The sequence below is a fragment of the Oryx dammah genome, unplaced genomic scaffold (genome assembly GCF_014754425.2).
Source record: "Oryx dammah isolate SB20612 unplaced genomic scaffold, SCBI_Odam_1.1 HiC_scaffold_18, whole genome shotgun sequence".
Taxonomy (NCBI): Eukaryota; Metazoa; Chordata; class Mammalia; order Artiodactyla; family Bovidae; genus Oryx; species Oryx dammah.
The window spans coordinates 102,882,540-103,026,718 of record NW_024070202.1 but is presented as its reverse complement, the minus strand read 5'-3'; the positions used below and the strand labels follow the sequence as shown (position 1 = coordinate 103,026,718).

The window sequence follows — 144,179 nt, the reverse complement described above, 5'->3', positions numbered from 1 at the left end:
TGGTTGGATCTCCTTGCAGTCCAAGGGACTCTCAAGAGTCTCCCCGACACCACAGTTCAAAAGCATCAATTCTTCGGTGCTCAGCCTTCTTCACAGTCCCACTCTCACATCCATACATGACCACAGGAAAAGCCATAGCCTTGACTAGACGGACAAATATTGGTAGTAGAATATATTTTGTCACATGATTTATTTTGGCATCATCTCCTTCACGAGTCTATTCTTGGCTGTCAACAACCAAATTCTCATTGCCAAGTCCATGTGAGTCTTGCCATGTGACTCACAATGCTGCTTGGAGTCATGGGGTATTCAAGGTCCTTCTTTCTTGAGTTCAGGAAGTCAGTTAGTTAGTGTTAGTCACTCAGTCATGTCCAACTCTTTGCAACCCTTTGGACTGCAGCCCGCCAGGCTCCTCTGTCCATGGGATTCTCCAGGCAAGGATACTGGAGCGGGTTGCCAGGCCCTCCTCCAGGGGGGTCTTTCCCACCCAGGGATCAAACCTGTGGCCCTTATGTCTCCTGTGTTGACAAGCATGTTCTTTTACCACAAGTACCACCTGGGAAGCCTCCAATACAAAATAAAAAGTTTAAAAATTAAAGAAAAACTTAATATCATCCCCACCAAAAGTAAATAAATAAAAAGAGGACTGTGGTGAATGAATCTTGGAAGCACTGAATAATTTTGTAGGGCCAGCAGTTTTCCAAAACTTCTCCATAGACTATTCTCGGGAAAGAGGAGAGTCCATGGAAATTGAAGCATGTGAGAGTGAAAGGGAGGGGGCTCAGGGCAGCTGTGATGTCCCCACGCTGGGGCTTTTCTGCACCTCTGGTCACAGGCTGGTGCTGCAGGACCTGGAGATTGCCCTGGGCCAGAGGATTTGTGAGCCAGCGCTGGTTTCTCTGACAACACGATCCAGCTGGGATTCCAGGGGCTTCCAGGCTGTCCCTTTCCAAGTGCCGTGGAGTTGGAATGAAACCACTGGCTACCCAGGTCATAGCCAGGACTCTGTGCCTTACCTCATCAGGATTTACTTGCTTAACTTCCTCCTGCTTTTATTTTCCTTATCTGAAAATCAGCATCTACCCCAGTGGGATGTTAGGAGAAATGAGCTCATAGATGCGAAGCATACAAGAGACACCTGAGTGTCAGGTCGCATGACAAGCCTCCTCAGTCTCACCCTTCTCTCTCGCTGTTTTCTGCCTCTCGGCCTGTGCTCCCAGTGCCCTCAGCTTGTTGCAGAAAATTCAGCTTTTCCAATAGAACTTGACCAGACTCTCAGCCATACTGGCTTGCAGGTCCCAGGCAAAAAGGGGCCTCTCATAATAGAGCTGTGTTTCTTTCCTTCCATGTATGTTTTAACTAAAATACATGCAAAGTAATATTTACCATCTTAACCATTTTTCAATGGCTCTCAGTACGTTCACGTTTTGGGCAGCCACCACCAGCTCCTTTGTGCAGCTCCTTTCATCCTGCAAAACTGAAACTCAGTATCCATGAAACAACCACTTTGTTTCCAGCTCCTCCCAGCCACTGGCAACCACTGCTCTACTCTCTCTCCTTCTGAATTTGACTAGTCTAGGCACCTCATTTAAGTAGAATAGTGCCCTTAGTCTGAATGGCCACAATTTAATTAGTTGCTTCATTACTATGTGATAAGAATGACCAACTTGCTACCACGAACAGAAGGATCTCCACCTTCTTTGACTCAGCCGATTCAGCATCCCTGAATTGCCATCCCTCACTTATTTATTTATTTGGCCACACTGAGTCTTAGATGCAGCACTCAGGATCTCTGCTGAGTCATGTGGGACCTTTTCCTTGTGGTGGGTGGGCTCCAGGTCAAGCAGGCTTCGGTAGTTGTGGAGCACGGGCTTAGTTGCCCCAAGGCATGTGGGATCTCAGGTCACCAACCAGGGATCAAACCCATGTCCCCTGCACTGCAAGGCAGATTCTCAACCACTGGACCACCAGGGAAGCCTTGCCATTCCTCATTCTTGATGCCAGTTTCTATAGCAAGACTCTTCCTAGAGTGAGCTGCAGAAAGCCCTGCCCAATTTGCTTAGGCATAAAAGGAATCCATTGACACATGTAATTAAAACTTCAGGGTGGAGAGGGAGGGCTCCAGGTAAACCTGAACCGGACTCTTAAAACTCTGCCATCAAGACAAGCATCTCCCTTTTTTGGCTCCATTCTTCTTCACATAGGCTTCATTCTCAGGCTCCACACGATGGAAACTGCTCCAGGAGCACATTTTCCTGGTTCCACGTTCAGCAGGAAAAAGAGAGCTTCTCTTACCTTAATAATTCAGATAAAACTATGGCCCTCACTGACCTTGCCGGCATCTGGGTCACGTGTCCACCCTTGAACTAGTCTCAATGATAAGGTCTGGGTTGTATGTCCAAGGCTATAGCTGAGGTCAAGGCCATCCTCACCCAAGTCATAGGACTGAAGGTGGGGAGGAGACAAAGGAACTCTCACGGGATGAAATGCTACTCTCCCAGGCTGCTGGGCAGGAAAAATACAGCAAGCGTTCCCCATATAGACAGTGGAACAGGAAAGCCCTTTAGAAAGAATAAGGTAAGGACTTCCTTGGTGGTCCAGTGGCTAAGACTCCGTGCTCGCAATGCAAGGGGCCCAGGTTCAATCCCTAGTCAAGGAACTAGATCTCATAGGACACAACCAAGTCCTAGTGCAGGCAAATAAATACAGTTCTTTCAAAATAAAAGTTTGTTTAAAAAAGAATGAGGTAAATCTGTATCTGTTGATTTGGAGCCTTCTCCAAGCTAAGCAAAAAAAAAAAAAAAAGGGAGATGCAGAAGAGTGGCAGAGAGTGTGTCCGTCTCCGGCCACCAAAAGGTGAGGATGTGTGCATGGCGCTGGCCCAGGAATGAAGACTCTTATGAGAACACACAGGAAAGAGTTCGTGGGTATTTCTCTCTGTGCAGTAGAACTAGGGGGTGTGGAAGGAAGAATATTTTTTGTTTTCCATTCTTGCACATTTTCATTAAATATCAACCGACCACAGGCTCCATATTTAAGCTGCATTCAGAGCACCTATGTCAGAATTTTTATCTCACAGAAACTGGGAAAGATCACTGGGAGTAAGGACTCTGAGGTCTGGCTGAGATTTTGACTGAGGGGCAATGGACCTGGGATAGCAAGGCCAGGGGGCCTGGGCCAGGAGCTGGGCAAAGCAGGGCCACCAGTCATGTTTTCTGTGTCAGGGGTGGAGGCTGGGAAGACCTTCAGAAGGAAGGGGAGCTTGAGGCTCAGCTCTGAGAGTTCATGGCTGGGGACCACCCTCCTTTTTCAGAAACAGAGAGAGTCGGCACGTGGGTGGGCCTGATTTGGAGTCCAGAGCATCTTTGAAAGAAGCTCAGAGCAGTTACAAGTCCACTTAGATCCCTGTTTGGCACCCAGGCTCCAAAGACACCCCAGAAGTGATTGCTTCAGCCATGAACCCACTTACTGTTATTTAAGGTGATTACCATTTACATCAGGGCTTCCTCGGTGGCTCAGTGATAAAGAATCTGCTTGCAAAGCAGGAGACATAAGAGATGCAAGTTCGATCCCTAGGTTGGGAAGATCCCTTGGAGGAGGGCATGGCAACCCACTCCAGTATTCTAGCCTAGAGAACCCCATGGACAGAGGAGCCCCGCAGGCTATAGTCCATAGGGTCGCAAAGAGTCAGACATGACTGAGCGACTGAACTGAACTGAACTGACTGAGCAATTAACACAGCAACAACTGTGTAGCAGAAACATTCTGCAAATTGCTAACACGTGTCACATCAACTCCATGGCATCCTGTCCGAGTCCAGGACAGTGTCTGCTCCTGTGTGTTAAGACTTTACCAGGTGCTGCTCAGGTGGCTCAGCCAACTCAACAACTGTACAGAGTTAGGAACCCAGGAGGCACACTGCATGGAAGCTGGGTCGCTTGGTGAGTGTCCTGGGTACCAGCTCTGACAGTGAGCTGTATTTGCTATTGGAAGCAACTTCTGCAGTCAAGTAAAGCTAGTCCTGGGACTTCTCTGGTGGTCTAGCGGTTAAGACTCCACGCTCCCAGTGCAGGGGGAGCAGGTTTGATCCCTGGTTAGGGAACCAAAATCCCACATGCTCTGCAGCCAAAAAAAAAAAAAGCTGGTGTTGGCCAAAAGGTTGACTTTATGATAAGAATGATGTCTTCGATAATAATCCTGCTCCAAACCACTGCCCCATGCATTAGCCTTCTCCCTGGAGGGTAACAGGAACCTGCAAGGGACACAAAAAACTTTCACTGGCTGAGGATGAAAACTAAATCTGACTTTGTACCTTTTTTTCTAAAACAACCAAAAAAACACAGTTTTTTAAATTATAAAGCTAATACAGAAAATGTTTTCATGCAGGCAATATATAAATTTTTAAATTTTAACCTTTTGCTCGAGTTTGGTATACTTCATGTGCTTCTAAGCACCTTTTAATATATGTAAAATAAGTATTTATGATTATTTATTACAAAAATGAAGCTAATACATCCTGCAACTTGCTTCTTGTGTCACTTCCTATAGCTCTATGGCATTTTTGTTTTTAACATATAGAATTCCACAGTATGGAGATATGATAATTATTATTACTTCATTATTCTCCTATGGATGGTCATTTAAATTATTTGTAATTTTTTAAATAGTACGAGCAATGCTGCGATAAATATTCTAGCACATTTACTTCTGTGCCCTGTACAAGTGTTTCTGTGGAAGAGATTTCTTGAAGGGGAATTACTGGGTCAAAAGTTCTCTGAAATGGTTCAACTCACACTGTGTGAGTAAACATTCTGCAGAGCTGAGAGTTATAAAATAATGCACAAGATTAATTATTCAGAGTCAGAGTTGAAGTGTGCCCAAGGGTATGCTTCGTGCCTTTGCACTGCCTGGTCAGAAATATTCCACTTTCCTCCTGAGGACAGGAAATCAGCAAAGCAGCATTCCTGAGCCGGGTCTCCTGAGCCCACTGACGGGAACGTGTGAAGGGTTTTGATGGCAGCATCAGAATCATTCATGGACTGAACACATCAGTTGATCACAGGAGGGAAGGGACCACAGGTGAGCGTAAGCCCTCAGCCTCCTACTAAGTGCTGTTCTGAAGAGAGAACAGCGCCCCCAAGAGGCGTTTAGGTGTCAGCACCTGTCCTCGCACAACGGGGCTGTATCTCCCCCTGCTTAAGTTTCTCACTTACTCTAAACCCACCCAGTAAATACTGGCAGTCTAAACCTCTTAAAGAAAAGTAATACCATACAACCCAAGAAGACTCTGGGTAAGTTGTAGTGAGTCTAAGTCTTAGTGTTCTCATTTTGTGTGACCAAAGTCCCATGATATATAGTGATGTGTAGTTTTTCAAAAGTGTAGAACAGTTATCCAGTGAGTGGGCCTCACTTAGCCAGCATCCACCTCTCGCCGCGATTTTGCTGTTCTCCCTGCATTACTGAGGGCTTCCCAGGTGGCGCTCGTGGTAAAGAACCTGCCTGCCAGTGCAGGAGACAGAAGAGATGAAGGTACCATCCCTCGGTTGGAAAGATACCCTGGAGGATCCCTGAGTTGGGAAGATCTCCTGGAGGAGAAATGGCAACCTACTCCAGTATTCTTCCCTGGAGAATCCCACGGACAGAGGAGCCTGGCGGGCTACAGCCCATAGGGTCACAAAGAGTCAGACACGACTGAAGCGACTTAGCACACAGGCATGCATGCAGTACATTACTGAACATTAAGGGATGCTCCAGAAATGATGCAAACTGGCACAATGGTTGGAAAAAAGGTCACAAAGTAAAAAAGAAACTAGTAACAAATAGACAAGTTAACAAGTAGTTACGTACAGTATGAGAATAAGCACAGGAACACTCTGGATTGAGATTTTTTAAACTATATTTGGTTTATAATATTGTGTTAGTTTCAGGTGTACAGCAAAGTGGGTCAGTCGTATTTTTCAGATTATTTTACATTATAGGTTATTAAAAGATATTGAATATTGTTCCTGGTGTTATATGGTAAACCATTCTTGCTTATCTATTTTATATATAGCAGTGTGTACCTGATAATTCCATATTTCTAATTTATCCCTCCCCTGCCTTCCCCTTTGGTAACCATAAGTTTACTTTTTATGTTTGTGAGTCTGTTTCTATTTCGTAAATAGATTCATCTGTATTCTTGTTTTTAGATTTCACATATAAGTGATATATGATATTTGTCTTTTTCTGTCTGATTTATTTCATTTAGTATAATAATTTCTGGGTCCATCCGTGTTGCTGAAAATGGTGTTATTTCACTCTTTTAACAGCTGGGTAATATTCCATTATGTATATATACACCAAACCTTCTTTCAGATTGAGTTTTTCTTTTTTTTAAGGAGCAATTCAGGAGTCAAGTAAACCTTAAAAGCCATGTCCTGGGGTTTTGTAACTTCTGCACTGTTGACATTTTGGTCTGGATGATTCTTTGTTACAGGAGTAGGCGGGTGGAGGGGGGCTGTCTTGTGCAATGTAGGATGTGTAATGACAGCATGAAATGAAAGTCAAATTTAATCACTCAGTCATGTCTGACTCTTTGCAACCCCATGGATGGTAGCCTGCCAGGCTCCTCTGTTCACAGAATTCACCAGGCAAGAATACTGAACTGGATTGCCATTTCCTTCTCCGGAGGATCTTCCCAACCCAGTGACTGAACCCGGGTTAGGTTCAATGTCTCCTGCATTGCAGACAGATTCTTTACCATTTGAGCTACAGGGAAGCCCTGACACCATTCAGTTCAGTTCAGTTCAGTGGCTCAGTTGTGTCGGACTCTTTGCGACCCCATGAACTGCAGCACGCCAGGCCTCCCTGTCCATCACCAACTCCTGGAATCCACTCAAACCCATGTCCATCAAGTCGATGATGCCATCCAACCATCTCACCCTCCGTGGTCCCCTTCTCCTCCCGCCCTCAATCTTTCCCAGCATCAGAGTCTTTTCCAATGAGTCAGCTCTTTGCATCAGGTGGCCAAAGTATTGGAGTTTCAGCCTCAACATCAGTCCTTCCAATGAACACCCAGGACTGATCTCCTTTAGGATGGACTGGTTGGATCTCCTTGCTGTGCAAGGGACTCTCAAGAGTCTTATCCAACCCCACAGTTCAAAAGCATCAGTTTGGTGTCTGTCTATCCACTGGCTGTCACTAGCACACACACATACACACAGTTGTGACAGTCATTAAATTCTCTAGAGCCATTGCCATGGTTGAAGAGTTTAAGATTTAAGCAGCCCCTGGGAAACAGGTCTCTTGAAGACAAAGCAGCTGCTGCGGACTCTTCCCCCAACCATGTGAACTGCTTTGGACTCTCGGCAGGTACTATGAGATGTTTTCCCTCACCCAGACCAGAAGCCCGAATTTGGCAACCGTGGGGCACAGTGAATAGCCAACAGGGAAGGGGAGGGCCATCTGGGGGCTGGAAGCCAAACAAGAAACCCATAACTCGGTTTCCAGAGCAGCAGCTGTGGTGGCAGGGAACATTTCTAGAGAACTGAAAGTTCCGGGGCAGCCCTGCCCAAAGAGAAGTGGAGCAAGAAAGCCCAGGTGAGGGGGCAGGTTGGAGATTGGAGACTTGCAGGCATCTTCCTGGGCTTCTGGAGTGGAGGCTGTAGTGGGGGGCGGGGTAGGCAATAAACCTTACCCAGGTGGGGTAGTTTGCTAAGAGGAGACTTAAGGAGAGAGGGTAATGACTGTTGGCAGGTAGGGGGCGCTGTTTTAGGTGGGGTGATCAGGGCCCAACATCTCTCTGAGTAACTATCAACTATCAAAAAGAGGAACTTGGCATCTTATTGAGTGCTGAATTCCCTGAACTCACACAGCGTCTAGAACACAAGCCATCTTGGCACAAGCTTCCTGTGAAACGGCACAGACTGGTTTCGGCCCTAGTTGGGCTTCTAATTTACCACTGGGCTTGGGCAAATCACCTCCCTGCAGTAAAGCTCCGTTCCCCATCGCCCTGAGGGAGTTGTTTTAGGACTGAAATGAAACATACACAAAATATATAGTACTGCGAATTAATATAAAGGGTGAAGATTTGAAAGTGGCCACTTTTCATATATGCCCAGACAGCGTCCTTGTGGCTCAGTGGTAAAGAATCCACCTGCAATGCAGCAAACGCAGGTTCGATCCTTGAGCGGGGAAGATTCCCTGGAGGAGGAAATGGCAACCCATCCCAGTACTCTTGCCTGGGAAATCCCATGGACAGAGGAGCTTGGTGGGCTACAGTCCATGGGGGTCACAAAAAGTCGGACACAACTGAGCACCCTCGGACCAATTCCACAAGCTTCCAAACACACTGCAGAGCTTTCATTATTGTTGCTGTTGTTTGTTTTGGCGAAGTCGCTTCAGTTGTGTCCGATCCTTTGCAACCGTATAGACCGTAGCCCACCAGGCTCCCCTGTCCATGGGATTCTCTAGGCAAGAATACTGGAATGGGTTGCCAAGCCCTCCTCCAGGGGATCTTCCCGACCCAGGAATCGAACCTGCATTTCTTACGTCTCCTGCGTCGGCAGGAAGGTTCTTTACCGCTAGCGTCACCTGGGAAGCCCGCTGTTGTTGTTGTTGTTGTTGTTATTTAAAGTGTACAGTTGCGAGCCACCCTGGTTTTTCTAGGAACCTGCCCCGGGTCTGACCTTGCTGCGGTGCGCGGGCGCCACCTTGGCCGTGGCCTTGAGCCTGTGTGGAGGCCGGTGCTCAGCCGTGAGTGTTCTCTCCCCCTCTCGCAGGGCTCACGTCCTTGCCCTGAGTGATGCTTCACCTGAAAACAGCCTTTGGGGGGCAAAACTGGTCCCCAGCGGGTAACGCAAGTAGCCACTCCGCGTGTGCGCACAGCTCCGGAGCCGCGAGAAGCTGGGCTGGCGCTTAAACGCGCTCCTGGGGAAGGACATCACCCGCTCCCGGAGGGTCTGGGAGGAATTGCCTCCCGGAGCCACGCCCCCGGAGTCCCGGGGCGAATCTGAAAGCCAGCACCTTCCGCCTGCCCCGTTTTCCGTCTCGATTCCCTCCAGGAACCCCGCCTCGGCCGAGAGGCGGGCAGGCGGTGAGCGGCGCTGTTTCCAGCGATGTTTCCCTTTCCCTTAACGCAGGGTCGCCATCTAGCGATATCTAAGGGTATACTACCATGTTCTAACTTCGGGTGGCCGCAGTAAATCTGTGTAACGTTCCGATGAGTGCGGGAAGGTTCTGTGGAGGGGACTGGACCCCATTCCAGAAGGCCTTGTTGGGGGCGGGTGAGGGATGGCGCTTCCCTGCCCGACAACAACACGCGGCCTGGGGCCATCTCCGCGGGTGGAGGCGCGTCTGGTCCGAGCTCTGAGTCAGGCCTCCTGTTGAGGATGCCTCGCTCTTCAGCAGGGCGGGCCGGTGGCCCCACAGAGGTCGGCTCAGAGCCACACTGGGCGTAAGACCTCTCTGGGAGAATTCTGGCTCAGGATACCCCACTACTTGTCGGAACTCGGGAAAGGTGTTCGGGGAGACCAGGGTGTCAGAGGGAGCACCACCAGGATTAGCCTGAGTGCACCCTCCCTGAGTGCACCCCGGGTTAGAGACTCAGAAGACCCGGCGGGACCGACCTCCGAAGTTTCTGGACCGGCCTGGCCCTGAGCCACCTCATCCCCACCAGCCCACTTGCTCCAGAAAAATCTCAGGAGACAAGTGGTTTCTGCAGCTCAGCAAACAATCAGGTGGAAAAGGACTCCAGTCTCCTCTTTTCAGACACCCCGCTTAGGGGTTTTCTTGCAGTCTTTAACTTGGCTTCATGGAGGGAAGGCACCACCCGCCTTTTAAGAGAATAGCTTCTCCCCACAAGCACCGAGCTCCCAAAGGCTGCTGACCTCCTTCCCTATTGGGAGGGGGATGTTGGGGGAGGAGGATGAGGAAAAGGGAAAGTTTTCAATAGGCACCACTCAGTAAGCCCTGTGGATAGGCTTGGTCTGATTGTTGGCCTCCTTGGACTTAAAATGTGGACCACCCCGCACTTCTTACCCACATTTGGAGCCTTGGCTGCCATTCTTTTTTTAATATATATACATATTTATTTTTACTTACTCAGCTGTGTTGGGTCTTAGTTGCGGCATGTGGCATCTTTGGGTGTGGCATGTGGGATCTAGTTCCCTGACCAGGGACTGAACCCAAGCCCCCTGCATTGGGAGCTCCCAGTCTTAGTCACTGGACCACCAGGGAAGTCCCGGCTGTCATTCTTGAGCAACAGGCTGCCCCCCACCCATGTGGGACAAGTGCATGAATAGAAGAAGATACAGTCTGAGAACCAAGGGAGCAATCAGAACGGCCATTCACGTTTGTGCAAGCTGCTCGCTGAACACCCGACGCCTGGCCTGGGGCGGGGGTCGGGGTAGGGGGGAGTGGAAGCCATTAGGACCTGGAATTCAGCTCTTACCTGATCGCAGAGCCATGTCACCTGGAGGAAAGGGCACATTTTTCAAACCCTCCTGCTCTCTGTGAGCCTGCCCACAGTGGATGGGAGTGGTGGGGCTTTTCCTAATTCTCACAGATAGGGGCCAGCTGCAGCTTTCGGGGAGTTAGGTGACTCCTTGGAGAACAGGCTTCTGCATGGAGTCCCAGTCCATGACTCCCTGGCTTCTCTGGACCCCTTCTCACCTGTGTTCTCCCACAGGTAGAAATCCCTTCCCGAGTTGCTCCGTGTATTAGCTGGAGTGGCAAATCTTTTCCTGTGCCTGTGGTCTCCACCAGGGGGCGCTGCTGCGGAGTGTATTGTCAAAACTCTTCCCTCTGTATTTGATCCTAAGGTTTTCAGGCAGAAAACGTGTTTGCACCATTCTGCTGACTAGCCTAGCTCTTCAAACCAAGCTGTGAATGGCTCACCTTCGTTTCTCTTGTTCCCAGACTATCTCAGATATACAGACACTCCTCTGTAAAGAGGAAAGGTCATTACAGTTCCGGCAGACAGCGATTAAGGTGGGCCGAGAGTGAGTTTATTTTCCCACCACCTGGTCTGTAAAAATCTGTGTAGTTGATCACTTTTTGATGATGTTTGAAACGGGACAATGAGGCATTTCCTTGTGGCCTACCAAAGGCCCGGGTCAGCATGTTTGTTTCCTGGGGCTACTGTAACAAAGTATCATAAACATAAACGAGGTGACTTAGAACAGGGGTCCCCAGCATCCGGGATCTAATGCCTGATGATCTGAGGGGGAGCTGACATCATAATAATAGAAATAAAGTGCACAGTAAACGTAATACCTTGAATCATCCTGAGACCATCCCCTCCCCAGTCCGTGGAACAGATTTCCATGAAACCAGTCCCTAGTGCCGAAAAGGTTGGGGATCGCTTGCTTAGAAAACAGAAGTGTGCTGTCTCACAGTTCTGGAATCTAGAAGTCCGAGATCGAGGTATCAGCAGAGCTCGTTCCTTCTGAGGGCTGTCAGGTAGAATCTTGCCTCTCTCCTGGCTTCCAGTGGTTTGCTGGCCATCTTTGGTGTTCCTTGGCCTGTAGACACATCTCCCCCATCTGCCTTTATGTTCACATGGCGTTCTCCCTGCATGCATGTCTGTGTCCAGACCTCCCCGTTTTAGGATGGATTAGGACCTTCCCCGATGGCTCAGTGGGTGAAGAATCCACCTGCAAAGTAGGAGACACAGCAGATGCTGGTTCAGTCCCTGGGTCGGGAAGATCTCCTGGAAGAGGAAATGGCACCCGACTCCAGTACTCTTGCCTGGAGAATCCCATGGACAGAGGAGCCTGGCCGGCTGCAGTCCATGGGGTCGCAAAGGGTCGGACTTGACTGAGTGACAGAGCACATACGTGTGCACGCAGGGCCAATCCTAATGACCTCACCTTAACTAATTACATCTGCAAGGACCTCAGCTCCAAATAAAGTTACATTCTGAGCTACTAGGGATTAGGACTTCAACATATGAATTTGTGAGGACACAGTTCAGCAGATACTATGAAGATCCCCAAACAAGATAGCACTAAACCCCTCATCTTCTCCTCCATTGCCATGGTGATGGGAGGAGGGGAGGCTGGAGGGACATAGAAATTCAGCTCATAAAAGTTACTAGAAAGCTTTTCTTTCTGTGTCAGGTTGGATTCAGAAACCTGTCTGATCTCCAATAAAATCTCTTAAGATAAACAAGCCAGACAGTCTCAAATTTATGTGTCTCCAGACCCCAAAGCAAAGGGAGGCTTTGTAGCCCAAACAGACCCTGAGCTGTCTCAGCAGCCAGAGAAACATAAGTCTATGAAAAGCTGGCCTCCTCGGCCAGAGCTATCATCATCCTTGCAGGAGTTTACCCCTTCAGGTTTTTTAAATTATACCTTGTCTTAATCATCGCAGTGAAGGTCTCTTCAAAATTAGCCACAGCTTAAATGCCTGTTTCAGTTGTTGTATTTTACTTGCAGAAATGGCACAGTTCTGTGTCTAATTCTCAGGCACAGTGACTAGACTGGCTCTCCTGCTGTCTGCATCAGGATATTTAAATCTGCTATGTATGAAAGTCATGTAATCCCAGTTTGGGGGTCTAAGGAGACAGGTGGAAACCAGCCTTCCAATGGCCTATGAAAGAAGCTTCATGGGCAAAAATGCAGTGGAATAGATAAAGCCAGATGGTTAGAGCTTCAGCCTGTAGACCAGCGGTCCTTACCTTGCTGCTCATGGGTGGGCTTCAGGGAATCTGTGACCCCTCCCCCCAACACTGAAAACTGCCAAGTATATGTATTTTACTAGGGAGGATGCTCCCAGGATTCACTGCAGAGTCAAAGGAATCTATACATAAACCAATTAAAAAATACTGTCCTAAAAACTCTCATCCCCTCACACATCTTTAGGGTAAACGAGTAGATTCAATTTTCTTCTAAAGCATAGACGTTCATTGTGAAATTGGGAATTGATCTTGACAATGGTTATCTCCCGATCTGAACCCCGAAGGAACTTTAGGGCTGTGTATGTGGATCTATAATTTGGATTGGTGCAGGCTAGGTTCTGTGGTCACAGAATGGCATATAGTGTGGTCCCTGTGGCCTGGGTTCTCTGATGGGTCCCCAGGAATAGAAGTATCTGTTCCTTTGTAGAGAAAGATGGACCTTGATGGAGTCCATGAACTTGGTCCCAAGAGTGATGGGTCCAAGTCTGTGAATACCTTTGACAACAATCACATGCTATGCCTCTTCTTCATCTGATGACTTCTACCAACTGTAAAATGGACCGGTGCAACACTTTGTACTTTAACTATGGACATAATGTGACTTTTAATTTTGATTCTGATTGTTTTGTTTTTACTGTTTGCTCCCTGCATCTGTAAGTGTGTAACTAAATTTCTTTCTAGCCGCAAAAAAAAAAAAAAAAAAAGAGTGACGGGGATGTAAGACCCTTTCCCTAGAAGTTTGCCTCTCTAGAGGGTTTTTGTTCACATCACCCAGAGCTGAGTGACCGACGACTTCTACTTGACCAATGACTCACAGTGTTTGTATTTAAGACAGAAGTTGGTCCTACTCTCCCTGTCTCTCTTTCTCTCTCTCTCTGTCTCTCTCATTTGTCTGACCCTCTGCCACCACTGTGTGTGGGCATGCTCAGTCTGTCTGACTCTTTGCAACCCCATGGACTGTAGCCTGCCAGGCTCCTCTGTCCATGGAATTTTCCAGGCAAGAATACTGCAGCGGGTTGCCATTTCCTTTTCTAGGGAATCTTCCCAGCCCAAGGATCAAACCTGAGTCTCCTGTGTCTCCTGAATTGGCAGGCAGATTCTTTACCACTGCACCACCTAGGAAGCCCTCTGCCACTACTCTGCTGCTGCTGCTGCTGCTAAGTCGCTTCAGTCGTGTCCGACTCTGTGCGATCCCATAGATGGCAGCCCACCAGGCTCCCCCGTCCCTGGGATTCTCCAGGCAAGAACACTGGAGTGGGTTGCCATTTCCTTCTCCAATGCATGAAAGTGGAAAGTGAAAATTGAAAGTGAAGTCGCTCAGTCATGTCCAACTCTCAGCGACCCCATGGACTACAAGCTACCAGGCTCCTCCCTCCATGGGATTTTCCAGGCAAGAGTACTGGAGTAGGGTGCCATTGCCTTCTCCGTGCCACTCTCTATGATAAATAGATGAAAGAAAGATGTTAGATAGATAGCTGTATACCTTCATGGTACATGGTAGGGAAAGTTCTCAGTCTGCATTATTATAAAAAATCTAGCTTTCCCTGCCAGATTTATTTTACAGAAATAAAAGAAATTTTTAGCAAGCTGTTTAAACTAAATAGTTCCCTAAAACTAATAGTTTCCTAAATAGTTTCCTTCACAGCCAGAGGTCTCCAATAGTCTCCCCATCAGACATCAGTTTTTCACTAACTGATGAATTTGGCTTTTATTTTGGGGGGAGAAAGCTTCCTGTTTTCTACTTGCCTGCATTTTTTGCTTTAATGTCTTCTAGAAAGCTGGGGTGTTTTGATGCACGTGGACCACACCTGCGAGTATCTCCACCTCACTCTGTGCTGTGAGCATCTCCATCCAACCATTCCTCTCCTTGTATTCGACAGGCTGGCAGCCAAGTCACATGTATCACGGGTGCAGGGCTGGGGAGGGTCTGCACAAATACACACACTGCTTGGAAAGCATCTGTACGACGTCACCGAGAGCCCGGTCTGATGGAAACCCCCGCCCCGGCTTAGACTTGCTTCAAGGGCATCAGTGCCAGGGCATCACACTCTCGCCTGCTCCTGGCCTCCCCTGAAGGGTGTGGTCATCACCAGTGTTACTCACCCAGGCAGGGAAGAGCCTCACAAGGCCTGCTCCTGTGGCCGTGGGGTGTCCCGGCATCAGGTCGGCAGGGAGGAGAGGTGGCCAGGATTTGGGGGCAGGGTGTGGAGAATCCCCTGGGTCCCGGGGCTGCTCCCTCATGAAGGGGGTGGGTAGCCCTGGGGCGGGGAGGGTCACAGTGCACATGTGAGACCCCTCTTATTTCTCACTTGGAAAGTCCTTGAGGGTGTGGGGCCCTTCCAGTATCTGAGACAGGTCTCGGGAAGCACCGCCTGTCTTGAGGTGGTTGGAGGGACTCAGGGGACAGATGGAAGCAGGGAGAGGGAGCCCTTAGAAAAGTGGGATGGGCCGGGGCCTGGGAGGGCAGAGGACTCCATGCCTGAGCCAGGCAGCCCCTCATCTCCGACCAGCAGAAGTAACCAGGTCAGTTCAACCCTGACAGAGCCAAGTCTAGGGCCTGAAAGACAGTCGGGGGATACCCTTGTGGGGCGTGTGGCTGCTGAGGCCTTTCATCTCGCCGTTTTTGTCCTGAGTGGCCTTGGGCTGCCTGCTGTCTCCAATACCACCATGTAGCCCAGCATCGGGCCACACTGGAGCAGCCCACCCTCCTGGGAAGACCAGGCTCTTTGTCCTCACTCAGGTCTGCACGGTAGGCCTTGAGAAGGTAGTTGGGGTCTTGCAGGGAGACCCACATCTTCCACTGTGGTCACTCACCCCTGGGGCCTGGGCACAGAGCTCAGCGGCAGGTCTCTTGACCAGGGTGTGCATTCAACAGTGCAGGCCATGAACTCCCCTGGACTCTGATGTGAGCGCAAGCCCAGCATCTCATCCCCTCTGCTCCCGACAGCAGTGAAGAGACAAAGCCGACGGGTAGGAACGGTCTGATTTGAAGTTAGCCACCTGGATTTCCGATGGACTCACTACCAAAAGAGGTATTTTTCTGCTTCTTCTTCTTCAGAGGGCGGTTGGACTTTGTGTCCTAGAAATTGAATTGTTCCTAGCTCCAGGGGAGAGTTGAGTGCTTTCGTTTTTAAAAGCCTGCCTAGACTCATAAAATAATCATAACATTAGAGGTTTTGGATAAAGGAAGACTCCATGGACTGAGTCCAAAGAACAGCCCGAGGCTGGCGGGGGACTGCAGGACCTCGGCCGGGGAGGGCACGAGTGGAGGTGTGGAGCTGCCTCTGGGAGGTGCGACCCTGGAAGGACGGCAGGGAGGAGGGAGTCTGTACCACAGAGGCTGGATTTGTCAGGGTCTTTAGAGAGAAACACTGGGGACATATTGTTGTTGTCTAGTCGCTAAGTCGTGTCCAACTCTTGCGACTCCATGGACTGTGGCCCGCCAGGCTCCTCTGTCCATGGGATTTCCAGACAAGAATACTGGAGGGGGTTGCCATTCCCTTCTCCAGGGGATCTTTGTGACCCAGGGATCAGAACTGCGTCTGCTACATTGCAGGCAAATTCTTTACCCCTGAGCCACCAGGGAGGCCCATTAGAGACATACGTGTATTTCCTATATATATATATATATATATTATTTTTTTTTTTTTGTCCTGTATGTATAATCAGGAGCAGGCTCATCCCATTATAGAGGCTGAGCAATCCCCTTTGGCCCTCCTTGTCTCTTTCCGCCCCTGTTTCCTGTTCCTTGCACCTGCCCCCATCCAGGTCTTTCCACGTATGGAGCCCCAGACCCCTAGAGGTCAGCTACAGTGGGAACATTAATCCACAGGAGGGCTGGGTCTGTCCCACGTGTCACTGTCTATTCATCAGGGCTCTCTGTTCACACAGGTCAGTCACTTACAGGCCTGAGTGGACAGCATCCAGTGTGCTGTGCTGTAGGGGAACGGATTCTAGGAGTGGAGCTCCTGGCAAGGGAGGCTCTTTGTTTCGACACGCAGGGAGCAAGCAACCGATGACTCAGGGAGCTGTTTTCCTGCCGTTATGGCTCCTGAGTCTCCTCGGGTGAGCCTGCATGCGTCCAGGTGGGACGTTTTCTCATCCCCGCTGCAGCCCTCCCTGTATCTGCACGCCTGACTGAAGGCCACCACTTGCTCCTCCACTGGTCCACATTTATCCCTCCTCCAGCTCAGGTGGATCCTCCACCAAATAACCGAGGCAGAAGCAGGATGCCATGTCACTCCCAGCTGACAGCTATTGTCTCAGAGAGCAACAGAGAAAAGATCGGGGTGAGGAGGTGGCTGGAGGAACTTGAAAGCGAGTAACTGCCGAGTAACTGGGTCAGCTCCCTCAGAGACTGGGAGAGAAACCTCCAAGGGCCAAGGCTGGCAAGAAGTGGGAAATGGGGAGAAAAGCCGTGTCTGGGGTTCAGAGATACACGACCGCATCCCAAGTCTCCCACTTCGTGGCCGTGTGACCCTGGCAAGTGCCTCAACCTCTCTCACTCTCAATTTCCTGTAAAGTAGGAATTTCAGTAATTTTAGTGTCTTCTCCACAGGGTTATTAAGGTGAAGAGTAAATAGACCTCACAGCCAAATGCACTGTACCAAAATAAACTGACTGGACCCTAGTTTGAAACTAATTGAGGGGATTTAAACTAATTGGGGGAATTTAAAATGGGGGGATTTAATTGGGGGGATGTCTCTGTAACATCATCTGGTGTGGAGTACTTGTTCATTTCTTGGCACGAGGATGGTCCATACTGTGCTGAGTCATTTCAGTTGAGTCCGACTCTGCAACCCCGTCGACCGTAGCCCGCCAGGCTCCTCTGTCCATGGGATTCTCCAGGCAGGAGTACTGAAGTGGGTTGCCATGCCCTCCTCCAGGGGATCCTCCTGGCCCAGGGACTGAAGCTGTGACTCCTGTGCCTCCGGCACTGCAGGTGGATTGTTCACCGCTGAGCCCCAGGGAAGCCGATGGACCTCCGCAGAACACTATATTCATGGGTGATAACATGCTAATCTATTTAGGCACAAGTTTCTTGAGGTCTGAAGCTCATTTACGTGGTTCAACACCAACAAAACCTACATTTGTGTGGAGAGAACCACAAAGCAAATATGATTATATGCAAACCGTTGGAGGCTCTGCAAGTGTTCGTGTTCACTGGGTATGCTTTCCATTTTCCTTAATGTTTAAAATTTGTCAAAAATTGTCCAAGGGTGGGGGAGGAAGAAGAAATGAGACAAGATATGTCAAGCACCCCACCCAGCACCCATTCAACAATGTTTATTTCATAAATATTCATGATATGTCACCAGGGGTAATGTCACCAGAGAACCATAGAGGGGCCTGCCAGGTACTGTCCTGGGGATACAAAACAGTGGCTGCTAGAGGGCTGGAGACAAACATTAAATGACAAAACAAATATATGAACACGTTGGCCCAAAACAGTGCCGTGTGCTATGAAGACAGTCACAGGTGAGGGACCGGGGCCCCAGGCGGGGAGTGCCACACTGGCTCGGGGGCCCCTGAGGTTCTGAGCAGGTGGAATGTGAACTGAAGATGGACCATGCCAGCAAGCCAGCCATGCAGAAACCTCCCCCTCCCCATCTGAGCATCCAGGGGCCCGGGAAGGGCTCAGGATGCCTCAGCGGGTGACATCAGCCAAGAGCCAGAGCTGGGCGTGTCTGCTCCTTCTCTGGGAGCGACCAGCTGTGGTTAGTTTACACTCAGACAGGCCAGATACCATCAGCCTCCTGGAGCAGTGAGCTCTGTGGTTTGCCAGCAGGTGACAAGGGTACCTGCTGGACCACTTCCTGGAAGCAACTTGTGATCTGGAACGGGCCTCAGAGGGAATCTCCTTGGCCCTCTTCACTGAGGCTGCCAAAGATACTCGTCAGCAACGCAGTGAACAAAGCGTGTTCAACCTCATTCACGTCTCAAGAAATGCAAGTTGAAATTTCACCCGTCAGATGAGTAATGACTATGAAAATATCAAGTCCAATGAGAGAGGGAACATCATAACAGATTCCACAGGCATTTAAGGGAGGGACTTCCCCATGGTCCAGTGGTTAAGAATCCGCCTTCCAATGAAGGGGACATGGGTTCCATCCCTGGTTGTGGAACTAAAAGCCCACATGTGGCAGAGGAACTAAGCCCACTTGCCCCAGAGCCTGCATGCCACCGTTAAGACCTGATGCAGCCAAATAAATAGGCAAAATTTTTTTAAATATTAAGGGAGTATTTTGAACAATGTTTTGCCAATATATTAGAAAACAGGTATGAAATGGACAAACTCCTTGAAAAACACAACTTTCCCAAACTGACATGATGAAACAGAAAATCTGAATATTGTAGTCCTATATCTATTATAGAAATTGAATTTCTTATCAAACTTTTCCTACAAACTCCAGGCTCAGGTAAGTTTTACCAGTGAGTTTCCCTGTGTCTCCTGTATTGGCAGGTGGGTTCTTTACCACTAGCGCCACCTGGGAAGCCCCTTTGTCTCTAGAGAGCTGTGGAGCTCTAGGGAGTTGTGACAACTCCCAGCTCCAGGTCTCTCAGAATCAAGTGCCAAATTCCTGCAAGGGCCAATCTGATTGGCCCAGCTGAGTAAGTGGCAGTGAACCATCAGGGTAAGCTGTCCCCCTGACAGGGAGCCATCTGAACTGGAGACACTTGTATTGGTTTCCTAGGGTTGCTGTAACAAAGTACCACAAGCCCAGTGGCTCAAACAATAGAAATCTATTGTCTCACCATTCCAGAGGCTGAAAGTCCAAGATCATGGCATCAATAGGGCTGGTTCCTCCTGAGGGCTGTGAGGAAGAACTGGTTCCAGGCCTCTCCCTGAGCTCTGGTGGCTTGCCAGCAATCTCTGGCATCCTTGACTTGTAGGCACTTCACTCCAATCTCTGCCTTCGTGTTCACAAGGTGTTCTCCCAGTGTGTGTATCTGTATTCATACCTCCCCTTTTCATAAGGATACCAGTCATATTGGATTAGAGGCCTACTTTGGAGGGAATGATGCTAAAGCTGAAACTCCAGTACTTTGGCCACCTCATGCGAAGAGTTGACTCATTGGAAAAGACTCTGATGCTGGGAGGGATTGGGGGCAGGAGGAGAAGGGGATGACCCAGGATGAGATGGCTGGATGGCATCACCGACTCGATGGACATGAGTCTGAGTGAACTCCAGGAATTGGTGATGGACAGGGAGGCCTGGCGTGCTGCGATTCATGGAGTCGCAAAGAGTCGGACACGACTGAGCGACTGAACTGAACTGAATTACTGCGGTGTGACTTCGTCTTAACTAATTACCTAATTTCAGATAAGGATACATTCTGAGGCTCTCAGGGTTAAGACTTCAACATATGAGTTTGGGGCAAGACAGGGTTGTGGGACAAAATCCAACCCATGGCGCAGCTGTTATGGTCAAGGTCAGGAGAAAGATCTGGGCTGGAGACAGAGCTGGAGACTCCCTGACATGACGGAGGGTGGAGAGCTCTGGGAGCAGACTCAAGGAGGAGCAGTGGGGCAGTAAAGGAAACCCAGCAGAGTGTGGGGCTAGGAAAGCCACAGAGGCATGGGGCGTGAGGATGAGGCAATGATTGACAATGACGAGAGCTTCTGAGAGGTAAGAGGTACTGAAGGAGGTCTGCTGGTTCTGGTGATACATTAGGTTCTTAGCAAAGAAGGCTGGCAGACTAGCGAGGGCTGAAACAGACCGTAAGTGGTTTAGGAGTGCTTGGGATGTGACAAAATGGAGGGGGGGGGGACAATTCCCTTGTTAAAAAAGGTTGGCTGTTATAAGGAAGAAATAGAGAAGGTGTTGGCTGGAGGGGACTTGGGGTCCAAGGAGGCATGTAAAGCTTGATCACGTTTGATGATAATGGGAAGGAACCAGTTGAAAAGGGAGAGACTGAAGACAGAGGACAGTCTTCCCTGGTGGTCCAGTGGTTAAGAATCTGCCTAGCAATGCAGGGGATGTGGGTTCAATCCCTGGTGGGAGGACTAAGGATCCCACATGCCAAGGGGCAAATAAGCCTGTGCACATCTCAACTATGGAACCACATACCACATCTGGAGAGTCTGTGTACTGCAACAAAATGATGTGATTGAAGATCCTACTTGCCACAACTAAGTCCAAATGCAGTCAAATAAGTAAATATTAAAAAAAAAAAAAAAGATCAGTGTGGTGCAGGCTCCTAAGCTGGTGCCCTGGCTATTTACCCACATGCCAGGCACACAGCCTGCGCTCCATAAATAGTGGTAAACTGTAACAGGGCAGAGGGGACACAATCCAGAAAGCAGGTTTGAGGGACGGGCCAGGCTCTCACTCTGCTGCCCCGGGTCTCTCCTCTTCTGATCCCTCAGTGCCAGAGCCCATCACCAGCATCCCATGAGCACTGTGGTCTACAGCTCAAATTCAAGATGGAACCCCAAGTGCCTCTGAGTCTGGAGCCCAGCCTGGGTTGGTGGCTGTGGCCAGAGGAGGCAGGCCTTGGCGTCTCCCTCTGAGGAACCATGTCACAGCGAAACATGTCATGTTTTCCTCGCTGACTCTCTCTGAGTCAAAACACCTGGAAGATAAGAAGTCTTTACATTTTTATAAACAATATGTGATGATCAGCATCCCAGGTGAAGATATTTAAGCAGGAAAGCAAGTAAGGAAGCATCCCTCTCAGCTCCAGTCCCTGCTGAAAATGGAAGAGCGGTCCATCTCAACAGGGACACTGGCTGCCCCTGAGAGGTGACATCCAGGTACAGAAGAGAGCTTTTTATATTTTATATACTTGTTGAACTATTTTCATTTTTATAGTAATCTTTCTGTTCAGTTCAGTTCAGTCTCTCTGTTGTGTCCAACTTTTTGCGACCCCATGAATCACAGCACATCAGGCCTCCCTGTCTAGCACTAAAAAACCTTAATATTAATATATGCCATCTCTTTAAAAAATGAATTTTTATGTAACAATATACATACTTTCCAGTAGTCATGTACAGATGTGAGAGCTGAACCATGAAGAGGGCTCAGCGCCAACAAGTTGATGCTTTCAACTATCGTGTTGGAGACTCTCAAGACTCTTGAGAGTCCCTTGGACAGCAAAGAGATCAAACCCATCCTAAATGAAATCAACTCTGAATATTCATTGGAAGGACTGATGCTGACGCTGAAGCTCCAGTACTTTGGCCACCTGATGTGAAGAGCAGACTCACTGGAAAAGACCATGATGCTGGGAAAGGTTGAAGGCAAAAGGAAAAGGGGGTGACAGAGAATGAGATGGTTGGATGGCATCACTGACTCAGTGGACATAAGTGTGAGCAAGCTCAGGGAAATAGTGAAGGACAAGGAAGCCTGCTGTGCTGCAGTTCATGGGGTCCCAAAGAGTTGGACACGACTGAGCAACTGAACAACAAATACATACAATAAATACCTTCTCTTTCAAGAAAGTGGAAACATTGCAGATCTGGTTAAGTCTCCTAGACAATCCCTCCGCCCATCCTCCAGACAACCTACAGCAAAACCCACTAGTATTATCACTTTGGTATGTATCTTTCCATATCTTTTAAAATTCACTTTCATGCATATATATGTCCTCACATTAAATATATAGCCTAGGTTTGGAAGACATGAAATATAAAGTGTTTTCATATTGTGTTTTCTTTCTGCCGGACTTTTTCTCACAGTCATTTGTCTTCAGGGAGCTTCCTTTCTAGTAGTTTAACTGCCCTCCTAAGATCCTTCCCCTTCACCACCTCCTTCCTTCTTTACCCCAGGACTAACAAGTCTGTGGTCTTTTCAAATGCTGTTCCCAAGACCACTCCAGCAGAAGTCCCTGGAAATAGAGTTGCCTGGTTTCGTGAGTAAAAATATAGGAGGCAGGGACTTCCCTGGAGGTCCAGTGGTTAAGACTCAACCTTCCAATGGAGGAGGTGTGGGTTCAGTCTCCGGTTGGGGAACAAAGATCTCGCATGCTGCACAGCCTGGCCACGAAAAAAAAAAGGTAAATAAATACAATCACATCATTTTAAAAAAAGAAAAAATAGGAGGCAGGTTAAATTTTAATTTCGAATAATGGAGCACTTGGGACTTACTTATCCTTAAAAAAAAAAAAAAAACTTTTATTTATCAGAAATTCGGATTTAACTGAGTGGTCTGTATTATATCTGCCAATCCTACCCTGGGGCTGTGCTCTGCCATGTGCTAAATCCCAGTCAAGTCCCACTCTTTGCGACCCCATGGACTGTAGCCCACCAGGCTCTTCTGTCCGTGGTGTTCTCCAGGGGAGAATGCTGGAATGGATAGCTATTTCCTAGCCCTTGAGGGGGTTGAAGAACAGAGAGAGGTTACTCTGAAGTTAGTTGTTTGGTAGAAAAAATAGAAATTTTGGTGCTTCCTTTCAAATGAAGAATACTTTTCCTTTCAAAGTTCTAAATCAAGGTTTTAATCTCAATCCTTACCATTATAGTTATCTATAAAGCCTAATTAATGAGCATTGTGGAGGTTATAGAGAAGAGAGTCTGCCATGTTTTTATGGGTAGGGCATTTTGTTGTAAATTGTGTTGACTTGATCTAATCTCTGCCTCATTATTTTTAAGCTTTTTCTTTGTTTACACATTTAAAATCTGGGGGAAGAAATTAAAGAAACCAAATTTTACCCTAAAAATATTCTTCCCTCAACTTTGCTAGTCCCCTACGTGATTTCCTGGTGGCTCGGACAGTAAAGCGTCTACCTGCAATGCGGGATACTTGGGTTCGATCCCCGGATCAGGAAGATTCCCCTGGAGAAGGAAATGGCTATCCACTCCAGTACTCTTGCCTAGAAAATTCCATGGATGGAAGGAGCCTGGTGGGCTACAGTCCATGGGGTCGCAAAGAGTCGGACAGGACTGAGTGACTTCACTTTCACTACCTGATACCACTTGCCAAAGCCAAATAAGGTTTATGTACTGTTTCCCAAACCTTCCTGCCTTCCTAAGCTTTGTCAAAGACGGTATGCCAATTTGGAATGCTCTTCTTTTCCCATTCCTTTGGTCTAAGGCCTATCTTTCCTTCAAATAATGGCTTCTATGTATTGCACAAAGCCTCCTCTAACCTCTTCAGTCCTGTGGTCATTCTAGTCTAGAATCCCTGAAGTACTACTGTTTGATAGTATTCCATCCATTATAGACATTCATTTGGCACTTGGATCATGCCCCCTTTTGTTGTTATTGTATTTAAATACCCTCTCTTCTCTAGGAGAGTGATGGGCTCCTTGAGGGTAGAGAGCTTGTCTTAATTAAATGCCTCTTTGTAATCCCATTGCCTGGCAGAGAGGATATCTTCAGGAATCGGCTTGATTGTTTGATTTGGATCCAGTATTAGTGTAATGGGGCAGTTGTTTAACTTAGGTTATTTTTATAGTGAGTACATACCCAGAAACCCCAAAGATAAAGTACGTTTGAAGTACATTTGATTAATAAAATAATTTCTTGTGTTGTAGGGAGATTTGGTTCATATTGGTTTCTTATTAATTACAGCCCCTCTCCCCACCTTTGTTTTTCAGTGGGTGCTGTTGTACCTAGTTTCTTTTGAAAAACATGGTTTGGGCCAGATATGTTGACAGAAATCAAAATTACTAGTATTTTTTATTTTAAAATTCTTTGATTAGTCAGATGATACTTTCATAGTATAAGCCCAAATAAACTTATTAAATACTACATGGTAATGTAGCCAAATTATTTTAAAATGTTAACCTTAAGGTCTCTTAAGTAAAATTTTAAAAATACCAGTAGACAGATACTCCGTTGCTAATCCTTTTCATTTCTGTATCTCAGATTATTAGGAATTTTATATTTCTTTGTCTATAAAGACTTCTTTACTGTGCAGGCTGATGTTTGATAACTGTATTTATTATGTTTGCTACAGTTATCAAACAGAGCAGACATTTACATGCAGTGAAGAATTAATTAAAAATACTTTTTGATGTTTATGGAAACGGACACTTTTTTTAGTATCCCCACACTCATTGGGGATAATTTTGTTTAATTCATATTTGAAACTGTTTACATTTTATCTGATAGCAGTGTCTTCAAGGCACATATGTTTATATTAGACTTATGTTGTGATTTCTTACAAAATGCTTAACTAGTAAAACTAAAATCTTAATTTTACTCTGAAGCCTGGTTTATAGTATTCTTGAGCCATTAGTTTGACAAAGCATTAAAACGAAACTGCTGTTGCATTACTGAAAAGCTTAGATAATTGTGGCAAGGGACTTGTAGAATATAAGGTTTTTTCCTCTTCAAAAATTTTTATTTAAATTTCTTAGCATAATTTGCGGAGAAGGCAATGGCGCCCCACTCCAATACTCTCGCCTGGAAAATCCCATGGAGGAAGAAGTCTGGTAGGCTGCAGCCCATGGGGTCGCTAAGAGTCGGACATGACTGAGCGACTTCACTTTCACTTTTCACTTTCATGCATTGGAGAAGGAAATGGCAACCCACGCCAGTGCTCTTGCCTGGAGAATCCCAGGGACGGGGGAGCCTGGTGGGCTGCCGTCTGTGGGGTCGCACAGAGTCGGACACGACTGAAGCGCCTTAGCAGCAATTCCAGGGGATCTTCCCGACCCAGGGATCAAACCAGAGTCTCTTATGTCTCCTGCATTGACAGACAAGTTCTTTACCACTAGCACCACCTGGGAAGTCCTGGGGCGCTTGTTGAAAATTGGCCTCTTTATCCCCTTATGAGATTCAGTAGGTCTAGGTGGAATCCGCCAGGAATCTATATTTTTTTTAACGGTATTTAGATTACTGGTCCCGGTGAAAATACACATTTTCAAGCTTATTAATCTCTCAGTCTTTATTGAGTTCGCAGCGTGGGAGTCGGGCCTCCAGAGTAGGTGTCCCTGCGACTTCTGCCTTGGGGCGGCCTCTCAGTGTCCCGCTCCTTCCCCCACTACGCTGTCCAGATACTCAGCTCTGCTCCTTTCCACAAGCAGGCCCATTTCCTTTGGACCCGCTGATTTTACTGAGGTCCCAGGATTTCTACAGGCTTGGCCAACCGCTCTCCGCCCAAGCTATAACTCTCAAAAAGCAGCACAGTCCAGAACGCTAGAGGGAGAAATGGTTGGGGCCAGAGACAAGAGAGAGAAAAGAGTCTGAGCTCTGGGATTCCCCTTATGAGTCTGTTCCCAGCTCTGTCTTTCTGAGTGAAACCTCAGTCAGAAGGGAGCCTGAAGGGGCGTGGCCAACAGAACCCGGGCCATAGCCAATCCCAGCGGGGCTCTGGTTTGGGAGGAGGGAGTGGGTGTGGCGACAGGGAGGGGTGTGGCTTGACAAGCGACTCCTCTGGGCCAATCCCAACCCGGGAGGAGAAGCTAACCCCCTACCTGGGCCCAGGTGCGTCCCGCTCGGCATCTCTCCGCTCCTCTGCGCACAGGATGGAGGGGGCCCGGGCGGCGCGGGGGGCGTCGAGGGAAGACCGAGCCGGGGCCGAGTTCGAAATGGAGTCCTTGGAAAGCCAGGTCCCGGAGCTGGAGCAGCCGCAGGACCCCGCGGAGGAAAGGCGCCCTGAGAGTCCCGAGAACAGCTTGAGTCTGGCCCCCGCCAAAGAGGCGGCGGGCGCGGGCCAGGACCTGTCGGGCGGGAAGATGCTGCCCTCGCCTCGCCCCGCGCCCCTGCGATTACTGCCACCCAGTCTGGGCTATGGCGCCTTCCGCCGCCAGGCGTCGACCGGCCCGGAGCCGCCGTCTCCGGACCCCGTCGCGGTCGAGCAGCCCCGGGACGGCGAGACGCCTGAGACCGAGCTGATACCCAAGGCCGCGCCGGGTGAACCAGCTCCGGGAGCCTGGACTCCGGTGGAACTACAGGTGGACGTGCGCGTGAAGTCGGTGGGCACGGCCGGCGGCAGCCGCGCGCCCTCGCCGGCGCCCTCCACACGCTTCCTCACCGTCCCGGTGCCCGAGTCCCCGGGCTTCTCCCGCCACGCCTCCCCCGCGCAGAAGCTCCTGCGGCGGACCCCGTCCCCGGCAGGCACGTGGGGCCGCGGCACGCCGCCGGCCGCCGCCGGGACTGAGCGCGGCCTCGACGCCGGGGGCTGCGCCAGACAGGCGGAGGGGCGCGCAGAGTCCCCGGGCTCCCCTATGTGCCGCTGCCGCTGCCGGGAGGATGCCGTGCTCCTGCCCCACGCCGAGCTGGACGGCGACAAGAAGATGTCCCGGATCATAAAGCGCGTAGGTAAGCGCGCGGGCGCCGGGAGCAGCGCTGCCCGGTGGGGGTTGAGCCACTGGAGTGGAGGAACCCCCACTCGGTCCCTCTGGCTTAGAGCCAATAACTTTAAGGTATACGTAATTATCATTCAAATTGTTGGTAGTAAAAAAGTAAAACCACTCTTCTCCCTCCCTGACCCTCCAAGAACTTTCGCGTTCCGTCTTAGTCTGCGCAGCATCTTTGAGAAGTAGGGGTGGAAGGAATGCCCGGCGCGAGGAAGGCTTTCAGGATCACGTGACGGCGGTGGCGACCGGATAGAACTACCTACTCCTGGCTCTGGCTGGCCGACCTCTCTAGGCCCAGGGTTCCTCTTTCCCTCCCATCTATCAGGGATCACTTGGCCCCTAACAGTCATCCATTCAGCAGCTACTGCGGGGGGACAACAGGCCAGACTGGGCGGGGCGGTGGGGGGCGTGCCTCGCGGCGTGGGGGTTTGCAGGGAAAAAGAAAGATTCTAAATATAAAAATCCTGGACACGGAAGTAGAAGGGAGTGGTTGGTGAACTTGAGGGCATGGGAAAGCTTCCTTCAACTAAGAAGCTTAAGGAGTTGCGGGTGGTAGACTCCTAGGTAGAAAGCTAACAGAACAGAGACCCCGTGGAGCTAGATACAGACACATTGCTAAAAGCTTGGCCAGCCGAGAGGAAGGAGGGTCAGCTGGACAGGCTGCGAATCCCGAGGGGCTCTATGCCGGAGGTGGGGAGGTTGTTCTTGGACATGGTAGAGGTCAAGGACTCCGATCACTCAGGAACTTGTGCAGAGTTGGGTGGGAGCACACTTTATGCATGAGAAGTGTAGTCGATTTCTGGTGCTGCTGTAACAAACTGGCAGAAACTTAGAGGCTTAAAATGGCACTATTTTATTATCTTGCAGTTCTGTAAGTCTGAAATCTGATGTAGGCTCGGGGGTCTAAAGTCCAGTTATCAACCCCCGTGATCCATTCTGAGGGCTTCAGGAGATGGTTGTTTCCTTGCCTTTTCTGGTTTCTAAGGGTGATCGAGTTCCTTAGCTCGTAGTCCTCTGTATATTCAAAACCAGACAATGTCTGCTTGAAGCCTCCCACTGCCATCTTTGACTCTCCTGTCCTTCTGTCCTCCTCTTCCATTTATAAGGACCCTTGTGATTACATTGGACCCACCCAGAAATCCATCTCAAGGTCAGCAGATAAGAAACCTTAATCCCCATGTACTTGTAACCTAACATATTCCCAGGTTCCAGGGGTTAAGTCGTGGACGTCTTTGCTGCCATGCTGTGTGCTCAACTGTGTCTGACTTGTTGTAACCCCATGAACTGTAGCCCGCCAGGCTCCTCTGTCCATGGAATTTTCCAGGCAAGAATACTGGAGTGGGTTGCCATTTCCTCCTCCAGAGGATCTTCCTGACCCAGGGATTGAACCAGGGTCTTCTGTGTTGCAGGCAGATTCTTTACTGTCTGAAGGGTGGGGTAATAAGGAAATGACTAGAAAATGAGCTCTGACAGCACTGTGGAGGAAGGTTGGGACAGGCATGAGGTTGAAGGAAGGCAGACCTTAGGAGGTGATAGCAGTTGTTCAACCAGAGACGATGAAGGCCTGATCTGTGGCAGGGGTAGGAGGGAGGGTGCAAGAGGTAGGATTAGTGAGCGAGGCCACTGTGCCCATGAAGATGCGCGAACAGGAGGAGTGGGGATACCTCCCAAGTTGCTGATCTGAGTAGCAGAGTGATGGATTCACTGGGTTATCCTTCCAGAGTGGAGAATGGGGAAAGAGGTGGGGAAGAAATAAGCAGGTGCGTTTGGGAATTCCAGGCAGTGATGTCATTTAAAGGAAGAAGAGTCAGACGTCCCTGTTAAGTGGGTTAAGACTCCAAGCCCTGACTACAGGGGTCTCAGGTTCAATCCTTGATCTGGGAACTAAGATCCTGTATGCCATGCATCACCAAAGAACAAGAGGAAAAGGAGCCAGTCACAGACGGGGAAAGAAAAGTATAGGTGGTAGGAAGAGGATCAGGATACAAAGAAGCTGCAAAAGGAGAAGGTTTGAGGAAGATGTGGTCAGCAGTGTCCCGGGGAGAGGCAGACTTAGGGAGTGCTGCCACGTGGAGAAGGAAATGGCAACCCACTCCAGTGTTCTTGCCTGGAGAATCCCAGGGACGGGGGAGCCTGGTGGGCTGCCGTCTATGGGGTCGCACAGAGTCGGACACGACTGAAGCGACTTAGCAGCAGCAGCCACGTGGGAACAGAGCTCTGGGCATGAGGCAAGGAACCTGGGGGCATGAGGATGAATTTTGAGGGTATAGGGGGAAGACAGCTGACAGAAAATACTGCAGAGTGCACATAGACACTGGTGCTTTGGGCTTGCTCTCTGGGAAGTGTGGGATCAGAGAACTTTAAGGTCCCCAGCACCTGGCTGAGGCTTGGTCTGAGGGAGGCTGCCTGGATGAGCAACTCTGCGTGTGGTTTCTGCCTGCTGTGGCCTTTACCACAAGGGATCAAGCTAGTGACCTACCTCAACAACAGGGCACTGGAGGGCACAGGCTGGGGGACTTGCCCAGGCCCCCAGCACAGTAATGCTGCCACCCAGCTGTTTCATGTCTACTCCTTGTGAACCGGAGAGGGCAAAGGCCACTGTGGAGAGAGTTAGGGGACATCACTGCTTTGTCTCTTCACTGCTCTGGGGGGCAACTGTCCCAAAGGTGGCCCCATGTAAACTGAAAAATCGAAGACTCAGGGAGGGGCTTGCCTGGTGGTCCAGTGGCTAAGACTCCGAGCTCCAATGCAGGGAGCCTGGATTCAATCCCTGGTCAAGGAACTAGATCCCACATGCTGCAACTAAGACCTGGCACAAACTAATAAATATTAAAAAAAAAAAAAAAAGACTCAGGGAATGTTCTCAATGGCAGCATGCACCCCAGAAGAGAAGTCGATTTTTGCAGACAGCCTAAAACTGGGGGGACAGCTGGATCCTCGGATGGAGAATATGTCCCCTTAGGTGTTGGTTTAGAGTGACCTCATCTGGTCCCAAGGCTGATAGGTGTCTCTATTCTGTGCTCCATGGGCCCTTGTGCTGCCCAGCTCAGCATCCCTCTTGTGAGTATCCTCAGGATTCCCGAGTCCCGCGGGGCATGGCTGGTGACAGCCTACATCTCACCAAATCTCCAATACCTGGCAGGGCTCTGTGAATCTATACTCAACGGATGGCACTAACTGCAGAGTGTGAGCACGTGCCAAGAACGCTTCCTCCCCAGCCCTGTCGGGGCAGGAGAGCCACAGCTGGAACCCGCTGGTTAGACAACCATCACATCAGGGAGGAACCAGAGCCCTGCCCCTGCCCTCCGGCTGTCCTTACTCTGGAGAAAACAAAAGGGCCTGGCAGTCTGCGATGGCATGGTGGGGGGAGGTGAGGGACATTCAGAGGAAGAATGTTCTGAGTGTCTGGAGGAAGTGGAGCCTAGAGAGTGGTGTCTAAGCATGCTTGAGCTCAGCCAGAGGGACAGAGGCCACCGGCCTCAGTGGCAGGAGCCCTCTGAGTCCTCTGGCAAGTTTTGTATTTGAAAGTGTGTATTTTAGTTTTTATGATGTCCCTCGGCTGCCCCAGGTGAATAAACTCTGAGTCCTCCCAAACCGGCTTTACCCCAGCTGTGGGATTTGACTACAGGAGGAAGCCTGTGGTGTTTCAGTTGTGGGTTGGGAAAGGTAGTCAAAATATAGAGGCTGGATGACAGTGGATGGGCCGGGAAGAAAAGCAGCACAGGGTGTGACATCAGAGATGTCAATACCAGATACAAAAAGGGAATCAGACGGTGGGTATATACAGTGTATGTAGTTTTTCTTTTTTTAATGGAATTGGTTTTTTCAAAATAATGAAATATTTGCCACAGACTTACTTCTGCTGTTCTAGATTTTGGGAAATATGACTGATTTCTTAAGACTCTCACACCAATTATGCGGCATTCCTGACCCACATCCCCAAGGTCTGGGTAGGTCCGGGGCCCCCTGCAGCAAGATGTTTTTGCTCTGATTGATTTCACACCTGAGTTGTGGCCGAGGTCCCATCCTGAGTGCTCAGTGACTTCAGATGCGCGTGCCTGTCTAGGTGGAAAGCTGCTTACAACTATCGATGTCTGTGAGCAAGCCTTGACTCTGTTTTGTTCTCCAGGTGTTCCCCTCTGGCCTCCCCAGTTAGTCTGTCTATGGGGTAGAAGGTGACCTCTGAACATGTTCTGAGTCCTTCCTCCTTCCTGGAGTGTCCCCTGTCTTCCTTTCCCCTCTGCAGCCTCTTTCCAGCCATCTGGTCTCCTGGTCCCTGAGCGGCTGACTGCTCACATTTGTCTAGTGCTCTGCAGCCTGCTAAGCACTCTTTGCCTGATGCTTCATCAGTGGTCTCCAGTGACCTGGAGCGAGGGAGCAGAGGCAGGTGTGACTCCAACATTAAAATGGGAAAACTCCAAGAACACTTGAGGGTCCCATGGAGTCAGGACTTCAACTTGAATTGGAGGGTCTGTTGAACTTTGAATCTAGCCCTGGGCCCTCTCTCCTGTGGAATTTTATCTCCTGGCATCTTTGCCTGTCCCATTAGCAACCTGAGCGCAGGGACCTTGCCCCCTCCTTGTGCTGTTGGTGCCTTGCCTCTCGTGCACATCAGGTGCCCCGTTAATGGTTGTTAGCCACTTAACTCTCCCACTTGAAGAGAATCTCTTGTCTCCTAGTTACTTAAGAAGTGGAATATCTTCTAGCAGTTTTCTCCCAAATATGGAGTTTGGACCTAAATTGAATGGTTTATCCTGGTGTTATGGGCCAAGGGGTGGGTGCTGAGGTGGGTGTGATGCTCTTGTAGGATTCAGCATGGTCCTGAGTTGCGATAATATCCTAACCTGTGTCTCCTGGTGTCCCCCACCCCCCCTCCCAGGGCTGCCCATGTACATGAGGTCCCTGCGCTGGGCCCTGGCAGTCATGGCCGTGCTCCTGGTGGTGTTGGCGATGGCCGTTGTGGCCCTGGCCTCGAAAACAGGTGTGGAACTTCTTCCCCACCCTCACCTCTCTCCTCCCCCTCCCCAATCCCCTTTCCTCCCCTGCTCCACCGGCAGGGTGTCTAGCCCTTCCAGCTTCTTTGTGAAGTTAGTAAAAGACATCCCAGGGACTTCCCTGGCAATCCAGTGGTTAGGACTTCGCCTTCCAACGCAAGGAGTACAGGTTCAGTCTCTGATTGGGCAGCTAAGCTCCTACGTGCCCCGCGGCCAAAAACCCCAAACATGAAACGGAAATAATATTGTAACAGATACAATAAAGACTTTTAAAAATGGTCCAAATCCAAAAAATCTTTTGAGAAAAAAAAAGAAGAAGAAGAAAAAGACACCCCCCTGGGCAGATGCACAAAGATAGGGGGCTTAGTGAGCAAAGGTAAGGAATTAGAACCCCTTCCCGGTGGATGCAGCTTGTGCCTAAGCCTTCCAGGGACCTGCCCCGCGCTCCGCCCCACCGTGCTCATCCCGCCCCACCGTGCTCATCCCGCCCCCGTGCTCGCCCCGCCCCCCCCGCCCCCGCCCCGTGCTCGTTTCCCTCTCCCCTTCCAGGCTCGCCAGCTCCATGTCTCTGCACCTGCCTCCTGATATTTGAACCTCCATACCAACCCTGAGCTCTGTACAGTTTACTCTGTGCTCACCTCCGGTCTCCGTGCTGCAGGGATCAGATGCCGACCATGCCCCCAGGGCTGGATGTGGTCCGAGGGGCAGTGCTACTACCTCGCTGCCGAAGCCGAGGCCTGGGAGACCAGCCAGGCTTTCTGCTCAGCCCACCACGCTACCCTCCCCCTGCTGAGACACACCCAGGTGAGAAGAGGGGAGGTGGGCAGGGGAGGGGCATGAAAAGTACTGAAAGAAAGTATACTAATTTTTATCACTGGAGCCACAAGTGATTATTTTTCTTCTTTCCAGCTTTTTGGAATGTTCTAGGTGTTCCACAAATAGTATGCTCTAGAAGTAGGGGGAAATGGTAGAGGAATGGTAGCCCAAGAGATCAGAATATAATGATTTCTGCCGGACCCAGCCCAGCTGGGTCTGCAAAGTGAAGGCCAGTGGGAACTTGGTGGGTCCCTAGAGAGTGCCTGGAGCTGATGGGGGGTGGAGGGTGAACTGGGCAAGGACTTAGCAGCCCATCTCTTGAGACCCACTCAGAGCAGCAAGTGTCATCAGAAAACTGGTGAAGCAAAAGGTCCCTGCCCTCCAGCCTCACATCAGACAGGTTTGGTCCACAATGACTTTGGATGTCACCTGAACAAACGGCCTTCCTGTGACTGGGGTCCTCCAAGAGGGGAGATAGGCTGAACTACCCCAATTGCAAATGGATCTTAAATTCTTTTAAAACTTAGCACATAGGATCAATCATTTGTGACACAAGTATATATAATCAGAAAATATATCACAAAGTTTCGATAAGCTTTTTTCAAAAAGGAACTTCCAAAATGCCCTTTGCAAAAAGACCAACGTGAAGACTTGGGTCTCAAGCAGTTAAAATCCTCAGTATGATGGTTGTGGAGTTCTAGAATTCTCCTGAGTTCTGGACAAGGGCCAGAAGCTGCAGGAGGCACCGAGACAGGGGTGGAAAAGAGCAGCTGAGGACAGGCCAGCGGCTGGTAGAGGGGCTGGGCTGGCTGGCAAAGGCTGGGCTCACTAGTTGGGAGGCATGGACCCCTGGGACACGCCAAAGTGCCAGTAGTACACAGAGCCCGACATAGCCACAGCTCCTCTTCCTCAAGAGGTTAAGAGGAAAGGAGAACATTTCAGTGCTTCACAGGTGGCACTAATGGTAAAGAACCCGCCTGCCAATGCAGGAGACACAAGATGCACAGGTTTGATCCCTGGGTCAGGAAGATCCCCTGGAGGAGGGCATGGCAACCCACTCCAGTATTCTTGCTTGGAGAACCCCATGGACAGGGGAGCCTGGCGGGCTACAGTCCACAGGTTGCAGAGAGACACGACTGAGGCAACTTAGCTTGCACACATGTGCCATCAATCATTAGATTCACTAGCCACTGGTTTAAGATCAGCTGGGTTCCCAGGGGTGAGGAATTTCAGTTCAGTTCAGTTCAGTTGCTCAGTCATGCCCGACTCTTTGTGACCCCGTGAACTGTAGCCCGCCAGGCTCCTCTGTCCATGGGGATTCTCCAGGCAAGAATACTGGAGTGGGTTGCCATACCCTCCTCCAGGAGGTCTTCCTGACCCAGGAACCGAACCCAGGTCTCCTGAATGGCAGGCTGATTCTTTACCATCTGAGCCACCAGGGAAGCCCCCCAGATTTTTAGAATTTACTTTTCTCTCTGCTGCTGCTGCTAAGTCGCTTCAGTCATGTCTGACTCTGTGTGACCCCATAGATAGCAGCCCACCAGGCTTCACTGTCCCTGGGATTCTCCAGGCAAGAACACTGGAGTGGGTTGCCATTTCCTTCTCCAGTGCATGAACGTGAAGTCGCTCAGTCGTGTCCGACTCTTTGCAACCCCATGGACTGCAGCCTACCAGGCTCCTCTGTCCATGGGATTTTCCAGGCAAGAGTACTGGAGTGGGGTGCCATTGCCTTCTCTGACTTTTATCTCTAAACAGTGCTTTTCTCACACCACAATTTTCGCTAACAATGGGAACAGGTTAGTGGAGTCTGAGCTGCAAGGAATGGAATGGGTGGAGCTGGGTGGGGAAGGCCCAGGGAGAGAGCCAGATGGCCTGGAGCTAAGACAGGGAAGGGTAGGATCACCTTGGCAACGCCAAGCATCAGATGAGGTCATGTATGTTGGGATCCGACAGGAAGATTTACACACCACCCAGCAGACTGGAGATTCTTCATTTAATGAGTGTATACTACACGCCCTTGGCTTTGTGGACATGATCTCAGGCCTCATTGCAAACATCTTCCCACTTTACAGAGGATCACACTGAAGCTCTGAAAAGTCAGGGAACTTGCCTAAGGTCAAGTAGCTTGCAAGTCACAGAACCAGAATTTGAGTAAGGGGTGGCCAGGCCCCATAGCGCTCCTCTGCAGTGATAGCCGCCTTCTCAGCACTGGAAGAAGCTCCAAGATCTGGTGATTAGGCAGTGACTGTTCCCAGGAGGTTGGGGCTGGGCAGCAGGAGCCCGTCTGCTGCAGCCACAGTTGTGAGATGCTTAGGGTGCCCTGCCCTCTGACTCACAGCTCAAAGCCAGCCCAGGTTCATTCTCATCCCCTCCAAAGCTCCCACCCAGCCCTGCCCCTGGGCCCCAGCCAGTGGAGTCCAGTCTAGTAATGGCTGTGTGTGCCTTGTACAGTCTGGTCTTCTGGTCTTTGGGGTTTCAGAAGGGGTGAGGTTGTCACCCCTCAGTCTGGAAGTTCTTTTAGGTTCCTCTCCCAGCTGTTGACCAGCTGATGTTCCTGAAAGGGGTGGGTGGGGGATGGGTCTGCACCAACACCTCTGGGTGCAGGGCTGGCCTCACAGCTTGCATGTTATCTGTGGCCCTTGCTGGTTATTGGCAGGGACATGGGGGTTGGGGGGTTGCATTTTATTGGGCTGGTCTGCTGTGTGCTGGGCTCTCACTGTCAATGATCAATAGGGCAGGCCCCCAGTCCTCACCAAGTTCACTGATACAGAAAACTGATGAGTTCAGTGTCTCACACCACACTCCAAACTATGAAGGTTGTAGTGATCCAGGGGAGGGGTTCAGTGCAGTGTCCGTACAGAAAGTCACCTTTAAACTGAGACCTGAAGGACAAATAGTGTCATCAAGGGGGCAAGCATCATTCTGTGCTTCCTTTCCGTGGGTTTTATTTTTTTGGTCATGCTGCACAGCCTGTTGGATCTTAGTTCCCCTACCAGGGCTTGAACCTGTGCCCTCTGCAGTGAAAGTGCAGAGTCTTAACCATAGGACCGCCAGGGAAGTCCCCATGCTTGCTTCCTAATCCCCAGGGTCAAACATAGAACTTTTGTCTCTGTCATCCTGAACACTGGTAGAGAGGAACTAAGCCTATGTCAGATGTGTGCCAGGCCACTTCCTGTCATCACTAACGTGTGTGCTGCTCAGCATGGTGAGCGCCATGGGCTTGCTGGCATGGTCTGCTTTTTCCCACTTGGCATGACTTCATATTTACATTTTCTTGCCTAACTGCGTCTTCGGTGTGCCTGTCATCTTTAAGAGCACTGTAATTTTCCATCATGTTGATATCCCATAATTTGCCTAGTTATTTCCTGACTGCTGAGCATTTGGGTGGTTTCCATTTTATCTTTATAAATAGCAGCAGGAAATTTTGAGAACGTTCATTTTCTCTTTCTGTTCTTGGATTTCTTCCCCAAAGTGGAATTACCCATCTGAGCAATAGGCACCATGATACCGCTCTTGTGACATAGCACAGTGTATGTTCTGCAAAGACTGGGCTGGTATGGACAGCTGCCCCACCCCTCCACATTCCAGTTCCCTACACCAGGGCTTAGGACATGGAAACATCTTTTTTTTGAGTTGAAGATTTTTTTTTAAGTTGGAGGATAACTGCTTTACAATGTTGTGTTGGTTTCTGCCATACTACAGCGTGACTCAGCCATAAATATACAAATATCCCCTCCCTCTTGAGCCTCTTTCCCACTCTGCCCCCTCAACATTTTTAAACACGGGTTTTTTTGCTTTAATTCATTGCTAAAAACATGACATTGAGGACAAATATTTAAAAGAAAAAAGCATCTCCAACAGCTCTCTGCATATCCTTATTTTGGTTTTTGTTGTTCCTCGTGTGTCTGTGTCCAGGGGTGTACAGTGTTTTTCATTCTTAGAATCAGGCCACAACTTTAATTCAGCTTTTTCATGGATTCTAACCTCTCACATACTATAACTTTTCCCCATGTTGTCCCATGGATTTCATACTCACCCTTATTGTTAATGGTCTTTCTTTAAAACATGTTTGTTATTACTGATTTTGGCTGCACTGGCTCTTCATCGTGGAACACAAGCTCTGGAGCATGAGGGCTCTGTAGTTGCGGTTCTCAAGACTTAGTTGCTCCTTGGCACGTGATATCTTAGTTCCTCAAACCAGGGATCGAACCCTCGTCCCCCCGCATTGGAAGGTTCTTACCCACTGCACCCCAGGGAAGTCCCCTTTAGCGGTCTTTACAATACTTCCCGAGTGAATGTAATGTAGTTTATTCTTCTTGCTGGCAACTGCGGTGTTGACCATCTGTTCCCTGACCACCTCTGCAGCCTCCCGCCCAGCGAGGCTGCTTGCTGTCTGTCACCTGGATTTCTCTGTAGGCTCCCAGCTTTCCCCACGCCTTTCACCATCTTCTCAGAGCTTCCTTGTTTCTCTGTCTGCTCAGTACCCATCGTGCGTTGCTTGTGGGGATGGAGGATCACATCCGTTCTCCCCTTGAAGGCTGAGAGGGGATCGCCCCCATTTCTGGTCCCCAGCCCTGAGCACAGTGCCTGTCAACCAGCAAGCGTCCAGTACAGCTTCCCACTTCCTGGCATTTGGGGAGGAGTCACGTCTCTGGCTTGGGGAGCTGGGAACTTGTGGAAGCTGGGGTGGGGGGATCGGACAGGGGGATGGAGCCCGGGTGAGCTGTCCCAGTGACCCGAGAAGATGACCCGCTGCTTTCCTCCCTCAGGATTTCCTGAGCAGACACCCGGTCACCAAGTACTCCTGGGTGGGAGCCCGACGAGGACCCCAGGGCTGGCACTGGATCGACGGGACCCCCCTGCCACCCCAGATGTGAGTGACTGTGGCTGGCCCCTCTGTCCCGTTTGCTAGTACTGGCCCCCTGTGTGACCAGCGTGGCATCACAGCAGCACCAGAGGACCCGGAAGCCTTCCCCTTCACCTGTCCCCAGGTTGAGTCCTCTCCCACCCCCCGCCCCTCCTCCACCCCCTCCTAGGATGGGTATCTCAGTTTCACTTAGTCCCCATCATGCCATCCTTTGGGTCCCCCATGCATTTGCCCAAGAAGGACTGTCACCCTCTTCTCTGGATAAGGGGTGTGCCTCTCAGGTTTGGTGGTTTGCCCAGGGCCACCCAGCTGACACCTGGGGCAGGAGTAGGTGTGGCCTCCTGGCTCTTGCCCCAGGGCTCTTTCCCTGACCCCGGCTCCGGGCGGCGAGCCCAGCAGTACACAGGCAGCGGCCGCACAGGCCAGGAGGGCCCATCCTCCTGAAGGCCTCTCCATCCTCTCACCCTTCCCCAGGGTCCCAGAGGAAGACCAGGACCAGCCGGATCTCGAGTGCGGGCGCCTGGAGGGAGGCAAGCTGGTGGCTTCGGACTGTGCCTCTCCCAGACCCTGGGTCTGTGCCAAGGGCACCAAGTGACTTAGGTTTCTGCCCGCCCTGAGTCTGCTGGGGGATTGTGGCTCCCCGGGGAGGCCAGGTTGAGAGCTGGGGCAGCCTCCTCCCTGGACCGGGTGCCCAGGTCTCCCCGCTCGGTGCTCAACAGTCCTGCCTCAGCGAACCAGGGAGTGTGTCCCGGGGCAGTGGGGTCCGCAGGAGAGGAGAGCCGCCGTGGCCCCGAGGCTGGGCCCCCGCTGGATCTCCAGCTGCTGAAATGCATTTGCTGTGACCTTGTGCTTTTTTTTAAAAAGCATTCTAAGCCTGTTTCTCCCTCGTTAAACCAGCCATTCCCCATTCTCACGTACCTGCCGCCTCACAGGCATGTGCCCTTTCCAAGAGGAACAGAGAGAACTCACAGGTGATCCCAGCCTCGGTTCTCCTCGAACCCACAGAGGAGGCTCCTATTTCATGCCCGGGATTTGGCAGCAATGATGTCATTGCTATAAAGACCCTTTCCAGGTGGTCAGACACACCCACGCACCCACAGCGTGGGGAGGATGGGGCAGGAGAAAGGGGCGCCCCAGAGGAGAGAGGAAGCAGGTCCCATCCCTGCCCCGGGAGCAGGCAGAGAGTACGGTTCTTTGTGCAGACCAGCATCGGTGGGTTGCTGGCGGGGCATCCACCCAGATGATGCCAGAGGCTGAGAGGATGTGGCGAGGACAGAGCCATCCAGGTAGGGGGAACCCAGGGAGCACCCCCTCTTGGTTGGTGAAGCTGCTGCAAAGCTTGGGGTCTGAGTGAGAAAAAGGAATCAGAAATGTGGGGAGGCGAGAGGCAGCCCTGGAGCGGGACACGGCCTGGAGATGCTCCCCAGTTGTGGTTCAGTGAGGGGTCTTCGGGTTGAAAGGCATGGCAGCAAAGTTGGGGGAAGAGAGAGAGTGTGTGTGCGCACACGCACACAGGCTCATTCAGTTGAGTCCGGCTCTTTGAGGCCCCGTGGACTATAGCCCACCAGGCTCCTCTGTCCATGGGATTCTTCGGGCAAGAATACTGGACTGAGGGGTGCCATTTCCTCCTCCGGGGGGGATCTTCCCAACCCAGGGATTGAACCGACGTCTCTTGCACCTCCTGCATTGGCGGGCAAACTAGCACCACCTGGGAGGCCCTTCTGGGCTGGAGAGGCTTCTCCAAAGGAAAGAAACTGCCTGCCCTGCTTATGGTGCCTATCAGGTGCAAACCAGCCTTCCTCTAAAGGCAGGCAGGCCCGGTGCCCACACTCCTCAGAGAAAGCTCTACTGGTCGAGTTAAACTAAGAACCTGTACAGAGTGTGTGGCTGCCTGGGAGAAGGGTGAAGAGCCGTGAGAACACACCTGATGATCAATAAAAATCTTAGAAACACGCTGGTATTTCTCATGACTTCCTTCCAACTACAAATTAGTCCAGAGCTTGACGTGTCCTAGTTTAACTCTCTTCGGAGCCCTTCTCAGCAAACATTCTGGCGTTGTCAGGCTGGTTTCATGTCAGTTTCAGGGTCATCACCGGCTTGGAGCCCTCTGGGCTCAGTGCCACTTAGGATCACCTGCGGTGCTTAAAGGACCCAGGTACCCAGGGTGGGTGGTGTGGTGCTGCGGTGTAGAAACCTGAGAATTTCTCAGCTTCAGTGGGTAAGCTGCTGCTGCTGCTGCTGCTAAGTCGCGTCAGTTGTGTCCGACTCTGTGCAACCCCATAGACGGCAACTCACCAGGCTCCGCTGTCCCTGGGATTCTCCAGTCAAGAACACTGGAGTGGGTTGCCATTTCCTTCTCCAATGCATGAAAGTGAAAAGTGAAAGTGAAGTCGCTCGGACTCGACCCCATGGACTGCAGCCCACCAGGCTCCTCCGTCCATGGGATTTTCCAGGCAAGAGTACTGGAGTGGGGTGCCATTGCCTTCTCCGTCAGTGGGTAAGGAAGGAGAGTAAACAAGTGAAGTTTGATCTACTAAAGTAGGAACCTCCTAGTTACTGTCCAAAGTTGGCAAACCAAGGAATAGCAGTGTACAGTTGTTTAGAATTATGGATAAAGTACTGGAAGAAATGGGCTTCCCTGGTGGCTCAGCTGGTAAAGAATCTGCCTGCAATGCAGGAGACCTGGGATCGATTCTGGGGTTGGGAAAATCCCCTGGAGAAGGGAAAGGCTACCCACTCCAATATTCTGGCCTGGAGAATTCCATGGACTGTACAGTCCATGGGGTCACAAAGAGTCAGAAAGGACTGAGTGACTTTTACTTCACTAGATGAAATGGCAAAAATCATTTCAGATGGTCACCTTAAAACTATTTGATGGTGACAGATGTCATGAGAATACTTGCCTTGAGGCAAGGCAGTATTAACTGGACAAGGTGCCAGTGAGTATTTGAGGATGCTGGAATGGTCTGGATCTTGATGTGGGTGAGGTTAGGTGGATACATGTGTAAAAATTCATCAAGCTGTACATTTAAGGTTAGAAAGCTTAAATGTCTAAGGAACAGGAGTGAGATTACAAGGGGACTGATGTTTGTTCTTTTTTGTAAATATACATCCTTTAGTACTATTAACATAAAACCATATTCACTTCAAAAAAAAAAAATACTGTGTTTGGGACTTCCCTGGAAGTCCAGGAGTTAAGACTCCCAGCTTCCCCTTTGAGGACTCAGGTATGATCTCTGGTTAGAGAACTAAGATCCCTCTTGCTGTACCATGCAGCCAAGAAATAAAAAAATTAATTAAAACAACCCGTATTTGTGTACTACTTCGATAAAAAGAGAAATTGAAACATTTAAAAGGTCAAAAAGATTCTGATGTGATTCTGGCTTGAGAACTACTAGTTTTAGAAAGGGTTCCTGTGACTGGAACGCCTTTTCTTACAACCTGTAATTATCTCTTACATCAAGATACGTTTTCCCAAGTTTCAGCCTCACCTCACCTTCAGAGCGTGTTTCCCTTTCTACTAAACAGAAGCTGGGAGAGTCACACAGCAGGTTGGTCTGCATGGAATTCCTCTTGAGTAATTTTTCTAGGCTCTTTTCCCACCAGGCACTGCCAACTGCTATTGTTTGAAATCCACACTAGTAACGCTGCCACCAGCACCCACTTGTTTCTTGGAGCTTTGGAGAACAGCCTCTGACACAGGCTGGCCCAGCAGGTCACAGCAGCCTCTGCGGTACAGCTCAGAGGCCACCTCGCTTGTGGAAGTCACCTGTGTGCAGCACACACAACTCATCCTGAGATGGGCAGAGGGTGGGTATCGACTCCCAAGTCAGGTTTTTACCAGCTTTCCTGGTGAGACACACTGTCTAAAAGAGTCCATATTATCCCCAGGAAAAGTATATTTTGTCAACTTCATTGAGGTATAATTTGCAAAGAAGAAAATAACCTCATCTCAAGGGTACCTTCTGGGACTACCCTGGGTGGTCCAGTGGTTAAGAATCCACTGCAGGGAGCATGGGCTTGATCCCTGGTCAAGGAACTAAGATCCTGCAGGTCTTATGATGTGGCCAAAAATAAAAAATAAAGAGGGTAACTTCTGAAGACTATAGGCACCCAAACCACTGCCAGTCAAGACATGGAGTAGTTCCAACACTCCAGGAAGTTCCCTCATGTCTGTTTGTGGTCAGTGCTCTCTTTCCTGACCTCCAGCCCCAGGCAAACTGAAGTTTAGCTTGTTCTGGGATTTCACATAACAGTACTGTACATTATGTACTCTGTGTGTGAGCTTCTTTAGCAACAGCACAAGGTTTTAAAGACATGTTCAGGTTGCCACCTTTACTGATAGAGGAGTTCCTTTCTTTGTAGGGATACTTCAGAATCTGTTTATCATCTCTCTAGTTGGCTGTCTCCAGTTTACGGCCATTATGAATATAAATATACATTCAAATATAAAGTCTGTGTGTGGAAGGAGGCTGTCAATTTTCTTGGATATCTAGGAGTAGGGTTACTGGGTTGTATGGTGCAGGTGTGTGTGCAGGCAAAGGAATCATCGGGGATACTGGGCTTCTCCCTATAAGTGCCAACCTCCTACCGCCACCATGGAGCAGCCATGTGGTCTGGCAGTGACGCCAGTTTGCAGGTGGAAGTGAGCAGCAATAACCTGGGAGGCACCTGATACATCTAAGCCTAACGTACGCCGTGTGGTCCCAGCCCTCTGGCCAGTGTTTGGTTCAGGAGTCCAGACGGAAGTCAATTAGGGGTGTCATTAACTCTATCCACTTTGCTTGGTTTTCCAAATGGGAACTTGACTCAGTTGGGCCATAGACCTAAGCAAAGATGGCCTTGCTCTTTACAGACACAGGAGCAATGGTTTTGAAACCGTAGATGATGATTGATCAAATCTATTTCACCTGTCTCCACTATTCAAGGACACTTGGGTGTCCTCTAAAGCAGCAGGTAGCCTGAACAGTGTCTGCCTGGGTTATTTTCCAGGACCTTGGAGCCTCAGCTAAGCTGGTTAAGGCTGGATGGAACCACCCACCCTCCACCTCCGCCAGCGTGAGTGGGTGCCGGCTCCCACAACCTCCTTGTAGCTTCATTATGCCTGCGCATAGCAGGATTCCTGCCCCTCTTTCCAGTCTCCTCTCCCCATCCCTCACCAGCTCTGCCTCTTCGTCATCCTATACATACACTGAGCCCCTCCCTTTCCGGGAGTCAGATTCAAGATCTGTTTTCCCATCTCCTCTCTTGGCTGGAATAAACCCTTTCTTTGTCCCCAAACTCGGCATCTCAGTGTTTGGCTCTCTGTGTGATGCGGCAGGACAAAGCTGACTGGCTAACACATTTGTGGAGCCAGGTAGGAGGGCAAATACAGGTGGACTTTATGCTTGTTGGCCCTTGGCTGGTACTGAGAGCCCGCGGACGGGTCCAAGCACCTGCCTGGTCCACTTGTTCCAGGACCTCACCTGAATCTCCCCTGCCAGATGCCACCAATGTTTCATTTCACAGCAGCTGGTTTGGAAGATGTCTTGTGGGTGAGTAACAGCATCAGAGAAATCCAGCCGTGCTTAAACCATCCGATAATCCTGACCAGGTCATGGGCTGGGGGCCCGTCTACCAGGAAGGATTCTGGCAGACAATACAAAAGGTCACAGCTGCTGAGGTACCCTCTACCTGCGTTGGAGGCTAGGGGTTTTTGGTTGCTGATCTTCTTTGTTTGGGTCTTCTCTGTCCATCTTCATCTGATTGTTTCAGTTGTTCAGAATTGCCTGCTGGGGGGACTTCCCTGATGGCTCAGTGGTAAAGAATCTGCCTGCCAATGCAGGGGACACAGGTTCAAGCCCTGGCCTGGGAGGATCCCACATGCAGTGGAGCAATTAAGCCTGAGCACCCCAGAGCCTGCGCCCCACAACTGGAGATGTCAGCGCAATGAGAAGCCCGTGAACAACATACAGTAGTTCCCGCTCTCTGCAGCTAGAGAAAGCCCATGCGTGCACCAATGAAGACCCAGTCCAGCCAAAAATAAGTAAATAATAAAAAAGAGTTGAGACTTGGGGATTGAGCTTGGTAATGGCAGCAAAGACCCTTAGGAAGACTTCATTACTGGGACCACCTGGAAGCAAAGCCCCTTCAAAACGGGAAGTACTCAGTTCTCCCTTGCAGCCCTCTAGGCTGCATTTTCCAAAATTGGGCGACTTTCAGGTATGAATCCATGGAAAAGAAAGTGATAGTAGTTTTTGGTAACACAGCATGACCACAATATCCTGTAGACTCCTGAGCAAAATGGCCTGTAAATAGATCCTGCATTTACAATATCCCTCTGCAACTGGATTTACTTTGTAAATGAGAAGAAAAATGGGATGAAGTACCTTAGGTACAGTGATTGTATCAGAATAAACCTGTACAAAGATGTCAGGTTATGGTCCAACAGGAAGGGAAGGCAGAGAAACCTGTTTTACTTAATCCTAGTGGAAGGTGGGGTTTGCTGTCGACCCTACGCGAGGCGGCTGCTCTTTCCACTGTCTGAGCACAGCCTCAGGCTTGGGGCCCTCCGGTCTCACAGGAGTGATCTCGCCCTTCTCATACCTGTCACTTGACTGGGCCAGGGAGCTATGCAAACTCAGGTGGGGCAATATCCAACAAGGCAAGTCCCCACTGGGGATGTGAATGCTGAGACCTGGCAGCCAATGGGAATGATCTGGGTCCAGTCTTGCTTTCAACTTCAATTTAATTGGAAGAATATGCCAACTTATAGAGACTAAGCAAAGAGAATGGAAGAATTCTTTTTTCATTAAAAAAAAAAATTTTTTTTTTTAAAACTCCAAATCCGACCTGGGCAGATGTTCAGAATTCATTCAATACCCTTCTCATTTCAGATCGCAGAATGGTGCTGGATAAAACTCATGAGGAGGCAGTAATGTGGGCCTGGCAAGCTGGCGTGGGAGGCTGTGAGCCTGGCTATGTCAACAGCGGATGCTAAATGGGATGTGAATGCTGGGGATAGGCCAAAACTTGAGATTGATTCAAAGAGGGATGTGCAAATGAAGAAACTTTAAAAGTACAAGAGATAAACAGAACCCAAAAGAAGGTCTTTCAGAATTTCTAGCAAGGGTCTTCAAACAAAGCTTAGAGGCATTATACAGATACAGACGCTGAGGCCCCAGAGAATCTAAAGGTGGTTAGTAAGACTTATTGGTGAGAGTGCCCCCTCCCACTTCCACCATACACAAAAAATGGAGGGTGCTCTTGGAATGCCTGTGTCTTAACCTGTTGAGATTGCCTGCAGTTTCTAATGGCAGGGCAGGCTCAGAAGGGAACAAGAGGATGAAACAGGCCACTCTGTCTTCACAGAAGGAAGAGCTGGACCAAGGAGAAGACCCTACAAGGGACTCGGCAAAAGGTAGGAGGCCCCAAGCTTCTGCATAAATGAATGGGGCAATCAATAGTGAGGCCTCTGGGACTTCCCTGGCAATCCAGTGGTTAAGACTCCACACTTCCACTGCAGGGGGTATGGGCTTGATTCTTGGTCGGAGAACCAAGATCCTACATGCCACAGAGCACAACCAAAAAAAAAAAAAAGACACCCCCCGCACCACTGTGCATATTTCAAACAGGAGGGACCCCAGAATAGATTGTGCCATCCTAAGGAAGACTCTGGAAGAAGGTAAAACAAGTGGCACACCAGACGGCTGAGATAGCTGAGAACGATAGGGACCAAGAACCCCAAGGGCTCCCCTAATTCCTGCCAATTCCCAGCATGTAGAACCTCGCAGGACTGACAGTAAGAAATCAATTTTTTGGACTTTCTGATCAATATGGGGGCCACTTACTCTGTTTCAAATATCTAGCTTTGAGACTATGTTCATAACTAAGGTGTCTGGAGAAATTTTGAAAAGGCTGGTCTCTAGTCTCTAGACAGTCAGATGGGGAAGATTCATGTGAAGCAGCTACGATTTTTTTAAGTCACATAGATTGTGGGTTCTTCATTCCCCAACCTGGGATTGAACCGGGGCCCTTGTCAGTGAAAGTGCCAAGGATCTAACTGGTGCCTGGACTAGCGCCTCCCCGAAGCAGCTATGTGCTCTGCAGCACGTGGAATATTCCCAGACCAGGGATTGATCCAGTGTCCCCTGTACTAGCAGGCAGAAGTTCCCCAGGAAACTCTTAAGAGGAGACAAAGAATCTCTACCCTGGAATCTTAGAAGGGTAAACATCTAGAAGATCAGTGCCATCCTTGCTGGACTGGACCTTCTGAGGAACACAATGGGAAAGAGAGACCCTGCTGCAGAAGGGAAACAAACCTCACCCAGAGTCACTCAAACCTTGTCTGGTTCCATACTCCTGACACTGACTTCTCTGAATGGGCAAGTGAGTCCCTAGCAGATCTTAAGTTGCCTTCCAGAAAGAAGCTGTGAGGAAGAAACTGGCTGGCTTTGGTTAAATAAAATTCTCCAGAAGGTAAGTTACTTAAATAACTTGTTAGGTCACCAGAATGACTGTTCTTTCGTCTTTTTGTACTTTTGACCTCCCGGGCTTGGAAGAACAATGATTAGGGTTTCTCAGACTCTGGCAAAAGCAGGTACTCTCTCTGTTGGATATGTTACCCCAAACCTTTTTCTATATTTGATCATGCTGACCCCTTAGTTATGCCTGTCAGCAATTTCCCACCACCTCTACCTTCACTGACACTTAGGATATAGAGCCCTCAGATGTTAACGTCCGGTTGGACTACTGAACCCAATTTCCAGCCCCCCGGAAGCTGAAACTCGGTCCTCTCCTTGTGTCCTCAAATAACCTTGGATGTCTTTCCCCTTTAAGAGTCCACTTGGTCAGGATATTGTAGCAATCATACTTTATTTTCCCAGCCCATGTCTCTTCCATATTTAATATCTAAGTGTTTCAGCTAAACTGGTTAACAACTGAGGCACTTTAGGTCAAAGTAAGCCACTGACCCCTGACTTGATGTGTGAAGTTTATTAATATGTCTCACACTTACATTCTGTGTGCTTTACCCTCCCCTCCCCAAGGTGTATCTTTCTGATTAACAACTGTGGCCTGTGAATGCTGACAGCTGGCACATAGGTGCTGTTTGCTTATTGAGGTCAAAATGTTAACTCGAAACCAGGAATAAGAGCATTTTCAAATGAGTGCTAACAGCTCCGTTACTCAAGTCCTTGTTAGGTCTACACACCCCTTTTCAGCAAAAAGTATTCAGAGTGGGCATTGCCACTCCTTCCTCAAGACTGAGGAACAAGGGACTTTCTCAGTGGATGAGTGGTTAAGAAAATGCGCATCCACTGCAGGAGAAACGAGTCTGATCCTTATTCAGGCAACTAAGCTCCCATAGCTATGTTGTACAGTCAAAAAAGATAAATTTTTAACACTTAAATAAAAGGTTGAGGAATGACCCAAAGATGCAGTGGGCTGAAATGGCACATGAGGATTAGTCAAATCTGCTTTACCTGCCTCACTGAGCAAGGTTAACATTTGTATGTTTCCCAAGAGGCCAGGAGCCTGAACACTAAGATAGATGGCTGGGTTATTTCCCAGGCACTTGGGAGTCTCAACTGCACCTGGTGCAAATGAACTGGTTAAGGCTGGCTAGGACCACCCACCCACCCACACTCCAGCAGAGCATGCTCAGTCACCCGGCTGGTGACCGTTCCAACCTGCAGAGGCCTGTAGCTTAGTTCCACTAGTGCAGAATAATCCCTGCACCTTTCCCAATCACCTTTCCCCATGCACCCCACACCTCCCTGCTTCTTTCTATTGAAGTACTGTTGATTTACAATGTTAATTACTGCTATATAGCAAAGTGATCTGGTTATACACACATATCTAATACCCACTGTGGTTTATCATAGGGTATTGAATATAGTTCTCTGTGCTATACAGTAGGGCTTTGTTATTTATTCTTTACATAAAAGCTTACAGGGAATTCCCTGGTGGTCCAGTGGTTAACACTCCATGCTACCACTGCAGGGGGCCTGGGTCTGATCCCTGATCGCAGAGTTAAGACCCCAAGAGTCATCCAGTGCAGCCAAAAAAAACCCCCAAAATACCCCCAACGAACCAACCAAAAACCAAACCTTCACACCAACCTTCTTCTCCATCCCCCTTGACATTTTAAGGCTCCATGAGTTTTAGCATTGTTCTAGTTCTGTGAGAAATGGCATGAGTAATCTGATAGAACACTGAACCTGTAGAATGCTTTGGGTAAAATGGGTATTTTAACAATGTCAATTCTTCCAAGGCAAGGGCATGCTGCCCTGCTTCATAACTCATCATCCTATCAATACTCTGATGCCTTCGGGGTGGCCGGATAAGATCTGTTCTCCCACCTCCTCACTCAAATGACTTGCCAAGAAACCCTCTTTTGCCTCAAACCTTGGCATTTCAGCATTTTGGTTCCCTGCGCATCAGGCAAGATGAAGCTGGTCTGGGAACAGTTCATCTGGGTTGTCTGGTGCTACCCTGAGAATGGAGCTGTCACACGGGACTCAAGCGTGTGAGTTTCGAGCGATCTCCTTGCACAAGGCTGCTGGAGCTGGGTCTTCTGTTACAATCAGTGAGCAGTACCCAGGTATAGGAGTGACCCTAGAAGCCTCCCCCAGAGCAGTTATCAGCAGATTCAGGTGTGGGCGCCTCCTACAAGGCTTCACTTGGCTGAATCCTTGACCGAGAGCCCAGTTCTGCAAGTCTGAATGCCCTGCTTGCAGCCTGAACCCTGTTACGCGGTCGGTTTGATTTGACCCTTGGTGTACTTGTAGACCCCAAAGCTCTGACATCCTGGTCTCTGCTGATACCTGGAAAACATGGAGGCCCACCCTGAAGTTCAGAACACCCACTGCCCCCATTACCCAAGTCCTGCTTACCTGTGGCCCCAGCACTACTCACTCCACTGGCAGGCCCAATGCCTGGCCCTCCAAGTCAGCCTCTGCCACCAAACCTCTGTTCTCAGCCCTCTCCTGCCTTCCCTAACTCTGCTGAAGGTGAGACCTTTTTTTCGTTTTCAAATTACAACGGCTAAAGAAAAAACAGAACAACTTTGTATTGCCTTATTTATACCAGGGAAAATCTGAAAACCAGTAATAGAGGTATAATGAATAATGGATGTTAACAGCTTTTTTTGGACAGGAAAAACAGACAAGAACTTTCTTCCCCCCAATTATCAGTATAGCATATTGTGTTGGATCAAGATTCCAGATTCTCAGCTGTGCCAGAGCTGAACCTGAGATGTGATCCTTGCAAGGATCTTAAGTTATACTCACAGATCCTTATATTACTTAATATATTTCTCAGCTTTTCTAGAATCACAAGTTTAACTACTGTTTCAACACGAGTGGATATATAGCTTTTCAACGCAGAAATTGTTAGTCTCTTTACACTGGTTACACCATGTTTTTATTTCAGTTTGCTCAATGTGAAGAAAAAAAAACAAATCCAATTTCTTCTGCAGGTCTGGTCCTTCTCTACAGTGGTTGTTACAGTCCTGAAGCAGCTGGAATATAATCAGCAAGGGCCCAGGTGGAGCAACAATTCATCTTGAATCTTTGTAAGTATATATTTATTTCCTTTGGTGCCTTGCACAGTAAGGCACTATAATAACAGAACAGAAATGGCCACTGCAAATAGCTCTAGTGACAATTTACTAGACAAGTTACAGTTTAATGATGGTGGTGGTGATTCTTTCACTTTATTATTTTTTTACAATAAGGGTGTCATCTTTGTACTCCACACACACAAAATAAAACAAGTGCTTATGAAAGTCCCTGCCCCCACCCCCCATCTCAAAACATCCTGAATGTAGCTATTCAAGAAGAACAGAAAAATCAAGACATGTTTGATTTCAAAATTTCAATAAAAAAAGCAAAGTATGTAATGCAACAGCTGTTCAACCTCCAACTCTAAAATAGGCACCGTTAGACAAACAAAACTCCTCATATTTTAAATTTCTCCAGCACACATTCCAGTATAAATGTTTTGAACTGTAATCAGCTAGCAATTAATAATGGGAATAGAACCTTAGAACAGAAGTTATATTGCTTCCTTGTACCCCTTTCTCTTACCACTAGAGGGTAGAAGTATCAGGGGATATAGAGTCAAAGGAAGAAGGATTAAAAAGAAATACCCAAAGTCGCTGTTGTTTGGGACTAGAGAGGAAGACAGCATTTTACAAATGTTCAAAAAATCCCAAGGCAAGTAACACAATTCACTCACTATCAGTCCTACTAGAAAGAATAAAGACATCTGTGTCTTATTATATAAAACTGGACTTTCAGAAGTGTATTACAGGTTCACCAGAAACTATGGATGTAGTTTTAGGCTTCATCAAAGAAAACAAGTACAGACTGAGTTAGATGCTGTACACCTAGCCTAGCTGGATCGGTGTCTGGAACTGCTCACTGTGTCAGCCCGAACAGCTGTCAACTAAACAATAGTATGTAACTCCAGAAGAAGCTTAAGGATTGAGGATATGTACACAGCTAATTATATCTCCCCTGCTTCGCGCTCTTCAGAGCTCCTCCTGTCTTCTGATCTGCCATTAGCGCTCTCATAGGACCGCTTCTTATCTTTTCGATCTCTGTCACGAGGTGATCTGTCTCTTGAATTCCTGTCTCTGTCACGTGATGCTAAGTCTTGGTCTCTGAATCTTTCTTTTGAGGATCTGAAAAATATTAATTTGAGGAGCAAAATGTGTTGGGAAACCCAAAACCCAAATGAAAGAATCGGATAAATATTAAGGTACTGATTAGTTGAAGATACACAGAATACAACCAAGAAAGAGGAGTCAGTTTTCTGCCAGAAAAGAGCACTACTGTATTTGGTAAGGGCACTAAATAAGGAGATGGGTGAAAACAAAGAGCTAAGGGTAAAAAACCATAAGCCAAAATAATGATTTCCAAGACAGTCTCATAATCTCAGAGGCAACCCTGAAGCTGCTCCAGCTCACAGCAAATGTATTTAATATGAAAATATATAAGACAATACCTTAAAAATGTTATCCAACATTTTAAAAACAGAATGTACATTCCAAATTAGATGGAAAGCACTGACTTATGAGAGGAGTCAGGAACTAATTTTTCTTTGCTGTCTGGCCAGAGATGTAAAGATTTTAGGTGTTACAGGTCCTGTAAGTGTGGTATATTCTTCCTCTTCCCTCTGTCAACTCCTTAGCAATATAAAAACCATCATCCATAGCTCCCTGGCTGTATAAAAACAGGCCAGTGGGCCAGATCTGGCCTGCAGGCAACAGTTTGCCAATGTTCAACTTAGGTAAGAGAACTACTCAATGATATGGCTTTAAGTAACCACTGATTATTTTAAAACTGCTTTATTCCTCCTGAGTTAGCTCATTCAACCAATAGAAAAAAAAAAAGAATAAAAGACAGGTGATCACACTATAATAAATCTTGATTAACCATGACTGTTTCTTAATACTGCCTTTCCATTCCCATACCCAGCCAATAAGAAAGGTAAATATAAGCTCATACCAGAGATTCAATCAGAAGGAAAACCAAAGGACACTAGGGGATCAGAATTAACATGGAATCTTCTATACCTTCAACATCTAGAATAAATTAGGAACATATCACATTTATTTGGTTCTTTACAAGTGACACGGTACTCTTACATAATTATCTCACTTAACCTGTGCTCAGAATTAGTATCTGAAACCTGATTAAGTAATACTTTCAAATACTAAGGCAAGGGAAAAAAACACTACTATATTAGGCAGCTTTAGAAATATTGTTTAAAAAGATTAAACCAGAAAGGTTGAAAGATTAAATGTCAACTTTGAGCATTCTACTGAATTAAGGTTTTAACAAGCTTAATATAAAAATGATGTGTTAAATCACATTCCACACATCCTACCCATGTCTTTGTAGGAATGGAATATGGAGACAGAAGACTGAGATGCTGCCCAAGAATAGGACATGTACTGCTGGTAAGCCCCAGAGAAATGATGACAACTATGAGATGAGTATCAACTAATACTCTGCCAGAGGTTACAATATCCTGTACAGAAGCAGTTTTTACTCAGTATACCAATAATTCTGATGAAGCAGGTACTCTTCTACTAAGTAGATAAGGAGAGACAGGAGGGGTAATTAGATAATTTGGCCAAGGCCCTTTCCATCCAAGTAGCCTGACTCTGAAGTCTGCACTGTATGCACCTGAGCACAGCAGGCAGCAGAAAAATGCACATGGTCCTCGTTTACCAAGGGTGGCTGTTGCCAGGAAAGGCCGCAAACAGAATCTACTGAGACCAGTACTTCACAGTCGAAGCAGAAGAAAGCCAAGTCATAAAAGACCTTTAACTGGGATTTTTACTTTGAAATTAAAACTGGTACCATGTAGCAATAACTTGATATTCTCTATTATATCAAGCAGATTTCAATAGCAATTGCTCATTTTCAGCAAAAAACAAAATACTGCTTTGAGACAGTAATCCGACTATCAAGATTAGAAGTGTTCTTGAGGAAAGAAATACTTCTACAAAAATAATCCTCTTTATGAACAATATGCTAAAAATACTGGATGAGGGATGTCAGGTAGCATGGTGGTCAAATTTCCTATATATCTTCATAAACGTAGGAAACATTAGGGACTGGGTCCCGGAAGAGGGAGACTTCATGCCTATCCTGCCATCCCCACCACCAATGACAACATTTAAGAGTGCAGAGATACCAATACAATGACAGGGGGCCAAGGTGACAAGAGAAATTATCTAGACCTTCTACCAACCAGCAAGATGATTCTCCAGACTTACAGTGTAGGTAAGATTCATGGAGAATTCTTAAAAATGTATTTTTCTGGGCACTGTACTGTGTGCCTAGTTTTAAGGATATGAGATAAGTGACCTAGAAGCACACTATGAACAACTCTGTCCCTTAAAAATTCACGAATTCCCAGCTCATTCTCTGCATGTGCCTGTAATATCTAAATCTCTTTCCTACCTGGTTTTATCTATTCAAATTATACCTACACTATTTAGGCTTTAGGCTACTCCCTGAAGCTGTCTTTTAAAATTACTCTGATATTTCCCTCGTCTAAACTCCCAGGTGGCGCTAGCAGTAAAGAACCTGCCTGCCGTAAGAGATGCAGGTTTGATCCGTGGGTCGGGAAGATTCCCTGGAGAAGGAAATGGCAACCCACTCCAGTATTCTTGCCTGGAGAATCCCATGGACAGAGGCGCCTGGCAGGCTACAATCCATAGGGTCGCACAGAGTCGGACACGACTGAAGCGACTTAGCACTAGCACTAAACTCCCATACTGTTCACTCTGATTCCAGTTTAGCGCTTAGGTCAATCTCATTATTGTCAAAATATTAGTCCTATGTCCTAATTCACTTGAATAAAGTTGCTCAACTACCTTTATATATATATATATATATATATTTACTAGGCCTAGTGCAGTAGAAGAACTACTTGGTTTTCTAAGAGTAGAACATAAATGTTCTCACCAAAAACAACAAAAATATATGTCAGGTGATGGATGTGTTAACTAGATGGGAGGAGTCCTTTCACAATGTACATGTATAGCAAATCACCACAATGTACACTTTAAATATCTTACAACTTTGTCAATTACATCTCAATAAAGCTGGAGGAGGGGGTGGGAACCTACTTGGAACAAGGCGAGAAAATAATAAATAAATATAAGGGCCTATCGTATCCAACTCAGTCTGTGAGCAGTTTCAGGGAATGGCTAGCTAAGGCGCCAAAAATAAAAAAAGGAATCTGCAGAAAGCTGTTAAAAATTTATCACAGGTTTTATGTGGAGTAATAATCCATAGAAAGCTTGAGATTAGTAGATATTAGGCACTCAAAAAAATGTTTCTGTTCCATAGAAATGACCTGGCTTAAGGGCCATGATGGGACCTGAGAAGTTTTGGGAGCTTGGTCTCTACAGACCATGAGTGCAAAGGCTCCATCACATTCTAATCTTTTGTCCTTTGTCTAATCAAGTCCTTAAACATACCTAACCCTGGGTCTGCCCTCCCTGCATGTTTTGAATTTTCACGCCAGTGATGTCTAACTTCCTTAAAATTCTGAACCTGCCCTGCCAAGCTAACTGTATATAACATTGCATACCTATAGTGCAGAATAAACAAGAATATACTGAATGTATCTGCTCTGAAAAAGTACACCAGCTCCAAGAAGTTTAGAAAACAGTAAGTCAAAGAACTCTTAACAAAAGGACTTCTCAGAGTCCCTAATTTGCCAATACATACTGGAGAAGCTCTCACAGTACTGGTACCTAAAATTATTTGCCCATACTTTTCCCCAAGACACACTAACCAGAGAAAAGCAATAACCTCTGCATGTATTGGTTCCAATTTCTTACTCTGGCTCATAAGTATATTCTTTCTGAACTACCCATATAATTAGGAAAAAAAAAAGTTATACACTTACACACAAATGTGTACAAATTACCAGATGCAAGTTCAAACCACTAGTATTCCAAGTCTAAACTGTAAAGGTAGTTCCATATCCTCCTATGGACCTCAGTACCTCCTCCTCGATCGCTCTCTGCTCCTGTCCCTAGAACTGTGCCCACTTCTCTGGTGGCTGCGGCTGCGACTACGGCTGCTGGAGCGGGACCTGTGGCGATGGCGTTTCTCCCGGGATTTGGATCGAGTTCTCCTTTTCCGTTCTCGTGACATGGAGCGAGACCGATGTCTACGATGCTCCCTGGACCTGGATCTATAAAAGATATTTAGTTTTTAGTTTCATTGGCACTAAGTTTCTCATTTACTACAGCCTACTCTTTAAAGAGAAACTTACTTAATGCCAATACTATTTCAAATCAGCTAAATCTACACTGAAATAAACTGCTGGTATATTAAATAACTACATACTAGAATTTTGAAATAAACAGTTCTCAGGTCAGTGTTGTATAAATTTACATCAGGAATATTTTTTAAATGAAGGAAACAATCTATAATACTAATACATGCCAAGGACTATATTACCTAGATGCTTTATGGATTTAATTTTAAATCTCTATGGATTTAACTATCATTTTTAGTATACTTTAGAAACAAAGTATGTACCTGGTGAACATGGACAGAAGGGAGGAGACACATGAGAAAGAATATTGTTTAGGGTAAGTTTTAACTCACTGAATTGGAAAGGTTATAAATAAATTTAAATGCCCACAATGTGTCTTGTCAGTGTAATCAAAACAGTTAACACAGTTCTCTACACAAGTAGTACATAATTTATTGGGAAGAAAAAGATTAAATGTGTAAATCATTTTAGAGAACTTTACTGAAACTGCAAAATAATACTAATAATGGACAAGTATGTAGGCATACAGAGAAGGAAAAACACTTCTGTAGCCTCTATTGGGTTACAAAACTAATTTATGTATTGTGTATATGGTCAGGGTGGGGACAACATATATAGAGCATGTGAAACATTTGGGGAACCATGGGGAAGAAATGAATGAATATTGTTCAGAGTGATGGGAATGTTTTAAACTGGACTGTGACAGTTGCACAACTTAAAAATTTACTGAAAAATCAACCTGCAAACTTAAATAGGTTAACATCACATGGTGTGTAACTAATGAAATATTTGCTCGTAATCTGATTATAGTAGTTCAAAAGCACATTATTCAGGTTATTTTCAAATGATTACTTTGTTACAGTTTAAAAGTATTCAGCGTAACATTAGCAAGAAAGGCATCTACTATGGATCTAGTATCAATCACAGCTGAATACAGTGTTTCCACAATTAAGTATTTCTGAGAAGAAACACAGGGAAAAGAGAAAATCCATTCCATGTGTTTTTATCAAATGGTATTTTCTTTTATCACTCACTGTGAGCTACCGTAACAAATTATTTCCCCAAGGCATATTTCATTTTACCTGACAATAACTGTCTGGTAAAAACATTTACTGGGTGCCTACTGCACCGTTCCAGGTCCTAGGGAGACTGAGCAGCCCATACAGCAAAGTCCTTAACCTCATGGTGCTTAAACTCCAGAAAGAGGCTTCCACGGACATGCAGGCAGCAAACAAAAGAGAGGTCAGGTCGTAAGGACACAACAGAAGGGTAAAAAAGGAGAGCGCAATTAGGCGGTCCTCTTTTATACAGAACAGGCAGGAAAGATTTTCCTTATAAAATGTCATTTAAGCAAAGATGAAATGAACTAAGGGAATCAGCTAATGAGGGAGCACAGAGAAGAATGCTTTAGGTAGAGAGAACACAGGTGCAAAGCCCTGAGGGGGAGAAAGTTCACAGGAAGGAAAGAAACCCTTCTGGCTGTAATGAGATTAGCAAGGGGGAGTAATACCAGGAGTCTAATAAGCACGATGACCAAGTACTCTGTCATTCAAACCAGGATGCTTTCAGTATTAAATTATATAGAGGAAAAGAGGGAGCTATTAATAAACATGCTGAGACAACAAATAAACTGTAACTCTCCTAGGGCAGATTGATCACTCTACTTAAAAACCATGGTGAGGATTTCAACTTCTCCTCCGAGTGAAATGGAATAACTTTAGAAGGTTTGAAGACACAGCTGATTTACTTTAGTCCACTTTTTAAAGAACACATTTTGGCTAATGTGTAAAATAACAGATTGAGGCCAAAAAGGGACGTGGACATGGATAGAAATTAAGAGATTCGTTAAGAGGCTACTATAAATAGTGAGGTAAAAAGTGGCTTAGACTAGGGTAGTAGAAATTAAATTTCTAGCCTGAATATATTAAGGATGTTCTGTGTACAAAGAGTTTAAATTTCTCTCCAACAAAGGGACAAGCCTGCAGTAACCAATCAGTAAAAATTCATCAGCATTTAATATTTCTACTTCTCATCCTGGATTGAGAAACCCACGATCATATAAATTAGCTGGTACAACTGGTCCTGACTAATGTCTTAGTTTTTTAGTGTTTTAAGCAGAAATACCACTGAAAGATGCCAAAAAGTACTAAGTGTTAGTTGCTCAGTTGTGCCCAACTCTTTGCGACCCCATGGAATGCAGCCCACCAGGCTCCTCTGTCCAAGAGATTTTCCAGGCAAGGATACTGGAGTGGGTTGCCATTTTCTTCTCCAGGGGAAATTCCTGACCCAGGGATCAAACCCAGGTCTCTTGCACTGCAGGCAGATTCTTTACCAACTGAGCTACAAGGGAACCCTCTCCCCACCACCACAAAAAAAGTGCTAAGTAGTACTTAGTACTAAAAAAAAGTCCTAAAAAGTACTAAGGGATACTTAGTAGAAACACAAGGTTTTGCTTTCGTAACAGCAAATGCTCTTATTCTTTAGAGTCAAGAATACACAGAAGGTTTCAAAAAGAAGATATGATTTGAGTGAGAGCAATGGAAGAATTTGGGAAAAAAGCTTCAAAAAGTCCATCAATACTAGGGCCAAAGATCAAAATTAAGTCTTCTCCTCTTTCTCTTTTAAGGATGTAACATGCCCCATTAAAGCTTTATGTGATCCCTGTACAAAGGGAGAAGCAATAAAACCCAAGTCTAGCTTGGGTGCAAACTAAACATTTTCGTTTCCCTTAATAAACTCACCATGGATTCCCTCATTCAAAACATATCCAACTATTTATTTGTATTTTGAACAATCTCTTAGAATATGTTTCTTAGATGTACCACCCAAACTGATTTTTAAAAAATAAATCTTGTCACATGTATACTCTGAGCTTCTAAACAAGATTTTAATGAAATATTCTGAAATATTTTTAGTCTTCTCTGTAACTTCAGGGCACTGTATATAATTTACTCTAATAAAACTAAACTGTAGCTCATGAGTATCTTCTGACCAACTTCTTCTCAAATGACACTGCTCAAATATGCACTACAAAAGAATTAAGAGAACTAATAAATTCTCATTCACTACCCTCAGAAAACACAGCTTCACCACTTATCTTGTATAATACCTACCTTTTAGGATTCTTGCTATGTGATCGAGACCTAAAAAAAGAATTCTATTTTTAGAAAAATAACTATAAATAAGGAATAAAAGGTACAATGTGCTATTAAAATTACATTCCCATTTCTAATTTTTATATTAATTTTATTAATACAAGGCACATGTGTGTATACACAAATTTTCCGAAAAAGCACCACAAATTTTACAGACTTTCCACTCTGGCACACCCCTTTACTAGGCCACCTGGCTCTTAGAATACGGTCCTGGAAGACTTAAAACACAATGCAATTCACCAGTTCTTCAAAAACCACCTCCCAACCTGGAAAGAATTCTTTGTTATTTACATCTGTCATTTCGTCTTTCCCTCTTGGAACAGAATACAACTTCTGAGGGACACATACTCTGGAATTATCACCTCATACAATAACCCCTAGAACACTCAATTCAATGTTACAATGTCTCTTAATATGACACACAATTCTCTGATATAAAGTGCTCTTCATGTTGCTCAGCACACAATTAAAGCTCAACAGATAGTAAGAGCAAGTATTACGGTTACCAGGAAATCAAGGGGTTATTTTTGGTGGAGTGTACATAGCTTGGTTGGAACATGAATGTAGATTGAGCCTCATATAAGCCATAACTGTTTCCATCACTCACTATCTGTGTGGCCTAGGCAGATTATATATCTTCCCGCAGCTTAGCTTGCCATTTGAAAAAGAGGAATAGTAATAAAAAATTCACCGGGAGCTTTCAAGTAATAGATAAATAAATATAGCAAGTCTTATTAGCACAGTAGCTGGCACACAGTAAGCATCCAGTAAAGTGATAATAATTTTTATCATTATCCTTTCAACACCATAGTTGGAACCCCATTTTGTGTATAATTTTATACTTACTGGTAATTTCCTCATCTTCCATAATTAGGGTCCTTCAAGTTCACAGATAGTTTAAAAAAATTTTTTTAAACATTTCTGAAATAGTGTTAACCACTATTAAAAGAAATATGGCATTAAAAGAGTAAGATGTGATGTACTTTCATCTCTGACAGATGTAAAAATGTAGTCCTGCAAAGAATTCTTTTTCTTATTTGGCTGTCATCTCAGATGTATTATTTGTATTAGTGGCAGTATATTCTGTTGCGTTTTAACTTAAACTGAGATTCAAATTCCATTTATATTATCTTAAATATTACAATACTAGGCGCTATTTCCATGGAAACTTAGTATACACAAAAGAGAACAGAGATAAAGCTCTGAGGTAAAATTTACTAGTAAACGAAGAAAATATATTGATAGAAGAATAAAAGCACTTCCTCTGAACAGGAACATGTCCATATATAGCTCTGTTTCATTTTTGTCATCACAGTGCAAAAAGATTACCTGTTACAAGCCATGTAACAAAAATGAAGTCAGTTTAAGTGTCTTGAAATAGATTGTATGTAACATGCTCAAAGCTTGGAGGCAGTTGACATAGCCAAGTCACATATTATCAAGAGTTTTAATTAACTTAGGGACATCTACTGAAGATAAGCTATTTAAATTTCAGAGAAATATAATACCATTAAGGAAACACTGTAAGTTAGAATGATAGATAAATCTTTTCCCTCCATCTGAAAACTATGGAAGTTCACACAACATACTGCCAATGGGTAACAATGATCCAGAACACACACACGTTCTAAATATGAAGAATCCTGATTTTATCGACTAATACACCAATATTAAAAGAACTGTGCACATTTAGCTATTATTAAATTAATAAAAGTTTTAACAGTTTATAGCTTCTAAATTGAAGAAATACAGAATCAAAGTAGCATGTAAAATAATCAGTGAAACAGATTAAAAAAAAAAAAAAAAAAACACCACCACCCAGCCCTTCTGTCAACATGTACCATAAAATAGTTCTGTGCCAGTCTGGCACAAAGTCAGACTATTATGGTAATCAAAGGGCTAGAAATGGGCCTTGTTATAAATCTTACTAAACATAAAGATGTGAGGTGCTCTTGCTTCCCTCTTCCATACATTTTGAAGGAAATTTCCTGGACTTAAACAGTCTTTAGTTAATATACTTGAATAAACACTGTTTCATATGGTAATATTTTTAAGAGTAAACAGAAACTTCCCAAGTCCAGATTTACTGATGTCTAAAATCTTATGTGCCATCACATCTTTTTTAGACCCTTGGACCACTCCAGTGATCACGCCATACCTCCTCAGCTTCTCCCTTTCTTCTCTCTCCCTTTCTTCTCTTCTCTTCAGGCGTTCCTGGTTTCTTTTCTCTTGCTTCTCAGCTACAACTCTCTTAAAACACAACGACAGTTCAAATAATATTAAACGAGAAGCATTATTTACCAGGCTCATTCTTAGCATTATCCTCAATTTTACCATATCTAATAGCAAAACTTTTTAATACCAATTCAATTTGAAGTTTTGTCAGGTTTAATCACTAAGCTTACAAGTCTGGTTTCCAAAATCTTTCCTCCCTTTCATATAAAATTTCATATTTCTCCATGACTCCTTAATATTTCAAAATCACTTTTATAAGATTTTTCTCCTCTTATATCTTCTAAATTCTTTAAAAATGATTAAAAAAATCAACCATTTATTTCCATGCTCTATGATTTCCAACACAGAAATGTCTTCTGTTGACTTCTGGTTACAATCCTGATGCTACTACTTTAAAAAATACCAGTGAAACGCCCAACAGTTCTGAGTCTAGGTCTGTATTTGGTGCCCAAGCAGGTACCAGTGCGGAGCAGGTACTGGCACCCCACTCCAGTCCTCTTGCCTGGAAAATCCCATGGACGGAGGAGCCTGGAAGGCTGCAGTCCATGGGGTCGCCGAGGGTTGGACAAGACTGACTTCACTTTCACTTTTCACTTTCATGCATTGGAGAAGGAAATGGCAACCCACTCCAGTGTTCTTGCCTGGAGAATCCCAGGGACGGGGGAGCCTGGTGGGCTGCCGTCTATGGGGTCGCACAGAGTCGGACACGACTGAAGCGACTTAGCAGCAGCAGCAGGTACCATTTTTATCTTTGAGGCCAATGATCATTTGCTATGGTGACACTCACTTTGTAATTTCAAAAAACTTACCCAAGATCATCTAAGCTACTCAGAATACTGACAAGAGCTCACAATAAACTAAAATTACAGAGACGTCCCTAGGTGATTCTGATTCTACATTATTTTAAATGCCCAGCTATGGATGCTGGGTTAATTTCAGTGATAACTACACAAAAAGTCACTACTGGTGTTTGCCATCTTTGAGAAAGTCCTCAATTCATGACAAAATGCGACAGTGCCAATTAAAAAAAGACAAAAAACAACTAGCCACATCAGACTGCTGAAAAGTAAACTGGCCCTATCCATTGACTATGCTTACTTTCAATGGTTTAGATATATCCTTTTCTGTCTTTGCTTATCTTCTCAGAACAATTCGGCAGACAAGTAAGAGTTGTGTTGTCTTTCTCACATCAGCCTATATATTTAAATGACACAGACTGTCCATTAAAAAAAATAGGTTTTTAAGTTCTTTCTGAAGTGGGAGCAGAAGCATAAAACTAGAGGTTTTAAAGTCTGCTATTTAGTGAACTGCAAAATATTTTAAACAAATATTGGATCATTTTTTAAATCTTCCTTTAAATGTTACATTATTACCAGTTGTTTTTTTTTTAAAGAAAGTATCATTGGAAATTTTAGGTGGCTTGTATGATTCCTACCTGATTTAATATGATGTCCAAGACAAGATATTATCTCCACCAAGAATAAGAGGATTTTTAAAGTTTGTCAGACATCCATTAAACAACCTGCTATTTCCATTTACAATCCTACACAAAATCCTATACTCTGAATTATTAACAGAGTCACAGTTAAGAATAGTCTTCAATAGCAAAGAAAAATACTACACAAAATGAGTGGCTATAACTGGATAAAGTGCGGGATATTAATTTATCAATGTACCTTTAATTCTTCAAGCTTCTCTCTTATTTCAATAAATCCCAGGTGCAGTTTACCCCCAAAATGATCAGCCAGTCGTCTGTCATTATCATGAAGACCTAAATAGGCAGAGCAAACTTCACAGACTCGAAGTTTCTGCTGTTGGAAACTGGAAGCTGGCATAGAATTCCGATAAACTTCCTAAACAAAAGTGAGAAAAACCATGTTCATATAAACTGCATTCAAATCACACAATTAAACAAAATTCACTATGTTCATACAAAAAAAAAAAGTTTCTAGCGAACATACAAAAGTATGGCTATTTTGTTACGAAATAGATTCCCCCCCCCTTACTCCCATCCTCTGTCCTCAGGACTTCTCCACTAGAAATGAAAGATCAGAGCCTCAAATTACCTTTTGCCAAGAACTACAATAACATAAACACGGTATAACTTTCTTCAAAGGTTTTCTCAATGTTCTGTTTTCTGTATTTTTTTGTTAAAAATGAGATGCAGCAACCCCAAAAATATACATTAGTGAAGAATCAAAGAAGTAGTTGCCCATGCTTGCAGAAAAAGAATGCATGTCTTCCATACTATTACAGCTTCCTTCCACGTATCATTTTCCCCACTATGTAAATACAGACAAGGTCTAAAAATGATAAAACTTCGCCTCAAACAGAGGGGCTCTATAAGACATAGATGAAAGGTGCCTTACTGAGATTAAGAGGTCTTGGACTCATCATTTTATTTACATTAAGTTAAGGAGGCATCTGGTCCTATCACTTCATGGGAAATAGATGGGGAAACAGTGGAAACAATGTCAGACTTTATTATTTTGGGCTCCAAAATCACTGCAGATGGTGATTGCAGCCATGAAATTAAAAGATGCTTACTCCTTGGAAGAAAAGTTATGACCAACCTAGACAGCATATTGAAAAGCAGAGACATTACTTTGCCAAAAAAGGTCCGTCTAGTCAGGCTATGGTTTTTCCAGTCGTAATGTATGGATGTGAGAGTTGGACTGTGAAGAAAACTGAGCACCGAAGAATTGATGCTTTTGAACTGTGGTGTTGGAGAAGACTCTTGAAAGTCCCTTGGACTGCAAGGAGATCCAACCAGTCCATTCTAAAGGAGATCAGCCCTGGGATTTCTTTGGAGGGAATGATTCTGAAGCTGAAACTTCAGTACGTTGGCCACCTCATGCGAAGAGTTGACTCACTGGAAAAGACCCTGATGCTGGGAGGGATAGGGGGCAGGAGGAGAAGGGGACGACCGAGGATGAGATGGCTGGATGGCATCACGGATTCGATGGACGTGAGTCTGAGTGAACTCCGGGAGTTGGTGATGGACAGGGAGGCCTGGCGTGCTGCGATTCATGGGGTCGCAAAGAGGCGGACACAACTGAGCGACTGAACTGAACTGAACTGAAGGAGATAATACATTAGTATATTTGTGCATCCACTCTACCCTTTTTCCTTATACTGACAGAATTCTGATTTGAGGCAGCAGCATGCCCATATAAAAGCATGACATTTCCAAGTTTCCACGTAGCTTTGGCTAAGGAAATATAAACGGACACTGCTGGAGAAAATCTATAGGAGGTTCTTTAAGAATCCGCCTTGCAAAGCAAAGGACACCAGTTCAATCCCTGGTCTGGGAAGATCCTACATAACACAACTATTGAGCCAGCACTCCAGAGCCTGTGCTCCACAATAAACGCAGCCACTGTACCACAACTAGAGAGTGCCCCCGTTTCCCACAACTAGAGAAAGCCCACATGCAGCCAAAAATAAATGAGTGACATTTTCTCAAAAAATAATAAAATGCAGCCTCCACTTTGGGCCCAGTTTTTGTATACCAACGTTTTTTTAAAAAGGCAATGGGAGAAATGTCTATTTAGGTTTCCACCCATTTTTTTATTTTTTTATTTTTAAATATTGAGCTCCACGAGCTGTTTGTCACTTTGGAGATTAATCCATTGTCTGCTGCTTCATTTGCAAATATCTTCTTCCTAAATAAGACATTTCTCCCATTACTAGGGATTTCCTATTAGCTCAGTTGGTAGAATCTATCTGCAATGCAGGAGACCCAAGTTTGATTCCTGGGTCAGAAAGATCCCCTGGAGAAGGAAATGGCAACCCAATCCAGTATTTGTGCCTGGGAAATTCCATGGACAGAGGAGCCTGGTGGGCTACAGTCCATGGACTTGCAAGTCAGACATGACTTAGCAACAAAACCACATGTTACTGTGTGTAAAACAGACAGCTAGTGGGAAGCTGCTGTATGGCACAGTGTCCTGTGATGACCTCAAGGGGTTGGGGGGCAGGGAGGCTCTAGAGGGAGGAGATATAGGTATACATGTAAACAAACCACTAACACATGCCTTTGATAGGCTATGACATGATCCTGGACTGGATCTTAAACAAAAAATTTTTTTCTTTTCTGAAAATGAACATTATTGGGACAAATGGTAAAATCTGAACAAAATATTCAGATTGACAGTATTGTAACAATATTATTCCATGATTCAGACAACTGTACTGTGGTTATATAGTAAGATGTCTTTATTTTTATGAAATACACACCGAAGTATTTACGGATAAAGAGGTGTCATTTTTATAACTTATTCTCAAACACTTCAAATACACACACACACAGTGATGTAGGAAGAGAATGATAACGCTAATGTGGTAACATGTTAACATTTGAAGAGTCTGTGTGAAGGATACGGGAGAATTCTTCACCCGATATTTTAACTTAAAATATTTCAAAATAAAATATTTGTAAAAACAAAAACTGAAAGCACAAGACAGGTCAACTCAATTTTTGTGCCTTATTATTCCTCCTCTTTCTACTTAGGGAGAAATCAAAGGCTTTAGGCTTAGAGGCCATGGTGGTACCACAAACTTTATTTTCTGGATTGACATTAACTACATTAAAAAAAATCCTAATATTAAGAAATTAAAACTACCTAGAATGGCTACTTGGTATATCTTTTCCCAGCCTAGAACCTTTAATTTGTGTCTCTGTATTGCTAGTACACAGTTAAGTCTTATTTCTTTTTGTTGTAAATCTAGTATCACAATCTCTTTTTAATTGGACTATTGAGACCATTTATATTTAATGTAATTATTGATGCACTGGGTTTAAGTCTACCATCTCACTATTTATTGTCTACATATCTAATCTGTTGTTTCTTCCTTTTCTCCTGCCTTTCTTTTGGATTAAGTACTTTTTTAGGAGTCCACTTTATTTCAGCTATTAGTTATACCTCTTTTTCTGCTCCAGTGGTTTCTCTAGAGTTTACAGTATACAACTCCAACTTATAAAAAAAGCTAAAATCTTTTGTTAACATCAGACAAAGGAGATTTCAAAACAAGAGACATTAATAGGGAGAGAGAAGGACATTTCAAAACAAAGGGTTAAATTAATCAGAAGACATAAAAATCTAAAACAAATCCACAATTAGACTTCAACCACTCCTCTTAGTAAGTATTAATAGTAGAATAAGTAGGCAGGAAAACCAACAGGATATAGGTAAGTTGAAAAAAATCTATCAACTATCTTAACTCAAAGGACATTTACACAACACTTCATTTAACAAGGCAGAGTATCATTCAAGTGCAAATGGAAGATTCACTAAGACAGGCCATAGGCAGGGTCACAAAACAAGTACTGACATATTTAAGAGAACTGAAATCACAACATGTTTTCTGACCACAACAGAATTAAAATCAGTGAAAATTAAAAACTAAGCAGATCTCTTAAAACCCACAGGTCAGAAAAGAAATCATAAGCAATATTAGCAAATCTTTAGAAATGAATGAAAATAAAAACACAACATATGAAAATCTGTGAGCTGCTACTGCTGTGCTTAGAAGCATGATCCAAGGGGGCTGGAGGAGGGAAGGACTGGAAGCTTGGGGACAGCAGACACAGACTACTATATGCAGTATGGATGAACAACAAAGTCCTACTGTGCAGCACAGGAACAATAGGTATATTTCATAATTCATGATAAAATATAATGGAAAAGGAAAAAAATGTAATAACTGAGTCACTTTGCTGAGCCTGCTAAGTTGCTTCAGTCTTGTCTGACTCTGCAACCCCATGGACGGTAGCCCACCAAGCTCCTCTGTCCAAGGGATTCTCCAGGCAAGAATACTGGAGTGGGGTGCCATGCCCTCCTCCAGTGGATCTTCCCGACCCAGGGATCAAACCAGCGTCTCTTAGGTCTAACCTGCATTGGCAGGCAGTTTCTTTATCACTAGCACCACCTGGGAAGCCCAGAAATTAACACAACACTGTAAATCAACTATACTTCAGTAAAAGTAAAAAATGAAAAATAAATCAATAAAATAAGCTAAATCAATGCTCTAAGCTTCTGCCTCAAAATGCTAGAAAAAAGAACAAGTTAAACCCAGGTGTGATACAGTTAAGAACAATGGAGACTATGGCAAAAGGGGAGAGTACAATCTTCTTTGAAGGTATTTGATTTTCTAAAAAATATCGGGGGGAGGGGCAAAAAAACCAGAACTTTGTCTGCAGGATAGCAGATTTTGAGCTGTGCTGTGGAAGAAGAATGAGAGGAGGCTTCCAGTGTGCTAGCAGACTGTAATGAGGAAGGAAGAAAAGGGAGAATACTACAGTTGCATGGGGATGGAGAAGGGGTAGGGTGTCACGGTGACCACGGATATGGGTACTGTTACGTGTGTCTGTGTGTGTGAGAGACGTTGTTTAGGTAATTTCAATTCCAGTTATAAATTTCAACAGTTCAATGACTAAATTCCAAAACAACCACTAGTTTTGATACATAACCCATTGGCATGACACAAACTAGCTATTTATTTTTAAACTGGTTTAAATTTCCTTTAACTTTTCAATAATTTCTGATCAAATATATGTTCTTTGGAAGTACAGATGCTAAGGGTCTATAAACTGTAACTATAAACTACCTCTGCTTCTCTTTTTTTTGCCCGTGCTTTTTCCACTTCATCCATTACTTTCTGAGATTCCTCCACATTTCCTTCAGCTCCTAGCTGCTCCACTTTGGCCAACAATTTACCAATTTCTTCATTTAACTCATGAACACGTTCTGCCTAGAAAGAAACAGAAAAGAAGATCATGAATAAAAATCAGCATGTACCAAATTTCAAAATATTTTGTAAGTGCTCAGAAAAGACATCTGAGGTATCTAAGGCAATATAACTAATGCTTTCTGAGCATATCATAAATGAATTGGTGGACATTAGAATATTTTCAGCCTGCCTCCCTTTACTTTAGTGAGTTCAGGGAGACACCTGATCTCAATATAACTATTGCTTTAACCTCTGCTTTGGCAGTGTATTCCAAGTATAAAATACATTTTCTTCCACATTCTGGCACTCTGTAGCTTTCCAAACTATCTCTGTTCTCTGACTTCACAACAAATCTGTTATATGTTTCCCAAACTCACCCTGTTGTTTTCTTCCTCTCTGACTTTCCACATACTGCTCTCTCTTACTAGGATGTTGTCCATTATCTCCTTTGCCTGCCTCATGCATGTCTACCCTTTCAGTAACGTCCAACTGAACATTCTATTATGTGAACAATCAATAGCCACACCTCACCCTCACTTAAGACACTTAAGCAGAGAGCATCATACCCTCCTTTGTGCCATCTCTGTATCCTCTATGACAATTACTTTTATCTAGATCACATTACTCGGTATGCCATTTTTGTATTTCCAATGCCTAAGATACTATGCTCAAATATGAGTAAAAGAAATGAATTGGCGGATATTCTTTAAAGTGAAGATATGGCTTTAGAGTCCAACATATCTATCTGGTTTTTGGACAAACCAGTTAACAGCTTTGTGATTGTGGCCAGATTACCACCCCTGAATCTACTTCCTCATCTGAGAAGTAGGGATAATACCTATCTCTCAAGGTTGTGAGAGATGAGAAAACATGCCTTGTATATGCATGTGGCATATTACTAATGTTCAGTATACCAGCATGGCACCTTTCTCCCGTGGTCCATCCCTTTCCATTGGGATTCTTTCCTTGGGTTCTGATATACCACCTCATCACCACCGTTACAGCTATCTAGTTCATTCCTATTGTTTTAATGGCACATGACAGTCTTTATTCTGGCTACAAAATAAGTATTCAGCCTATATGGCCAATTAGCAAAAAAGGTTTTGATTTTATGTTGACATCCAGTCCCAACAAAGTAGTGTGCCAATAATCTTGACTCCTTAAATTTCCCTCAATCCAAGATATTTGTCCCTCAAAAAAACTCCCAACTGTATCATCACTATTGTCCTACTTTAACAAAAGGGTATTTTCCTCAAGTATCTGCCACAGAAGGACTGCATTGGTGACCAAAGCTCTTCACCCTCCTGCACCTGTGCCCTTTGCTATGTGAACACCACCACACGCTGACTCTGAACTTGGCCATGTAACTAACTGGTTTTGGTTAACAGGACAGTAGCAAATATGACATAAGGGAATGCTTAAAAACTGCTTGTATGATGGGGCTTGATACTACTGCACCTCTGCTACCACCATGAGAATATGTTCAGGCCAGACTTCTGGCCTCCAGCTCACTGGAAGACATGAGTGAGCCCAGCTTAGAGGAGTCACTGCCTAGTCAATTTCAGCCTAAGTTACTGATTACAGACTCATGAGGTAAATAAATTCTTAATGTTTTAAGTTTTGAGGTAACCTGTCAGCATTTTTGTAGTGATGGATAACTAATACAAAGCTTTATAAACCAATACAGCTGGGGTCTAGCCAACTGCTATAGATCTCTTCCTATCATGAGATATGAACTCCCTTGTACTTTAGGACACCTATCTTTATAGTCCCCATATTAAGAAAACTTTCCAGAAAAAAGCTGGTTATACATAATCCTCTCCTCAGACAAGGGATCCATTTCACTTTGTACACACATATCTGAGCACTACATTTAATGATGTCACCTAAACTCTATTGGGTAACTTTGTTTCCATCCTGCATTTCCAGACTACACTGAATGGTACACAACATTACAAAGCAGTGAGTCATCAAGTCAGCAAAAGTCAATATGTGGACTTCTGAACTCTGATTTAACACACCAACTCTACATAGGAAAATGAACTCATTCTGGGTATTGGATGATATTAAAAATTTGTTACCTTTATGAATGTAATTTTGTGGTTGTGTTTTAAAGGTGAAATGATATGACATCTACAATTTGCTTTTCAAATAATGAAACAGCAGAAGACTGATGCCTTTGAATTCATTGGGATTCACTGTACTTTTCTCTCTACTTTATGCATAAGTTCACAACAAAACATTTTTGCCTAAGAATCAACTACTGATACACACAACTTGTATGAAACTGAAGGAAGTTGTACTGACTGTAAAAAGCCAATTTCAAAAGGATACAACCTGCATGACGCCATTTATGCAATATTCAATGAAATAACATAATTATAGAGATGGAAAATAGATTAGTGGTGGCCAGGGGCTAGAGAGACGGAGGAATGAGTGTGGCTATAAAGGGGTAACATGAGGGAGTACTGTGGTGATGCCATAGTTAAGTAACTCAATTACAGTGGTAGTTACCCGTTACACATGTGACGAAACTGCATACAGCCACACACACATGCACAGCTAATGAAATGGGAATAATATGTAAGGACTGGCCCAGTATCAACTTCATGGCTTTGACACTATTAATTATGCAGGATGTTAACATAGGGGAGGACTAGAGGAAGAGTATGCAAAATTTCTACATATGTCTCTGCAATCTCCTATAATTATTAAAAAATAGTTATAAAAAGTATACCTCAAAGTATAGTAAGGTAAAACTACTTTGTATTAATGAAATAATTGAACATCTTACCTTCGCTGCAACTTCAGCACTAATTTCTTCTTGAGTTTCTGCTAATCTTTTCTTAGCCACTTCTGTTCTTCGATCACAATCTGCAATGAATGACTGCAGATGATCCATAGCCTACAAAGTTTAATTAAGACAATTACTGTAAGAAAAATCAACTGTATCCATAAATATCTTTCCTCAAAAATTATACTTTATTATTTTAAATGCTATTATGGGAATAAAAAAAATAAAAGTGAGTTCAACTACAAATTGAAAACCACTATCATCTATCAAATCTACAAAGAACAAACATAAAAATTCCCAGAAAATTTAAGGTTGTAAGGAAACTGCCACTCTCATACTTTGCTGAAGGAATCACAAACCAGTGCAGCCTCAATAAAAAGGCAATATGGTAATCTTTATCAAAAGCCTTAACAATATGCCCTACCTTAGTGACTTTTACTTCTAGAAATCCATTTTAAGAACGTAATCAGAGGTATATGGAGAAATTAATATTTAAAGATGTTCTTCACAGTGTTAAATGGGGAAATATCCAGATAACATGTAGAAAATTTAATCTTCAGTCATTTAAAAAAGGTGTCAGTAGAACACATAAGGACCTAAGAAAATGCTCATGCTTCATTTGTAAATAAAGTTACAAAATGGTATATGCAGTAAGAGCCCAATTTTGTAAAATAAAAAAGCTTTAGAAAAATTGACGAGCATACATTAGATATTAACAATTTCTGAATATATGGGTTATTTTTAGTAATCTCTTCTTCTGTGTTCTTCAAATTTTCCACAATGAAAATGTTACAATTAGGAACAATTGCTCTTTTCTTAAAGAATAAACCACTGAGAATTTTCTAAAAATCTATATCAGTATTTACATAGATGTTTATCAGGCATATGTTAGTATGCCTATAAATAAATTACAGTTCATATAAAACTAAGCTTTAAAGATGTATTCCCAACCCAACCAATTTAGACTTTCATATCTTACTGTACAGAAATACAGCTAATTTAAAACTCCAATGTTTAAAAATATAAATTTATTAGACACACATAAAATTCTAAAAATGGTTATTTAACCCATGAATTTCATGAAAATGTAAAACCTTTTATCTGTGATGAAAAAGAAATATTTAACTCTAATTAACTTAAATTTTATTTTTAAAAAAAGATGGAACTAATCAATAGTGTTGAGTCAACTAAGCAGATATGTAGAAAGTGAGATCTATACCTCAATTCCTTGTAACAGGATAAATTTAATCACAGATTCAAATACATAAAACAAAGCCATAAAAATACCAGAAGAAATCATGAAACAGAATTCTTATTACAGCAGGACAGGGAAGGCCTTTTGACTTAATTTAACAGATTTTTAACCATTAATAAACTACACAACTACACAAATATTTTGTAAAACTCACAACTCCCAAAAAAGAAATAGAAAAAACCCACAACATATTATCTGAGACAAGGGACTAATTTTCATTGTATGTAAGGTGCTATTTAGTACAAATCAAGTAGAAAAATACTAACATCTGGGACTTTCCTGGTAGTCTGATGGCTAAGACTCCCTGCTTCCACTATAAGGGGTGTGAGTTTGATCCTTGGTTGGGGAGCTAAGATCCCACATGCCACATGGCAAAAATTAAAAACACACACACACACACAAACTCCCAAAATTAGTAAATAGCACACACACACAAAATGTACACTGAAAGTTCACTGAAAAGGATATATAAATAGACCTTAAATACATGAAAAAATGTCAAACTTATTTATAATAAAAATGCAAATTAAAATTATATTCCATTTCATTTATTAAAGCTGCAAGGAAATCGTGACCAACACACTATGTGGCATATGGGAAACAGTTTCAAACATACTTGTGGGAGTATAGGATTGAAAACCCCACACCCTTACATCTAGATGTTGGTGAATTTCTGCAGTATTTTATGCCCAGTGTATGTTAAATCATAACAAATTCACTTAAGGCATTTCCCCAACTGCTCCAGCCCCATATTAAAATTATGTTTACATAGATGACTTCATTTCCATTAGCAAAAATTCTTGGAAGTTCAGAGAAGTAAATGGAGGTGGGGGGGGGGGTGGCTATTTACTACTTTTCTCCAAAACCAAATAAACCATCTATTGCCTCACTGATAAAATATACCACAAGGTTTATGGTCATCAGTATGCTTTATGTAATGCTGATTAGTATGTCTTCTACTTAAAAAAAACAATCCCAACTACTCTCATGTCTGCATAACAAGGCTGAGCCTTTTAGATGCCTATATAGCCTCTTCTATTTCCTCTAATATTTCTTCTTACACACATTAAAAAGAAAACCAAAATAAAACACCATCCTTAATATCTTCCCTCTCCTTATATGTATATTTATAGATATAAAAACAAGTATGAATATAAAAATTCAGTAAATTATTAAAGGGTTTTATATACACTAGAAATTAGTTGTTTACATTTAAAATGTTTTTTTCTTAATCACAAATACCTAATTGGGAAGAATATCCTTAATTTTCAAATCAATATATGAATTACACAACTTTCAAACACTTTCTTAAAATATGCAGTTTCATCTCATGTTTTTCAAAATGATTGTTAGTTAAGAAAGTACATAATCTTGCTAAATTCAGTACTACCCTTCATGTGTGTTGTGTCTGTCAGTCACTCAGTCGTGTGTCTGATTCTTTGTGGACTTCCCTTAAACCACCCTTCACATTAACCACAAAAAAAAGATAATTTTGCTAAGAGGCTTTTCCATTAAGAAATATCAATCTATATTCAAAATAGTTTACTGCAAGAGGTTAATCTAACTTGTTAAAACAAAATGACATACATCAAGTTCAAAGAAAAAATCTTGTTCTTTGGATGCGATTTCATAATCTGCTCTTAAAGCCAGGTCATGGACTTTCAGACATTCTCCAAGATCCATTCTCTGGAGGAGGAAAAAACATACATATTATTAAAACAGAAAACACTTTTTTCAAAAATTCATTAACAATCACAGTTCTCTTCAGAATAATTATTGAGTCATACAGATGCTTCTTTATTTATGGATTTTCAAATCATGCAAAATTTCATAGACAACTATAAAACTTGGTGCCAGAAAAAACCCACGTGAATTCTATCTACCAACAGATGGGAACCATGATTACTTTTGTACTTAAGAGCAAATAGAAAAGGAAAAGCCTGTCAGAAACTGAAAAAAGCTTCTCACTTCTATCTCAAGACATATTTCACTTGGTTGTTTAACACAAAAAAAGATAAATTTAAAATCAAACTAGCAGAACGTGTAAACCAAACTGCTGAATTATATAGTCAATACTCTATGAATAACATTCTAACTTTCAAATAAAGATGGAGTCCTCAAACAACAGACTGGTAACCTTGACATGGATTCCAGACAAGACTCCAGGTGAACTAGTAAAGAGGTAATTTATTAAACCTCGTAACAATTTGACAAACAGTAAATATCTAGCCCCACTATGATTAGCATATGTCAGGAAAATAAATACCTACTTGGTATTTATTTATACCAAGTAGGTATTTTATTTCAATAAGGAATCTAGTAGGAACCTTCTATGGGAATTCCAAATTGACATTATTTACCTTTCCTGGTGGCTCAGATGGTAAAGAATGTGCCTGCAATATGGGAGACCCAGGTTCAATCCCTGGATCAGAAAGATCCCCTGAGAAGAGAATGGCTATCCATTCCAGTATTCTTGCCTAGAAAACCCCATGGACAGAGAAGCCTGGAGGGCTACGGTCCACGGGGTCACAGAATCCCCAGTCAACAGCACTGGGAGCTAACGGTTTTACTTTTTCACCCAATTAGAAGGTTTCCTCGTATCGGAGACAAAAATTTCTAAAAATCTGTTCATTTTTACATGTATCTGGGCAAGTGATAAGATCTGTCATAAAATTCTTTTAGAAGCATATTGTGTTTTTTTTTTTTTAAAAAGGGCTTGCTGTAAAGATAATTAGATGTGATTAAAGGTGATCATGGCATCTGGTCCCATCACTTCATGGGAAATAGATGGGGAAACAGTGGAAACAGTGTCACAGTTTATTTTGGGGGGCTCCAAAATCACTGCAGATGGTGACTGCAGCCATGAAATTAAAAGACGCTTACTTCTTGGAAGGAAAGTTATGACCAACCTAGACAGCACATTGAAAAGCAGAGACATTACTTTGCCAACAAAGGTCCATTGGCAAAGGCTATACTTTTTCCAGTGGTCATGTATGGATGTGAGAGTTGGACTGTGAAGAAAGCTGAGCACCGAAGAATTGATGCTTTTGAAGTGTGGTGTTGGAGAAGACTCTTGAGAGTCCCTTGGACTGCAAGGAGACCCAACCAGTCCATTCTAAAGGAGATCAGCCCTGGGTGTTCTTTGGAGGGAATGACGCTGAAACTGAAACTCCAGTACTTTGGCCACCTCATGCAAAGAGCTGCCTCAATGGAAAAGACTCTGATGCTGGGAGGGATTGGGGGCAGGAGGAGAAGGGGACGACCGAGGATGAGATGGCTGGATGGCATCACTGACTTGATGGACATGAGTCTGAGTGAACTCCAGGAGTTGGTGACGGACAGGGAGGCCTGGCATGCTGTGATTTGTGGGGTTGCAAAGAGTCTGACATGACTGAGCAACTGAATTGAACTGAAAGGTGATCAGAGCAAAGCAGATTTTCCGATTGGAGTTATGCTATCCCATCACTGGAATGTGACAGAATCTCTATTAAGAGTGGTAAAAGGGAATACAGTAATTCAAAAAGCTAAATGTTCCTTTTGTATTTATTACACAAACTATATATAAAGTAAAACTACAAAAAAACATTGCAGCAGTAAAATTATTCCTTCAACTGAGTACCCAACTTGTGCCAAGCACTATGTTAGGTGCAAGGGACATAGCACTAAATGACAAAGATATAGGTCTCTGACCTCATGGAGCTGACATTCTAGAAGAGGAGAAGCTAATAATAAACCATATTTGTATCTCTGAACAATGTTAAGTGATCTAGCAAAACAGCAACACTCCTATTACTAGGGGAAGCTACTTGGGATAAGGTTGTCAGAGAAGCCCTTTCTGATGAGGCTACATTCCAACTAGATCTAGAAAGTGAGAGGAAGCAGACTAACCTTAGGGAAAGCTAAGCAGAGAGTCTTTCAGTTTTACAGAATTAGAAAGCACATCTTTAAGAAAATATATACAAGTGTTACTCAAGAGGGAAGTTTCTAGTATCAAGAACAGGACTAACGTATCCATAGCACCCAGGTCTGGGTGGGCCTCAATATCCCAAACTCAAAAGGATAGTGAATTCAATGGATTAAGATTCAAAAATACTGACATACCAGATTAAATTTAATATGAAGATGTAAGTACAAAGTTCAAAAGGACTTTCCTGGTGGCTCAGATGGAAAAGAATCTGCCTGCAATGCAGAAGACCCAGGTTCGACCCCTGCGGTCAGGAAAACCCCCTGGAGAAGGAAATAGCAACCCACTCCAGTATTCTTGCCTGGAGAATTTCATGGACAGAGAGGAGCCTGGCGGGCTACATACAATCCATGGGGTCACAAAGAGTCGGACACGACTAAGTGACTAATATTTTCACTTTCACAGTTACAACAAAAAATAAAATTTATAAATAACCAAGTATAAGCAAAAAATCAGACAAACTGAAAAACTTGCTAGTCAAGAGTAAGGGTTACAAGGTGGTATGACTGAGATCAATTTAAGTGATAAAATAGTAATTTATAGGATATAATATGAGGAAGTGAGAATACTCTTACTGAAGGCTGGTTTAGAAGCAAGTCCCTCTCTTCCAAAACACACATTCTGTGTGCTAACACATTTCAAAAGTGCTATGAATAAATTAGTGTCTCAAAACAAAGCTTTACAAAATAGCCAGAGAACAGATGTAACTAAACTGGAGAATTAAGATGTGCAAAGTCAACTGAAGAACTTTTTAATATGGAATCAGACAAAGATTGTATTATGGCCCCAAGGGACTCCAGAGAGACTTGGTCCTCTTAACATAATACATTCTAATGCTTAAGAGTTTTCAAAAGATGGACAAGCTTTCTTGGCAGTTACTTTAGTTTCCAGATAACAGAGATTCAAATACTGTTTAGACAACTACTTCTTTGGGGTACCCAATAAAGAATTCGAACATCAGGTAACTGTTAGTCTTTCTTCTAACTCCAAGATTTTATGACTATCTTTATAAAAAAAAAAAGTTCTCAGAACTGTATTACCTTGATTCTTAATTATGTAAAGGAATGAATGGGAAAATATAAATAGACAATGTCCTCAAGTTATCCTTTGGGAAATAATAAGAACTATTCACCACCATTATAAAAGTCATCACACTAATGGTTTAAAGCAGGCTGGAACCCAACCTCCAGGCTGGAACTAGTCCATGGCATGTTAGAACCAGGCCGCACATCAGGAGGTGAGCAGTGGGCAAGTGAGTCAAGCTGCTTCTGTGTTTACAGCTGCTCCCCATTGCTTGCATCACCACCTGAGCTTCACCTCCTGTCACTTCAGAGGTGGCATCAGATTCTCACGGGAGTGGGAATGGGCCTGTGAATTGCACATGCAAGGGATCCAGGTTGCTCCTTACAAGAATCACTCTGAAACCCGTCCTTCACATTCAGTCTGTGGAAAAATTATCTTCCATGAAACCAGTCCCTGGTATCCAAAGGTTGGGGACTACTAAAGTGTCATTGTGATGCTGAGATTTTTCCAGGCTCCAATGCTTCCTCTCAATCATTAATTAGTCCATGGATTAACAAACCAAGGAGCTTTCCAGTGAGAAGAAACAGCAACTGAAACTTTCTACAGATGTCTGGAAATTCAAAGCTGTTTATTAGGCAATGCTTATTAAAAAAAAAAAAAAAAAAAAAACTAGAAAAATACTTAATACTCTTTTTTAAAAAATTGCAGGAAAATAAGACAGGAATAAAAGAAGTTAATGGCAAAAGAATGTTCTTACCCTCTGTTACACTAGCCTGTTGATTTAATAATATCTTAATATTACTCATCCCAACAATCCTATTTCCTACGTATATTTCCACAGCTATAGTTGTTCATGCTATGCTTACTTCATCAAATGTTAAGATGTCAGAGTTGGAAATGCCTTTGATCTTGGAAGCAGTTCTGAATCTGAACTTGGATTTAAACATTATCAGCAGAGCTTCTGAAAATAGGCCCAAGCCCTAACCTCCAAAAACTGAATGTGAAAGTCCCCCAGAAGTTTTAATGCACAGTGTTGTGAACCACTAGCTGATCTAGCTTTATTCCCATACCAAAGACAACGAAACTGAAGCACACAGACTGACTTCTTCAGGGTACTCACCAGGAAACCTGGTTAGAGATTTCTGGTCTAATACCTCTTCTGCTTTATTATGCTAATTCCAATTATTTCAGTACTAACTTATCTTTTAGTATTTTTAGTCGACAATCATCCCCCGTAACATCTAAAAAAGCTCTGCATACAGCAGATAGTCAAAGCAGCTGTCTACTGCCTTTACTTCGGCATTCTCCCTATTTTTATCTTGTGCATAACTGTATTTCCAATCTGTTTTCAAAAACATGTTAATTGTCTCACTGAGCTTAACCTAAACCTGCTGTCCACCCATACTATCCTTTGGCAGGAATTCCAGGCTTCCCCCACTCCCCGCCTGCCTCTATCTTTAAATTCACACCACACAACCAATCAAAAGAAAAGCAACTATGTGGATCAAGAACAAAATGAACACTAAAAAAAGGTCCAACTATATCACTATAGCAAAGTTGGAATTTGGGTGAAAGGAGTAGAGCTGAGGGGAATATATGCCTTGTTAGGGGACTTACGGAAGGGGAAATGTGAGCTCCACAAGGATAGAGACTTTTTTCTACTTTATCCACTACACACCTGGGTCTGTACATCCAAATGCTTAAAATATTTAACCTTTATTGAATGAACAAAAGCGGGCAGAGAAGAACATTCGGCACAGAGGGTCCTGTTCTTAAGCAACGGTGGTGAAGATGCAAAATTGGACCAGGGCAAAATTGGTCTGAGCTCTGGAGAGGGAAGGTCTTCTTAGCCTCTCCTTGGATTCTGTCCTTTTGGAGGCTCCCTTTCTTCTTAACTGTTTTGAGCTACTCTTCTCTGTTTTTCCCTATGCACTCCTCTCCTCCAGGAGGAAGACTTACTTGGGTTTTTCACTATGGTGGGGTAAAAGCATCTTCAGCTTTAGTCTTGCCTAGCTCACCAAAGTAGATCTGGGGGTCAAAGTCGTAGGAGCTCAAAGAGCCTAGTTATGATGAAAATTCCCCCCCAACCCCCAGCCCAATAGCCTCAGTGCTTATTTCTTCAGGGACCTATCAGGACAGTATGTGTAGCAAGGCAGATTTTCAATTCTGGATACTAGCCATGTTTTTTCTTCAGTCTAAACATCATTACTAAGCACTTACACTGGCGTCATGTTGTGCACATGAGTATTTAAGAAGCCAAAATAAACTCAACAATTACCTGCCACTGTAAAACGGAGTGAAGGGAAAGTATAGTAATGCTCTTCGTGACCCTAGTAATGTAACTGAAAAGCCACCAGAGCCAAGCACGGCAGAACCAGGCCATGACTAAGCATGGGCCTGACTCCATCACTGATGGTGCAACAGCGCTTTGAACACCAAGCGCACGGATAGTTTCTGTTGCTACTGCTTCTCTTTTGAAATAGTTGAGCTTCAAACTGAACAAAATAAAATGTTTGGTCATTTATTTTAACCGAAAATAACTATTTAAGATGAAAGCCACAGGAAGTTTAAAATTTTTAAATTTAACAAGTAATTTACTTCATAAATTCTTTCCACAAACTTATTCTTGATGTTTTAATTAATACACATTTAAATTCTTAGGTTATTGGGAAAATGGATAAATTCAGTTCTGCATTTTGCCCTTTCCATCCTAAACCCACTTTTTCCATGAAGTCTTGATCAAATAACTATACCTGATCTTAACAGAATTCTCTTACAACCTCCCAACATTTTATGTTTTACTATTTAACAAAGCTGATTGTGTTAAGTGCTTTTTAACTGTTCTTTTGAAATTCCAACAGAGATCAGGTTTGCATAACCCACAACTTAGCCATTTTTAAAGAGACACTGCTGTGAGATTGAATATTTTGTTTTGATTTTTGGATAATGGTTGAATCAAATGTAAATAAAGATGTATATACAAGCATTTCATTGCCATACTGCACACCAAAAACAAGAACAATTACGAGTCATTGGATAAGTAACTTAGGGAATGGCTATATTGTGAAATATTATATCGGCATTTTAAAAATATAGACCACTGATACGGAAACTTCTCCAAGACAAGTGAGAAAAATTCAAAGATGCTATTTGTTAAAACACACACATCACACATACTCGCAAATGTACAAAAAGGAGAGTGGAAGATGTACATTAAATTGTTAACAGGGTTTAGTTCTGGGAAGAGGTGTATGATGAACAAGGGGAAATTTCATGTTTTATGCTTTTCCTCATACTTGAAGACTATATTGCGGAAGTAGTAAATAAAATATGACAGACCAGGCACTGACCTGGTCTGAACTCAGAAAATATCCCATTTTCTCATTATCCCATATCTCATTCTCCATTTAACTGTGAGAAATTCACCTCATCTCTCAGAACTTCTCTTTTCTCCAGGAACTTCAGGACTGCAGTACGATTTACTTACAGACTGACTACACTGTGGAAGATTCTGAATGTGACTCAACACATGCAGAACTTTCTCTGGGGGCAGAGAAGAATGCTGGACTACTCGGACAGAAATATGACATGATAAAACCTGTTTCAGAAGCATTACCACCACACTACTAGGTGGACAAACATCCTTGTCAGATAGCAAATGTTTAAGAATGGACAGCAATATTGGTAAAGTACTAAAATAGGAATACATACCAACTGAAGAAAAAGTAAAACAAAACCATGACAGCAGGGCAGAGAGCACAGCAAATACAAACCCTTGGTCTAGCATCTGAACCATTCCAGGCATGGTTCCAATGCCAATGCTATTTTCCAAAACACAAATCATCTATACTCGGACGTTCACACCTTCACTTTCTTCCTCCTCCTCCTCACACTGATAAAATCTCGCTCTTCCATCCATGTTCAGTGCCCACCGTAAGACCCAGTTTAAGAACAAGAGAAAGCTGAATAAACTACGGAAAAAGTCTTGAAATAACAAAACCTGCATACAAGTTTCAGTTATGCCACGACTGTTTTAAGGCTTTTCTTTCCTAATTCCAATGTTGGCACTCAAAACTAACAAATCAAATGTGAGTGGTGAATGAAGAGGAATGGGGCCCACTGTGAACGCACCAAGTAGCTCCTGCTTTTCCACCACTTCCCCACTTGGTTAACTGCCCATTCTCACTTGAATGTTCTCCCTCCAAGTTGGATAAAGAAAAATAAAGCTCTTTGTTTACCATTTCTTAATGAATATTTTTTGATGAATACAGTAGGAAATATCCATTTCTAATCTTAGATATGCAAACATAATGGGATAAAATTAAAACAGAAGGCCTTGCCTCACAAGGACTATCTAATCAAGGAGAGAAAGGATATATATAAACAAGATAAAAAAGTGACCACTCAGTAATATGGAGGGTGGGTGCTCCCCTGGGGTCGAGAGCAATCACATGTAGTATCCTAGGCAGGATTTAAATTTGTAGAGAAAGGGTTATTCCAGGCATAGAAAGGCGGACAGGCAATAATGAACATGCTGGGCAAGGAAAGCAGTGAGACAACAATGAAAAAATCAGTCTGGTCCAAACAGAGGACCAAACTGATTTATTTATTCAAGAAAGAGACAAATCCAACTAAAGATTTTCAGATTTTTGACCATATGTGAATACATAATAGGGAACCACCAGAAGTTTTTGAGTGGAGGCAATATATGCCAAATTTATTTCCTCTCAGGAATAACTGGCTTCTTTTCCCCAGATTTAGAACTCTTCAAATGTCATCTCATCAAAATGTTTTCTCCAGTCGTCCTGTCAGAGCAGCCCCTTGCCGACCATCCCAGATCTAACCACCCATTTTTGTCACAGCACTTGCAACATTCCTGAAATCACAGTATTTCTTTTCACACTTGATTGTGAAAGAACCTTAGAAGGTAAGCTCCCATCACTGAAAGAGAAACCCCTATATACTTCTGTTATCTCCAGCATTTTTGCATATGGCACATAGCAGGTCCTCAATACATATTTGTTAAGTGAATTAATGAATGAATGCTGATCTCAGCAATCAGCAACACTCCCAGAGATGTAAAAAAAAAATTAATTTCTTGAAAGAGAATTTTCTGTTTATTTTTACTGTGAATTTTCTTTACGTTTTCCATCTAGCCCTCATTAATCTGATACTCTTGCTCGTCCTTTTCTATTTCTTCCTCTGCCTAACTTCATTGTTCCAAACACTGTAATAATAAATACAAAAGGGGTAGGAACACACAAAAATCTACCTAAATTTGGGTATTTTACAAATTGCATTATACAAACACATCAACATATATGCTTATATTTTTTGACTTTATAGACCAAAAATGTCTATAGGGTAATATATAGTCAAGATGTTTTAGTCAATATAAATCAGAGTAAAACACCAAATGTTTTTAAAAGTTTCCTTTGTAACTACCCTTAAATAAGGAAGGATTATACTAAGTCATTTGACCTTGCCACCAGCACATCAAGGTAGAATGCATCACATTTAAAAAAACATTTTCAATGATAAGACATTTCATGATTTTGCTTGATGCCTGCAGTTAATTACCTGTACAATAAAAATGTTTCAAGTTTTTATTTATTACTATATGTTTGCTTTGTGTTCACAGTCTGATTCTTCCAAACAATGCATTTATAACTCCATCCCACCTTTCTCAATGAATAGCCTCAGAGAACACACTAATTCAGATTTGTTAAAATGCAATTTATAAAACTGTTCCTACATCTAAAAAAGACCTAAAGAGTTCAAGAGACTACTGAGTGATGATTCCTAGTTTTTAAATAATAAACATTTATTGAGAGCCACTGTACAGAGAAATAAATGTGTGGGAACTACCTGGCAGTTCAGTGGTTAGGACCCACACTCTAACTGTGGACAGTCCAGGTTCAATCCCTGGGGAACTAAGATCCCACAAAACACCCTGCCCCACCCCAAAACAAAAACCAATGTGACAGTGAAATATACTGACCAAGTACCAGGGTATTAAAAACAATCTGCTTGAACAATGACTTCCAGACCTCATTCTTCTTTGCTTGGAAGTTACTGGTCTTTGCTACTTTATAATGTTTCAAGAGTTATCCTAAATGACAGGTCCAAAATGTTAAGATTTACCTCAAAAAACAAACAAAAGGATGAAGAGGACATTAAGTAATTATAAATGACATAAGGTAGTTGTGTGTAAAATACTTATGAAGTTGGTATATGGGTATATGAAGTTCAGTATATAACTCTACTTTTACATATAGTTGAAATTTAAGTTTCAAAAGATTTTGTCCCCTCAAACTGATTCAATAGCACAGAATAAAAATGAAAAGTAAAATTAATTTGTGTTTGATCTACAAAGACTGGACATCAGCACAATAGATGCATGTATATTTACATATATGTACTTTTGTATTTAACCATTAATCCAAGTGTCATGGACAAATATGCTGACTGATCTTAACTAGAGACACTAAAGTAGAATAAGACCCAGAGATGGTCTCAGGATCTCCTTTTAAGAGATTACTTCCACAAGCCTGAAGTATATTAACTTATTTTAAGAACATGAAATGAATGACCGCAAGATTATTCAGAACAATAGAAAAGAGTTATTTCCTAAGGACAGAACCACCTGAAGCTGAACAGTTCAGGGTATTCATATTCCAAGTCAATAATACTCCAAATTATATTCAGGACTTGGTTTCAAATTTTATTCTTTTTTTTAATGTGGACCATTTTAAGTCTTTTTTGAATTTGTTACAACATTGCTTCTGTTTCATGTTTTCATTTTTTGGTCTCAAGGGACTGAATCGACATCCCCTGCATTTGAAGGCGAATTCCTTACCACTGGGACTGCCAGGGAAGTCCCCAGGACTGGGCTTTTCTTTAATTGTAGGATAACTGCTTTACAATACTGTGTTGGCTTCTGCCATACAACAATGTGAATCAGACACAAGTACACTTATGACCCCTCCCCCTCCCTCCTGAGCCTCCCAGGCCATTCCCCATTCCTATCCCTGTCACAATAAAACTATCATAGGACCCAGCAATCCCACTACTAGGCACATACCCTGAGAAAACCACAACTGAAAAAGAACATGTACCCCAATGTTTAGAACTGCACTATTTACAATACCTAGGACATGGAAGCAACCTAGATGTTCACCAGCAGATGAATGGATAAAGAAGTTGTGCTACATACATACAATGGAACATTAGTCAGCCATAAAAAGGACTAGGTTTCTGAAGTGTGGCAGTAAAGATCAAATTATTCACTGGGAAGCTCTTAATGTGCCTCTGATTTCCTAGGCATCAAATGTATTTTTAGTGTAAGGCACTTTCTGTAAGAAACCGAGACTAAAATACAAACGGCAACTCTGATAATATAAGAACACCTCAAAAGCCAACTCTGCTAAAAACCTGGGTAATCTGGCAGTTTTACAAATTGGGAAGCTCTAGAAACTGGGGGTCACAGAAATTAGGGGGAAATTTTTCAAGCTAGTAATCTAGGCGCGTGTTTTATTTTGCTTTCCTTTTTTTTTTTTATTTTATTTTAGCCATGCCACCACAGCTTAAGGGATATCTCAGTTCCTTGACCAGGGACTGAATCCAGGCCATGGCAGTGAGAATGCTAAATCCTAACCACTAGATCACTTGGGAACCTAATGTTAAAAACACTTGCTTACCAGAGGGATGGTATGGGGAGGGAGGTAGGAGGGGGGTTCAGGAACACATGTACATCCATGGCGGATTCATGTCGATGTATGGCAAAACCAATACAATATTATAATTAGCCTCCAATTAAAAAAAAAAAACAAAAAAACACTTGCTTAAAAACGTTTAAAGTGTCCCAAAACAAACCCTTTCCAGAGGAAAGGTTGTGAGTTTATTTAAATCATCTACAGACTTTTTCACATATGCATGGGAAACAACTGCTGTCATGTTTTGGTAAGTAATTCAAAATCAAGATACACTCCTTATCCATGAGAAGGTAACACTTTTTTCCACAATCATTAATTTTTGAAACTTAAAGCTTGTTCTGAAAAACACCTGTTCCATGTTCTACTTCTGCTGCTGCTGCTAAGCCGCTTCAGTCGTGTCCGACTCTGTGTGACCCCATAGACGGCAGCCCACCAGGCTCCCCCGTCCCTGGGATTCTCCAGGCAAGAACACTGGAGTGGGTTGCCATTTCCTTCTCCAATGCATGAAAGTAAAAAGTGAAAGTGATTGATTATTCATGTTAACACAAGGGAAGGACACCATTCTAGATGCTAGAGTTACAGCAACTGAACGAAATGTGTCTGCTCTCACTATGAAATTTATATTTTACTTAGTGGCTGAGAAAATTTTGTGCAGGTTTATTTTCTTATCAGTGCTTCTCTAAACTTTCATGGCTCCTTTAAATTTGTACTATCAAAGACACTTCAGCAGTTGTAAAGTTCAGGTTTGTAGGTATTAAAGGAACTGACTTTAACCAGGTCTCAAGAGAGAAGCAGTAAAGGAGTTCTGATTAATAAAAATTTCATTTTGCATAAAACCCAGAACCTACTGGGGAACTGAAAAATTTTTGAACCTACTGGTTCAAAAATCGACTCAGGATTTTTGACAACCAATACTCCCACCCAATCACTTCAAAGAGGCAGATAAAATTTTCCCTTATCCCTGTCCCTAAGTATTTCTCCTGGAGTCCAAAGTCAAGTGGGCCTTAGGAAGCATCACTATGAACAAAGCTAGTGGAGGTGATGGAATTCTAGCTGAGCTATTTCAAGTCCTAAAACATGCTGCTGTTGAAGTGCTGCACTCAATATGCCAACAAATCTGGAAGACTCGGCAGTGGCCATAGGACTGGAAAAGGTCAGTTTTCATTCCAATCCCAAAGAAAGACAATGTCAAAGAATGTTCAAACTACTGCACAACTGCACTCATCTCACATGCTAGGAAAGTAATGCTCAAAATTCTCCAAGCCAGGCTTCAACAGAACTGAGAACTTCCAGATGTTCAAGCATTTAGAAAAGGCAGAGGAACCAGAGATCAAATTGCCAACATCCACTGGATCATAGAAAAGGCAAGAGAGTTCCAGAAAAACATCTACTTCTGCCTTACTGACTACACCAAAGGCTTTGGCTATGTGGACCATGACAAACTGTGGAAAATTCTTCAAGAGATGGGAATACCAGACCATCTTACCTGCCTCCTGAGAAATCTGTACGCAGGTCAAGAAGCAACAGTCAGAACCAAACACGGAACAGACTGGTTCCAAATTGGGAAAGGAGTACGTCAAGGCTGTATAGTCACCCTGCTTATTTAACTTATATGCAGAGTACATTACGCAAATTGCTGGGCTGGATGAAGCACAAGCTGGAATCAAGATTGCCAGGAGAAATATCAATAACCTCAGATATGCAGATGACACCACCCTTATGCCAGAAAGCAAAGAGGAACTGAAGAGCCTCTTGATGAAAGTAAAAGAGAGTGAAAAAGTTGGCTTAAAACTCAACATTCAGTAAACAAAGATCATGGCATCTGGTCCCATCACTTCATGGCAAACAGACGGGTAAACAATGGAAATAGTGACAGACTTTATTTCCTTGGGCTCCAAAATGACTGCAGATGGTGACTGCAGCCATGAAATTAAAAGACGCTTGCTTCTTGGAAGAAAAGTTATGACCAAGCTAGACAGCATATTGAAAGGCAGAGACATTACTTTGCTGTCAAAGGTCTGTCTAGTCAAAGCTATCGTTTTTCCAATAGTCATGTATGGACACAGGAGTTGGATGATAATGAAAGCCGAGTGCTGAAGAAAGGATACTTTTGAACTATGGTGTTGGAGAAGACTCTTGAGAGTCCCTTGGACCGCAAGCAAATCAAACCAGTCAATCCTAAAGGAACTCAGTCAAAATATTCATTGGAAGGACTGATGCAGAAGCTCCAATATTTGGCCACCCAATGCGAAGAACCGACTCACTGGACAAGACCCTGATGCTGGGAAAGATTGAAGGCAGGAAGAGAAGGGGACGACAGAGGATGAGATGGTTGGATGGTATCACTGACTCGATGGACATGAGTCTGAGCAAGTTCTGGGAGTTGGTGATGGACAGGGAAGGCTGGGGTGCTGCAGTCCGTGGGGTTGCAGAAAGTCAGACACGACTGAGCAACTGAACTGAAGTATTTCTCAAGATCAGCTCTTTACAACATAAAACATTAAAGAAGTATTTGGATTAAAATAACTCTAAGATTCCCGTGTGGCATAATATACCATGATTATCTGTGAGACATCTGACAATTTCCCTGAAACTTAATTTTTCTATCTATATAAAATGATGGCCTTAAGCTAGAAGACATGATGGCCTGTCAACACTAAAATTATGCTATGATGAAGTCTGTAAGAAAATTAGTAGTGGCCATTTTTGAATTTAGGATAAATGTATTGTGAGTATACATCCCCATCCCTGCAGATCTTAATTTCAATCTCTGATGCCACCTGCTTCAGATTTAACACCTTCTGTAAATTATTACTATTATATACCTTTTCCCCAGGTTCCTAGGAACTAGATGCAAAGATTTTTTTAAGCACTTCAATATCCTTATCTTTCCTTAGGGAATATATGAACCAGAAACAATGGTTTATTTTGGTGGAGGGAGGGAGCAGGGGGAGACGACAACTCTTAGGCTTTCTGTTTTGCCTACATCTGAAAGGGGGTGCTGTCTACTTTATGCATGCTAAATATAAGGAGACAACTAAATGGACCAAAGGATGAAGAGTGAGACAAACAAAAAGTTCTAGATGAATAGGAAAATAATCCAAGCTTTTGAATTAGAAGGAAATGGCAATCCACTCCAGTATTCTTGCCTGGGAAATCCCAGGGACAGAGGAGCCTGGTGGGCTACAGTAAATGGGTCACATGGACTTAGCGACTAAACCACAATATATATGTATGTATGTATGTATGTATGTATGTGTGTGTATGTGTGTGTGTGTGTGTAAACACTGTGTGTAAAACACTGAATCTGTCTGCTGTATACCTCAAACTAATACAACTTTGTAAATCAACTATACTAAAAAAAAAAAAAAAAGTTAAACCAAAGTACCAGACTAAAGAAAGGTACAATGCTACAGGGGCCTTTTCATCAAAGTGAATTTCCAAAATATTCCAATTTGTCGGTTATGAGTGTATTTTCAGAAACCATACCCTTTATCTCCAAGTACTCAGTATAAAGTTCAACCTTTTTACAATAATAATAAAGAAAAGCCAGAGAATATATTTCCGTGTTATCTTCTGCTAAATAATCTAGAACACTGATGAGTCATATTCTCCTGGAAGTGACAGATCTGAGGAACAAGGTCTGGAAAACTAAAGGGCAACTTTTAGTTACAAGACAAACCAAAAGCACTATAAAATCAACAATTACAATTTGGTTCTTTTCATCTTTGATCTAAGAGGTCAAAAAAATATCTTCAACATACAGAGGTGTGAACTATTAGATTTTGTGCCAGAAAAGCATTAGCCCGACACAGATTGGTTGCTAATGAAGTCAGAGCTCTGTAATTAAAAACCACATGTACATAGGATAAACTGCTATAAACAGCCCTTTTTAGTATTATAGTAAGCATCATGAGACAGTCACTCATGGGTGGTTTCAAGTTCTCAAGTTTCTCACTCTAGAAAACTTGGGCTCTTACAAAATTCTAGAGCCAGCCCCGAAAATTTTGCTTAAGAGGCTCATAAGGACTTAACTCCATCCTTACAGAAATGACAATCTCTTGTGTATTAAGCTGACATAAAGAAGGTATGTCTCATATAGAACTTCTCTAACAAGTGCCTTTCAAAGATCATTCACTATTTTTCACGTGATCCAAAACACCAATTTTAAGTAAGCCTCACTGTAAGAAAAATGTTACAAATTAAAATAGTATTTTTCTGTCATCAATTTTAAGATGCATACTACAGAGACACTGAAATTTGAAAAAATGTGCTTCTTACAAATCCACCAGCAAGAATTTTACAATGAAAGTCTAAGACCAGCATGATGAAGGATTAAGTATTACCTACAGAGTGAATAAAACTAGAGTGAATAAAACTAGAGCTCAGAAAATTTGGCTTTGGTCTCAGTTTTACTTTAAATCAACAGAACTGAATGATTTTTAATAAATCACTTTACTGTAAGGCTAACCATGGAACATATACTCAACAAATTGTTTTACCCAACAGAGAAATAAATGAGTGTAACTGAATTATATAATTATAAAATGCAAAAGCACAACTGTGATGTCAGATTTTTAAAGTTATTATTAAATGCCATACCTGAAGAATGTAATAATGTGTCAAAATCTTGCTATCGCTGGTTTTAAAGTACCAAAAACTTAAATTCTGCCACTTAACAACTAATCTCGTTCTCAAAATTCATTTGAAGTGATAATTTATTCATTAAGTATCATTAAGTGTTAAACAGTAAATGTGAAGAATCAAATAATACCACAGATAACTATAGACAATATAGATTTCAATATTACAGCAGAGCAGAATATTTTAATTATGCAAATTCTAAAGAGTAGATATGAGGGTCTAACAGAGATATACCTGTCACAGTCCTAATTCAAGCACTGAGAAACCAGCATGCTTGTCTTGTAATATATTGATACTTAAAAAATAAATTTAAGTGTTTATATTTTTTTATATGTTAGCACTCCTATTCCTTTTAATTTATATAACATAGTTTCAATGGTCTTCCCTATTGGAAAAAGACAAGTGTAGTAGTGTTAGTCACTCAGTCATGTCCGCCTCTTTGGGTCCCCATGGACTGTAGCCTGCCAGGCTCCTCTGTCCATGGATTCTCCAGGCAAGAATACTGGAGAGGACTGCCATTCCCTTCAGAGGACCTTCCTGACTCAAGGATAGAACCCAGGTCTCCTGCATTGCAGGCAGATTCTTTACCATTTGAGCTACAGGGAAGACCAAACACTAGAGTGGGTGGCCTTTCCTTTCTCCAGGAGATCTTCCCAACCCAGGTCTCCTGTATTGTAGGCGGATTCTTTACCAGCTGAGCCACAGGGGAAGCCCAACAATACTGGAGTGGGTAGCCTATCCCTTCTCCAGGGGATCTTCCTGACCCAGGAATCAAACTGGGTCTCCTGAACTGCAGGTGGTTTCTTTACCAACTGAGCTATCAGGGAAGCCCTGATAAAAATGCCTGGATACCTATACATTTGGGGTATTTTACTTCTCCTATCAAAAAGACACTACTCGTCAAGACTCCACACTTCCACTGCAGGGAAATGTGGGTCTCATCCCTCATCAGGGAACTAACATCCCACGTCTTATGGCAGAAGAAACCATTCATTTAGACATCTTTAATTAAGGGAGCTCACTGTTAGGCCCTACTAGCCCTCCTCTGCTATCCGGGTGACCAGGAGCTCTTGAAAGTATCATTTCAATCAAATCCAAAACCCAGGTAACCAAATCCTTTGTTCTACAGGTCCATGATATGTGATTTATCCACCAAATTAAAAATAATAATACTTTAAGATAAACTAACATCACTAGATGTAGAATATAAATTAAGTGAGCTTTATGTATTATCAGGAGTTAGCAATATTAAGTGAGTTTTCACCAACAACACTACTCACAAACTTTACTGTGAATTTAGGTAATTACCAATATACTGCTTCACAATAATTTCTACAATACAAATGTGCAGAAATCTTAATGAAAATGTAAACTGTTTTGGATAAAAGTCTACTATGCTCAACACTGAAGCAAATAATTTAAAAAATCATTTACATTATTTCTAAACTTTGTTCCAATAAACGTTCTAAAGAATGGAAAATATTATAAAGCAAAATAGCAATAATTTCTGTGAGGAATCCCATTATTGCAGACCTAAATAATTAACCTGAATAAAATAGATGTAAATTGCTCTGCTAACAAATGTTTTTTTAAGAAATCACTGCATAGTAATTAGACACAAAACTAAGACTTTATCAAGTAGTTTGTTTTTGTAGTATACCAACAATAAAATAATAGATTTAATAAACACATACAGTTCCAGACAGCACATCATGGGGGCAACAGTTCAGAAGGTGACTCTTGCATACTCTGTCATCACTGAATTTGATTCGTTGACGAGTAGTATCTCCTGTAATAGAGGAAAGTTAATGACATTCAAGGTTAGACATTTGGAAAATATGTATTTTCTGAGAGCCCTACTTACACTAGGTTTTTATGTGTGGCTATACACACACATTTATAAATCACCTCAAGAGGGGTTAGTGCATATAATATCCTACAGAAAAACTACTTTAGACAACATGCAGTTGCAGTACATGTACTGCACATGTAATTCAAACAGTCAAAATGGGAAAGCAATGCATTCTGTTAAATAGAGTACTTCAGAAAAGCACAGGATTTAGAGCAGGAATGGACCTTAAAGATTATTGAGTCCAACTCCTTCATACTGTAGATGAGAAAACTGAGGACCCAAGAGGTTAAACGACTTGCAGCAGACCCACTAGGAGAATTTCTTTTGGTATACGATGTTCCCTATGTTGACACTAAGCACTGATTTATTCTGTAATTATTTACATTAATTGAAAAACATAAAAAGTAATCTTGCAAACATTGCATACACACTGCGAATCCCCACTGAACCCCAGACGCCATTTCTTCCACTATTTTGTTCCAGCTGAAGTGTCTCCCTTTTGCTGCTGGGAGGAGTTAGAGAGGGTAGAATGACGTGTTTAAGAGTGTACAAACCTGGAAGAAGGACTTACACACCAGTCAAACAAAGGAACACTGCCTAAATGAAACATTTAACTTAATGGCTCCAAAGGTCCCATACCTCCAAGTTTTAGGTAGTCTGTGCTATAAATGGCCAAACTGGGTACATTTAAATTTATTCTGTCTTCACTTAACACAATAACACCTCCTAGGCAACAGAAGCTTCTGACCTGCTAGTCAAATATACCTATCTACTCAAAACTTGAAAGAATCTAAGGAAAAGAAAGGTAACTAGCTCTAACAACAACAAAAATAGATGTTAGTTACAATTTTCTTTTTTTTTTGCTTCAAATCTCTTTGGGAGGGGGGAACTCTTAAGGATGGTTTCCTCTAAGGAGACTGATTAAGCCCTAGGAAATGAAAGTATTTTATTTTTAGCCTTAAATTGACATAGTCATTGATGAATGAAAACCTACTGGTGAATTACTGAAGCAAGAACTGTTGGTAGCAAAACAGACTGTAAATAACACTGTACTAAAACTTTCATAGAGGAAGAGGTTCAATTGTTTGTTTTTCACATGTGAGTAACAAAAAAGGTTAAAACTTTACCCCTTTCACATGGTATTATTTTAAAGAGCTTAACTCAAAGTCAATTAAATACTACCATTTTTAGGTGGGGTAAGATTTTGTTCAGATTGTTTTAATTTGGTTAAAAAGACTTAAAGAACATATTAATTTGCAATCATGGTTTATAAAACTTTAAGAACAGTAACTTATAGCTAAAACAACAGCTTCAGAACAGTTCAACAATAGGTTTTCTAGAGGCTAGTCTCTAGTTAAAGTATGTTATTTTTGACACCACAATTTGGAGTAATTCATTTAGTGTTCACGCCTGCTACTATAATAGAGGTTATTTTGATGGTCCTTTTTTCCTTTTAAACACAACTGCTTTTTGTTCCACATTCATTAACACATCTGAAAAGTTAGTGATAACTCACGGCTCGGCGAATGCGGGGCCTTTCTGACACTCCCTTGCAGATTGAAGTAGGCAGGCATAGATACATTGAACCTTTACAAATAAAACAAGGGGCCAGATTGTTCAGTTTGTATAGAATAGACTCTGCCAGCAATTTCAATACAGCATCTAGAAGTACATGTTGACTGTAAAGATTCTTGTATATGAAAACAAAAGTGAACAAAATCGGGGCGGGGCGGGGGTGTGTTTTCTGTGTTTTAATATTGACTTAACAAGTATAAACCCTGGAGAAGAATATGACTGATCATAGGTAAAAATCCAAGGCTGGAGCTCTGTAAAATGGTCCCTGGGCCAACTGGGGTTTTTTTTATAAAGCTTGTTTCATTAAGACTGATCAGGGCCTTAAGCTCATGTCACATGGTACTCTGATGAGCTCACATCAGAATGGCAATGCCATTATTAGAGGCTTTTTGCTTCCTCACATGTAAGAAAAAATATTTACCTTAATTCTGTACCCAAATTATGCTAACAAATTTAAATGAAAATTTTTGAAGAGAAAAAAACTTATATTCTACAAGTCCCCTGCCACAATTATCTACGTTTTTCAGTAATGCAACAGCAGTATCGTTTCAGTGCTTTGTCAAACTAATGGCTCAAGAATACTATAAGCCAGGCTTTAGAGTAAAATTAAGATTTTAGAAGTTTTACTAGTTAAGCATTTTGAAAGAAATCACAACATAAATCTAATATACATATGTGCCTTGAAGACACTGCTATCAGATAAAATGTAAACAGTTTCAAATATGAATTAAACAAAATTATCCCCAATGAGTGTGGGGATACTAAAAAAAGTGTCCCTTTCTATAAACATCAAAAAGTATTTTTAATCAATTCTTCACTGCATGTAAATGTCTACTCTGTTTGATAACTGTAGCAAACACAATAAGCACAGTTATCAAACATCAGCCTGCACAGTAAAGAAACCTTTATAAACAAAGAAATATAAAATTCCTAATAATCTGAGATAGAGTGAAAAGGATTAGCAACGGAGTATCTGTCTACTGGTATTTTTAAAATTTTACTTAAGAGACCTTAAGGTTAACATTTTAAAATAATTTGGCTACATTACTATGTAGTATTTAATAAATTTATTAAGGCTTATACCATGAAAATATCATCTGACTAATCAAAGAATTTTAAAATAAAAAATACTAGTAATTTTGATTTCTGTCAACATATCTGGCCCAAACCATGTTTTTCAAAAGAAACTAGGTACAACAGCACCCGCTGAGAAACAAAGGTGGGGAGAGGGGCTGTAATTAATAAGGAACCAATATGAACCAAATCTCCCTACAACACAAGAAATTATTTTATTAATCAAATGTACTTCAAACGTACTTTATCTTTGGGGTTTCTGGGTATGTACTCACTATAAAAATAACCTAAGTTAAACAACTGCCCCATTACACTAATACTGGATCCAAATCAAACAATCAAGCCGATTCCTGAAGATATCCTCTCTGCCAGGCAATGGGATTACAAAGAGGCATTTAATTAAGACAAGCTCTCTACCCTCAAGGAGCCCATCACTCTCCTAGAGAAGAGAGGGTATTTAAATACAATAACAACAAAAGGGGGCATGATCCAAGTGCCAAATGAATGTCTATAATGGATGGAATACTATCAAACAGTAGTACTTCAGGGATTCTAGACTAGAATGACCACAGGACTGAAGAGGTTAGAGGAGGCTTTGTGCAATACATAGAAGCCATTATTTGAAGGAAAGATAGGCTTTAGACCAAAGGAATGGGGAAAGAAGAGCATTCCAAATTGGCATACCGTCTTTGACAAAGCTTAGGAAGGCAGGAAGGTTTGGGAAACAGTACGTAAATCTTATCTGGCTTTGGCAAGTGGTTTCAGGTAAGGGAATAGCAAAGTTGAGGCAAGAATATTTTTAGGGTAAAATCTGGTTTCTTTAATTTCTTCCCCCAGATTTTAAATGTATAAACAAAGAAAAAGCTTAAAAATAATGAGGCAGAGATTAGACCAAGTCAACACAATTTACAACAAAATGCCCTATCCATAAAAACATGGCAGACTCTCTTCTCTATAACCTCCACAATGCTCATTAATTAGGCTTTGTAGATAACTATAATGGTAAGGATTGAGATTAAAACCTTGATTTAGAACTTTTGAAAGGAAAAGTATTCTTCACTTGAAAGGAAGCACCAAAATTTCTATTTCTACCAAACAACTAACTTCAGAGTAACCTCTCTCTGTTCTTCAACGCCCTCAAGGGCTTCATGAATCCTAACCTATATTTAGGAACACCTGAGTCACAGGTGTACAATAAAAACTAGAATGCACATTGTTCCTCTTAAACAATGTTCCTCAGTAACATTAACGGAACCTGAGGTGCTACCAAAGCAGCTTCACTCATGGAATATGGACAGGTCACTCTAAAAAGGCGACTTCTGTCCAAACTACTCAAAAACCGCTATTCTCAAAATCCCCTTCAATCTGCAGGGAGAAAAAGCTAGGCCTGCTGTAAATCCCAACACTGCCACTGTATGGTCCTGCCTCTTCTGAAACAGACTTGTATTTAAACTGCAGTAGTAACACTTAAAATTTTAGCCTGTATGATATCTAACATCATTTTACATGGTGCATGCTATTTCCCCAATATCCACCCCCTCCCTTCGAGTGCCAACCACCCTCTCCCTCCCATACAAACAATAAATCAAATCAATTTTCATAGATTCAGGTGCTATTTTAAAAACATCAAAATTTTACTTTACCCATTCTCTCCGATGCTCCCTGTATTTTTTTAAGCTGTGAGTGGATGACCATGCTATGTGATCAACAACTGTGAAGGCTAAGCAAAAGTGAACTGAGTTTAGTATTGTAATTTCAAAAGAACCTTAAAGTCTGTAATATTTGACATATATAATGGTATGCAGAATCCTTATTTTACTGCATTTTATCAGGCATTAATGGCAAGCAATTTATATAAAAACAACTAATTAGTATTTCTTTTGTACAGAATTAGCTTAAAGCTTAGCTTAGAGAAAACAGAGAGGGAAAAACTCAACAGCACACAAAGCAAACAGAAGCGTCGTAGTTGATAAACGGGGCCAAGAGGGGAAAAGCGCTCCCACGCTCTCTGCTGTGGCAACCAAATCCCTCCCCTCCCCACATGTGTACTTGCTGGGGCCATGTGTCACTATTGGCTGGGGCAGGGTAGGCTTACTCCCTCTGAAATAAATTCCGTACTCTTTCAGTGAAAGAAAAGCCAGAGCTAGAAAGAGCAGTGAATAAGCTTTAAGTTTCTTTAAGCTTAAAGTTTCTTATTTCCCTGTGCCCTCATATCTTCAGATGTGTCACCTTCTCATCACCATTTCTTACAACATACGCTCTGAGTCCACAGAAGGTGGAAACCATATAAACACCAATTTCTAACCCAGTACAGAGCAGGAAGAGAGCTGTCCTGTACTGGTAACACTCATCTTCATATGTTTTTGTGAAACTTAGGTCTTCTTGTGGAACCAAGATAATAGCTACTGCTGCACAGTAACTATTACAGTAAAGAACAAATTTGATCATTTTTACAGCTTTCTCCAACAGTCTCACCAACTCCCCTAACTTCTCCCACCTACCTTTGTTGTTCCTTTAGCCTGAAGCTCATCTATAGCCTAAATTTAGCCTAAAGCTCACCTATAAGGATCCTTTTAAACAATCTCTAAAGAAAAAACTCATTACTCCAACATATGAAACTTTCCAGGAACATATTTATTATATAAGGAAAGAAAAAATACTCAAAGATGGCAGCAGGAAAAACTAATGAAGGCATTTTCCCTTCCAAATGTAGTATCAAGTCATTTCTTTCTAACAGAACTTAGGAAATCATACTGAGTACTAGTAGAGGCTTTCCTTTCCCCCAGAAAAATCCAAAAAAATTAGGGTCTTAACTCTTTCATACGGTCCTATAGGTTTATCATCACAAGTCGGTACTTGTATCACCCCCACTATCATATTCCCCATGACAAGCCCATTTTTAAAATGCAATGCCCACTGCAGAAGAAATTTCCAAGACAAGTTTTTCTTGCTGAATATCAAAGATTAATAATGCTAAAATAATTTTTCAAATTTTCCAGTCTATGTGTCTGTGAAAATCCATATTAAAAAAACTATAAGGAATGAAACAGAAACAGCCTTGTAGTGGGAGAAAAAGCTTACTCAGGGTCTTTAAGAGCTAACGAATGTTAAAAGAAATGTTCAAAAATAAATACTAAAGTAGCTGCATTCCAAGAATTCTATTCCACCTCTCGCCACAACCCTATTTTCTCTCATTATAAAGCAGAGTCTTGGCCACTGGCAGGGGTCAGTGCCATCACACGTCCGCCAGGGGATATATGCTTTAGGAAATCAACATGTTGCTCCTCTGAGATTTAAGGCACACATTAGAAGTGTGTCTTGAATAAATAGTTATCCACAAATGTAGTCTTAAAAGTGGATTACATATACTTTGTTTTATGTACATGCCATTAAGGGAAGTCAATTATTAAAAAGTTGTAGCCTGCTAAATTTTATATTTTGATGCTTACTTGCAGAGCTGCAATTCTGATACAATAACACTCATACTCTGGATATCTGGTGCCTTCTATCATCCACAACATTTTATACACAAAATTAGAAGTAACAAAAGCTATCTCTGGCTATGAAAAAATAGCTGAAAAGAGCAGAAGAAAAAGTATTTGGCAGGTCTATTAATGAGGCAAGTTTTCAATGCTTGGTGATTGCTATAAAAGCTAAGCAGAGCCCCCCAAATCTAAAACAAAGTAAAGAAACAAAAATGGAAAAGAAATGAGACTATCAAAGGACAGAGGTGACAGACAACTCAATGATAAAGGAATTTAAAATGAAAAAACAGATTAGCATGAAGGAGACTGAGCCTTATAAGTACTGAAACAACACAGAGGAAAATCCACTGACATATTCACAAAAAATGCCTTTGGGGGAAAGGACTAAAACTGTGAAGGAGAACCTAAGAGACTTCACTTGTAACACTTTTAAAATTTTTTTTAACTTAAGGGAAACTTACAAAACATTTGTTCAGTCTTAGAGGTGTTTGGCAGTTTTTTATATTTTTAAAAACATTTTTTCAAAATTAGGTATCTATATATGTAATCAGCATACAGAATTTATCACTTACTGTACACCTTCACTCCCTACCAGACTTTCAGTCCATCTAGGGTCAGAGTCTTATGTCACTACTTTATTGCAGAGTCAAATGACAAAAGCAGCAAATATGTCCATAAGCTCTAAGAAAAAGCAAGCAAGAAAAATCTGAAGCAACCCAGCAACCTAGGGATATTCAGGTTCTAGTCACACCAACAATTACTACATCCTAAAACACATCAGCCGGTATCAGAATACCATGTCTGGGGAAGTATTCCCTATAATACTATGAGGCAAATTAAATCATTTTATTTTCATACCAAAATTTCTCAAAATACATGGTTTCTATAATCTGATGTGAATCAACTGTTTTCCTTAGTAAGCATGCCCTGATGGTTCCCTGCCCATAATGCAGAATCACAGCCCTTCTCCCCAATTTCTAGTCCATGAGTTTTCTTTGACAAATAGCCAGCACCTTTTCACAATCCCACTGTGGAACAGGTTGGTGAAATCCTGCAGAAATACTGACCACCACAGACCGGAACATTAATGGAGAGGTAAGATCAAGCTAAATAGGTAATTTCATCCTAGAAGTCTGAATGGACCTCTCTAGAGGCTTCTATATCGTTCCATCTTACGGGTGTGTATTTCTATTTCTAAGGAAAAGTCATTTCTACTTATGGGTTTAGATATGTACAGTTTAAACAGCTTTCCTTCCATGTAAGGAACTAGAACTGCATTTCCTAAAGTATGGAATTTGTACAAAAAGTGATTTTAGGTGCTACGTACTTTCACCAGCATGACATTTTGAACACAACTCAATCACTTAGTGGTGATTATATGTCATGATTAAGTCAAGAAAAAAGTTCCCACTTACTGCCTAGTATGTCTTTAATTAATACGTCTAACGAGCTCATTTTTAACACAGGTAAATGATAGCAGAATCTAGTTTTCTCTTATAACACCATGTTGTTTTCACTGTAGTTATTTTTCTGGTGACATAAGCTTTCACTTTAAAGTTAGCTTAAATTTTCAGAAAGTGAGTTGACAATTAAAAATGTTAAAACAGGGTGAAAAATAGTAAAGTGATATATGTGACTAACATTTGGGAAACATTTATCTAGAACAGGGTTTCTCAAACTTTTAATGTGCATCAGAGTCACACGGAAGGCTTCTTAAAACACAAATTGCTTGCACCCAACCCCAGAACTTCTAATTTGGTAGGCCTGGAGTGGTAGGTCCAAGAATCTGTATTTCTAACAAGTTCCCAGGTTCCCTAAGGTTGATTAGGCACCGCACTTTTGAGAAACACTGATCTAGAACAATGGTCAGCATGCTTTTTCTTAAAGGGCCAGATGGCAAATACTTCAAACTTACCAGCTATGTATCTCTGCGGCAAAGCAAAGGAGACATAGACCATATATACACAAATAGGTACAACTGTGTTCCAACAAAACTTTATTTACAAAAAGCGAGTGGGCCATAGTGCCAAGCCTGACCTAAAACACACCCTCAAGAGACAGAGAAGAGTATAATGTATAACACAGCAGTAGGACAGAATATAGAAGCCACCAAACAGCAAGGTACGACACTATAGATACTATCCATAAATACCTAACCAATTTTATTGAAAGGAAAAGCTTTGTAAAGTTTAACTCTGAAAGAGAAAAATGATGTCTGCAGAAAACTGAGGTCTCAAGAAAATAAAAACAAAACAATTTACCATGCATTCAGGAGACATGACAAAAGATTCAGCAAGGGCAGCTGGTTAAATTCTTTTCATGTAGAATCACAGAGGTCAAACATCATTGCACATGGTTCACAACTAAATCAGAACATAAGGATCAGTATCTAGTGAGTGCTTTTTTAAGAAAAAAGTTTTAAAGACTCCTTTCCCTAGCCCATGTTAAACAGCAAAATATAACATTTATTCAGCTGACTGAGTTACATGTTATTTTCTAATGGCTTTGATTTTTCAAGTCTTAAGCTACTTAGTTAAAACACAAAACTGTAGCTAAATTCAGAGTTTTTACAAAATACTTTTCTCTACATCCTCAATAATCTTACGTAACTGATTAAATGATCAAAAGGCCTTGCCTTCTAATTTCTATGAGAACTTAAACTGGAAAGGAACAGAATGACTTTTGCAGGTGCTGAATCCATAAGATTCCTGTCATAAACTTACCCTTCCGCCCACTCCCTCACTCTTTCTCCAGCAAAATGTTCCAACTTTCTTCATCTTACCTACAATTTTTCCATACACCGATTATTAAGTTGGGTAATACAGACATGTATGTGTCCTCAATGAATATACTAATAGCCCTGAGCTTTTAGGATTCAGTCCATTTCAAGCACCTTTCTGGAATTCCATTCTTGAGGAGTACCTGTCTCATTTATCTAGTCTTGCCCACAGTTTTAAGCCCTCTGCCTATCCTTGCAACCCCGAATTTGCCTGAACCCCAGCAACTCCGAGGTTTAATGTTTATATGAACCACCTGGTACTGAACACTGACTCACTAACCCTCACCCACATCCATGACACCTTACTTGCCCTTAACTTCCTGCTACCCATCTTAAAGATGTGGCTCACTCACATTTATCCCTATATGACATCTTAATCAAACCAAATCAAAGTATTTACTTGCTGCTTATAAAGCTTATGCACTGACAGACAAAATGATTTCTTTGGTTTTATTTTTTTTTTACCCGAAGCAAAGAATGTCTCAGAAGCACAGGCTTCCTTCAGGACAGCTAAAATGTAGAAAATCCAAGAATGATGCAGAGTTGTAGGAGGTGATACTACTATTGTTTTCCAAGTTGTACTGTAGTCAGAAATATCAGTCAGAGTTCAAAACTAGTTTTTTTTTTTTAATGAATTCACTATGTGGGTATTAACAGTTTTCAGTATTTTGATTTCTGATAAAATCCTATATTTATTAAAACTGTTTAACTTTATGTTTAACTAATGTTTGTTAAAATTTCTTAAAATGTCAAAAGAATTCACAAGCTCTAGAACTAGATATATCCCATTATTATTTCAAAAAATGTGTGCTTACACACTAAAGGCTACGCCTCCTTCACTTAAAATGAACAATCCAAGTGAAATACAAGAATGATTTACAACTGACCAAGAAATAAATGATCCATTATGTTAATGAGAAAAAATGAGAAAATGCTCTCGATGCTGATGACAACTCAAGGAACACAGATGACAGTCAAAGTGATTTTATGAAGAAAATCCACTAAAAAGAACACTACAATCTTTGATTCACTATTTATTTTGAAGAAAAGCAGCATGGTCATACTGTCCTATAGGTTCAACAGTTATGTGTCACTAGTTTCTGAACTGTATCTTCCTGAACAAGTAACTGATTTTCTGAACTGTATCTTCCTGATTATCTCCTGGGATTCATGTCCCTTTAACTTTATATCCCATAAGATACAACCACCATGCAATATAAATGATCAGCAAAAATATTTAATTATGGTTAATGTACTCTGTTAACTAAGAAAGTACATCATAGGTTCAGAAAGATTATCATCCAAAACAGCTAAAAAATTACCCGAAAACTTTAACTTGCCCTAAACATTCCCTAACCATAATGGACAACAAATGATGCTGTAAAATTCTTATCTATATTCTGAATCCTATAGTCTACTGGTTGTTTTTGAGGGCAGATTGCCATTTCTGGCCTGATATAACTTTTCAGAGATGGACTGTATTCCCATTTAAGAGTTATAAGCAATTCAAGAAGTATGGAATCCTTAAAACTACCTTCGGTAACTTCCCTAGTTGCTGAATTTAGAAAGTAATCTAAATAGACATCCTCAATTTTGTTTAACTCCTATCCCTCAAATCTTGCAAGACCTTCTGGGGCCAGGACAAGAGACCTCTCATAACTAAACCGTACTTGCCAACAAAAGGGCTTTAGCTAAGGGACACCCTTTCGATTAAACCAACACAACAAAAATGACGAGTCCGTGTGGGGACAATAGGCTCCTCCAACCATCACAGACAATTCAACTGAACCGCTGTTTGACTTTTCCTGTGTTGCTCCTTCTTTTCAAATGGAATATTTTGAGGAAAACAAATGATCCCTCTCTTTTCTGTTACTGCTAACAACTAAAACAAAGTATAAAATTTAATGTATCTTAAAATAAGATGCTAATGTCTACCTATGGTTTCTTCCTTTAAAAAAATTTAAAATATATTTGTCAACATTTCTGAGGATAACATAAGAAATTACTTGACTTCTCATTTAACAAAGTATAGATTTAACTTGAGGCAAAAAAGGTTAAGTGACTTACCCAAGGTTACAATTAGAGGTACAGCTGGGGCTAGAAACCAGGTCTCCTGAGTCTCAGCCCAATGCTCTTTTCCTTAGCCCATGATGCCTTATCAGAAAAATCCAAATACAGTCAGACCCCCAGTTACATGTGTATGAGTTACACTGATTCACATATACAAACTTTATATAGTGTGACCAATGTTTCAACTCACGCGGTACCCTGCTTCCATTTATGCAGTATGCCAGGCATCGGCACGATTTTCAGTGGCACACAGGCGGTTGCCACCACCAGGGCCCTAGGCAAAATTGCAAAGAAGGCAAAGTTTGTCTTTGGCCCTCCCACTTCCCTTATGCATTCCTCTCCCACCTCCTGGTCATCCCCCTGCCCAGCCTCCCAGCGCGATCATGCTGCCCTCTGGTTGTTCAAAGCCTCCCATTTCCACCACTCACCCAGGACTGTCCTTTCTGGAAGTGCCCAGTGATCCAAAATTACCTCTCCTTTTCCCTACTAAAAATCCCTCTTCTGAGAATCTCAGTAAAGTTTAGGTCATCTACATGAATTAACTGATTTGAGTAATTCCAAGTTACACTTAACACACAAATCTCCAAGGAGTTTAAAAAGGAACTAATTAAAAATTCTGATTTGGGGGTGGGAAAGAGGAAATAAATTTTTCATTAGAGGGGCAAAGGAGGTGAACCTGTGCCACTTCAGATTCCCTCACAGACAGCACTCTAAGAGTAGAGGGGGTGGTTACTGCCACCCTGACAAAAAGACAGTGGTTGCTTTATACTAAGTCTCTGGGATTTAAAAAAAGAAAAAAAATTGGACACAGCTGCTTTAAATACTCTACCTACCTTTTCCATCTCTCTCCCACCCCTTGGACCCCATTTCCACTTCTTAGTAACCATTCCCTTAAGCTGTTCCTGTGTCCCATACAAAGCTTCCCATTATGTAATTTCAAATTACATGGTTTTATTCAGGAAGGCGTCCATATCCCCTATCCCTGGATAACTTGAAGTTGACTGAACACTTAAAAAAAAATCCTATTTGAAGGTCCTGAATAAGGTGAGTATATAAACTCATTAACTATGTGGTAAGAAGGAAAAGAATGCTCTGATTCCTATATACATAAAAGAACTAATCTGGGTATCTAAAAAAACATTCTTCTCCTTGAAAGTACTGTTTCTTACTTCTAGCCCAACACAGCAGTGAAAATCCAGTCATATCAGCTAAAATAATATCGTGGACTTGTAAACATGAGTTCACTGGTAAACCTTTAGTCTGAAGGCAAAAAAAAATCCAGTAACAGACACATAAAAATATAAATTTATCTGTATACAAAGCAGAGTAGATTTTAAGAAATGCAAGTTTCTGCAGATTACGCACATAGGAAAAATAGGTATGCATATATATATGTGCGTGAGTACACACACACATATTTTAATTCAGTTTTGCAATAGTAGATTGCAGTCTAGTTGGAATTTATCAGGTGATAATAGTTGCTTTGATTCAACTACCCACCCAGTAAAATTAGGAAACTAAATCCATGAAGAAGGTACCAAAAATGGCATCCAACTAGGATTAATAGGCTCGTGTAAAGTATGTCTTAAATAAAATGATTTCTATAATTTTACTACAAAGATTAGTTATTCTGTTAGTTAAAATCCTGAATTAAGCCCCTTCTCAACACCATCTTCATAATGGAAGAGGAGCAATGTTAAAACACTCTACAGTTATAAAAACCACCCTAAACTAAAAGTGCAAAATGTTAACTGATAGAAATTTCTCCAGTAGAATTTTTAATCAATGCTAACTTTCAAGGGTTTACTACATAAATAAAATTCATTTCCTTCCCAATCTTCCCCTCCTCTATACACAACCACAAGTAGGTTTGCGATCTACACTTGTTTTTCTATACGTTCTAAGAAGAAAAGTTCCAAATGTGGGTTTTTATTAAAACTGAATTATGAACACTGATAAACCATGCAAATTATGCACTGCTAAAAACATTTGAATTCAATAAAATGTTTTAAATCTACTCACATTTTGCTGCAAAGCACTCAAGGAAATTATAACAGCGACTGCTCAAAAGTTAAGAGTGTGCCTTTTCTCTTACATCAAACAACTTAAGTAACTTGTCAAGAAAAAAGCATTGGTTTAATGGCTATGAAACTATTTGCCTGGACAAACAACATACAAAAATGAGCAAGTATTGGCTTTGTTTCTAAGAAAGTAGTGGACTAGACCCTTCCTCCATATTAGCATGGGCTTCACTCAAATTTCAAAGAGTATATTACTAATTACCATCACCAAAAAAGCAACAGCATTTCATCTTACCTAGAAATTCTCTATGACAAAAAGATATCCAGCCTTTAGTGGTTCTTTGTACAAACACTAACCTAAGTGCCTAAAAGCATCGTTGTTTCCCTCAATTCTACTTCACTGGGCACCACATTTTCAAAATGGTTCTATTCGGGGCACATGCAAAGTTCGTCAATATTTACTGAACAAAGCTTCTATTAAATTGTCTAACAAAATGGAGGTCTCTCGGAAAAAACAGGCCGTAACACTCTTCTCACAAAATGGGCCAAACACACCCGCTTCAGGAAACCATGGTTTGGGTCAGATGTTCCCATAAGAATGGTGGTTTCATCTCTGGAACTGGATTCTAAGAAAGGTTTTCTCCGGACCCAAGTAAAGGAGTGGAGGGTGGGGACCAGTTCTTTCTGGATACTCCGCAGGGCGGCGGCGAGGGCTGATCCCACAGCTCTGGGTTAAGGAATTAATTCAGGGGGCGGAGGCCTTAGCGGTCCGCAGGTACCTAACCAGCGACAAAACAGGCCACCGGACTACGCAGGAGAGACGTGGGCTCTCCCGTCCCAGCCAAGTCAACACTCGGAGCTCAAACTCTCCTTTCAGGCTCCAGGCCCCGTCTGACCCCATTGGCAGCCGTTCCCGCCAATCCGCTCGGTCACCGCCCCCTGGGCCCGCCTGCCCAGCCCTCATTGGATGGGACGGGAGCCGGGACCTCGTGTTACCAATCTGGGAGCCCCTTACTCAGCCACACACACAAGCCCAGGTGCGCCCGCGGAGCCCCTTCCCCTCGCCTTCCCCATCCCTTCCCCCACCCCCAGGGCACTGGCAGAGACTTACCGTCCCGGGAGGTGCCCATCAACTGGTCCAGCATCGCGCGCATCTGGGCCTGCGCCGACATGGCGGCGGCGTAGCGGGCGGCGGGGGTGGGGCGCAGAAAGGGCCCTTTCGGGCGGGGGGGACAAGGGGAAGGGGTGGGGGAAGCTGAGACGCCTGTCTCTGCTGCCGCTGCCTCGAGGCGTGCGGAAAGGAAGCCGGAGGGGTTGCAGGAGAGTCCGGGCTGCGGCTCCTCACGACGACGCGTACGTGGAAGTCAGCAGCCCCCGAAAGCGACCCTCGTTCCCTCTCTCTCCGTCGGTTCCTGGGACGGAAGCAATACCGGCTAACCAAGCTCTCGTCTCCAACACCGCCACCCGCCAGAAGACGTCAGCCCCCCCTCCAAGTTCTGACGCCGCTCGCCGCCACCGTCGCCGCGACGTGAGCGCGCACGCTCCTCGCGCTTAGTCGTTTCCCGCTGGGGCTCCACCAACTGGCGTCTAACTGTATTCGCTCCGCCCGCCCTGCACGGGAGGGGTTCCACCCTAACGTCTCTCGGGCGCGTGCACGCCGGCCTCTCCCGCCCCTGCCTCCAGATATCGCGAGACTCGGGTGCCTCAAGCCGGATACGCCCCGGGCGCGAAACCTCGCTCTCCTGGTTGTGGGTTCGCTAGGGCTTCGCCGCGCGGTGTGCTGGCGAGCCAGACCCAAGTTAGCCAGTGGGCCAGAGGGTTAGCCAGAGTCGAAAGTAAGTAGAAACCATATCTGGCATTTCGACGGAGGTTAGCGTTAGTAGCTATTATGGGCGTATTCCTGACAATACTCATTGACCTGACCAATTAACTCGTTTTTTCCACAGGCCCTTGGGCCTGTGATCATGTAGACTCAACCCTTTTCTCATTGTGACCCGACCCTCTACGAAAGAAGCCCTGGAGATCTGACAGCTGGGTCATTTTCCTTAATCTATGCAGAGAGGCTTTAAGCCGCCCAACTGGAATAAGTTAGGTTCAGGAAATAATGCCTGAAATTAATACACTAGGAGCAGGTCATCCAACCCATTCGGATTTATCATCGGTACTTATATAGCAGGAGACTGTTAGTCTAAATTATAAACTATAAAAATTAAGCAGTATCCTAAAGAAAGGAGGTCATTTTGTAGAGAATTTTTTCCCCTACTTGACAGCTAAATTTGAAGGATGAGGCCTTTTTGGTATATCAGCAGCTTTGACAATGGAAAAGAAAGCCTGTGGGTTGGGTTAGCTTAGCCATCACCCTGCGTTCCAGACACAGGTGGACGGATTCCTAACTGTGGGACCTTCAGTGATTTTTTTTTTTCCTTAAATCTCAACCTCCGATGAAGCTATAGGTATGTGAGGACTAAATGAGCTCACAGAAAATGCTTATCCCAGAGCCTTGTCCTGATATTTTAACTTTTATTGTAAAATAATAATTCCTTAAGAGGAGACACAGGTACTTTGAAAGGAAATAATGGTGAAAATTTTTGTTGCATTAAAATGTTATATACATTGCCTGTGAACTTTATTAGCAAGATCAATAAAAAATGTACGTGAAATAGCAATTGTAGTCTCAAGGTGCCCCCCACCACACCCATTTTATTTGGCCCTATGGTGCAGTTTGGGAGGGAAGGCTCAGAACTAACCACTGGCCCCACCGCCAGGGAATATCCCCCAAGATCCCTTTAAAAGCATATTGGGTCTATCTTCGAATAATCGCAGTGTTTAGTAACTGAAAAGCTAGTTTCCTACCAGTTATTCAGAGAGTTGAAAATTCAAACAACTCCAAATACGTGGAATGTCATCCTTTGGAAACTATTTACAGTAAAAGAAAAATTTACAAATTAATACTTGTGAGAGAAATGCACTACTATATATGGCCATCCCTGGTGGCGCATGAGGTCGCAGAGTAGGACACGACTGAACAATTAACACTATTACATGTGCAGTATCCTTCAGTTCAGTCAGTCAGTCGTGTCCGACTCTTTATGACCCCGTGGACTGCAGCACGCCATCCTTAAGAGGAAAATATACTAAAATATTGAAATGGTTTGTGTTGGTGAAGACAGTTCTTATCTCTCGCTTACTTTCTACCTTTCTGATTGCTCACTTTTTAGATAAATCTCTTACTTTCAGAAAACATAGTTTTTGTCTTTTTTAATAATCTGATATTCACTGCCTTTTAATTGAAGAATTTACTCACTTATATTCATGTAATTACATACGTGCTTGATTTTAAAGCTCTTGTCTATTTATCTCACCTATTATGGGTTTAATTTTCTCTCCTTTCTTGTCTGCCTTTTAATCATTTCATTTTTTCCACTTCTGGTAGTTTGGAAATTTTAGTCTTTTCTTTTAGCAGTTACTCTAGAAGTCCATGGGGTCGCAGAGTCGGACACGACTGAAGCGACTTAGCAGCAGCAGCAGCAGCACTAGAAGTTATAAGGGGCATTTTTAATGTATCAAAGTCTAATCAATGCCTTTACACTTCACTCAGCTAATTCAGAGAACCGAGAAAACTAAATACATTTAAACCTCTTCCCAAGATAAATGCACTTGTTAATCATATGGTTTAGATTTTTGGTTTGTTTTTTTCTTTTCTTTTTTTGGCTGCACCCCAGAGCTTGCAAGATCTTAGCTCCCCGATTAGGGATTGAACCTGGGCCTGCAGCAGTGAAAGGGTGGAGTCTTAACCACTGGGCCACCTGGGATTTCCCAGTTCGTTATGGCTTTTTAAAACCAAATTTCATATCAATGTTTGTTTATTTACCACTTTTTCTTTCTTTCTGGAATCTGCCTTTCCATTTGGGATCATTTCCCTTTTGTCTTATGTTTAAACTTTAGGACAGGAGTCAGCAATATACAATTCACTCATCAAATCCAGGCCATTGCCAATTTTTGTGACTAGTTTCATTGAAATACTGCTAGGCTTGTTCATTTGTTACTGTCTACAGTTTCTTTAGACTACAACAGCAGAGTTAAGTGGTTGGCAGATACCATACCCTATGACCTGGAAGACTGAAATATTTACTGTCTAGCTCTTTCCGGACACTTGGCCTGCCCTGCCTCCGGGTTTGCTTTCCTATTGGCTTGCTAGTAGAGAACTCTGCCATTTTTGTTGATCTGAAAAGACCTTTATCTTGCCTTTCTCAATTCTAGATGGATATTCTAGGTTGAAAGTTATTTTCTTTTGGCACATAGATTCTATCATTCTGCTGCCTTCCTTGCTCCTGGGAGGTCAGTTCTGAGTCTGTCATTCCTTTGAAGAAAGCTGGGCTGTCTTACTTTCAAATTGTGTTCTTTTTGACTGTATTTTTCTGCAGCTTACTCTATCTGGGTATGGATTTATTTTTATTCTGCTTGTGATTCATTGAGCTTTTAGAAACAGTAGACTGACATCTTTTTTTTAATCAATTTCAGGAAAATTTTTAGCTATTCTTGAATACTGTCATTCATCAACTTCTGGACCTCTAAATCAAGTTTTCATTGTTTCCTCTATATCTCTTTATTCTCTTTGCATTTTCCACCTTGTTGTGCCAAGCTCCCTTCTTGATGCTTTTTTTTCTGATGAATTTTATTGTTCACTAACCTCCCTTCAGCTGTATCTAGTCTGTTGTTAAACCTATCTGATGAATTCTTTATTTTTTCAGTTACAGAATTTGTTATTTGGTTGTTTTTTATGGTTTCTGGTTCCTTGATGAAATTCCCAAGGTTGGCTATTATTTGACCCAGTGATCATAATTGTTTTGTAATCTGAGTTTGCTAATTATAATATCTGAAGTTTTCTATGGTTCTGTGTCTGTTGTTTCTCCTGGATTTCACTTTTGGGATCTTGTTTTCTTATGTATCTGATTATCTTCGTCTGCTGAACATGTACTTGAAAAAATATGTGTAGGATATAATGCTGTCTTTCTACAAAGAGGATTTTTTTTTTTCTGATAGTAATTTGAAATACATGTCAAGGATCATCATAATACAAATTCAATGCTTTAATTTCTCTTGACACCAAAAGCAAAAATCTGGTCTGAAAGGCTGACAAGGACTTTTTTACTTCCCGTTCACCCTTGAGAGTGAACTCAAGAGTCCTAGTTTAAAGTGAGTGTGGGTTTCTTAGAGTGCTCACCTTGGTGGGCCTGAGACTTTGCCTTTTGCCTCCCTAACCTCTTTGATCCTACCAAAAGTGCAGGTTAATTTCAAAACTGAAGCTGCTGCTGCTGCAAAGTCACTTCAGTTGTGTCCGACTCTGTGCAACCCCATAGACGGCCTCCCACCAGGCTCCCCTGTCCCTGGGATTCTCCAGGCAAGAACACTGGAGTGGGTTGCCATTTCCTTCTCCATTGCATGAAAGTGAAAAGTGAAAGTGAAGTCGCTCAGTCGTGTCCAACTCTTCGAGACCCCATGGACTGCAGCCTAGCAGGTTCCTCCGCCAATGGGATTTTCCAGGCAAGAGTACTAGAGTGGGTTGCCATTGCCTTCTCCAAAACTGAAGCTATTGCTACTAAATTGGCAAATGTCCTGAGGCCAAAAATGTGCCTTTGTGTGCTGCACTTTTCTTGGTTCTTGTCTTCTAAGATTTGGCCTACTATTTCCTACTTACCTTAACAGCTCTTTAATGATTTTAAGAATTAAAATATTTCATCCATGGTTTTTAGCTGTGTTCAACTGACGTGTTAATCTAAATTACCTAGACTGTCATTAACAGAACTTTGTTCTCTTTTTAATCTTTTTTTAATTTTTAAAATTTAGAAACTGTGTATTCAGTCAGTTCAGTTCAGTCACTCAGTCGTGTCCGACTCTTTGTGACCCCATGAATCGAAGCACACCAGGCCTCCCTGTCCATCACCATCTCCTGGAGTTCACTCAAACTCACGTCCATTGAGTCGTGATGCCATCCAGCCATCTCATCCTCTGTCGTCCCCTTCTCCTCCTGCCTCCCAGCATCAGAGTCTTTTCCAATGAGTCAACTCTTCACATGAGGTGGCCAAAGTACTGGAGTTTCAGCTTTAGCATCATTCCTTCCAAAGAACACCCTGGGCTGATCTCCTTTAGAATGGACTGTGTTACTCTTATCCAAAAACAAAACAAAACCTGTGAATAAGTCTTTGTGTACATTCTAGCAATGATATCCATTCCTTTAGGAATAAGTTGTCATAAGGAAACAGGAACTTACAAGAGTAGTATATATTCTTAATCTATACATGCCATCAACTAGATAATTAAAAATTAGAATAGGTACAAGGTTGGTGCAAAAGTAATTGCAGTTTTTGCATTGTTAAAATTTGCTGTTTGATATTGGAATACATTCTTAAATGTGGTATTATACATCATTTTAATGCACATTTCTTGCTTTGATGTTTTGCTAATGACTTATTACTTGCTGTTTATTTTATATTTATTTTAGACTAGGAAATGATGTTAGACCAAAAGTAAATTTGAGCAATTTTCTTAATTCGAGTTCAAAATGGGTCGTAAAGCAGCAGTGACAACTCGAAACATCAACAACACATTTGGCCCAGGAACTGCTAGCGAACATGCAGTGGTGGTTTAAGAAGTTTTGCAAAGGAGATGAGAGCCTTGAAGGTGAGAAGTGCAGTGGTTGGCCATCAGAAGTTGATAACAATCAACTGAGAGCAATCATCAAAGCTGATCCTCGTACAACTACACAAGAAGTTGCTGAAAGAACTCAGCGTCAACTATTCTATGGTCATTTGGCATTTGAAGCAAATTGGAAAGGTGAAAAAGATAAGTGGGTGCCTCATGAACTGATCGAAAATCAAAAAAAACTGTCGTTTTGAAGTGTCATCTCTTTATACTGTGCAACAGCAACAAACCATTTCTTGATCAGATGGTGACATGCGACAAAAAGTGGATTTTATTTGACAACCAGCTCAGTGGTTGGACTAAGAAGCTCCAAAGCATTTCCCAAAGCCAAGCTTGCACCAAAAAAAGGTCATGGTCACTGTTTGGTGGTCTACTGCCAGTCTGATACACTACAGCTATTTGAATCTCTGGGAAACCATTACACCTGAGAAGTATGCTCAGCAAATTGACGAGATGCACCGGACACTGCGACGCCTGCAGCTGGCATCAGTCAACAGAAAGGGCCCAGTTCTTCTCCACAAGAATGCCCAACTGCACATCGCACCCCAGTGCTTCAAAAGTAGAACTAACTGGGCTATGAAGTTTCGCCTCATCCGCCGTATTCACCTGACCTCGTGCCAACCAACTACCACTTCTTCAAGCATCTCAACAAATTTTTGCAGGGAAAACTCTTCCACAACCAGCAGGAGGCAGAAAATGCTTTCCAGGAGTTCATGGGATCCTGAAGCATGGATTTTTATGCCACAGGAATAAACAAACATTTCTTGTTGGCAAAAATATGTTGATTGTAATGGTTCCTATTTTGGTTAATAAAGATGTGTTTGAGTCTAGTTATAATGATTTAAAATTCATGGTCCAAAACCACAATTACTTTTGCACCAACCTAAATAACATACATTTTGCTAGCCATCCAGAGTGGACAACTCTTCATTTTATTGTAATTTATAAATTAATCTAGTAAATAAAGGCTATATAGTAAAATTTAATATTGCAGTGATTCTTTCATCATGAGTACCTACTAATAACAAATTTTATAAACATTGTTCCTGTTAATTTAAATACAGATTAAAAATTTCAAATTCTGGGGTAATTCCCTTGTGATCCAGTGGTTAGGAGTCTGTATGTCCACCGCAGGGAAGCACTGGTTAGACTGCTGGTTGGGCTAAGATCCTGCATGCAGCATGACCCCCGCTCCCCAAAAAAAGAAATCAATGTAAATTATATCTTTTTAGTTGAGTGATTAAAAATTTACCTTACAAACATAAAGTGCCTTGGATTAGCCTGCCTTTAGTTCAAAACTACTCTGCTTTTTTTCCACCCCACATAATCCTAGTATGTGAACTTTTGTTATCATTATGTTTGTATTTATGTCTTGAACATTTATCCATACAAAGGACAAGCAAAGTACTAATGACTCAAAACCAGACAGAAACAGTCTAGTCAAAATTCATAAACATTTGAAGTTTATGGAGAGGAGAAATAGTGAGACATTACCAACAAAGGTCTGTCTAGTCAAAGCTGTGGTTTTTCCAATAGTCATGTCTGGATGTGAGAGTTGGACTATAACGAAAGCTGAGTGCCAAAGAATTGATGCTTTTGAACTGTGGTGTTGGAGAAGACTCTTGAGAGTCCCTTGTACTGCAAGGAGATCCAACTAGTCCATCCTAAAGGAGATCAGTCCTGGGTGTTCATTGGAAGGACTGATGTTGAAGCTGAAACTCCAATACTTTGGCCGCCTGATGCGAAGAACTGTCTCATTGGAAAAGACCCTGATGCTGGGAAGGATTGAAGGTGGGAGGGGAAGGGGACGGCAGAGGATCAGATGGTTGGATGGCATCACCGACTCATTGAATATGAGTCTGAGTAAATTCTGGGAATTGGTGATGGACAGGGAGGCCTGGTGTGCTGCAGTCCATGGGGTCCCATGAGTCGGACACTACTAAGCAAGTGGACTGAAATAGCAAGAACCAAGCCTAAACTGAGTGAGCTACTTGATTGCTCTATTAAAGATAGAGGTTTTAAAGAGTGAAAAGTAGATATCGAAGCCACAGTCAGCCCCATAATAGGCATTTTAAAATGCTTGTTGAGGGAATTCCTTAGCAGTCCAGTGGTTAGTACTTGGCACTTTCAGTGCTGTTGCCCAGGGTTCAGTCCCTGGTTGGCACACAGCACGTGCACAAAACCCAAAAACCTTGTTGAAGGAAGAAGGAAAAAAAGAGAGAAAGCAAAATTTAACCTGAGAGCTAAAGAGTGAATTGGAATTAGCCTGAGAAGTGGGGGATAGTTGCGAGAAAGAGCTTTCCATGCATATGGAACAGAATGTTGAAAGAGAGCCATGGCTTGTAGAACTGAGTGAATTTCTGTATGGCTAGAGTGTCAGATGTAAAGAGAGGAGAAATAAAGCTAAAGAGATTTAGCAAGGGCCAGATCCTAGAGGACCTTGTTAAGTTTAGCTTGAAGGGTTATAAATTTGAGAGACAAGATCAGATCTGTACATTATGGAATATTAATTGATTGAAGAGCATAATTTGGATTTAGTGAGACCAATTAGGGAGGGCAAAGGTTTAGAGAAAAGATGCAAGACATAAGGTCTGCAATAGGGTAGTAGCAATAGAGGTTCAAGATTCTTAGGAGGGTAGAATCTAATTTAGTGATTATTTAACTGAGGATGTGAAGGTAAGGAAGCAGTCTAGAATAACTCAGATTTATGACTTGAGTGATTGAGTAAAAATGTTAGGGAATGCCAGAGAGATTTATGGGGGAATGAGGAGGTTCCATTTTAGATGCACTGAATTTGAGATGCCTTTGAGTCATCTAAGTGGTGGTTTCTGGCCACTGGACATACAGGTTTTTATAACTTGACTGGGGTGGGGGGCATGGACTGGAGTTAGCCTGTTGATAATTAAAGCACTGGAATGGAGGTGATCAACCAGGGAAAGCACATAGTGTATGAGGTTGAGGACCTAGGTCTGCACCCAAGAAACACCAACATATAAGGGATATACAGAAGAGGACACTGAAGACAAATGGGCTGGAGTGAGAAGAAAACAAAATGTATCATGAAAGCCAAGAGAAAAAAGGAAGGAGTGGTTAATAGTGGCAAATGCTCCTTAGAGCTCAGCAAGATAAGGAATGATCCATTGAGTTTAGTGGATGAAGGTCATTTGTAAACTTGTAAGGCAGTTCTAGTAGAGGAGAAACCAGACTGCAGTGGATTAAGGATGAATGGCCATGAGAAATGTAGAAAATGTCATGAGACAACATAGATTATTAACTTCAAAATCTGTATGCTGAGCCAAAGAAGCCAACTTAAAAACAGTACATACATATTATGACTGCATTTGTATTAAATACTTGAACAGGCCAAATTAATCTACTGTGACAACAAGCAGTGGTTGCCTGGGACCAGGTGTGGGGAAGGGGGGGTGTCTGCAAAGGGGGGCATAGGGGAACTTTGAGGGGAGGTGAAAATATTATATGGCTTTACTGGGATGGTTATTATACAGGTGCATTCATTTGTCATTATTTGTTGACCTGCATATTTATTATATGTAAATTATACCTCAATACAACTTATTTTACAAGTTTAAAAAATATAGAAAGTGAGGACTTCCCTGGTGGTCCAGTGGTTGAGAATCTGCCTGCTGACAGGGGACACAGGTTTGATCCCTGGCCCAGGAAGATTCCACATACTGTGAGACAACTAAGCCCAAGCGCCACAACTACTAAAGCCCATGCACCCTAGAACCTGTTTCTGCACCAAGAGAAGCCACTGGAGTGAGAAGCACGCCGACAACTAGAAAGTGGCTCCCACTCGCCACAACTAGAGAAAGCCCACATGCAGCAACAAAGACCCAGCACAGCCAAAAATAAATAATAAAAAAATTTTAATGTAGAAAATGAAAATTCATTCAGTTCACTGAATACATTCAATTCATTGAATACATTCAATTTGTTTGCAAAGAGGAACAAGTTAGAAGATAGCAGCTGAAAAAATATTTGAGATAAAGCCGACTACAGCTGAGCCTTGAATGACAGGTGTTCGAACTGTGCTGATCCACTTATACCTGGACTTTTTTTCAATAGGAAATACTAAAGTACTACCAGATCTGTAGTTGGCTGAATCCACAGATGCAGAACCATGGAGGGCCAGCTGTAGTCAGAGTTCTGTGTGGGTCAGTGCCCCTAATCCTCCAAATTGTTCAAGGGTCAATTATAGTTGCTTTTAGATGGAAGAGCCTTGAACATATTTAAATACTAATAAAATTCAGTGAGAGGAAGCAGTTAAAGCATAGCAGGTAAGAGAAGGAATATGATAAAGTGAAGGAATATGATAAAGGATGTACCACATCAAAAATTAGAATAGTGAGCTAACAAGTGCCCAAACCTCAGGAGTCCCTAGTTTTAGGACAACCAAGTATAGAGAATTTATCGCCAATACAATTCATATTCCACAATCAGTTCCTTCCATTTTTAATGTTGAGTTCAGTTAATTCTGGATAGTAAGACCACTGATAAGAGGTACAGGTTGGTTATATGTGGACAGAAACAGCCTAAGCAAATCATTTAAACCATGGGAAATAATTTATTTCAGAAGACTGGTGGCAATAGGGCTTAGAGAAGTTGTTGTTTAGTTGCTAAGTCCTGTCTGATTTTTGCCCCCATGGACTGTAGCTCTCCAGGCTCCTCTGTCCATGGGATTTCCCAGGTAAGAATAGCGGAACAGGTTGCCACTTCCTTCTCCAGGGCGTAGAGAAGGGTTCGTGATAAAAGAATAAGGGTGCAGTGGTTGAAGATGAAAACAAGATTTTCTCTGTCAAGCACTTAGGTACTGTGCAAATGTTTTATGTCAGCATTATTCTCATTCGTTACAACCACCTTGTTGGCATTCTCATTCTACAGAAGAGGGAGCAAGCCCAGGTCAATTAACCTAGCCAAGATCACACACATTATAAAGGTGGGATTAAAGCCTACGTCTGTATTTCAGGCTTCCTCGGTGGCTCAGCAGTAAAGAATCTGCTTGCAGTGCAGGAGCTGAAGATGTGGGTTCAACCCCTGGGTCAGGAAGATCCCCTGGAGAAGGGCATGGCAACTCACTCTAGTATTCTTGCCTGGAGAATCTCATGGACAGAGAAGCCTGGCAGGCTAGTCTGTGGGGTCGCAAGGAGTAGGACACAACTGAAGCAACTGAGCATGCACACTATATGATTTCAAACCCATAGTAAGTATTTCTTACCCTGCTATTCAGGGCTTGGGGCTGAGTGGTAAAGAATCCGCCTGCCAAGCAAGAGGTACAAGTTTGATTCCTGGGTTGGGAAGATCCCCTGGAAAAGGAAATGGCTACCCACTTTAGTATTCTTGCCTGGGAAACCCCATGGAGAGAAGCCGGCTAAGTTACAGTCCATGGGGTTGAAAGAGAGTCGGACAGGACTTACTGACTAAACAACAACCCTGTTATGCAGTTCTGCCTCAACTCTCATTCTTTAAAAATGCTATGGGAATTCCCTGGCAGTTCAGTAGTTAAGACTTGGCATTTTCACTGCTGTGTGTTGGATTCAATCCCTGGTCGGGGAACTAAGATCCCACAAGCCACGTAGCCAAAAAAAAAATATTATTATATACAGCCGCCTGGGTATATATTTTAACAAAAGCAATCAAAAGATCGGTCTATCTTAATCCTCTTGCTTTCTTCATCTTAGTAAAGTAAAACATCTTCGGATAATAATATACCCAGGTGGCACTAGTAGTAAAGAACCCACCTACCAGGGCAAGGAGATGGAAGAGACGCAGCTTCAATCCCTAGGTCGGGAAGATCCCCTGGAGGAGGAAATGGCAATCCACTCCAGTATTCTTGCCTGGAGAATCCCATGAACAGAGGAGCCTGGCAGGCTACAGTCCATGGGGTCACACAGAGTCAGATACGACTGAAGCAACAGAGCACACACGCATATATGAAATAAAGCAGGGGAGATAGGATATTAAGCATTTTTACTTTTTTGATCTGTTCAATCGAATAGATGCTTGGTTTGACTCTTAACACTGTTATTTTAATGTTAATCTCTTAGAAGAAAAAGATGATGTTTTGAAGTACTTTATGAGTGTTTGTTTAGGTTGTACTCCTAGTGAGTAGGACTGAGCCAGGCATTCAAAACACTGAATAACTATGTAAGTCACTGTGGAAGACGCTTTACAGAATACAAAAATGAATGAGGTGTCTTCCTTACTGTAAAGGAGCTGACAGTTCAGGGAAAAAGAGGTTATATGTCTACAATTATTCCAGAAGAAACTGACATATACCACAAAGGGGGCACAGGTAAAGAATTATTGGTAGTTCAGAGAGAATTTTTATTTAAGGAATTCAGGATGTTAGAGGCAAAGGAAACATTTAGGAGTCTAGTTTAATAGTTCAGGCCAATGATTTCCAGTGCCTGAACCAGGACAGAGATAGTGATGCTAACAGTTCTTGCAGAACTGTTTTTCACTCCAAACTTATTGATTGGATGTGGAGAGTGAGAAGAAAGAGAAATACAGAATGAAGCCCAAGTTCTTGACTTTTTCAGCCAAGTGCATGGTAGAGTCCTTCACCTTGATAAAGAATTCAAGAGGAAGAGCAATTTGACATGGAGGGTAGAAGGCAGAAGGGGAGAGAAGTCAGTGTTCTCATTCCATCACCCTCTCTCTGGTCTTTCTGCAGCCTGTACTTAAGTGGTGGCCATGTTCTCATTACCTAAGGGTCAGGCCTAGGGAGGCACTAGCTCTCCACTGTTGTAGCCCATCTCATTCACCTTAATTCAAACTATATCATGTATGTATATATATACATGCTGCTACTAAATCGCTTCAGTCATGTCCGACTCTGTGCAACCCCATAGAGGGCAGCCCACCAGGCTCCCCCATCCCTGGGATTCTCCAGGCAAGAACATTGGAGTGGGTTGCCATTTCCATATATATCCCATCGTTAACTCTCCTCAATAACCCTGTTTGAATGTACCATCTGTTTCCTACCAGGATCTTAACATCGTATTTGTGTATTTTTAAATAAAAGGTGCATCTGTATAATTATTTGTTTATGCATAGGAAACATCTAGAAGGATGCACACCAACTGTTAGCAATTGTAGGATTGGTAATGGGTTTGGAAGAGGGGAGGGAGATACAAGGGAAAAGATAAGAGGGCTTTATTTTATATATCTATACCATTTTAATTCCTTAATAATAGGCTGTATTACTTTTTAAATTGAAAAATAACTGAGTTTTCAAAGTAAATCAAGAACATCAATCAGCCTAGTGTAAGAACTTCAGTAAATTCACTGAGAGTAAAGATGAAACCTCCCTGAGAAACACTCAAGTCAACAAAATTTCAGAGAAAACCTCTAAACTTTTAAAAAAAATTTAATGATAAATACATATTGACAGAAATTAGTAAACTCTTGCATGAAGACAGCATCCAAGGAATTTCTCCATCATGGCTCCCAGCCCTTCCCTCCGGGCTGCTGGGGCAACTTGAGACCCACTAGGCCGGCAGACTCCTCCACTGAGCGCTCACCCTTGCCATGAAATTCCTGATGAAGGGCCACGTGTTCTCGAATGCTGCGTAGCAGGCAGAGATAGGTGGCAGCTTGGAAATGAAGCTCATGCTGGGCTCTGCACAGTTTCTCACTGGTGACCTGGAGAAGTAGCAAGGTCAGATGGTCTATTAACAGCCCAGCTGCAGATACAGGAGTACTGTATTGAGACAGCATCATTAAACAAGCATTCTCTAGAATAAAAGTAAACTGCACATAGGAAATACAAACATATGTTTGTGTATACTTAGTACATCTGTAATTTGGCCACCTGTTAACTGAAGAATTTTACGAGTTTCACTGAAGCATTTCATTGAGTGTCCTCAAATTTTAATACTGGGAAAAAAAGTTACCTCATTTCAACATCCTCATTTAACGAATGAGGGATCTAAAGTCCAGAGAGGTTTCATGGTTGGTTAATGCAGAGATGGGGAACTATAGTCAGGTCACTAATCATTAATGTCACCTAAGGAATAAAATATAGAACTTTCTACCCTTCAAAAAATGAAGGACTACTTTATTTTATGTGACTGTGGACTTTGGTTAACATGGCACATGCCTTTCAATGAAAATTAAAAACTTATTTTGTCTGAAAAATAGTTTTGTCTTCACCAGTAACAAAATGAAGGTTTTATATATATGAGAATCATATGTTCATATTACTTAATTATACTCCCTCTCACAATTTACGTTTTCATCTAAAAAATCTATATTCTGATGACCTAAGGTCATCTGAAGCTGGTCATAATTAACTTTAGTATTAAGTACATTAGAACACAAGACTTTGCTTGACTAGTTTTATGTTCTGAGGCTGTGATAAAGGGGCAGGAAAGGTGGAGGGAGGTGTATGCATAGCCTCAAATGACTTAAGGAGCCCTGCCCAAGTGTGGATTAAGCTCTAGGCACCACTGCCTAAATATGCTTTTCTTTGACCTTTCTTTACTGGAATATCTAGGTTTGGAATCTGAAAACTAGTATGTCTGATTTAAGATCTTCAGATCATATATATGAAAATATAAGCTGCTCAAAAACAGAATTTATCTGTTTTAATCAATTTAACTTTTATAATTAAAAATTTATGAGATCAACACTAACGTTAAGCATCAACAGTAATATTCATCTCTCAAGTCTAGTTTGATAGAATTTGAAACAGGAATTCTACATTAGTATAAGACAGCACATAAGCAATCTTGATTAAGCTAAGCCTGAATTATGAGGAGAGAAGTGTCAGTAATATAACTTAGTAAATGAACCACCAGAGATCAAGAGATCTAATGAAATAGAAAGCTGTATTTCCCCTATGGCGAAAGGGGAGATCTCTCCCTATTTGAATCCCTTCAGCCTAGAGAAAGGAGAAACAATAGGCAAAAATGATTACTGAGTTAGCTCTGAGCCAGCAGGGAATAGAAACCATTCCCAATTCCTCTCATGCATTCCAAAGAGTTGTTTCCAGAATATTTAGCATGAATTTCTCATTTATTCCCAAGGGATTTCACAGCCATTTCCAGGCCTCTCTCAAGGGCAAATAATGTGGCCTCCATAAGGCATAAACTATAATCTTGTCACATTAAGAATCTTAGAGTGACTTCCTGTTGCATTTACAAGAAAGTTTAAATTCCTGCCTACCTCATCTTCCTCCACTTCATCCACCACACCCTAAGCCTTAGCTGCTCTCAACTGTCAGTTCCTCTACCCTCTTGGCTTTCAGTTGTGCAGCTTCTTGGACTTTTTCTAACCCTCATTTACTTGCTAACTCTAATATTCTTCAAGTTCCTGGGTAATAAATTTAATAGATTCCATCCTGTAAAGCCTACCTCTTCCAGGGTCTCCTTTAGCATTTGTTTATTCTAAGTCCTTGGTCAAATGGCTCCTCAGGTGGAATGCAAGCTTCTTAAATGACAAGACCCATGTGGATCTTACTCGTCATTTGTAGTCAAGTTCCTATTAGTACCTAATATTGTGACCGTTCAAAACTTAGTTGAACTTTAGTTCTAACATTTTGCATTCTAACTTCCATGGCTCAGAAAATCAAGAGTTTAAGATAATGGTTCTCCCCTTTCCACACTGCTCAAAGGACACCAGGTTTCCTTCGCTAAAGCCCAAGCTAATTATTCAACTTACTTCTGAGATAGACTGCAGATTCTTTCCAAGCCAGATCAGTACTCTAAATCTAGTTGGGCTTGTATAGTTCAACTGTCCCCGAGTCTCAGTTGCCCCATTTGAAAAAAGATACTGTCTTTCATTCCATCCTGCCTATCCGGGGTAAACGGAGTGCTGGAGTGCAGAATCCATAAAAATTGTTCAAGGACGCTGGATAGAGTCGGACACGACTGAGCGACTGAACTGAACTGATGGATGTTCATATTTATCTGCTACAGATGGAAAAATTGTTACTTGGTCATACATCACACTAATGTTGTAACTTAACAGTACCACCTCGTTAGAGGTGTCTAGTTCAGCTCTACAACGTGCGTGCTCAGTCCTGTCCCACTCTTTGGGACCCGCTAAGAATGAGCTCCCATTTCCTCCTCCAGGGGCTCTTCCCCACCCAGGAGTTGAACCCGCGTCTCTTCAATTAGCAGGCGGATACTTTACCACTGAGCCAGCTAAAAGTGGCGATGTAGTCATGCTCTTCAAGTAGCTCCCAATATCCCTCGCCCCATCTAGAACTGCTTCTCAGAATAGCTCTCCTAGTGAAGGCGCGTGTTGGATAGATGCTGTGACTAGCAACCCTATACTCATCTTTCTGCTTGTCCCTCTGTTTCTTCCATTTCACTTTCCTCTAACTTTCCCATCCACACAGGCCAAAGACAGCCAGTGGACTCTCCAGGGACGGCTCTACCCCAGGACGACTTTGCTCTCCCGCCGGTCCTTGCTTAGTCCCTGGGCTTAGATCTTAGACCAGGGCCTAGGGCCTGGGTCTGTCTGGAGGAAGCCTGGGCCTCAGAATTAAGGTTAAGGCCAGGCGCGCTCCATCCCGCCCAGATGCGACTCCCTCCCTCCCCGGAAAGGGGACGCTGGAGCACCCGGACACAGGCTTCCGTACCCGATGTGCACGGAAAGCGTTGACGAGGTACCGATAGGCCGCGGTGTCGCGATAGGGTCGGCCTGTGGCCGCGTTCAAGTAGCGCAACTCCCGTAGAAGGCCTCGCCAAGTGCGCAGCGGCGACCCTAAGGCCGCCATTTTCCCGCCGTCGGAGTCAGGTGCGGGACGGCGCCCTACGACCCTCCTGCTCCCTCACCTTCCCGCCCAGCCGCTTAATGGCAGGGTTGAGACCAGACTGCAGGCTCCCCCTATCGATTGCAGGATAGTGGGATGTCTCACTTCCCTTCTCTGCCGAGCAGCATTAATCGAACGCCGAGCGGCTTCCTAAGGTGTTAAGAGAAAAGCAAACGAAAGCCGAGTGTAACTGAATGGCCTGGAAAAAGCCTGGCGGAGAGAAAGAAGGTCCTTGTTCGTTTCCTGACTGCGTCATGTCAGACGCCATTCGCTGACGGACCACCGCTGAACCTGGAGAAAATGAGGGCATATCGCAAGTGGGTGTCAATTTAAAAATAGAAAACTTTAAGATTTTATTTCTAAAGGGGATATAAAAATTGAACCTATCGGCTTTCCCAAAATCTTAACGAGATTACGGCTCAGAAGGAAATGGAAGTCTATTGATTCTCGCAAACTGTAGCCCCAAACCTAGAAAAACCACGCATACACTTCCCATCGTTAAAAAGTAAAATCAAGTTAGCATATTTCTCTATAATTGTTTAAGAAGGGGAAAAGGCAAAAGTTTTATTGAAAAGTTCATTTTAAAGGCGAAAAAAGACCTTGCCACCCCAGATGGGACTCGAACCCACAATCCCTGGCTTAGGAGGCCAATGCCTTATCCATTAGGCCACTGGGGCTTCTGTGAATAACGTGCTCAAACAACGTTTTCAATTTTTTTCCTTCTTGGTACGTCATGTCAGAATTTCCTTTTAACCTATCCTAGGAAACCACACTTAGTACCAATAATAGGGGGCGAGGCATGCTGGGAGTTGTAGTTCAAGAAACAAAACTCCGCGTTACAGCTCCAAAGGTTTTACCATCGAAAACAGCACCGATGCGCCGGACGGAGAACGGGCGCACGCACGGTTTTGTGTACACGTTTCCTACGCGGTACCCCCGCGCCTGCGCTGAAGCGCACATGCGACGTCGCGGAGCCGAATCCTCCTGGGACGGTGGCTAACTCTTCTAGATTCGCCTCTAGAGTTTCTGTTGCGTTGGGTTTTCTCCGGAAACAGCCGGCCCCTTCCGGTGTTGCGGCTTTCCGGACTTAGCTTGCCCTCCATCCTGCCATTAGGTGGCGTTTGTAGCGGTCATTTTGTTTCCGGTTGAAACTTTGAAGGCATTTCCGCAGAGTAAGGGGCCAGTTAGAAACGTTTGTCTTGCGTTCTGAGTTGGCTGTTCAGTGGGAAACATGGGCCAGCAGGGAATTGGAATTAATTACTGCTGCTAAGTCGCTTCAGTCGTGTCCGACTCTGTGCGACCCCATAGACGGCAGCCCACCAGGCTCCCCCGTCCCTGGGATTCTCCAGGCAAGAACACTGGAGTGGGTTAGTGTCCGACTCCTAGCGACCCCATGGACTGCAGCCTACCAGGCTCCTCCGTCCATGGGATTTTCCAGGCAAAAGTACTGGAGTGGGGTGCCATTGCCTTCTCCGAGTTAATTAAGAATTAGTTAATTGGAAACAACTAGGAGTTTATTTTGGTTCTTTATCTAGTTGCATAAATCGGAAAATTCATTTCTGAGTCTCAACGACATTACCCCTTGCTTAAAATCTCGCAGTGGCTCCCCGTTGCCAGTAAGATAAACTTAAGACCGCTGGACCCTACCTAAATTGACCGTTGCCTGTATCTTCAGTTCAGTCGCTTAGTCGTGTCCCCTCTTTGCGACCCCATGGACTGCAGCACGACACGCCTGCCTGTCCATCACCAACTCCGGGAGTTTACCCAAACTCATGTCCATTGAGTCTGTGATGCCGTCCAACCGTCTCATCCTCTGTCGTCCCCTTCTCCTGCCCTCAATCTTTCCCTGCATCAGGGTCTTTTCAAATGAGTCAGCTCTTCGCATCAGGTGGCCAAAGTATTCGGAGTTTCAGCTTCAACATCAGTCCTTCCAATGAACTCCCAGGACTGATCTCCTTTAGGATGGACTGGTTGGATCTCCTTGCAGTCCAAGGGATTCTCAAGAGTCTTCTCCAACACCACAGTTCAAAAGTATCAATTCTTCGGCGCTCAGCTTTCTTTATAGTCCAACTCTTCCATCCATACATGACTACTGGAAAAACCATAGCCTTGCTTGACTCCACGGGCCTTTGTTGGCAAAGTAATGTCTCTGCTTTTTAATATGCTGTCTAGGTTGGTCATAACTTTCCTTCCAAGGAGTAAGCGTCTTTTAATTTCATGGTTACAGTCACCATCTGCAGTGATTTTGGAGGGCCCCCGCCCAAAATAAAGTCAGCCACTGTTTCCCCATTATTTCCCATGAAGTGATGGGACCAGATGCCATGATCTTCGTTTTCTGAATGTTGAGCTTTAAGCCAACTTTTTCACTCCCTTCTTTCATTTTCATCAAGAGGCTCTTTAGTTCTTCACTTTCTGCCATAAGGGTGGTGTCATCTGCATATCTGAGGTTACTGATACTTCTCCCAGCAATCTTGATTCCAGCTTGTGCTTCATCTAGCCCAGCGTTTCTCATGATGTACTCTGCATATAAGTTAAATAAGCAGAGTGACAATATACAGCCTTGACGTACTCCTTTTCCTGTTTGGAACCAGTCTGTTGTTCTGTGTCCAGTTCTAACTGTTGCTTCCTGACCTGCATACAGATTTCTCAAGAGGCAGGTCAGGTGGTCTGGTCTCTTGCAGATATTCTCCCCTAAATTGAAATTTGTTTATCCAGCTTTCAAAGATGTTGCAAATTTAAGCCAGCTCTGAGAAAGGAGGAGAATAATTGGAAGTAGGTTTTCAGTAACTGTTAATATGTTATGGTAAGGGGCAATAAGACATAATTCTGAGTTCCTTTTTACTGAACTGCTAAGGGACTCTTTTCTTCCATTTTTAGACTAAAGCAGAGTAAATAGATAATCATAAAAAGTTAGTTCTGTGTAGCCACTTGTCACCAAAGACGGCCTCCTAACAAGCTTCCCCTTTCATATATACGTTGTTTCTTACGACAAGAGGTGAAGCGTTTTACCCATCCTTCCCACCATTCCTCCTCTTAAAACTGAGCAGGCTTTGTGACTAGCTTTAACTAATAAGTAGAATGTTCTGGAACTTCTATGGTACCCCAGGCTTTAAAGCTGTTAGTTTTCACAGTGTGCTTCTTATCTAGCTACTATGCTATGAAAACCACAGGGCTCACAGAAGAATCCCGAGACAGGCCCAGCTGAGCTCTCAACTGACAGCACTAATTACCAACCAGGGAAGTGGGCCATCTTGAATGTTCCAATCCAGTAGCATCCACAAACTACGATAGTTTTAATTGGTGTCATATGTAGCAGAGAATTGCCCAGATGAATCTAGTCAACCTAAAGAAACGTTAAAATAACATGACTGTTGTTTGGGAATAAATCCCACTAAATTTTAGAACAACTGTGTGTCAACAGAAAATCAAATCAGTCAATGCAATGCTTCTTTAATTAAAAGTGTTAGCAGTCAGTTAAAACCAATACTGTTTGTCGAATAAAAAACTTCTGTTGACCTTATATAACCTAAGGTTGCAAGGGTGCACACTGTGTCCCAGGGCATTTCACAGGCAATGTCTCCTGGGACCCTATGAGGTAGTACTCTGATTTTACCTACTTTGAAATGTGGGAACAAGCTCAAGGCAGTTCCATGGTTGAGTCAGCTTTACTGACTGCTCAGTGATAAAGCCAGCATTTGCTCTCAGGCAGTCCTAACTCCAAAGCCTATTTTTCAAACTTAAAAAAAGTTTTATAGCAGAAAAGGGATTTTTATGAAAAAGAGGTGGGGTGTCATAATCAGAACTGGGTAAGGTTAGAGACCAGGTTTGGAAGCTACACAGCCAAGCACCTCACCTAAAAGCCTGCTCCAGATGTGGTCCAGTGAACAGCAGCAGGCACAGTCACTGCAGTCTGCAGTGCTGACACGGGGCGCTGCACAGGGTCTGGACACCGACAGCAAACCTGTGGCTCCAGGACACCGGCAGTGGCTGGCTCCTCTGCTCCACCATGAGCCAGAATGGAGAGAGTCATTACCTAAGAGTCAGAGCTCTGGGCTGAGTACTTCTAACAGACATGGCCTGCGTCATGTGCCCATGCTGTTAAGAGGCAGCTGGGAGAGCAAATTCTTGGTCATTCAATGAATTTTTATTAAGCTTCTACTATGAGGCAGGCACTTCTAGATGCTAGGGAAACAAAAGCACAAGCAGTATAGGTCAGTCTTTCCTCTACTCATGAAAGTTTCCATTCTAGAAAGGGGCAGACAGACAATAAGCAAATAAACAAGCAGAACATAAAATTTGTCAAATGGTGAGGAGTGGTATGAAAAATAACTAAATAAAGCCAGGGGCCGGGGATTAAGACCTGTTTCGGGTTCTGGGCAGTCCTTCTGGATAAGGTAAGGACATTTGAGCAGAGACCCAAATGATGTGCAGAAACCATCTTCAGCTTGTGTGTGTGCCCACATTTTAAGCAAGACCCTGCCTCCATTTCCCAGCCATTGTGAGGCCACTGTTATTATGTCCTTCAAGCTCTGAGGTACAGGAGAAGTTCTGGGACAAGTTTTCTATGCTCAAGAGAAATGGTAGAACAGACCCTTGGAGGTCTAGTCTTAACTCTGCAACTACAGCAATGACTGGCTACCTGGCTGTGCACGTGGGAATCTGGGGGAAATTTTAGTGGGAAAGAGACAAGACTAATGAAAGAGGGTGATTCTGAGATGAGACATACGTAGGCACTTGCTTCCATAAGTCATGATTCTAGAGACGTGTCACAAGGCAGTGATTTCTAAACTTCTTTGTGTATCCACAGTTGTAAAAATCTTGTGCCTCCCCCATAAGTTTTTGTATTTATCTTAAAATTACATACATGTACTATTGATTAGTGTAGTATATACATTTAAAATGTGCACAAAGTAGAAATAAAATGTTTTAAAAATGAAAAACAGTATTTTGAAAACATTTTTATTGTATTTATTAACAGTAAAAAACAAAGTCCTAATTTCTCTCAGTAAAGAAAGATGAACATACTTTATTGAAAATGCAGTGTAATACAATATGTTTTATTATTTTGAAAATCTTGGTCTAACACATTTGGGGCAACAAGATCACACAGTGATAAACATTTCTAAACATCCATTTTCAAATTTCTCTCTTCATTGCATGAGTTTCTTTTAAAAAGGCAGTCACTTACAGTTTTAAAAAATTACTTTTAACTTAAAGGGAACCTTTAAATATGTTCATTTCTTTCAGAAGATCAGCTAGGCAGTTGTATCCATCAGGGATGAATCAGAAAAAGAGAAACCACTGCAGGCTTTTCAAGCAGAAAGCAGTTGAGTGCAGGGCATATTAGAGGGCCTGCAGGAGTCAGGGGAAGTCGCCACTCACATTCAGCAGTTCAGAGTATCGGGAGGTTGCTGCTCTTACCCAGGTCCGAAAATACAGGGACCCCCCGCCCCCCGCCAGGGCGGGTCAGGGGTGGGCCCCCCGCCCCCAAGTACTCATATAGGAGCTGACAGGAGATTTCCTGTGAGTTGCAGAGAACTTTTAAGTCTCCCACAGACAGCCCATTTTGCTAGGCGCTGCCGCTTTTCCCTCCCATCTACAAAATACCCTATGAATACATCTGGCAGAAAGAAATCACATCCAGAACCTCAAAGGCAAGGAGTTTGGGAAATGTTTCCATAATTCTAATCCCTGTGATACATAAAAGGATGTAGGAATGAATGCTGGCTGCCAAAAACCAGGCTGTAGCCCACACAGCAGCATACTCCTGAGCCTCTTGTCATCACAGAAAGCAAGTGAGAAACACTCGCCCCTTTCGTAAAAGAAAAATAGGTAAATTTTAAGTTAGACAGCTCTTGTAAATCCTTTCCAGCAAGCTAATCACTGCATCAGTGTAGCTTATGTATTTTTATGTAGTCTACTTCCCATTTCATAGTAGTTTCTGCTTTTTAAAGGTCTTACTTTTAAACATTAACCTTACCAATAACATCCTGTAGCATATAGACTGCAGTATAACACTCAGAAGCAAAGGTGACTATTAACCAGCAAGCCAGACTTGCTGGATGTAAGCAGAATGCAATTTATCCCTCCCACCACTGCTGCTCATGGACTTCTTTCTCTCTGGCATGAAATCCTGGGTGGTTCACATAGCTTTTGCAGGGAATAACAGGCAATTGGCTTTTTTTTTTCTTCCCCCAACCCCTGACCCCACTTTGGTTTTTTAAAAAGTTCAACCTGTTTAACACTAAAACTCCAAACTTGTTTCCATAAAACTTCTCCCCGTTGTCAGCTGAGGCTGCCACAGGCTGAGATGAGCAGTTGGGACTGCAGGATGCAGCCTACTTCTCTCTCCCGCTCTTCAAATGTAACCTCTTCCTGGAACAAGCTGGATTTGTATAAATAGAAAGCAACGTTGTTTTCTCAGGAGTGCCCCTACACCAGGAGTGTCCCTACACACTTGCTGTAATGATTTGTTATGCTTGGATGAAATTCACGGCTTTTTTTCTTTTAGGTGACAAACAGGTTAAAGAGTTCTCATTTTAAAAAGTCTTTTTTTTTTAAGGTATGAACCAGTCTCATCCAGTATCAGATCAAAACTGCAAATGCCAGTTCTGATTTAACATTTCTCTCCTCCTCCAGCCTGGAAATGTGAAGAGAAGGGCTATCAGGGTCAGTGTCATTTCTGATTCTCACTCCCTCTTGCCTCCTTGCTGGCTGCTGTTCCAGCAGCAGTTGCAGCAAGGGAGAGAAGAGATGAGGTTTTTTTCGTTGGTAGAGAGATAAGCTGGTGTCCGTGACCTCTAGGAGCAGCAGATTCCAGCGATGCCTCTTCTTTTATAGCTCAATAGTTTCTCTTTCTCTGGGGATCTCTCAGCTGCCATCCCTTGTGGGCCGTGTCCTCTAGTTACTCAGGATGCCTGCACCAGCCACTTAGTTTCCAGGATCCGCCCCTCCACTGAAGTCATTTCATACATCCAAGTGTTCCCTTTGGCTGGGTTCCTTCTTAAAATGAGCAAATCTGATTCCCTTTCTTGAGAACCACATCAGACTCACAGGTACTCGGGAACTTGGGCATACAGTCATGCCACACTCCCCATGCAGCCTTCTCTCCTCTTCTGTCTTCTCCAGGAGCTCGTCACCTACCCCTCACTTGTCTTTAGACTTTAAGGAGTGAGTCAGGCTCCTCTGTCCCTCAGATTCCACCGGAGATGGGTCAAGCCCTCCAAACAGTCCTGTGGAGGGGCTCCCTCATTTGGCACGAGTTGAAGAGGAAGCACCCCGACCCTCTCCTGCTTGGGCAGCAGAAAGGAAATGTCCAGCATATTGACAACTGCTTCCAGAGGAATCTACTCACATTCTCTCAAGGAGCCTGGAGGCAGGTGCCAAGCCAGCTCATCCGTCCCAGCACTGAGGGAGTGCTTCCCAGGATCCTCTTCACAGTCTTCACGTGGCACACAGGTAATCTAGTTCCCTTTCCCTTTAGAACGTGGATGGACTTGGCACCTACTGTTTTGTCCTCGGCCTTTGGGGTTTCTGGTGAAACTGACACAGAGAGTCTCACTTTAGTAAATGAAGGTACCATTTTCAGACCTTCCTTATGGAACCCCCGTTCTCTCATCAGGATGCCTGAGGCACTGCAGGCAACACGGCTAGTGAACTGGACTGCTTGAATGTACGGTTAATACAGAACTATTAATATTTGTTTTTTCATTTTAGTGACTAAGTCATGTCCGACTCTTGTGACCCCATGGACTGTTGCCCACCAGGCTTCTCTATCCATGGGGTTTCCCAGCAAGAATATTGGAGTGGGGATTGCCATTCCCTTCTCCAGGGGATCTTCCTGACCGAGAAATTGGACCCGTGTCTCCTGCATTGCAGGCAGTTTCTTTGCCCTTACATATTAATTATTAAATATAATCTTGTTGATTTGTTAAATTTCAATATTATATATGTTTATGGGGCTTCCCAGGTGGCGCAGTGGTAAAGAATCCACCTGCGAATGCAGGAGATGCAAAAGGTGTGGGTTAAATCCCTGCATCAGGAAAATGCCCTTAAGAAGGAAATGGCAACCCACTCCAGTATTCCTGCCTGGAGACTCCCATGGACAGAGGGACCTGGCGGGTACAGTCCATGGAGTCGCAAAGAATCAGACATGACTGAGGACAGGGACCTTGACCTTAACATATGTTTATATAGAGAGATAGCTATTTTTATGAAAACTATGTATAAGACTTTTTTTGTGATATGAAATCATACCTTTAATCTCTTATCATGAAAACATCATAAAAATATCCTTATAAAAATTCCCCATAAATATAATTTAGAAGGAATTTTATTAACACTTCCTTTATTGTTGGATATTTATGAACTCTTTCTTGATTAAACACTGTGCTGGTGTGAAAATCTTTGTGCAAAGGTATTAGCTGACATTCTGAAATATTTCCTAGAAGTTGAAAATTACTGTAAGACTCTTGTTTTTCACATTGTGGAAGATTAGATGTACAGAGAAATCTCAATATAAGACACCTTAAAGTGCTGGGTGAAATTTCCATACACATAAAAATATTTTTTCAAAGTGTGAATGAGTAAAAGAAGCCAGAATAACCAGAAATCAGAAAGAAAGAAAGGGAACAATAAAAGTAGCATTTACCCTGAGGGATAATCCTGGTGGCCTACAGTGTGGATTTTAATTTGCCTTAGTGAAAGTCACTTAGTTGTGTCTGACTCTTTGGGACGCCATGGACTATATATAGTCCATGGAATTCTCCAGGCTACTGGAGTGGGTAGCCTTTCCCTTTTCCAAGGGATCTTCCCAACCCAGGAATTGAACTGGGGTCTCTTGTATTGCTGAGCCACAAGGGAAGCTCTAATTTGCCTTAGGCAGTCCAAAAAAAAGAAAGCCTCATATCACCTTAGTGGTAGGTCAGATCATGTTGCTATGCTCCTCAGTCGTGTCCAATTCTTTGGGACCTCATAGACTGTAGCCTGCCACGCTCCTCTGTCCATGGGATTCTCCATGCTAGAATGCTGGAATGGGTTACCATTTCCTTCCTCCAGGGTATCTTCCCATCCCAGGGATTGAACCTATATCTCCTGCACTGGCAGGCAATCCTTTACCACAGAGCCATCAGGGAAGCCCGGGTCAGATCATAAACTCTTACAAAATGATGGCACCCCCAACAATTAACCTTATTGCTGGGAATGAAAACAATATCCCTGACCTCACCGAGAGGAGACTTTTCTGTCTCAGCTCAGGGCTGGGTGGCATGTGAGGAAAAGCTTCTATACAAGAATTCTTAACCACCAGCAGTAACTACTCATCTACATCTGTGGCTGGAAAGTCATCCTATCTCTGTGGTCTTGAAATCCTTAAGGTGAACATTTAGTTTGAAGTGGTCTTGGATTGGTAATGTCCCTAGAAACCTGGAAGAAGCAAACTCAAATACTCTTTAGAGGAACACACTTTAAATCCAGGCCTCAAAGAATGCCCAAAGTCAAAGTGCAGGGGTATATTAAAAAAAGAAGAAATCACCAAACACATGCAGAAATAAGCCAGTATAAGCAAGTTAGTAGAAAAACTGTAGGACTGGACCTACAGTTGGTTCAAGATCTGACTCTGGTGTCTAGAACTTTGTGGGTCTGATGCTCCCAACCCACTAAGCACATGCTAGGGCCCTGACATTGGCCTCACTCTTTAGTACACTTCACCAGCTAAGAATGCTGCTAAACCAAGGGAAAAATCAGCTCACACATGAAAATGAGATATTTGAGGAATATAATCACAACAGAGAGGCAAAAAATGCAACATACCATACTAGACAAACCAGAATGGAACAACACTGATCAAAAACTTAAGCATAATAAAAGTCCTCACAAACAGGATAATAGTAAGAAACAAGCAATTATGTAGAACTAAATGGAAATATATATGAAATATGTAATAGCTGAAGAACCCCAATACAGTGGATAAAAACAATGGCTACCTAGCTGAAAAATGAATAATTATCTATATCAGCTCAAGCAATTTTCTTAGAAGGTACTGGAAAGAGATGAAAAATATGAAAGAACATTTAAGAAATAATAATAAGTCAATATCTGAACAATATGAATCCCACCCAGAAAGAGAGAAAATGGATTTAGGGAAGAGATACTTAAATCATAAGTAAGAACTTTCAAAAATTAAAGATAAAAAGGATTCCAAAGTTCTCATGGAGCACCAAATAGAAAAATTATGGAAAAATCAAAATTTTGACACATTACGTCATATTTAAGAACAGAGGGAGGGGATATGTGTATACTTATGGCTGGTTCCCATTGTTGGACAGCAGAAAGCAACACAACATCGTAAAGGAATTATTCTCCAGTGAAAAATAAAAGTTTTTAAAAAGACAAAATGCTAAAAGCTTCTGGAGAGAAGAGGCAGAAAGCTCACAAAAGCATAAGAATTACATTTATATTAGTCTTCCTAAAAAATACAGTGGAGACAAGAAAACTGGTGAAGTTATATATTCTAAGTGAATACAGAATATATTTTCCTAAGGAAAATAACCTAAGAGTATTATATCCAGTTAAACTATTACTTAAATGTAAGGACAGAAAGATGATATATTCAGACATACAAGGCCTTGGAAAATTTACAGCACAAAAAGTCTCTTTGAAAGCCCTCCCGCTTAAGTGAAATGAGTCAGAGAAAGACAAAAACTGTATAATATCACTGACATATGGAATTTAAAATATACAGCAAACTTGTGAATATAATAAGGAAGCAGACTCAACAGGTACAGAGAACAAACAAGTGGTTACAAGCGGGGAGAGGGAAGTGGGCAGAGTACAAACTTAGGTATAAAATAAGCTACAAGGATATACTATACAACATGGGGAAGAAAGTCAATATTTTATAATAATAAATGGAATATAACCTTTAAAAATTATGAATCACTATATTGTATACTATAATATACAATATTTTACATCAGCTGGGAATGTAAAATGGTCCAGCTACTGTGGGAAACAGTTTGATGTTTCCTCAAAAAAATTACACATAAAGTTACCATATGACCCAGGAATACCATTCCTTGGTATATATACAAAAGAACTGAAGACATATATTCCACAAAAGCTTGTACACAAATGTTCATAGCAGTATTATTCATAATATTAAAAAAGTGGAAACAGCCCAAGTATCTACACTAATAAATGGATATATAAAAGTATAATATATTAATACAACAAAATACTATTCAGGATATAGATAGCTTAGATATTAAATTTAATATTAAGGCAAAAATATAAAGAAAGATAAGCAACATTATATATTGTTGAAAAGAAAAATATATCAAAAAGATATAACCAAAACAAATACAACATTGTAAATCAACTATACTTCAATTGAAAAAAAAAGAAAATAGATATAACCATAATGAACATATATTCACTCAATATATGCCAAGACCAAAGGAAAAGGAAGAAGATGCACATAAACAAAAACAGAGAATGAGAGCAGGAAAACAAATGCAAATGCAACAGAGATTATGTATTAAAAATATTTTTTAATAAAAATATTTTTAATACACTTCTAAGAAACTGTCTACAAGTGGATTGATCATATATAGGTGCTACAGGACAAGCAACTGACATAATTTAATTCATACTTAATAAGATTTCCAGAAAACTAGGAATAGAATTTTAACTTCATAAAAACTATATACCAAAAATATAGAATAAATGCTATACTTGGAAAATTTTCCCATTAAAATAAGAAATAAAGATGGGAACCCTGGCTGCCAAGTGGCTAGGACTTAGCACTTTCACCACGTGGGCCCAAGTTCAATACCTGATGAGGGAACAAAGATCCTACAAGCCACATAGCATGACCAAAAAAAAAAGTGAAAAAATTGGAAGAGGAAATTAACCTGCCATTATTTGTAATTATATGATCAACTCAGTTAAAAAATTAATAATCAGACAAGTAACTAGAAGATAATAAAGCTGCTGGATACTAACTCAATTTGTGAAATCAAAAGCATTGATCCCAAGAAAACCACTAGAAAATATATTAACATAACCATTTGTGAAAATAACAAATCTAAAGTACCTAGAAATCAATACCTGAACAATACCTTTACAGAGAAAATTTAAAAGTTTACTAGAAGACATGAAAGAGGATTTTTAAAAATGAAGAACAAGAAGCAGAACAAGAAGCAAAACTAAGGGTGGGTACCTTTGGGATAGAGGGAGTGGGGGATAAGAAAGGAAGGAGAAACCTAATTTATCATAAAATGAGGAAACGAGAGCTTCTATTAAGAGATGAAAACCATGTGCTATGGATTAAGGTACACAGTTAACCCACTGCTTTGCATCTGCCGTACGGAAAGCAGAAATGAGCGATATACCACAGACACTGGCACACAGTTTGAATGCAGCAGCAAACTATGATGGGAGAGGCAGTAGTTGTCAGAGGGTTACGTGTGAAGCCTGATACTCTGAGTGCAAGGGCAGAGACAGAGGTAAAACTGAATCACCGGACAAAGCTTTATTTCTCTTCACGGCTTTACTTCAATACAAGCGGAGGAAGTGGAAGTAGTGATTTGGACTCCAATCAGTGTGGACGGTGAGAAGCTGACAAAACTAGACAGCATATTAAAAAGCAGACACCCCACTTTGCTGACAAAGGTCTGTATAGTCAAATCTAGTTTTTCTAGTAGTCATGTATGGATGTGAGAGTTGGACAATACCGAAAGCTGAGCGCCAAAGAATTAATGCTTTTGAATTGTGATGCTGGAGAAGACTCTTGAGAGTCCCTTGGATAGCAAGATCAAACTAGTCAATCCTAAAGGAAACCAACCCTGAATTTTCACTGGAAGAACTGATGCTGAAGCTCCAATACTTTGGCCACCTGATGGGAAGAGGCAACTCATTGGAAAAGACCCTGATCCTGGGAAAGATTGAAGGCAAAAGGAGAAGGGGGTGGCAGAGGATGAGAAAGATAACATCACTGACTCAGTAGACATGAATTTGAACAAAATCTGGGAGACAGTGAAGGATAGAGGAGCCTGGCATGCTGCAGTCCATGGGGTTGCAAAGAGTGACACGACTTAGCAACTGAACAGCAACAAAGCTAGGTTTACCTCTAGACTGCTCATTACACGAACCAAAAGATTCCCTTAATTGTTTTGCTTAACAGACGTTTAGAGCAGTCTCCCTTTACTTTATATGCCAAGGGATTGACACTTGTGATGGAAGAATTTTAACTGGTATTTATCCACTCCTGTACTTTTAAATATATATATATTTTAAGATTTTTAAAAGTACTGGTTTCACTTATATATTTGGGAAAATTAGAGCAAGAGGAAGCATGAATTTACGCGGGGGAAGAAAAGAGGCGGAAGAGACAGAATAATAGCAGCCACCCTGTGTTAGTTCTCATGTGCTAGGCACTATGCTAGGTGCTTTCCTTACCTTGTCTCTTAATTCAACAGCAAAACCCACCACTGGGAATTATCCCTGCAGAAACGAGGAGGCTGAACGGAAAGCCACATGTTGTCTGAAGTGCCACCTTCATGAAGGGGACCTCAAAGCCCAAGTCTAATGTCACCCTGTTCTGCATGCTGTGCCACCCTGGTACAGAAACTATAGTGGGGAAATAGCGAAGGGACAGACACAGGGACACAGAGGTAAATACACACAGAGACAGAAAGAAAACAAGCCACACCACAGCACGTTCCGATGAGGAAGAACCATCATTCGAGCCGACACCTGTCACTGCCCTTTGAAAAGCTAGTGATCTCACCTGCAATGTAATGCAATCCTTCGAGCACCCAGAGTCAGCTCTTCTGCTTTTACTTCCAATTTTCAAAACTCTTAAAAAAAAATATTTATTTTCTCAAGTATTCCTCAAAGCTTTACATGGATATGAAGCAACGTTGCAGATTCCAGACACTGAGCTTCAAATCTGGAATGTCAGTCCTTATTATCCATTACAAAACAAACCTGTGACTGCTGGTTTGGTTATGCATATAGATACCAAATACCTAAAGGATAGCACAATTTGACCTGTAATAGTTATCTAACCGCTCATCAGTAACTGTGGTACTGCAACTATGGAATACTATATGAACTGTCAACAAGTAAAGACAAATCTCTATGTACTGACATGGAATAACCTCCAAGATAATGTTAAAAAGTTGGATACATATTTATACTTTTAACTGGAGAACTTGGTAGCCGTGGTTGGTCTGGGGGAGAAAAAGGGGGACAATGGGTAGCAAAGACGCTTTGCATTCACTGTCAATCATGTATCTGGTATTTTTTTCTTTTATCCAAGTGCAAGAATAATCTTTCCCCCTAAAATCTTTATATCAAGCAGTTCAGTTGTGTCTTCCCTCTAAACCAGATTCAATTTTGGGGTCTGAGTGGAAGAAATAAATTATCTATTTCCCTTCTCCCAGTGATTAGATAGCAAGAGGCTCCTTCTCATTTTTTCCCCCTTTTCTCCAACTAAGCCCACCTCTTTGTTTCTTTACAAAACTCCCAAACCAAAAAACTTATTCATGGCATCCACGTTCACTGAAAATCCATCCATGTAACAAGATGAAGCATTTCTCTCGCCACTCTTTGTATCTGGAAGTGTATGTCCAAGTTTCTTCCTTTCTTTCTGTGCCTATGTATGTGCATGAACACTTACAACTGCTCTTTTATTAATAATACGTGGACATCTTGATCATTTATCTTAAAATGATTTTATTTAGTAGTGTGATTTTATTCACTCAACCAATCCCCTCCAGCACATTAGGCTGTTTCAAAACTTTACTGTTATGAGCAACACAGACGAACATCCTTGTATGAGTCCCTTTTGTACAGAAACCTTTGTACAAGTCCCTTTTCCCCTTAGAATATGTTTGTAAAAACAAAGTTAATTTCTGCCTTTGAACTCCATCTACCGTTGTCACTTTTCCGAACTAGCCACAGACACTTTTCTGCACTAAAACTAAGGTTGGAAATGATTTCTTGACTACATGGACAAGTATAAAACATACTTGCTGCTTCAGTTTTCTATACTCCTGTGAACCAGCCCCTCTGGACATCTGTCCCTCATTCAATTGAGCCTCAGAGAACAGGCTGCATCTCTTGTTTAATTCTTGGCTCGATACTGACTTGGTTATTCTGAAATCCTTAACTCCTTGGGCCATGTTTTTTCTTAAAAACTTTGAACATATACATATACACCATATAATCAATAAAAAAACAGATCTAGTATAAATGATAAAAGCTAACATTTATCTAGTACTCACTATGAGTCACTGTGCTAAGTGCTTCACATGCCTTATATATAATTTAATGTTAATCAAAGTTACATGAAAAAAAGTATTCCACAGTCAAAGGAGCATGAGGAAATTATGGCTTTAAAAAATCCTGTTTAACAATGGCAGTTTTAATACGTTAATCCACTTTTGCAAGATGGTAGTCAGATTACTTGGCTACAAATTTGAGGGGCTGTTACTCCCAAAAACACACTTTTGCAAAACTGGCCTTAAATGTTACTAGTTTTTCATAAAAGCACTTGCAGCCTACCCTCTCCTGCCTAAGGACTATGTCTTTAAACTTCATCTTAATGACAGTGCACTGAAAATACACTTAAATACCAGGACTGTTTATATTTGAGGGCATATGTTCTTTTCTGTATCTTACATGCACATATACACTTATAAATGACGAAACTGTTCGATCGTTCTCTCACAAATTGCTATCTTTTCACCCTCTTTCCCACTCCTTACCTGGATTTCTAAGGTTTCTTTTTTTCACGCCAATATTTTCCCTAAAGAAGTCCTCTACAAGTAAGACTAAAAGATGCCCACCTATGCGACTAGGTGAGCATCCTGTACCTACAACTGCAAGCCTTGACCCTGGAGGCAGGCACACACAGGCACACACCCTCTAATCTGAAGGAAGAACCTAGTATGCCTGCATTCCAGGACTCCCAGTCTGGCTTCCTCTAGTCACCCCAGCACCCACCTCACACCAGCCTGGCCTCCTTCCCGTTTCTTCCTGAGTCTGCTAAGGATGCTCCCTTTTCCTCCTTCCCAGTCAAATCCCACTTATACGTGGAGGCCCAGTTCAAATGTCATCAACCTGATAAGGTCTCCTCAGATCTTTCCAGCCCATTCTCCCCCCTGCTCTGAACTCAAGTGGCAGGTGGCCATGGACCACACCTTTGTGACACATTTTGAACTGTAACTTGTCATATGATGAAAGACTCTGTAAATACATGGAGGGTAGGGCCTATGCCTGGATTTCTGTATCCCATAGCGCTCAGCACAGTGATACAAGCAAGAGATACTCCAGCACCACTGAAAGAATGAGATATTAAAATTCAAGTTAACTCAATGATACAACAGACACAAGAATAATATGTACATTCCTCTTTATTTAATACAACAACACGTAACACATACAAAAAGAAAAAACACTCATGTAAAAGGCCCTGTCGCAAAGGATAGACAGGAAACATCTACACAATCAAATAAGGCTCCTGCTTTAAAACAGGGGTTTGCTTAGCTACACTTGGAATATGAGCAAGGCTGTTGCGAAAAAAAGAAGAAAAAAAAAAAAAAATCCCTGCACTGAAGGAGTATATATTATCAATGGGGTCAATTTACTAAATTCACAGATCCACATCTAGGAATGTTTAAGTCCTCTTACATATCCAAAAGTCATCAGGGTTTTATGAAATATGATTTTTTTGGGGGGTTAAAATTTTTTACCTGTCCTCTCTTTTTAGAAAATAGTGACAAGAGCTCTCTAAAAACTAGAGACCAGCAAACCACCCAAAGTTTGGAAAGCTTTACCATTAAAGTTCAAAAAGTGTGTAGAATTGAGAATTCAAAGGCAAGATGGCAGTGGGAAGAATTTAACTTAGTCATTTCCTGATCAGTCACTAGGAAACACAATGGAAACATCTAGGCTCAGTGCAGGGTTTGGTAGCAGCAGTTTGTCCATATTCCTGCTCTGATTAGAGCCGGAAATTAAACAAGCACCAGTTCATCTCAAAAGAGCCTTATACAAACATACACACCCACACCCATTCACATCTCATCACCACCCCCTTTTATTTAAATTTATTATTATTATTTTTTTACTAAAATAATACAAAAAAGGGAGACAGGTATATTTACAAAAATCCATGGCTGGTACAGTACATAATTTTTAAGACACACTAAATGCTACAATCTTTCAGGTCCTGAGATTATTACAAATATCAACTCAAAGCTGTGTTCAGGTCCAGTTTTAAAGGAGGAAAAAAAATTCCCAAAATATTAAGTCACACATTTATTTAAATTTAAAATACAGCATATCCCTTCAAGTTAGCAAAAACACACCTCCCTAAAAACAACTGCAATATGGTAGTCAGGGCCTTTCACCCAGAGGAGCAGCAATTACTTAGGCTCCTTCCTTCAAGATGCATTATAAAACCTGTTGGCATCTATATAAAGCGGGGAGGTGGCTCAAGAAAGAAGATGCTGTGTAACCGGAGGGACATTCCTCTATAGAGTGAACATTCACTGTATAAATAAGTCCCGTTTTTCCTTCTGTTACCAAACAAAAGTCTTTGCTTTATCAAAATTCATACTGCAAGAGTTGGAAATATGTGCTTACCCAGACTAAAAATCAGAATCCTTATTTCCAATCAGTTATAGCAAATCGGTCTGCAGTCCCATGATAATTTTTACAACTGCAAATAAATTTTCTTGCTTGTAATAAATGAGAAAACACTCATCACTTGGTTACCTTGGGAGACTTTGATTAACTTATTTGGGGCACAAAATTTTCACCAGCCAGAGATTTCCTTTCCTTTCCTTTTCAGCTTGCCAGTGTTTTTAGCAAGCAACAGACAAGGAAGGGCAAGCTCCAAGATTTACATACTCTTAAGAACAATTAGATATTTTTGATACATTCTGTAATATAATTTTTCGATGACAGCCAACAAAAGAGCAGTACAAAGCTTGAATCCCTTCTCTGGAGGCTGGCCAAAAAAATCGTGTGTATGTTGGAAACCTACCTCTACTGGTGCAAGGGCCCCTTGCTTATCTACAAGCCTCAGAAGGTCTATGTAATTAATTATATAAGCATAGCCAGGATTTTAAAAGTTGGCCAAACTTGGTCAACTTTCCGACTACCTATTTAAAACAGTAATAACTCTGTCAACTGAGAATAATTTCTCTTTTAATGCCTCTGGCCAAAACTGGGGGTAATTCTTGGTAATTTCACAGGTACAGGAAAGAAAACCCAATATGCCGGCACAGGGCACACTACCTCCGCAAACAGATGAGAGAAGCAAAAAAGGAGGGAAGTTTATAGCCAAAAGAGCATGAAATGTAATGTAGCAGGTTGTCACATAGAAGAATATGCCACTTGGCCAGTCTTGGTTACTGCCAACTCCTAAATGTGCTTGGAGGGTAGATGGAACTGTTAAATTAAAAAACAGTATCTCCACGTTATCTAAGGTAATAGTCACCTTGCTTGCGTTTCAATTAAGTTTCCATTAGTGCTTTGTTACAAAATATTTTAAAACTAGACAAGATAAAATAGAATTATATTATTATTGGCAAAACAGTAACAAATAATGTATCAAGAGTTTTCTGAGGAACCTAAAATTGGTACTAAGGATTCATATGGCCTTTCTGACACAGACCTTTGTAAAGTAGGTTTATTCCAGAGGAATTAATGAAAAGAAGCAAGGCAGACTATTATGTGAAATAAGAGCCCAACAAATAATAAAAACAAATGAGTTCTCTTTTGAATAACCTTGAAAAGTATCAAGAAGAGGCCATGCAATGTAACTACTACTATATTATATAGTAGAGAAATCTATTTTTAACAAAGGAGAAGAGAAAAAAAAAAAATTCAGGTCACTAGTGATTCTAAGTCCTGGACATATAGACCCCTTAATTATAATACTGAGATTTATTTATTTATTTATTTATTTATTTTTAAAGTATTCTTGACCTGTTTGGGTAACAGTTCGGAAAAGTGTCCAAAATTTAAGTACTAACCTGCTCTAAAATGGACGTATGAAAGAAAGTCTGAAAAGCAGAAGTATTACATATTACAGTATGAGGAAATTAAATAAAGATCAAAAATAGCTACTTTCAAGCAAATGGTACTTTGGGAAGATATGAGAAAAATATCAAGTTATTCAAAGGCAGCCTGATTAAAATCCTACCAGTCCCTGTCTGAGTGTGCTGGGATGTAAACAGTCTCCTACAACATGCTTGTAGTCTTTACTTTCAAATTCAGTGGGGACCCAGCGTAGATGACCAACGTGAATGAGAAGAGGAGGTGAAAGTTTAACCTTTCCTCCCCAGACTCTTAGCAACTTTTATTCTAGTGTAGCCACTGGTTGATGAAATGGTTAACTTGAGAGCTCAGACTAGAGAAAAGAAGAATACTAAATAAAGTGGAGAAAGAACGAGAATCTGACATTAATATTTAATGCCACTTTGTAATGATAGTCTGACCATCTGTTTATTAGCTCCACAAACCTGAACACTGTGCCAGAGAATCTAAAACTTTCTCAGAATTGAACACCGGGATGGTTTTATCTTAACAACCCGAAGACATTCCATGATTCTAACTACAGTGTGCACCAGAATCTGTACTTAGTTTCTGAATATAAAGTTCACATTTTAGGACAGATGGACACACAAAATATCTCTATTTTTATGTTTCCATTAATCTTCCCAAGAGGAACAAACACACATTCAACAAAACCCTTATGCCTTATTTCTTTGGGTAGAAGTCTTAATTAACATCTGTTATTTAAAGAATGGAAAAAAGAGGAAGAATGTGGAAAACGTGTATGTTTATCTGCATAGTTGATATTTAGAGGCTACTAACTAAGGCTTTATCTGGAAAACACAAAAAAAAAAACCTAAAAGTGACTTTTAAGGAAAAACATCCTATCACTAGACAGTAAATGGGCCTCAGCCAGTTCTGGGAATTAACTCAGAGGCTTTGTCTACTTGGGCCTGGGGCCTTCTGCCGACTCACTCACACTGGATCATTTGTTCCTAATCCCCTGACATTCTCTTTCCTGACCCTGAATATGTGTTACAAAATCTACACACATCTCACAAATGGTGCTCAGCATCTAGCTCTAACAGAGAAGCAGCATCCAATGTTTCCTGTTGTTACTGTTTTAAATGATAAAAGGAAAATTCTATGTATTACTGCTTCATATACCTGATGGAGGGCAGGATAAGATGACCTTCCTCTCGTCCCTGGAGCTGGGCAAAATATATTTCTTTGTACCCCCACCCTTCCCACAGCTGCCCCAGCTAGGAAGAGGAACCTGCCTCCTCTCTCCCATTTTTCTACAACCTGAGCAGTTGATGGCTCCAACTCTTTCACGCTGAAGCAGCATAAATTACAAAGGTAGACTGGCTAAAGTATGCCTAGCAGACTGTGTAGTGCTTGCCCCTTCAGTGCGAAGCTGGATGAACCTACGGTTACAGGAATAGTACACAGTCTCTATGAGAAGGAGACCCCCATTCATTCTTAGAAAGTTAAAAGCTTAGCTATTCTGATCACTGAACAGTAATATAAGGAAATTAGGCTGAGAACATGGCAAAGTGAGGCAGATAAAACATTTGGGATCATTAACTCCAGTAACCAATCATTCACACTTTAGCTAGCTTCAGCTCCACAATCTTGGCAAAAATCACACGTAATAATACCATAAACAGCTTAAAAAAAAAAAAACTACTTATAATTAGGAAACTTAGTGTTATTTACCCCCTCCCCTCTTATTAACCTGAAACTAAGCATTTTATCCAACCACAAATATAGTATGTTTAAATAACACATATGTATCTAAATTAGAATTCCAGTGATTTTTTTTTTAAACCTAAAAATCATATGGTGCTTTTAATACCCATCATAGGGAAACATTTTTTTTAGCCTCTGCAGGAAGATGATAATACTTTTTTAAATTATATAGGACATTTTAGAAAAACTCAAAATATTTTTGAAAAAGTCTCTGATATCCCTGGGAGGTAGGTCAATATTATTATACCCAATTTTCTAATGGGTAATCTGAGGCACAAAGGTTAAACGATATTCCCCCTAAACACAATAATTCAAGAGTAACATGACTGAACTGAGGCCACCTGATAACAGTCTTGCTATCAAGTAACACTGCCAGGAGCCTCTGCTTTCTCCTTTTTGGCCACCAGTCTCCTCAGTTAAAATGAATTTAAAAGGGGGCGTTTATTAGACATATTTATACTGGGTTTTGAGGATTGGTTCAACTTAGTCTCCCTTCACATGTCACATCTGTTTTCAACAAGAAACAGATGGACACTAATTACTGATATTATGTTATTTTGCTCAAAGGAGAAACATAAATAACCATTAAATCATATTAAGCCAAATGTAATTATTTGGCAAATGAGAAAACTGAAGCTCTCTCAAGAATGCCATGGGTTATACGAGTGTTTCCCTCCATATCTGAAGTCCTTCTGCTTCTAAGTTTATTACCCTTTTAATAGATACACAGCTCTATAAATTCTTCAAAACCCATTTTCCAGAAGAGTATATGGTGCATTTTTAATATGGACAAAGTTGCTAACTTGCTTCGAAACTCAGAAACAAGCCCATGGTTCTAACTCTAGCTCTCCCATGTCTCTGGTCTTGCCTGACATCATGTGCCTTATCAACCCGACCTGGACAGACTCTTGTTGTGCCGATGCTTTCTCTAGTATTACACATGCCCAGTCCAAAGGGCACAGAGCAGTGGATTACATCCAGGAGCAGCCAATGAGCCCACTAAATTTATTTCAGTTATAGTAAGTGACTTGTTTTATATGTAGTTGTTGTTCCTGTTAACTTCTACAAACAGATATTCGAAGGGCGAAGACAGTATCTTGTGAGAAGACAATTTCCCAATCTAGCCATTCAAATCAACTAAAGGCAATGGAATAAACAAGGCAGAAATTTTGCAAACATTAAAAGGGGAGTGCTTGGAAAGGACGCAATGGTACAGCAGCTACTAGTTATATATATATATATATATTACATATGTATACAAATATACACACATATATATGTATGCATGTATGTGTGTATCTTACACATATATCCATATACATATAAAGAAAAAGAAGATTACAGCATGGCATGATCTTGGCAACTCTGAGATTCTTCCTCCTGAATCCCCTGATGTTAGTTATTAGCCTGTACTTTAGGATATCTGAGAACAGTTTCAAAAGAGGGGAAAAAAGAAAGGAAAAAAAGGCACTTAACAAAGACAAAGGCCTGAATTGAATATGCTTCAGAGGAGTAGTATAAGCCATTTTACCAGAGCTAAGAAACGATTTACAGAGTTAAACCTTTCCTCTTAAATTTTGTGAAATAAAACTGTCTGACATGTTTCTAATCATTTAGCTACTACTGCATTTGTCTTCTGCATCATTACAAAAACAAAAGCCCCCTAAAAGCAAAAACCAAAACAACAAACAAGCAAAAACAACCACACATGCACAACAGCAAGTGAAAGTGCTTTCGGAGAACGTAAGGTCAGCAGAAACTGCAGTGCTGAAGCATGGGGGCAAGTTCTCAAGTTTGGCCTGATTGCAGATTTCTCTCACTCTTCTCATTTAAAACAGGACAAAATAAGCATCGACCAACAAAAAGAGCAAACAAAAATTCAAAATCTAAACGATGAAAAGAATGCAAGGACCAGTGTGCTTTTATGGCACACCCTTCAAATAAAGTGTCCTGGTTCTGTACATGGGTCAAATCATATGACGAAGCCTCCCAGAAATAAAGAACTGTAAATTGAAGTTGAACATTACAGGCAAAGTTCATTTTACAAATGTAGCAGCAAATCTGATAGATTAATTGGAGTGCTAAGAGATGATCTCAAGGGACACAGTATTCACGTAATCAATGGCAGTTTGAATAACAGTAGAATTCCATTTCAGAAAATATCTTGAACCAAGTAGAGGTGGAAAGGGGGTGTGGTAGAGGGCAACGAGAGGAGAAAGATTAGAGGTGTCTGTCCTTTCCAAACCTGGGTAGTAAACAATTTAAATCTGCTTGGGCGGGGGTGGGGGTGGGGGAAATCCTGGATTAAATATCTTTTCGTAGAAGTTGTTTTCATACAGGTGTCAAACCCACAGCATTCAAACAGGTGTGTGCCCGGTTCTTCCTTCTAGCTGGGTCATATGATAAACCCTATTCAGCTTCTATGATATTAAAAAAAAAAAGAAAGAAATTTGGGCTAACAACATCCATCAAAGGGGTGGCAGGCATGAAGGAATGTGCTGACACAATGCTCTGAGTCCCTCAAAATCGAGATCGGGGGACGTCAGATGAACTTCACTTCTTCCCCCAATACTTAATCTCTTCAGTTGGTTTTAAAATCATGATTTCTTCTACCCTCTGATCTCAGAAGCAGATGAGAAAGAATTATAACCGACTGGTAATGAAATTATTGCTTACATCGATTGTGGAGGCTCTGAATGAGCGTGACACTTTGCTCTCAGTCTCCAGCCAAGGCTCAGCACTGCTATCTCTGGAGACAGCTCTGCTGGTCATTCATTATTGCTTGTGAATACCGAGGATTAACTTGTATGTACAGTAACAGCTTATCCGTCAGCGAAGGCAATGTAAAATACAAGACCGTTGCAAACAGCTTACTTTTCCTGAATCAAGAATCCCATGGCATGGGATGTAACTGTGTGCTGATTACTTTTACACTGGGATGTTGCTAATACTCTTCAGAAAAGACACATTGCTCTATAACCTTTCCAATTACTCTCCACTTTAAAAAATAACATAATTTGATTTTCAAGTGCAAAAATAGAATATGAGTCGCAAGCCTCTGTGCTAAAAAATAACTGATTTGTATGTATGTTTTTAGTAAGAAAAGCTGTAAAAAT

General features: G+C 42.3%; 3 protein-coding genes, 2 long non-coding RNA genes and 1 other non-coding gene across 14 annotated transcripts; 3 read left to right on the top strand and 3 right to left on the bottom strand.

The window, feature by feature from the left end:
- Positions 1 to 25,734: 25,734 nt before the first annotated feature.
- On the top strand, positions 25,735 to 39,199 carry KLRG2 (killer cell lectin like receptor G2). The gene is made up of 5 exons (XM_040259972.1): positions 25,735 to 26,870; positions 31,788 to 31,889; positions 32,561 to 32,706; positions 37,488 to 37,591; positions 38,060 to 39,199. The coding sequence occupies exons 1-5, from the start codon at positions 26,075 to 26,077 to the stop codon at positions 38,178 to 38,180; spliced, it is 1,269 nt and encodes a 422-aa protein (XP_040115906.1). The 5' UTR covers positions 25,735 to 26,074; the 3' UTR covers positions 38,181 to 39,199.
- Positions 39,200 to 47,423: 8,224 nt separating this feature from the next.
- LOC120877643 lies at positions 47,424 to 54,001 on the top strand. The gene is made up of 2 exons (XR_005724369.1): positions 47,424 to 48,092; positions 48,355 to 54,001. It is a non-coding gene; the product is annotated as an uncharacterized LOC120877643 (long non-coding RNA).
- LOC120877639 (putative RNA-binding protein Luc7-like 2) lies at positions 48,966 to 104,414 on the bottom strand. Of its 8 annotated transcripts, XM_040259977.1 has the most exons (13): positions 103,867 to 104,279; positions 100,925 to 101,008; positions 98,147 to 98,248; positions 94,044 to 94,120; positions 89,594 to 89,688; positions 72,141 to 72,239; positions 69,299 to 69,409; positions 66,382 to 66,525; positions 61,449 to 61,625; positions 59,696 to 59,787; positions 57,496 to 57,525; positions 54,104 to 54,295; positions 48,966 to 50,252 (listed from the first exon to the last, which is right to left on the bottom strand). In XM_040259977.1, the coding sequence occupies exons 4-13, from the start codon at positions 94,093 to 94,095 to the stop codon at positions 50,075 to 50,077; spliced, it is 1,170 nt and encodes a 389-aa protein (XP_040115911.1). In that variant the 5' UTR covers positions 94,096 to 94,120; positions 98,147 to 98,248; positions 100,925 to 101,008; positions 103,867 to 104,279; the 3' UTR covers positions 48,966 to 50,074. The 8 variants fall into 8 exon arrangements, with proteins under 8 accessions (XP_040115911.1, XP_040115909.1, XP_040115915.1 ...); XM_040259975.1 differs by lacking the exons at positions 100,925 to 101,008; positions 103,867 to 104,279 and adding an exon at positions 91,268 to 91,338 and having other exon boundaries at positions 98,147 to 99,348; XM_040259981.1 differs by lacking the exons at positions 94,044 to 94,120; positions 98,147 to 98,248 and having other exon boundaries at positions 103,867 to 104,284.
- Positions 104,415 to 104,449: 35 nt separating this feature from the next.
- Positions 104,450 to 110,443, top strand: LOC120877644. The gene is made up of 2 exons (XR_005724370.1): positions 104,450 to 104,590; positions 109,258 to 110,443. It is a non-coding gene; the product is annotated as an uncharacterized LOC120877644 (long non-coding RNA).
- Positions 110,444 to 116,831: 6,388 nt separating this feature from the next.
- On the bottom strand, positions 116,832 to 121,281 carry FMC1 (formation of mitochondrial complex V assembly factor 1 homolog). Of its 2 annotated transcripts, none has more exons than XM_040259984.1 (3): positions 121,098 to 121,281; positions 120,067 to 120,531; positions 116,832 to 117,122 (listed from the first exon to the last, which is right to left on the bottom strand). In XM_040259984.1, the coding sequence occupies exons 2-3, from the start codon at positions 120,202 to 120,204 to the stop codon at positions 116,919 to 116,921; spliced, it is 342 nt and encodes a 113-aa protein (XP_040115918.1). In that variant the 5' UTR covers positions 120,205 to 120,531; positions 121,098 to 121,281; the 3' UTR covers positions 116,832 to 116,918. The 2 variants fall into 2 exon arrangements, with proteins under 2 accessions (XP_040115918.1, XP_040115917.1); XM_040259983.1 differs by having other exon boundaries at positions 120,067 to 120,390; positions 121,098 to 121,259.
- Positions 120,845 to 120,917, bottom strand: TRNAR-CCU. The gene has a single exon. It is a non-coding gene; the product is annotated as a tRNA-Arg (tRNA).
- Positions 121,282 to 144,179: the final 22,898 nt, after the last annotated feature.

Bases quoted from the DNA above. Each gene is read 5' to 3' on its own strand.
- FMC1 (XM_040259984.1), bottom strand. From the start codon at position 120,204: ATGGCGGCCTTAGGGTCGCCGCTGCGCACTTGGCGAGGCCTTCTACGG. The intron at 117,123-120,066 runs GTACGGAAGCCT...CTACTTCTCCAG, and splicing joins ACGCTTTCCGTGCACATCGG to GTCACCAGTGAGAAACTGTG.
- KLRG2 (XM_040259972.1), top strand. From the start codon at position 26,075: ATGGAGGGGGCCCGGGCGGCGCGGGGGGCGTCGAGGGAAGACCGAGCC. The intron at 31,890-32,560 runs GTGTGGAACTTC...TCCGTGCTGCAG, and splicing joins GGCCCTGGCCTCGAAAACAG to GGATCAGATGCCGACCATGC. The intron at 37,592-38,059 runs GTGAGTGACTGT...ACCCTTCCCCAG, and splicing joins ACCCCCCTGCCACCCCAGAT to GGTCCCAGAGGAAGACCAGG.
- LOC120877639 (XM_040259973.1), bottom strand. From the start codon at position 103,927: ATGTCGGCGCAGGCCCAGATGCGCGCGATGCTGGACCAGTTGATGGGC. The intron at 89,689-103,866 runs GTAAGTCTCTGC...CCTCTATTACAG, and splicing joins GATGGGCACCTCCCGGGACG to GAGATACTACTCGTCAACGA. The intron at 59,788-61,448 runs GTACATTGATAA...TTGTGTTTTAAG, and splicing joins AGAAGCTTGAAGAATTAAAG to AGAGTTGTAGCTGAGAAGCA.